Raw genomic sequence first — 144179 nt, forward strand, 5'->3', positions numbered from 1 at the left:
CATGTTCACGCTGTGGTGCGGGTATAAATGGCGAGCAAGCGTACGTGAACGGAGACGAATGAAACATGCTGCTTCACGTTTACACTTGTGCTGACGTGCAACGTGGCGCAATTTTGTGTTAGATCTCGCACAACTACACCGGAATGTGGTGTCACCCTGCAAGCTGAAAGAGCGTCAGAATAATGTTTGTTTGCGCTCATTGGTTGCACATAGCACAAATGGTTTCGAGCAGAACGAACTCACGCGGACAGAAAGGGACGACGACGCACGCTGGACTAGTAATTCAATGTTTATTATTCGTTCTCGCGCTTTTTTATAGCACCAGACAGATAATGCTTCTCTTTTCTTTTTCTCGCACGATTATCTGTGTCTTGGGGTGATAGATCGTTTTTCCGCAGGTAGCCTTTTTCTTCTTCTCTTAGTATCAAATTATCAATGGCGTACTGCCGAGATGCGAAGAATATGCTACGTTTGTATGAACTTCTCGCAGCCCAGCCAGCTAGCACCACCCACTCTTGTTCTTTTATTGAAGGTGCTCTGACGAAGCATAATTTCTGCTGGTACTGTTTCTATCCTCTCTCCCATTGTGCCCTTTCTTCTTTGCTCTTCCCATGCAGATTAAACGCGCTCTCAACCACCACGCAATGCAGCGTGCAAGAGAGCAGCAGCAGCGTGAAATTCAAATGAAAGGACGAAGGAAGCTTCGCTTTAAAATCGAATGCAGGCGAACAGGAACCCTCTGCTTGGTTTGTCATGACTATGTGGCATTTGCCACGTACATTTGTCTAAGTAAAAACAGCAGTCATCAGATTTAAACGCACATGACGGATTCAAATAATATCCCTTGACCGATCGGCAAAACTGCTAACAAATAACAGCTGCTCAAAAAACAAAAACACACACACACATTCAGGGCAGATATGCGCGTGCATTAGTGTCGCCATGATCCTGTTGGACAGCTGTGGTGCAAGGAGGCAGCCTTAAAATTCGGGCGGAATATATGTTATGCTGTAATACGTGCAACGGCATCTTTTTAGTGCTCCCTCTACGTCTACCAGCGCCACTCTCCAGGGGCCCTCATAAATTACACTGGGTGAGTCGTAATTTCAACTCGTCCATATCGACCCAAGAGAAAAAAAATTGAAAACATAGAAGTTTATAAGCTTCGGACTGACACAAATACACCAAACAAGTAAAATTAACAGGTATGATATTAAAACAATATATATTTTCACAGGAAGGTGGAGGCTTGAAGTAATTAACAGTAGTAGAACAAGTAATGTTTCCGGAGCCAACGTTTGGTGACTCGTCTTCTTCAACAAGTCTTTAACACAATGCTGGCGAGGACGGACAAAGACAGGTCGTCTTGTCGATATGCTGGCTTGATTGACATTCCTTGTTTTATCACTGTTGATTGTGTATGTTACAAATGCAATGATTTTATGGACAACAAAACATTTGACACGTCTGAATGTATAGATGGTCATCACTGTACTAGCATTTCTCGCTTTTCAGCACTGCACCACATTAGCGTTCGTCGCGATTGGTGTGCCTGCCTTTCTTGTTGGCAAGGGGCCAAGCACAGGCTGTTGACACATCCCGGTTGTCGGTGTAAGTAGAGGCACGGTACACAGGCGTTCAGCACGGCAGTCCACCTTATCAGTACAGGACTGTTATCGTGCTGGATGTCCTCGACTTGCGCGTCTCCAAATACCGGCCATCGCCGATATAGATTAGCCGAGGATAATAGGAGAATCTTTCGGAGGCTGCTTCTGATTTCCCCCCGACAACTGTGTCGGGAGTCCATGTGCTGCGCTTCCGCCACATGACAACGTTGACGAAGACCCATGCCAACGACGTGGTGATGGCCACCGTGCCGCACGCCACGAACAAGAAGTCATAGGAACCCAGCGTATCGCGAAAGAATCCTGCGGGAAATCAAAACCAGAGGAACGTAGTAAGCAGGGCTGACAATGTCTCTCACAAGTTAAAAAAAGCCAAAGGTTTGCATGCTACTTTGACCTGAATAGGAAGATATGACCGTGCAAACGAATGAATTATTATAAGCCGAAGTCGACAAAGGAAACGATACCTATAGGAGATCATCACGAGAGGCAAACTACGCGTTCTAAATAAAATGGCAGTATTAGCATGCAATGCATTCATAGACTGCAACATCATTCACAAAGCAAATAATAGGAACGCCATACAACGAAAAAAGCGCCTATTTACGGGGTGTTGTCGTTTTGAATCCAAGGAGTGAATACAAGAGATGCTGTAGAGGGGAAGCAGAGCAGAGCGTGTCACCGTAGCAGCTTGGTGTTCTTCAACATGCACTGAATTCATAGTTAAGGCGCATTTAAATTTATCCTTCATCGGAATATGAGCGCCACCGCTAGCCATCCAACCGGTGACATTGTGCTTAGCAGCAGAAGACCCTGCCACTGAATCACAATGCAAAAACGCTAAATACTACAAGATCACACTAAATGTGACGCCCGTATAAGGCGGCCTGCCGAAGATTACAGCTGCTTATTTAGGTGCCCTCACACTAAAGTTGTGCAGAGAAGCCGGGCTTGAATATATTTGATGGTACTGTAAGCTAGAGGGTGGGCTATGAAAAGTGCTGCAGCGGATTATGTTTAATCAAACTGGTTTCTTTAATGAGCGCCCAAACCGAAGTACACAACAATCTTTTTGCCCCGTTCCCATCTGAATTCTTGTGTCGATGCCCGCATTCAAGCTTGCGACTACGATCTAAGCAGCACGGAATGCTGCGGAATGCCTCTGTTGTCTGCCTTTCTTATCACGTCCGCATGTTGTTTTTTGGCACTGCTTTGTTCTAAAGCATGTATTCATACTACACGTCCTGATTCCAGCCTTGCAGAACTCCCGCGTAGCGACTGCCTTAGCTGATAAGCCTCTTAATTGATATTGAATTGCACCGACACATTCAATTTCAACAAAAGGGCGAGAGAATTGATGCCGCTACAGCTAAGAAAAAAAATGACTATCGGTGCACCAAGAGCGGGGCACAACTTATTGCTAACGTTATTACTAACCTAATAACTAAGTCTTAGGCCAAAATTAATAGAGCTGACATAATGGCGCAGTTCTTTTCATTTGATTGTAGACATTATTTTCTTTTCGGACACTGCTAATGAGCGGCAAATTTTGGTGACAGCTTAGGCGGGTTGCTGCTCTGGCCAATGAAAAAGTGCGGTAGGAAAAAGGTTTGGAGTATAATCGTCTCTTTACGCCCGCGTAGACCTTGAAAGTTCGCTGCAGCGAAATAACTCACAGAAACAACTTACGCTCTAATTTCTTATCAAAGCGAATTGGAGCTAACATAGATGCTGCACGAAGGCAGCGAAGGAAGTCGAAGGAAATCGATTAATATAAAAGAGCACTTACGAGTTAAAGCTTTGCGATTTCTGCCCCTGATGCTCCTTTGGAATACCTCATATGCACACAATGCCCACAAAAGAAGTTTCCAAATCATTTGGAGCAATCAGGTATCATGAATGCTCACGCATTCTGGACGCAGTCGCGAGAGAATTTGGAAATAAATGTAAAGGAACGATTGAACAACCAATCGATATGCACCGCTAATTTTGGCAACGCCAGATGAGCGTTCCTAACGGAAACGCGGGGCGTGTGCTACTGTAAAATCGCCCGCACTTCACAAAACCACACACCAGCAAGGCTAAATGTTCGATGCTGGCGTCACATTAGAGTTGCGCATTCAAAAATAAAGCTCCACAAGCTTCGTTTTGAAAATGTAAGACAAACCCACGTCACCTGGACGTGAACAACTGTTATTTTCGATATTGCGTGCTGAAACAGCAAACTTCTAACAAGCCCTATTGTAAAATAAGAACCTCGCTCTTTGAGAGATGACGCTAAAGGAAACCATAAAAGCCACTGCCGAACGCGCACTCTGAAGCATTCAAAGAGCGGTAGTTTTTCATATAAAGCCACTTTCCTCTTCGTTGAGCGAGAAGTGTATTCTATAAGCATGCAGAGATAAACCACAAAGACGTAAAGACAGAACCACTCAAGCACAACCACTCCGGCCAAGCACACCAGAGCTTGGCCGGATTCTTTCAGTAGTCTGATTGAGTGGCCGTTCACACAAATACAAGTTCACGGGAACTTGCGGGCCTTGTTATTTTATGTATTTTCTGCAGCGGCAGCTCCTGTAAAGCGTTGGGTGTTGCACTCGAGGAGCTACGTTGGTTGCGGCTTTTGCATGAGTGGGCGACAGTTCGCCTCGAGTAGACGCGGTTTGGAATCTCTCAGTGCAACATAAGTAATAAGCGACATCTTATAACATTTTTCGCAATATTAGAGTGCGGCGTCATAGATTATTATAGGACAATTGGTTCAAGAGTAGTATTAAGGTACAATTTTTTTAATATTGTTTATTCAGCGGAGTTGCCCGGAGTGCATGACGTTGCCCTATAGCCGCTTCCATTTTTATACAACTTTCTAAGCTCCTTTGAAGATGCGATTGTTCTTTGTGAAGGCAACTTTCGAGTGGCAGAGTGCAAGGCCGCACTCGGTAATTGAGCGAGCGGGCTCTAATGTGCCGCCCTTCACAAAACTATGATCCGCTATCCGGTCCGCAATAAAAATCATCATTATCGCCTCGAGCCGAAGACTATAATACCAAACACAAAAGGTTCCTTGTCACCGCGATCGGATCTTAATGTACGGTATCCCCTACGGAAGAAATGACGCTACAAATAGCAGTGGCTCGCGAGGGACTCGTTGTGGTTGGCAGTACAGTAGACGAGAGAATCAGGGGAAGCTTTAAATCAGGAGCTGCTATCTAAAAACATAGGAAAAGAGAAATCGTTCGGCTCGGCATGAACATCGAATTCGATGAAGTGTGCTACATTAAAACTTATATCTAGCCACTGTAGGAAGTAAATTTTTTTATCGAGGCCGACAATCGGCTTTACAAACATTGTTGAAAATTGAAAAAAAAAACGAAGCATCAACTTTCCAACGCTAGCTCGGCAATACAGTACGCAGTCGTCGTTCTGTAAACTGCACCTGTCTAGAACGGACAAAATTGATGTGTCCTACGTCGGTATGAAATATACTTAAATTTGCGAGGAGGACATCTGCAAAACCTTCCTAAGCGTTGTACCACTTTTACTTTAGCTGTAAACTCATACATTCACTTAATCCGCTACAATTTCTCCAGCAGATGAAGTTTACAGAACTTCAATTGCAGGCTTTTGGTGTAGAGTTAGGAATGTGCAGTCTTCGTGCATCATCTTTTTTCACTTGTCAATATTCAGCACATTTTTCTTTGTAAAAAAATGGTATTTCATCAACATTCTCCATCGTAGAGTCAGTAGAACCCAGCTTTTACTCTTAGTTGCAGCAAATGTCATTCTAATCGGTTAATTGGTTACCTAGGGAGAACATTTCTGCGTTTCACTTGTACTGGAATATGGAAATCGGAGTTAGTCCGACGTAAAGATTACTGTTTGTGCGAAATGGGTTCAAAGTTGAATATCTGCTGACTTGAAAAAAAATAAACTGCATCTAAAGCCAATCTGCGATTCGCCAATGTAAATTAAAGAAAGCCTCCCACAACCGGAACGAGTGCTGTACCCAATGATTTTCATATGGCTATTAACAAGATATAGCCGAGTACTCCTTTCATAGGATTCCATTTTCCTGTGCATAAATTCTCGGCAATACGGTACCGAGCCGAACTAGCAATCTCCTCTTAGTGTGAAAATTTAGTACTACATCAAAGCTGTTTCATCATGAGGCATATTATAACAGATCTGCTGTATTCCTTCAGGAAGTATCACAGGCCTGTTCCGTTCCATAACCCTTCATAATAGCCCATGGCAAGATACTAAGAACGAGTTAGTTACATGAAAGGACGCAAAGGTGCATTCCAGTATTTCTTTGAGAAGCATATTATTTCATTTAGTGTTGTGTGGAGCCGTAAAGCGTACGAGAAAGAAACTGACGCAAAGCGTTTATGCATATGCAGAAGACAGGCGCAAATGCGACCTTGAGTCTCTCGCTGTGCTCGTTGATAGCAATATTTCACGAGTCATTAAAATGTGGCAACTCTAGGCGCCTATTTCTTATCACTTGCTTTTATTCAATAGCTCCTTTAGAAGAGGAAGGGTTTCAATCCGTTACTCGGGTGTTTGGATCTCATGCATCAACCTTGTCAAAGACCACGTGCTTAATAAGGGGGACGGCAGCAATAAGGAATGACCATTGGGAGCGAAGACTGCTATTCTTCGTTGCGCAAAGGCCTATATCAAGCCGCAGATTGCATTGTTGCGTGGGTTTGCCTGGCATGTTATTATTTGCGTCCAGTAAAGTGCAGCACCTTATTCCAAAGTGTGGAGCAATTATTCGCACATACATTGTTCTATGCGGTAGGTTACAGCCTACAAGTCGCACCCTAACGTTTAAGTGACGGAAACAGAAAGTACACTGATGGATTGTTGTAGCCAGTTTGCCAAGGATTATCGAATTATATGCGCAATTTAGGAACAGTGGAGTGACAAATTACAGTGGCAAAGGTTAGTGTTTTTCTTCTCGTGGCCAAATGTGCGTTGTGCGTGTGCACATTAATCTATCAAGTTAACAGAGGTGCCACGCTACGGGCAACCCCCACTTTGTGTACCTCTGCTAAGCGCACGGGCTTCCCCCTATAGTGTAGAGCCTTCGGATACATCATGTGCGACCACGCGAATAGTACGTGTGTAGCAGACGACTAAATGCTGACCTTGGACGCGAAGAGCTGAGTAAATACGCCTCGTCCAAGAAGTTGAACAGCGGAGAGATTTATCATTCACGTTCCGCACACGTATAATCCCGTCTTGTCGCGTCTGCTTATTGAGTAAAAATGCCTTGCTGCATGATTGCAACGTTTTGAAACATTCCGAGTGACGTCATTTTGAAAGTGGAGAAGTAAGTGTTTGTCTCGCATTTGTCGACACATGTGGCATGGTTTCTCGAGATTCAGCTTTTATTATGTTTTTGTAGTAGATTAGAAAATTACAGCAATATCGAGGGTGTCGAAAATTAGTTAACGCTTAGTCACTGCAGGCTCGCATTTGCTGGCTTTCAACATCATGAGTGTGCGAACTCACGATGTGAGTACAAACATTAAGTTTACGTTAGGGGAGGGGGAACAGTAAAAAGAAATCCCTGAATATGCGCTGCAACAAGAAGCGGGGGGGGGGGGGGGGTTGAATTGCTGTGGTGCATTTGTTTCATTGTTTTTAAATCTATGTGAAACTTTAGTTATGCAGCATAGGGGCATGAGAAGAAAATGCCAACAACCGAAGACTAGGAAGAAGTTAGAAAGAAAACATTCCCTCGTTATAGCAGGTACGTGCCGTCATCGAATGCATGTCAATATTTTTCTGTCATGAAACTTGGCTAATTAGAATTTGCTCATAGGATAATTGGACCTTGTTCAGTTCACTGCCATACCCACCGTGGTTGCTCAGTGGCTATGATATTGGGCTGCTGAGCACGAGGTCGCGGGATCGAATCCCGGCCACGGCGGTCGCATTTCGATGGGGACCAAATGCGAAAACGCCCGTGTACTTAGACTTAGGTGCACGTTAAAGAACCCCAGGTGGTCAAAATTTCCGGAGTCCCCCACTACGACGTGCCTCATAATCAGATCGTGGTTTTGGCACTTAAAATCCCATAATTTAATTATTTTTAATTTTAGTTCAGTACCCTACTCGTAGGTAGTGGGAAAGAAAGAAAGAAAAGAGGAAAGAAAGAGTGAGAACACAGTATAGTAAAGATCAATAGGGGCGCCCGAGACGATACGCTTGGTCTTTATCAGCAGAAAAAGCTGGCGTGAGCGTGGCATTGGCACATAAATTTCCTCGGCGCGTCTTACGGCGTTACTCGCCGATTTCATCGATAGATTAGAATGATTTAAAGGAGAGCAAGTTGGTAGGGTTTCATCATATGCGGAAAGGGCAGCCGTACGAAAGATAGGTACAAAAACAAAGAAGCCTCGTGTATACGCTGAATAAGCGTATATGCTGCGACCGAGTGTAGTGCATCTTGTCCTCGTCTTTTATCTCTGTAGATCAGTGTGTGTAAAACACTGTATCGTATATACAGGGTATCCCAGCTATCACGCCGCACGATTTAAAAAAGGAGGAACGGCGTTACGCGAAGCAAACCTAGTCCGTATTGTTTCCAGTACAATGGAGTACCCGGCTGTAATTTTTTCGTTACTGAGATATAATTAGGTAATTGTAATTAATTATCTAACTCGAGAAGTACTGTCCTAATTATCAAAGTGTCAATGACAAAATTGTAGAGCACCATGAAAAACTCCCGATACAGCTGTCTGTTGGTCAATACGTGCTACATAAATGCGTTTTTCCGAGTGTGAAAGAAGCCCGCGAATAGACGCAGACTTGAAGCACGACTGGCCGCTCGAGGCACTTTGCGCGTATTCGAAGGCATCTTTCACGCTCGGAAAAACAGTTTTATGTAGCACGTATTGACAAATAGGCCGCTGTATCGGGAGTTTTTCATGGTGCTCTACAGTTTTGTCATTGACACTTTGATAGTTAGGACAGTACTTCTCGAGTTAGATAATGAATTACAATTACCTAATGAAATCGCAGTAACGCAAAAATTACTGGCGGATACTCCACTGTACTCGAAACAATAGGCACTAGGTTTGCTTCGCGTAACGCCGTTCCTCTTTTTTAAATCATGCTGCGTGATAGCTGGGACACCCTGTATACGTATTTTTTAACCTGTGATGTTTCTTTTTACAATACTTCTTTATATGTCTTACTATTGTGTGAAAAACCGCAGCCATCACCATTATACGGTGACTACGCCTCTTTATTTTTTCTTTTCATGTCAATCATAACAACATTACTATGATGCATAACTTACTATTATGCAATAAAGAACTAAAGAACTAAAACATTAAGAAAACACTTGCTCTTGTTCTTCTTATGTGCGTCTTTCGTACGCCTCATTTCCGTATGCCATGTTTTCTCACCAGTTTGCCAAGAAGAAAGGCTATTTATGAGCTCCTCATGTAGGCAATAAAAGATTCGACACGACCTCGGGTCAGTTTATCGTCGTGAATTCTCTCTTGGTAGCCGTAGGATTTTCCGGTTACTTCTACGGCACCAGCGATTTTTGTTTCATCTGAGATTACCAGCGTAGCGAGTGCAAGTCCGACGTGTCAGCGAAACCCGACATATAAGCAACGTTAGAAAGTGCGACAGCTCTGCTAATGCACCACGATGTAAAAGACGCGTGAGTTCAGCCAGGGAATTCTGCCCGAATAGAGCGTGTAGCCGATGCTACCCCTGACGGATGTTTCATTTTCTTTTTTTTCCTTCCTCAAAGGTCTAAAAAGTATGAATCAGCGATGGCTGTTTTCCGGTGTCGCGATACCTATTTAAAGTAGGTGAACAGACGACTGCTTAGGTGAGTGAGTTTTACGAAGTAAACAGCCATTTCCAGAAACTCGTCTGGTCTCTGAATCACCTGCGGCTTCTCCATAATCTAAACTGACCTGTTGTAGTGAGCAATCATGGCCGTCCTTGAGCACTCATGCTTGCGCGTGCATCCCAGTAAGTGGTTACCGCAAAACATAACAAACGAAAACGGTGTGCTGCCGAAGACAAAACCACGCATGCTCGAAACACACTTGAAATAAACGCAGAGTTACTAGTAACTGCCGTTTTCTGGCGCTGAATACTGGCCACTATGCAGAGGTGAAATGCAGGTTCTAAGATCACCAATTGGTGGAAACTTTACCTTAGCCCGTGTAACAGGTAGAAGCCGATTTCGAACAAACCTAACGAACAACCACGGTATGTAGTTGAGGTGCCAAGTAAAGCAGTGAAGGCCCCATTTTGTCTCAATATTACGTTCACATACACTACGCAACGTCCTGTATTTGCTGCGGCACGAGTGTGTCACCATAACGGACTTGCTTAGTCCAGGGCAGTTAAATAGAAGAGTGCGTTCTAAAGAATGACGATACTGAAAATAGCTGACGCAGGCAAACTTAGAACTCGCTAATGGTCACACATACTTTCGCATACTGTCCATTGGCTCCCCTAACACGCGCGCACCAGCGCAACTAAGCCATATATATATTGCCACGAGGTCTCGAGCTGCGGCGAGCGCGAGCCAGTATTCAGGCAAGGAGAGAAGAAGAAGAGGTTTTTCGTTTTGGGGGTTAGCCATCTTCCTGGCTAGTACTCGTCTCTGCCGGTGCAGTACTTCTTGCCCTGAAGGCCTTCTGTTGCACGTGAGAAACCGGTGGAGGTGCTGGGTAGTCCCAGCCAATGTCCTACACGCCTCCTGGTAGCCCTGTGCCTACAGTGACAATTGTTCACCGGGCCAGCCGAAGAGTCCGAGGATTGCCCCCTGAGCTTGGACCTCTTCCCGAGACTACGTCAGCTACGCACCAAAGCGGTATGGAAGGCAATACTACCGCCGCTCACTATACGCTACAGAAAGTGCCAAAAGTCTTCCATGGTTTCATCCTTGAGGACGTCGAAGACTGGTTGGCTCATTTCGAACGCGTCGCTGATTTCAATGGGTGGACCCGCCGTGGTTGCTCAGTGGCTATGGTGTTGGGCTGCTGAGCACGAGGTCGCGGGATCGAATCCCGGCCACGGCGGCCGCATTTCGATGGGGGCGAAATGCGAAAAACACCCGTGTACTTAGATTTAGGTGCACGTTAAAGAACCCCAGGTGGTCCAAATTTCCGGAGTCCCCCACTACGGCGTGCCTCATAATCAGATCGTGGTTTTGGCACGTAAAACCTCATAATTTCATTTCAATGGGTGGACCGATGCGAACAAGCTGAAGAATGTATACTTTAGCCTGGAGGATGGCGCTCGCACCTGGTACGATCATGATGAGCAGTTCAAGCCAAACAATGGCGTCGGCTACAATTTCTCATACGACAAAAGCGGGGAGGGGGGAGGGGTACATGTTTCCATCTAGGATTTCACGTTCAAGAATAGGTTCTGTAAGTGACAGTTGACCTATTTTGATTATTTATTTCACGATCCCGACGACACTGAAATTACGTAAGTAGCGCTGTATTCATTTCGAAACAACATCAAATTGTTATGTATTACACGAATGTACTGTCAGTGCCCTCTCCGTCTTTGGCCAACTGAGAAAATATACAAGCCGTTCAGATAAATTTGCTGACTGGTTTCCACTGCGGGCAATATATATGGCACATGGTAGAAGATGCCTAACGTATTTATGGGATTCCTCACACGATTGTGTCATCGATTTCGAGGAGCAATCACAAAAAGTCGCAGTTTCGCCTGACAGGCGAATCATTAATTGCGATGGCAAATTAGTAGAGAGCTCTACGGGTAAGCATAGTAGTTTTGTCGGCTGTGTAAACTTGGACACATTCTCTTACTAACTAAATTAACAAGCATGGTGTCAGCACGCACAAGCAACCATGCATAGATCACACTTGATGGCCGCAGACAACCGCTCTCAAAAATCTGGTGTGAGCAAGCGCGTCAGCAGCGAGCGAAGGTACGTGCGGTCTATCGCTTCAAAGGAAACAGCGGCGAAAGCACAGCGCATACAAAGGTATCAGCCGTGTGCAGATCGCTTTCAAGATACGGTGCGCGCGACTGCCCGCAGCCGCGCGAAATACAAGTACGCAGTTGCTGGCAGAGTAGGAGCCACACCCCTCCCTCCCGCACTGCCTTCCCGCTTTCCTCCTCTCGCGTGCGCGATTGAATCGCCAGTTCCCCTTGCGCCCGGCCGCAAGATACGCAGCCGGTGCCGCAGCACAACGATGCCCATCCTCCCGCCCTCCCATACCCCCACGGCATTTCGCGCGATGGAAGACATCGCGTTAGCTCTCCGCCGTACGTTCGCTCTCCGTGAAAGCCCGCGCCTCTCGCGCGCTTTCACTCGCACATACAGCATACGGCGCGCGGCAATGATTTTATCGCCCTTAGATTTTATACGGAACCTCACGGTGACGGGGACGACGGCGGCAGAAATCCGCTTTGAGTGTCCATATAATTTCTATCGCAGTAATATCTCTTAGTTATGTTGTCTCATCTTGTGTAGCTTTGTAGCGTATAAAATGGAATGCGAATGAACAAATCAGTTTATGCATTTTGAATCGTAGTCTTCCAGCTAAATATAAAACAAAAGCAGAAATTTCATCTCAACCTCCAGTTTGAAGATCGACTTACCTATAAGAGATGGCTTAGTGAAGGAGAACGATGCCGACAGCGCCGTCAGCAGACCCGTCGCCATGGCGATTCTGTCAAGCCCCACGCAGTCAACGAGTATCACGGGAAACAAGACGACGCCACTTCCCAGCAGAAAGGCCACAGTCGCGGCCAGCGCGAACAAAGATCCGTAGTCTGTACACTGGGGTAGCAGTACGTACATGGCTCCAACCAGCGCGAGCACCATGGCCATGAGCGTACGCCGGGTAAAAATCCGCCTGTCGGCAAGCACGGGCATTCCCAGCCGGCCCACGAGGTCGGCCAGAGAGCTGAGCGACGTCATCGTGATGGCGCTACTCTGCGCGATGCCTTTGTCGACGGCAAAGTCGACTAGCAGCGTGTTGTAGCAGTCGTAGCCGAGGTTGAAGGCCACGGAGGAGAACATGACTAGATACAACATGGGAATTTGCAGCACATCCAAACCGCACGGCAGGCAGGTGCTTCTGCGGCGTCGTTGCGCGACCGCAATGACTGGGTGCAAGACTGGTCCCACTTCAGGATCCTTGGATGCTGCGGGAAACCATTAAATTAGACTCGGAGGTATGGAAGGCAGATATGTATGAACAGGACAGCACGTGTACGAAACTGAAAACACATGTCCATTGAAAACAGGTAGCCGAGCACACGGGCCTCACGCTTAACCGGGTGTTCGTTGCACATACAAGCGGTATAACTTTATTACAGCGTCAAGAATATTTTGGAGAGACAATTTTCCTGATCAATCAAACGTTTGTGCAGGTTGTCAGGTCGTATTATTTTGTATTGTGCCAAAGTACGTGCAGAGACTACTTTTATGGCATTTCATATGTATTTTTAATCAGATGTACAAGGCATGTTTCCATCGATTTATTAATAGAATCTAAAACACGTCCATCAACAAAGGTCATCTTACCGTCGTCAAGACGCACTGGGATGACGTAGGGCAACTGCGAGGATGACTTGTCGTCAGCGCTGTCCACCGTGATGAGTGACTCCACCGAGGTGTCGCATCGCTTGAGCCACCGCGGCTGACGCAGGAAGAGGCTGAACGCAACCGCATTCAGGATGATGGCGCCGAAGAGAAGCATTGCCTCTTGGAAGCCGTACCACGCGATGAGCTTCTCAATGAGCTTGGGGAACACGAAGCTGCCTAGCGTCGAGCCGGCAAAACAGACACCCATGGCCATCGTCTGATGCTTCACAAAGTGCTCGCTGATCAGCACCGGGTTCATGGCGTACACAATGCCGGAGCCAAAACCTGCCCAGAGAAGCAACCACGAATGAGCTTTGACAGAAATGTATCTGACACAATGCTTATTCCGCCCCTAATACCATAACTAGTCATTGTTGGGCTTCATAAGGATGTATGGATGCTACAAATTGCCTGAAAACATGGAGACATTTCGCGACATGATCGGGCTTCCAGCTGTGTATTTAGGAATTTTCTTGTATTCTAGGTTTATGGCGGTAACCTGGGTTTCAATGCTCTTACGTATTTGCATATTTGGAAGCACTTTTGTTGTCACGTGATGTGGCCCTGGTTGCGCTCTAGTTACATTCTTGTACGCTGTTCTTTTTTTTTTTTGCTGCTGTACGTTCTTGCATAACCGCTGTACGTCGCAATGCTTGGCCTCCCCTACTGTAATGTACACTGGGCCATTTGTAGGTATTTCAATAAATGAATAAAAGTAAGTATACTCACCGTGAACAATGCCTAGCGTAAGGTGAAGGCTCCACATGTTCGTGGCAAAGTAGGCCAGCATGACCCCTGCAGCCGAGATGATGCTGCCCAGGATGAGGACCGGTCTCGTCGTGAAACGATGTGCAAGGGGACCGGCCAGCAGACCTGCGAGGTCGAAGTTTGAAGTCATCACAGGCACACAGGCACACACACAATGCGTCTGTATGTCTGATATGTACTTTGGAAATGCCTGTGAATTACTTGCAATGCATCGTGGATGGACTGCCGGCAATGAAGTCTGCTCACCCGACAACACCCTGGCGCCGCCCAGCAGCATGATTGTCCACGACGCCTCCTCCCTGTTGGCGCCGAACTCCTGCATGATGGCCACGAAGAGGACACCGAAGGCACGCAGCGGGGCCAGCGCGAAGAAGGACGAGAAGGCGCAGGCGCCAGCCGTGAACCAGCTGTGAACGCTGTCCGGCCCATGCTGCGAGACACATTTGAAAAAGCAAGCTGACTCCTCACGTCGCACATTAAATGCTCGCCTCCACTCGCAGAGTCCTGTTTCAGGCGAAGTCAATTCAAGGTTTATCACCAACATCGAGTTGGAGGTCCCTAGTGGAAATGATGTCGCACACATCTTGAGAGTGCCCAGGGACCTGTTCAATAAGCAGCTGTTTTGAGCTTGAAACTTACAAGTAGGACATGTAGATGCAGATACCAAAGTCGGGCATGAGTGAAATCATTCAAACCGTGGATGATACACGATAACCAAAATAACAAGAGAAGACGCTTATGATGGGTAATGTGAATACAGGTACAGGCACGGAGGGATACAAGACACTCGCGCACGAGCATAGAACACTCTACACCACACCAGGTAAAAAAATAAAGCTGTTTCACACTTCGTGTAGTAAGCACACTGAGGCACTGACTTCGGCAGGCCAAAACAGTTCATTAAAAAACTGACTTCTTTACAACTTGCCAAGATTGCAGTGGTTCCAACTGTTACCCATATGCGTTGACAAAATGTCTGGTTGAGGGAATGACTGACACTAGCATTCACAAAACAGGAAGAAGTAGGCAAACTTTACGCTCGCTTTTTAAAACGCTAGACAGTCGGGCGCTCAAGTTCATGCCGAATCGCTTCAAATGATGAGATCGCGCTAAAAAATTCCCAGTAAAATAAATAATAACAAAGAACAAACCGAGACGTTTGACCGAATATATGCGAGAGGGCATGGGCAGTGAGAACTGACACCGGGTAACGTGAAAATAACAAATATGAGCAATCAAGTATTTTACTAAATCTCGCAACTGAGAACATAGCCACGCAAAACCCAAATACAAAATATCCACGGACGTAACTAGAGACCGCAGATATGCCTGTACAGAAAAAAACAACAAATATTTCAAAACTTATGCTCATTCACGAAAAGAATCTCTGTGTGGTCAACTCAAACTCAGTATCAAACCTAGCTTAGTCACGCCTTGACTAGTTCTCAAGTTTTACCTTGCTCACGACACAAAACGCCACAAATTGTAACACTGCTGCTGAACACTCGCTCTTTTTAATCCACACTCGGTGCAATGAACAAGTGTTTCGCCTAAGTGCTACACTGTGAAAGCAGTTAAACTTCTTGCGCCTTTATATGTCTGGCCTTCCAAGTTTTCTGCTCAGGTTACCCAGCTAAATTTTACTCTTTCCGCCGCACTGCCATAAAACATTATTACGTGCTTGACAGACCATGGAAGGAAGTTTGTGCTTCTTTTCGAAATTCCAAGAATGCTTTTAACGTGTAGGTGCTTTTTGTTTAGCACTATAGCACAGCTCTAGTGTCTTATTTTCCCTGAACAACCGCATACCGCCTGAATTGATCTTTTTTGATGCAAACATCGCTAAGGAGAACCTCGTAATACTTGCGTTAATAAAGCATTAATACATTAGACAGCAGGAACTACACTTAAAAGGGTTTTACATTGACACGCGTAGGTAGAGTCAGAACACGCGCTCAACACGCGCGTAAAGAACACGCGCTCAACACAGACGCATGGCTGTATTTAACATGCATTTGTGGATTTAACGAAATACAACGAGCTATCACTGCAAGCCAATCTCATGTATACACGTGTACGCTATCGATCATTCATTTTTACCAAAGTCATAGCAGGTACCAATGGCCTCTCTTGCACCATGGAGCTCTACGGTGCCATCTACCGAAAAAAGACACCTGACTCTGTCGAAGGCTACAAGATTCTTCAGCCCAACTGAAGGCGTAGAAGCCCCAAACTCCTACATCAGGTGCACGAACCATCACCAAGAAGGCTCCGCCAATCCCGGTTTATTTATACGACTGCGAAACAATCGACTGCGAGTCCAAGGCTGACGCGGAGTGGTCTCCGTAGTGCTCAGACGGTTGAGCAAACAGCCTTGTTTGTTGGCGACCGCTAGTTCTCGATGAGGCTTTTTTGCTGCTTTAGTTTGCAAAAAGAAAGAATCGCTTACTTCTCCCGGCAAACTGCGAGCTTATACAACTCCACGACATCCTCCACTATTTTGCAATGAGCGCTTGTTTCATTCCTTCGCAGTGACGTTCTTTTTTTGTTGTTGCTAAGCCACCTTTCCTTAGTCAGTCACATGGTTCAAAGTTTCCGAGCCCCGCACAGCTGACTCACACCTTCAGGAACATGTGTTGACTTTCTCATTGGCCTGCGCACCCCAAGACCAAAAAGGGAGATAGGCCGCCACAGTCTGCGATGCCGGACTGCAACAGTTCGTCGAAACGAGCTGCGCTGTTGGGAATATACTGAATGGGTTAAACAGAAGAAGAAAGCCCGCGAGTTTCTAGTAGTTAAGTGATCACTCTTCAATTCGTGCGGCCGCCGACGTAGCCTGCAACGTGGCCATACTCTTCGAGCACTTCGTTCGCCAACGCTTTCTGACCACGTCGTCATTGTGTAGTACTATATTGAGCATTCAATCAAGAGAACTGCCAGAGGGTTTGGAAAACAGAAACAGAACAAAGAAGTGTAACTTTCATGCACAACAGTCGCACGCAGCTTCCTTGAATGCGTAAGCTAATAGTCAAACATTTGGTTGGGTAGAGCGAACGGAATGTGTCGGTCATTGTAAAAAAAAAAAAAACTAGGCAGGACAGCAAAAATGTTTTTAGATTGTTCCAATATACCGCAGTAACAAAAGAGAGTAACTGAAGCACAAAAGTAAGCAGGAATTGAAACGTGATAACAAGCTAAATATGTTACATCGCAAGGCACAAATCAACCTATCCAGTTCGACGATCCAGTAGACATCATTGGACCGAGTCAGAAAAGATGGATACCAAAGCCAATCTGAGCTGAACGTCCCGCTCAACTTACCTGGAAATGTATCGGTCTCCTTGCCACGCCATCTTTCGTAAATTGAATAACAATCACTTTTGTGCACACCATTACATGCAAAAGTGCCCTTTTACCAGATTAATTGCACGCTTCGCCCCCTGCCTAATCGCGCCACACTTGTTCGCCGGTGTAATTGCAATCACTAGCGTCTCTTACGCTGCTTTCTGTTTCCGGGGTGTCCCAGCACTCTCTTCTAGTAAAAACACTCCAGGGGCTTCCCTGAATTATATTTATAACAATCGTCCTGTCCCACATTTGAACACGGTTTTCGTCCATAGCTGCCAGAAAGCTCGCTTTTCATTCATGCCTTATGTCAATCACATGTCCAGCGTAATTGAGCTCGTACCCCTTCATGGGCAATCCTGTCAGAAAGAGACGCATGTTCCTGATGCACTCGCCGGGTTTGTGTCACGGGTAGTCCTCGACCTCTTGCTCGTATGACTGGATGTCAGTATCTAGGCTTCAGCTCTTCCCATCAAATGAATCAGGCTTTATCATCTCCTTGTTCGGATTTTGCTGGGCTTGGGTGACAGCGATAAGCTTTTCCATGAGTTGCTGTACTCACTCAGCATACTGCTGCTGGTGTAGCATTTCTCGAAGGTCTGCTTCATGGGAGAGTCTTCCTGCAGTAAAGTCCTGAACGAACGCCTGCACAAGTGGCTTTTGAGTTTCAGCGCGACTGTCACTTTTAAGGTAAATCTCCTCCAGCGTCTTCCCAAACTTCTGAGCGACAAATTTGGGAAGTTAAAGAGGCTTGATGTCTTGAGGTAAATTATAGTTGATATCTTCATCCATTTCAGACATCGAAAAATATGGCCGATTGGGCGAAATTTCGAATGTAGTGAGCACTATCCACATTGTTGCGGTCTCTATTCTGTCAATGACTGCGCCAAAGTGCCATTTCACGACTGAACCCAACAGAACACAAGCACATACGCGTAATGCGGAGATTGTGCATTCGGCTACCACCAGCGGCAAGTTGTTTTTCCCCTTCCCGTTTCAGTTTCATTTACGTTATCATTTCCCCACTTGAATTAAAAAGAACAAATAATTTTCCCTGTGCTTTCCTTGGCTTCCTTACCTGTTCGCTTCATAAGGTTGAGACTAACGAATATCGGGCCTCTCGGTTAAGGGAAACCGAGGGGCCGGATTCCAAGAGAAAGTAGAAATTTAAAACTAATAGCAAGCTAAAGGTATCAAAGTGTAATGCACAAATCCACCTGCCCTGTTCGGCGCTCCAGTAGGCATCTTTGCACCGAGTCACAAACGGCGGATCCCTAACGGCGAGTGGTATTGAATGTCCCGCTCAACTTACCTAGAAAGGATATCGGTCTTGTTGCCACTGCACCTGTCGCAGATCGAATAACAATCACTTTTGCGTACACCACTCAGGCGCAACACTGCCTTCTTGCCTGTTTCGTTCCACGCTTCGCCGCCTGCCGACACACGCGTCACGCTTGCTCGCCGGTACAATTGTAATCACTAGCATCTCTTACGCTGCTTTCTCTTTTTGGGGCGTCTAGTTTTCTGGAGCAGGGAGCAACCTGCTTATTCAGGACGTCATTACTCTTCCCAGAAGCGAGCTCCTAACCTGCATTGCCTGCGCTGTCAATGTCAGTGGTAAGGACGGAAGAGAGAATGAGACAGGAAATGAGAAAGGGGGTGAGCCAGAAGTAAACATTGAGTTCACTACTGTGTACTGAGGCTGAGGGAGAAGATAAATAACCCAATGGCAGTCGGGAGAAGGAAGATGGGGAGATGGGAAGCACGAAGTATTCATGGACCTACTTGCACACGAAATTATGTGGGGTGGAGTGTGAATGGCTTTATCCGCAGCAGTTGCCTCAGTGGCTACGACGGCGGGCTGCCAAGCACGAGTTCGTGGGTAGGATTCCCGACCATGGCCGGCGCATTCCAATGAGAAAGAAATGCAAAAAAAGAAGCTCCTGGATTGTGCATTAAGTAACTAATAAATAACTCCATGTGGTCAAAATTAATCACAGGCCCTCCGTAAGGTATTGCCTAAACCCTCTGTGCAGTTTGAGGACGTCAAACCTCATCAGTTTAAATAAAAGATTTTAGCGAAAGCTACTGGCTGCAGACAAGTTCAGTAGAGCCATTGCTCTCTGTTGCTACAGGGACCAGCGAAGCATCAGTAGTTGAATGCACAGCTCATGTTAAGGGCGTTTGACATGGTAGCGACTGAGCGAGCTTTTCCGTGGGCTGTACAGAGGAGAGTAAGGAAAATGTTTTTTTTATAAATACACTGCCGGGCACAAGAATTACAAGGAAAAAATTTTGCCAAGTATGCCAAAGCACCATTGAAAATAATGCTTAGTGTTGGCACTTAGCCAGATAGTTATGTATGGAATATGCCGTTAGAGCGAAGTTTGCTTATCACACTCCTGGCGCAAACTTTCTTCATTCAAATTTCCGATAGTTCCAGTGGTGGAAGCGTATCGTTTATCACATTAGGCTTTGCGCAGTTACCCACAAGTGGAGGCAGAAAGCATATCTAACAACCTGTCTTTATCCGAATCCCTCTTTACTTTTCATCCCGTTTTGTGTAGCGTAGCATTAGCAAAAATATGATAAAACGAGTTAAAACTAAAGAAACGTTCAAAGCTTGATTTAAGAAAGGCCTGCTGCTTGCAGTGTTACGCAATATGTACAGTAATGCAATTGGAACAATGCTGCATGAATAATTTCCCCCGGATATATAGATAGCATGCCAGACTACTATGGTTAGCATACGTATGTTCGATAAACAGGCCCTCGGTCCTGAAAAAGTAAGGGTTGCCGATACTTGCAGAAATTGTAGTGAAGGAATTAAGCAATCTCAATTTTCTCTTCCATGTCGGTGCCATTGTGGCAGTACTTGCACTTCGCCAAGCGATTATTCACTGCCTACAAAAGTGTGCGTGCGCTCTGCCGACAATTAGTGAACGCCTTGCGTTGGCAAACTGAAACAAATACGGGGGAAAGTCTTTATTGCAGCTCGAGCTAACCGGCACTTGTTTAGACTGCATGCAAACCATGCAAATGTGCATGCTGTGTTCTGCGGTCGATCAGGAACTCGTGGATATTATAAGCTGCCGCTGCAGCGGCGTTGAAGCATGGCCAATATGCGAAAACACTCCGAGACTACGCCCCGCCTCTACAGCGTGACTCATAATCCCACCGCCTATAGTGCAGGTTAAGCCTCATAGTTAGATAAAACATTGCGTGCTGTGCAAACTCCTGTGCTTACAATGAACTCAGCCGCAAACGTTCGACCTCACAAATGTCCGCTGGCAGCCGAGCGAGAAAAGCAACAGTTCTATGGAACACGTAATATTTAGCTTGCCGCATCCGAAACAAAAACAGATAAGGGGTCGCCACATGCAGCACTACGCCATGTTATAATCTAGCTTGGATAAGCTATACGAAATTCACATAATGGAGTTTACGGTCCCGAAATTGCACAGTGATTATCGATAACATCGTAATGGAATACGCCGGAATAATTCTGGAGACGGGGAGCTATTTAAAGGTTAACTGCAACAAAATTTTCGGTCCTGTAGAAAGCCTAGTTCATATAGTGTCCATATAAAGAAAGATCTAAGTCAAAATTTACATTTGATACATGAGTGTGTGCATCGCGAAATGCTCACCAGGATAGACGTTTTTAATGCTGGAACTAAAGAACACAAGAAAGATTATTCTTAGCTTTCCTGGTTGCCTAGATTGTCAAGGATTAGCTTGATTGTCATGCTTACTGCTGCTCCAATGACACACTCGCGGTATACGTATTATGTGGCACATGTATTCATTCCTCCTACGCTCAACCGCTAATTGCCAGGCAACTACTTCAGGATCCGATGAGTCTAAGCTTCTCCGTTCTGCGCTGTTGAGCAGCATTTGCGCTCTCCTTCTCCATGGCTATACCACACTGGCAAACGCCAGTCAGAAGCGCAGCGGCTCCAGCGCAGTGTCAGACGGCGACTGCACAGCGAGCGAGCGCGCGCCGACGCCAGTGCGTCTACCACGGCTACGACGTCACTCCTCTGGAATGCGCAGACCGGCGACGGTGAGTCGCGCGCGGCGGCGGCGGAGTGCGCGAGAGGTGCCGGCTCCGGTGGCTCCGGTGGTGCGCAAGCCGTGTGACATCACTGATCCTTGCGCATGCGCAGCACGGCTCTTGATGTGCCACGCGAAACGGGCTTGGCTAGGCCAGTGTAGCTAACGCTACAAAAACAAGAAAACATTCATGAGCCATTCCACTCGGTGAAGGCGGATGACCAGCGAAGCTGTTTAGCACACGACGCAGAGGCGACACAGAATTTTAAACAAAGGTAAGAACATATTTATTGTCCTGATCGGTGGTCATCGTGACGAAAAGTACGCACACACATTTGCGTATCACCTCTGCTATTAAATCTGTCCGTGACGTAAGACGACACACCTCCTTAAGCAATGGCACATACCCCCGTAAACGCGGCCTCCCCATTCGACGACAGAAGAGAAGTGAAATCCTACGCTGCAATGATGAGCGCAACGGAGCCAGCTGTGGAAGGAGACGACGACGAACGCGTGAGCAGTGGCACGAGCGCGTTCGCGCGGTTGCGCCGAGCGGCGCCGGCCCTGGTCGCCTTATCAAGCGCACCCTACGCCACGCACTACGTCATAGATTCAGAGAGACACATCATTTTAGACACAGGTGGCCGTTAAACCAAGCTCCGACGCGAGCGGTGACATGCGGTTGCTTTTTTTGTTGGCTCTTTCACTCTCACCTTTTAGGAGAGAGTTTTTCTGCGCGGACACCATAAAATCCCGGATCCTAGCCATAGTCAGTTTCGCTCTAAAACCGTTGCCATTACCAGTCACCGAAAGTGAAAGTGGCGCATGATTCAGCACGCGGGGTTCCTCAGTATGGTATCCGATATTAGGCGCCACTCGTGGCGTACTACACTCTGCGAGGCGCTGCATGCAGCAGGGGCCCTTTTAAGAAGGATAACATCCACGTGAGCGTTCGGCGCATATTCTGCCTTGAAGCCCACCGACAAGCTAAACAATCATCTCAAAGGAGTGTGGTAAGTCGTATTGTTGTCATTGAGGACACCAGTATCCTGAAGGTGCTATTGGGTTTGCGGTTGGTTCAGCTGAGGCCCCGGAGATGAACATCGTGGTCTAGCTCCTCGCAGTGTGTGGTAAACGGCACAGTGGGTCGTCGGCTGCTCTAGTGAACATGTGTGGAATAGATGCAGAGCACAACATCAAGGCTGTCCGCGAAGTGCTCACAATCAGTCATCATCATCATCATCATCATCCTCATCAGCCTATATTTATGTCCACTGCAGGACGAAGGCCTCTCCCTGCGATCTCCAATTACCCCTGTCTTCACAATCAGTACCTTGCCCCAATTCCATTAAGCATCATCATCGCGCCTGCGAAGTTATTAGGTCCCGCTTGCATTAGAGTAACCCTGTGCTTGTTAAGTCCTTTAAATATATAATTTTTGGTGTTGCGCTCATTGCAAGCAAATCTCAAATGTGTACACAATGTAGGGCGACGTTCTGGGCTCACGTCATAATCACTAACAACCAGGTTGGCGTGTTGTCTGCTTAGGTGCTACTTAATCATCATCATTATATATGTATGCCCGCTGCAGGACGGAGGTCTCTCCATGCCATCTCCAATTACCCCTGTCTTGCGCTAGCTGATTCCAATTTGCGCCTGCAAATTTCATAATTTCATCACCCCACCTAGTTTGCTGCCATCCTCGACTGCGCTTATCTTCCCTTGGCACCCATTCAGTAAGTCTAAGGGTCCACGGGTTGTCTACCCTAGGCATTACATGCCTATCCCCGTTAGCTCTCTGACCCACGCCGCTCTCTTCCTGTCTCTTAACGTTAGGCCTAACGTTTATCGTTCCATCGCTCTTTGTGCCGTCCTTAACTGTGCGGTGCTACTTAAAGGCTGCTAATAAGAAAATTGAACAATTACCAGTCATCCGGTGCTGCCATGACTGATTCAGTAACATATACTACTCATTTATAGGCAATTTAGCCAAAGTGAAATTACGTTGCACTTGGTCTGTATGCTGAACCCAAAGCACGGTAGACGAGCAATTTTTCACTCCACTACAACAATTGGGGGCCAGGCACTGAATCCAAGACTCCTTCCATAGCAGAAGAGCGTCATAGGTACTGAGCAACTGCAGTGAACTACTTGGGTAGAATTGAAACGCAAACAAAAGAATGCGAAATCGAAAGGTGATGTCATCAGCAGCAATTACTAACCACGTGTCTACCATGGGTGACGAATTCGTAGGCGCCGTGACATGTTCGCTGTACAAGTATGTAAAAAGAGAAATTCGGCGTAAAGCACAGAGTTCGCGACAAAAGCGAATGAAGGGACGTATCCGAAAAGCCTCTCCTCTGGCAAATGCACCTTCTGCATAGACATAATGTAGCGATATGGTTCGCCTTGATAATGTTTATTTAAAAAGCCTCTGAACAATAACGTTCGTACCATTGTTAGCAGATGGTAATCGCGAGACATTACACACCCTGTCATGTACCAACAAGGTATCCCATCAATTATTTCTTTCCTGGAAGGGAATGTCCCCTTGTCTGGGCGATTTCACCGAAAACGTATCTACTTTTTGCTGCAACAACTTCAGCTCTGATGAGGAGGGAAAGAATAAAGTGGTTAATATGAATGGTTTTTGTATTGTGATTGACGCTGTTCGTTTTGTACAGAAAACACTCGTCCTGGGAAACACGAAAATGCGGTCTTCTGTTCCCAGACCCTTTATTTCCTGTTACTTTAGCGAATGACCACTTTATAGCAGCAGCGAACATCACCATTTGCGGGATCTCAAGTACGACTACTAAATAACAAAATTTCACTATATAACTTCTTTTAATTGTTGAACTTACAGGGAATGTTGAAATTAAAGAATTAAGGTGAGCCAGCACTAAAAGTATAACGTTATGACAGAAAGCCCGTGAGTAGCACCAGTTTCAAGAAATACTAACTTGCTATCTTCTGTGAAATACACTGCTGTTCCAAACAATGTTTTTCGGTACTGCATTTTTCTACAGTGCGGAAACATTTGCTGGAAGAGTAATACACTTCGCAGGAGAATTTAAGTACTTATGAGTGCAACATTCACCGTAAATTTACCATGAGTGTGACTGAGTACCTCTTGACGCAATCTTGATTATTTTATTGTTTATTTCTGTACAGCCACCCCTTGTGTAATACCGTGTCGTGGGGCTTCTGAAGTAAATAAGTGTAAGGAGATAAAAAAGAAAAATTGCAACCACAATGTTTTATAAGGCATGAATGCATAGTTGTATTGGTGAATCTCGCTAATTTGCAACGTCCGCCACGGCTACGTATCATCTTACAGCATATATTAGCAGTCTGTCGCTGATCCCTGACTTTTATAACGAGACATAGTTGTCGGCACAGATACTAAACAAGACTACCGTAATATCAGGCCCATTGGGTGGGTACATGCAGAGTCTTTTAGAGTGGGGCTTCCAGAGGCACGATTAGCTATGCCGGCGATTAAAACTGCGGTGACAGGGATCTGTCAAATCGTTGTGTATTCTGTTTCTGCTAGATTTGAGAATTCGGTTCCATAAACACTACGCAGAGCAATTACATAAATAAAATGCACATACATTGCGTTTATGAAATTACGTACGGATTGTAAAGGTGTTGAGAACTTACGAATTTAGCGATGTGACGTTGTTCTTGTGTGTACGGACCCCACAAGTCAGCCTTGCAAACAATGACATGGTTGTGACTTGCGTTGTGGAACACGGACTTCTGCAATCTTCGTGACTGTGGCATCCCATACTATTTCTAAAATGTGCGACAGCTTCAAATCTGCCGAGTAAATCTGGCCAATTACCTGTACAAAGCTATTAGGGCCCAAAAGGCTTCTCTGAGCTTCGTTCGACGGAATGCACTTTCATCCTGAAAACGCTGTAGCGAACTCCCTCCACAAGAACCGAGATCAGGCTTCCACGGTGATCTTTTCAAGTTCAGCTGCCGGGGCAGCAGGGAAAGCGTGCGCATGTCCGTAAAGCACTTGTTTTGAGTTCGTATGACGTCTGAGCCGCATTAAAGAAAAAAAAAGCGAAAGCGTCCACTCTACAACTTTTATTTTGGCGCTCACCGCACGCACGCTGCTCCGTGGCGTGTACGTGCGGAGAGATTGTATAATGAATGAAGGGTGCGACAAACACAGCTGCCGATCGGCTATCTGCGCCGTCGTCGCACATTCCGCATGAGCGATTCGTTGTTATTCAGCAAAAAGCAGATAGCATCGTGGCGTGTCTTTCCGCCACTCGCCGCGGCGGAGTTTCCTTCCCGAACCACGGTTTGAAGCCCGCACGGAGTGCTTTGTGAAGGCACGCTTCGCTTCACCACGCATGCGCTGCGAAACACTGGTGCCTATGGGTGGGTGGTGTTCACTTCGAGCGCTAGTAGGGACTTCCAGTGGCGATGAAAAGCATTCTACTTGTGCAGGATTGCGCGCTCCTGGCGCTCTGAATACACTCTAAAAAAGCTTTACACGCCTCGGAGCGTAGCTTCTCGCCACACAATAATAATCATCTGTCTTGCAGGCAGCATTTCCTTTCTTGAACACTCTGCGCTCGCTACATTCATGTCAATATCGCTATGCAACGCTAATTTATTTATTTATTTAGTTATTTATTAGTATACCCTCAAGACTCAGAGGGCGTTACAGAGGGGGGGGGGGGTACAATGTAATTAAAAAACCAAAACAATAAAACGAATTCACAGGAAAACAACATTAGTTTTCAGCTACACCAGTAAGTGTGCAGTAACTGCAGACTTGAACAACGCTTGGTCCTCAGTGGCAGCGATGGAGGAGGGAAGGTGATTCCACTCACTACTTGTCTTCGGAAGAGAAGAATGTAAAAAGAGATTAGTTCGGCACAAAGGAACGGCTACTTTATTTGGGTGATCAACACGTGTTGAAAAGTAAGCAGGTTCTGAGATGAATTCCTGTCGAAGTACTTGATTATGAAAGAAAATTTTATGAAAAAGCAAGAGACGGGAAATCCTTCTTCTCATTACCAGGTCTGGAAGGTGAAGAGTGGATTTCATCAAGTGACACTGGCAGTACGAGCATAATTATTGAGTATAAATCGAGCTGAACGGTTCTGGACGGATTCTAAGGTGTCAATTAGCGTTGATTGAGCTGGATCCCATACGGCTGAAGCGTACTCGAGCTTTGGACGGATTAATGTTTGATATAGCTGTAGTTTAAGGTGTGCTGGCGCTCGGCGAGAGTTTCGGCGAAGGTAACCAAGAGTACGACAAGCATTGTTAGTAATGTAGTTAATGTGAGAGTGCCATGATAAATCATTTTATGTGTAACCACCAAGGTATTTGTAAGTACTAACCTGCTCCAATTTAGTTACATTCAAGGTGTAGGTAAAAGGTTCAGAAGTTTTAGAAAAACACGAAATTGCCATACTTTTACATTTATTTACGTTAAGGGTCATTAGCCATGCACGACACCAGTCAGAGACGCGATTAAGGTCGGCTTGAAGAAGGTAGCTGTTCTCGTTAGTTATTCTACGGTACTTGACACAGTCATCTGCAAACAGTTTAATGGATGACTTGATGTTACGCGGAAGGTCATTGATATAAGATAAAGAGAGGAAAGGACCTAAAACTGATCCTTGCGGAACGTCAGATTTAACTGCGCAGGGATATGGGGAACAATCATTAGCTGTTACGTACTGAGTGCGGTTGGTCAGAAAGCATTCTATCCATTTGAGGATATTGGGGTCGATGTTCGGCGTGCTGAGCTTAAGTAGTAATAGTTGGTGCGACACTTTATCAAAGGCTTTTGCGAAGTCTAAAAACATACTATCAACCGGAATTCTATTATCTAGCGCTAAGATGACATCATGCGTAAAGGACAGAAGCTGAGTTTCGCACGAGTGGTGCTCACGAAAGCCATGTTGGAACCTGCTGAAGAATGAGTTGGTTTCAAGAAATGTTATAAGGTTAGAATAGATTACATGCTCAATCATCTTACAGGAGATACTTGTTAACGAAATTGGTCGGTAGTTTAAGGCAGAGTGTTGGTTACTGAATTTAAAGACGGGAATCACCTTCCCCACCTTCCAATCAGGTGGCAAAGTGGAGCACTGAAGATAATGCATGAAAATGTGTGACAAAATTATGGAAGAGTACACCTCAGTGTTTTTCACAAGTTTCGCGTTTATCTCATCGGTGCCGCAGGCAGACAACAGCTTAAGTTTCCGGATTAAGTTAATGACTCTAACGCGCATGCCATTGGTGACCTGAAGTACTGGCCGCGAAGCGTCAGAGAAAGTAATGGCACGCAAGATATATGAGGACTTTTGTTTGGCGACGAGGCTACGCTCCGATGGGTGTAAACTTTGACAGTGCACTGACCAGATTGCTCTATGACGACGCTTAAGCGTCCACACGGCATCACTTCGTGTAGTGAATAGAAGAAACTGCTTTGCAGAAGTGAACCAAACAATGTGCATGTTGTACTTAACGCTTCCACATTTGAGCCCCAACCCCAACCCTACCCAAGAGGACCGGGATGCAGCCCTGCTTGGTTGCTCAAACCTCCAGGCCCAAAAGGACTTGGTCCAGAGAGCCAGGCTGGCGGCTTCGACTAATGGGGGCCCGGACTAGGGATCCCACCCAGTATGCAGGGCCCCACAGGGGGGCCCACACCTCTCTTTACACTCAATAAATGCCTTTTACCACCACCACCAGTCCACATTTCAGCGAACCATTTCAATGGCGGCATCTGTGAACGCGCGGTAAGCGAGCAAACCATTTTCCCTGTGTATGAATGTAAAGAAAACAGTGTTATTCACATTCCGTGGTAGATCAGGCATATTGCCCTTTTATTTGCTTGTGCCAGCTGTAACAACTAATGTAAATGTGCTGCATGACTCGTCTACGCTTCGCTATAGAAGCCTGTAAAAAGCATTAGTCAAACATAAAGCTGACCTGATAACAATGCCCTACGGTGCACAAATTTACTGCTGTGCCAGATGATACGCTTCTTCAGCAAAAATCTCTAGCACTGTGTCAGATAAAGCGCATCTCTGCTAATTCTGTAGTTTCGCAAAACTGTTCGCTCGTATTAACTGCGACTGACCGAGCTGGCGCTCCTATAGGTGCCAATCGAAACACGCGAGCCGAAGACGAAGTTTTGTCACGTGCGAAGCAATTCTTTTTATGCGTTGGTGTTAGCATGTCAAAGTAGATTAAAGTGTATGTGTATGCAGGTGGGTAAGCCGGTCACATGATATATATATATATATATATATATATATATATATATATGTAACTGACGGCGGTCTGGTCCGGGCTACCGTCATTTGCACTTGTCTTCTTGAGGAGGTAGGACTTCTGTGTAGGTTGAGCTCCTAACCAACACATTCCAACGTTGTAAACGCGCTTAAAATCATGGATCCGGGACTTCACAGAGGTGCGACTTGATGCTAACGCATTCCTTTCGTATTTGCCACTAAATATCCAGTGAACCTTTTTTTTATTCCGTGTCTTGAAAGATTAGATCAAGGTCAAACTTTCACAGGTTCTTGTGACGTGAATTCATTGAACGAAACTTACTGCAAATTTGGCACCTTGCTTTTCTACCGTGCCAGATTTATCCAGTGCGAGTGTGAGTGGCGTATGGCGGCATCATTACGACCGCGTGAAAAATTACTAGCCACTCTCAAAAGGGGGTCCGGGCAGAGTACTTAGTATAATGCACCTTAAATGCAAAAATACTATCAACCGACAACCAGTGGGCAGCTTTAGATTAAACTTGCTGCATTTACTATGAAAATGTATATATTATCGACAATTACAAGGGCAATGTTCATTTGAGGGCATTGCGTCTTTCTAAAAAAATTGCTAAAAAATGAAATGCTTGATTTTTTTTGCAGGCGCAACGTTCACAACTAGCAACTCTATACCTTAAAACGTCACCGCACCATCCCTGCACGACAGACGTGTGGCTTTTACAGATAAGCTGTTATACTTCGACTAGATGGCATGGAAAACGTTCGCTCTAAACTTCGACAAAACTTCTGGTATATAAAGGTTAGAGAGTTATAGCTCAGCGGGTTTACGGGCCAGCGGGCCCAGCGGGTAAGCGGCGATGCCACTGCGCATGTTCGTTACGCTGGCGCGGCCAGCGTGTTTACGGAGCGGGCTCTTCGCTCCGCTGGTTTCCTCTCCCCAGCGGAGCGCACTCAGGGGACCAGCATTTTTGCAAAACGAACATGGCGATCACCCGCGCGAAGAGCCTATGTTACTGTTAGCCACCGTACCCATCTCGTCGGCGTCGTATTCAAGCGTGGCGCTGGCCCGCCTGCAGGCTAAAAAGCCTGGGATGTGTTTCACCATTGAAGAGGACCTCTGTATACTACGAGAGGTTTCAGCTACGAGGCCGTTTGGCGACAATTGGGAGTGGACGAGCGCGATCGGGAACCCGAAGCGAGCGCTTGGCCGCGAGCTGACGCTAACTCCCACCTTGCTCGATAGGTAGCTCAGCAAAGCGCTCAGTTCTCAAGTCCCTGTACAAAAAAATTACCGCCATCCTTCGATCAACGCCGCTTCTCTCTCTCCTGTATCTCCGATTGGACGATGATAGCGCACGCTTTCACTTCTTTCTATTTATTTTTTTCTGCCTCAGAGCCATGTTCAAAGTCACGCGCCCGGCCTGAAAGCTTCAACGTGGACTTACTAGGGGTGCCACTGTCAACTTGCTTTCGCAAGCAAAAAATAAAGAAAAAAAACAAGCGCTTTAGGAGAGGAGACGGCGGAGGAAAGAGTAGATCGCGGTACTCTTACTATAGGGATTTTACGCAGTTCAACCGAGCGAGGGATCGCTGGGCCTGGCTTGGTTAAAACTCTTCCTTTCGTGCCGCGCTGCGCTGCCGTCTCCGATTCCCCGCTCGTTCCGCTGACCCGTAAACCCGCTGAGCTATAACTCTATTGAAGCTATCCCAGATTGGACGCCGAGCATGCCAGGGTATATTACTTGGGAAAGCTACAAGTGTGTGGGTCAAAGAAATGCTCTGGGAGAATTTACCAATTGTTCTATTATATTCATGGTAGACTCGCACAAATTAATACACCGCATTAATTTGCGATAAACTACGATAAAGGTCATTCAAGACCAACTAGCCCAACAGTCAGTCCTTCATGCCGATGTTGACTTAACTGCGCTGGAGTACTAATGATATTCAGCAATGCATCGTTTCAGCGTTATCGTCCGTATCAACTAAAAAGTGGCAGGAACAAAGAGTGTCTTGGTGTGACTATTTTCAATCTCCTCAGTATATTCTTCAAGTTCCTCAATTGATTATATTTCTGTACAATTATGGCAATTTCTTTAAAAGCTTCCTCAGTTGGCACTGTATTTCTCAAGCCTTCTTATGGTGTGTTGCCTTACTAGACGTGCAAGCGAAATCGGGTGATCGGTGTCGTTTTGTTCTTTTCTACAGTCTGCTGTATCAGATGATTATATATAGCATGAGTCAATCAATGAGCGAAGATAGGCGACGATAAGATCCTCTACCTTTGTTTACCAATATTTACATATCCGAGAATGGAGACGTTTGAAAACAGAATGGCCTAATTTCCACAAAGACTCTTCTTCTTACGCTGCTTAAACAATCATAACCAAGCAATTAAACTCTACGTTTTCTATTTTCGTAGGAGGGGAGAATATCCCGACCAGTTCTCTAATCTTGCTGATTAGAGGAAATCAAAATATTTACTTGAGAAACATAGCTGTGTGTTTAATATGACTCTCCTTACCACGTGCCTTTTTGAGCTAGAGTAACCGTACTTAGTTCAGCGCGCCTACGTTCGCCACCGAGGACGCTTTGGGGGGAAGAGCGGGAAGCTGTGCAGACAGATCAATAGGCTAAGTTGCTGCGTTCGCGACCGAACTGTCAGCACAGGTGCGCGCTTAGTTTGTTGATTATTATTGACATTCCAAAGTGAAACAATGGTTATGCGAGTCTTGACGACGGTGTACCGAATTACATGTACAGAATTCTTGGCACACGAGCATTCTTCCTTCTATTCTTTTTTGCGTTTGACAAATTTTAAGATGTGGCTGCAGTGGACGGATATTGGGCCCACGAACTATAGCTTAGCAGAAGAGAGCACAAGCCTTTAACACAGCTTTTAACGTAAAAGTGCGTGCTACTGAGCTAACAATGTGGGCTCCAGTGTTTTTATTTGTGAGGTGCACACCAGCCCAACGCGTCAAAACGCTGTCTTCTTCATAGTGCTTGTCAACCACAAAGCTAACTGAGCTCATGTGCACGCCCAGCTGTGGTGACCAGAGCGAACTGCAACAAAAGAGGTGGTGTTATTAAAGAACACCTCTGTTGCTCGCAATATCTCTGTAGCTTTTGTAGTTCTCTATACGGGCAAAATTTGGGACAAAGATACACAGCCGCCGCCAAGGAATAAGCATTTCGTTCTCCCCTGTTTAAACTACATCTGATTTTAGCCAAGGAAAAGTTATTATTGGCGCGCTTTTGTTACTACGGACAATTTCGGTATGCTGGCAGATGTGGTGAGACTTGGAAACATACAGGACATACAGAGCGAATCCATATGGCACGTATTCCAAATCACGATCGACATCACTCTCATATCGGTGAAAAGCAAAATATATAAAAAATATGGTTGATCCTTCTTTCATAGGATTCGGCAGAACGCGAAAGCGAAACTTGTCTTCACAGAAGCTGTCGTATGCTTGCTTCATGATCTCACGATCCGCTGCAGCTAAAGGTGCACAATTTGCGCGTCGGCAACCGTGTATCTGGTTTGTTTGGCGAGTGGGGTCCTGTTGGCAAGCGGTGTCCTGCTGCCGAGTCGCACAGGCGAAGGTACGAGCATTTTGGTCCGACTCCGTAGTGTCTTGGGCTGCCAGTTGAGTTGCGACGCGCTCAGCTTCCGGAATGCGAGTGGCCGAGTTCCCAGCGTGTGCCGCAAACGCGCGAAGGCGTTCTTCTTCACGCTGTCCTGTCTCTCGCCGGACCAAAGTGAGATTCGCCCGTCGACGTCGTTGCCTTTCTGCGACGCTTAGCGCAGCAGTTTGCTTAGTTGGTGACACCGCAAGCTAAGAAGTAGGCGGCGTGTAAGCACTGCTGATGCATGTTGAAGCTGCACTACGTAGGCGACGAGACGTCACAGCCTAATCGGACCCGAAAGACAAACCATGTGCGGAAACTGCGTCGTCAACTCTACACTGCCTATACCAAGCTACACCGCGTTGGTGTATCCTCTGCACTGAGACTACCGAAGCGCTCACTCCCTATTGAAAAATCCATATGCCCCATAACTCCCATATCAAATAATCAGATATGAAACATATAGGATCCCATACAAAAACCTGTTTTTCCTATATGTCATATGATGTTATTGGATATAGGAGTTATGGGGAATACGGGGGTTTTTCAATACAGCTGTCGGCGCTCGTTAGTGTCATGAAGCAGTACTTCACTTCACCGCTCCTGGATGGAAGCGCCATCCCCCTCCAGAGAGAGAGAATACTTCACGCGTTCGCGCCGTCGTCCCATCCGTTACAGGGAGTTCATGGTGAACCACGGCATAAAGCACTTTCGTGTTAAAATACATAGAAGAAATCCTCATTCCAGCCCTAAACATTCTGGGTCATAACTTCGTCTGTAGCCTTTGCAATCTCCAGCGTTCGTGTTTAAAATCTCGGAAACCATGCTTGGAAGACAGCAGAAGAAACATTTTGAAATGAAGTCAAAGACCGGACAGAGAGAGAGAGAGAGAAAAGTCATAAAGGAAAGGCAGGGAGGTTAACCAGGCTGAGCCCGGTAGGCCACCCTGCACTGGGGAAGGGGGAGAAGGGATTGAAAGAGGAGAAGGAAGAGAGAAGTTCACAGTTCACACTTAACTTAACCTAACCTTGTCCATTATAAGCCCCCTTATTTTGCACACCCTTCTGCAAAGATCGGACCAAATCCTAAGCAAATAGTAGACCTAGCTACATGGGACAGATAACGCTTTATTAAAAAAAGCTCGGTTCGCTAATCTTCTACTAAATATTGCCAAGTGGACTATGCCAAGCCATGATGCAATTCGTTGGGTGGCTGATGGCTTTTTTGATAGCGCAAGGTACTGCGTGTCCCGCAACGAAGTCGAGCACGGTGGATTAGCCAGTTAGCAGGAGCCGAATGCAGTCCGCTGACACAGTGCAAGAGCAATCGGAGATGGATGGCTGGTAGAATTCTTCCGGTGTTTGACTTATATTGTAGATAAGGATATCTATGCAATATAGTCATATTAATGGGGTGGGTGTGAGAAAGACACATATTTTGAGTAAATGTAACGTATTGGTAAGCATAATTGTTTTATCTTGACGTTGGCTATATAATCTCTGTTTGAAGTACTGGTGGTGTAAAATGTATTATGCATATTCATCACTAAAGAAGTTAAATGCTGCCCAGATCCTTCAAGCTCTGGATTTTCCCGCTATAAGCAACACGAAGAACGTACAGAGTTGATACATAAAAAATGGTAGTTTTGCGAAGACATTTTGATGCTTTATCCCGGCCTGGATTATTGTATTGCCAGGCTTACAGTAAGATAAGTTGTGTTGTAAACCCCATCGCTGATGGAGATTTGTGAATTTCATCCACTGGACAGCGACTTATCCGCCACCAGCTTTTCGTACTAGGCTCCTGCTCGATTTTAATGAGCTAAGAAATGTGCTCTACGTTGCTGTTCTCACTGCAGGACTACAGTGAACCCCACTTCAGGGAGAATGGAAGAGACTGTCTGAGATTAGTGCAACACGTCTAAACGCGGAATTATTATTTGGTACGAAAGAAAGTCCATTTTAATTTTCGATTAATTTATCTTCGACCCAGAACACCTGAAATTATTTGAACTAAAATAGGTGTCCCTATATGCCTTGGGTGCACGTCAAAAGACTACTGTGACTTCATATCCGGAAAAATCTAAATTTCTTAATACTGCAATAAACGCTATATACCAAACAACATGCGCTAAAACAAAAACAAAAAGCCTCACGCACAGGTGCTCTTTCTGATTGATAAAACTATTGATTAGCACTACAAAATTTCACTTACATCTGATTATATGAATCCGAATGTACCCAATTATGAAAAGCGCAGTATTCACATATCACGATCCACGTCGGTGCCAAATCCGGTCTTTCTGCACACGAGCTACACGACTAGAAGAGCTATAAAGGAAACACGAGTCCATTTAACGTAGTCGCGCAGAAGGAACGGAAATTTCATTTCTGTTTATACGTCATCACCTCGGCACGTATACTCGTACAACAACGTTAGCGTGTGGTCTCTCGGTAGTCAGCAATGCGTGTGAAGAGCGAGATTTGCAGTGTGAGGCAGCGCTGTTCACGTACGAGGTGCACTATTGGGGTTCACAGCATGAAAATGTGTACGATACACTGGTAATATCTGCCTTGCAGTGCTGCATGGTCACGCATTGCTGAAAGTTAGGGCACATTATGAAATGAAGGACTGTGAAGCTTGAACCAGTGCTGAGAGCAGCAATACATTTAAGCACCAATACACGACGACCAGAATAGACTATTGATATTAGTGTGAAACATTACGCGAAAGCTTTATATGGGACGAATAATGGTAAACAGTCCAAGTTGTTTAACTGAAGGCGAGTTGGGTTAGCAAAGACCATCCGCCGCCTAGTTCAAGTTCTACTAACGGGTAGCAAGACTTTGTAGGGCTACGGTGACCACGGTTCACAAGGAGGTTTGCGCCTCCTATTAGATCCAAATCATATAAGACTAGGCATTGTTTTGGGTAGGCACATGCTCGCTACCCAAAACTTTTGGAGCGCTCTGGGTGAGGCAAAATAACGACATTAGGGTTCTGAGTTTGCAAGGCTAACAACATTTTTTAAACCTATGCACAGGTGTCAGAAAACCACCTTTCAACTTTACTGCAGTAAACACAGTCGTAATACAGCTAATTGCCACATAGACAAGTGCCGACTGATATATTGGTATTTAAATAAAGATAGTTCCACGAAACTAGAGCAATTTCGCACTTACCTGCAATGGCGCTCTTCTAAATTGTTTGGGCTGTTTATTATTCAGGTTAGCTCAACCAGGAAGTATTAAGTTCCTTCTAGTCAGAAAGTAAATGATATGATGATATAGCCACGGTACTGTTTTTTTTTCTCTCTATGGACTTCAGCAAAGGAAAATTTTGTGTGGAGCTAATTAGGTTTCGAAAATTCACAGTGAAGCGTTAGAAGGGTCGGAGGAAGGAAGGGGAGAGGGAGAGATACCACGTCTGAACTATTGCACAGTTTTCAGTTTCTTGTTGAATGGCAATGTTCCGCATCTCTACAGGGCAGAGCAAGACCGAAAATTCTTAGGCCAAACACATAGCTTGACGGACAAACGTATATATACGCTCTTGATATGCAATGTTATGAAAAGATTTATTTCAGTGTTGTGCATGCAAAAAAAAAAAAAATCCAAGGCGTTGCAACATTTTACAACTGAGAACAGACAGCTACGTGTTATATATATGCGCTTACAGGATGAGAGCATACACACTTTCTTGGAAATGAAAACCAAAGCTCCTTTCTTCAAGAAAGATGGTTGAACGCGAAGCTTTCGCCCATGCAAACTGAATACAAAGCCAACGACCATGCAACGAATCCAACAAATGCTGAGCGACCCGATGCGATGCTTGTGTGATTTGATTGCTTGTTTAGGATTGTATTTTTTGAACGTTGAAGTTGAATGAAGACGCATTTCGTTAAGTTGCATTGCCTTTATTTTAGATCATGTAGCCGTTGGTTACACGCACACACTTACACTTTCACGGACTGCATTCCGTTGCCGATACACAGGATCGGCTTTACGGGCACGATCATGCTCGCGCTTACGTTCACGTCGGAAGCCTCTTCTGCCGTGCGCTGTACCCCCGGCCTACCCAGGTGAGGGCCGGGAATGAATTCCGTGATGCGTGTAATGTAATGCAGATATATACAGTTCGTCTAGGTAGCGTGGCGTTCCAGTTCCCAGTGTTCTTATCACTACAACTGCAAATGTAAATTGTAGCGCTTTACGAGGTGTGCGCAGATGCGCAGATAGTCCCATTGTGTAAAATGGCTTTCCTGAAGTGCGTTTTATATGATCACGGACGAATTAGTAAGACAAAAATAGTTTTGCTTTAAAAACTGGTGCTTAAGAGCGCCGCTTGTTGATGGAGCGCCAAGTATTTTGCTGGCCTGAAATTCGGTGTCCATGCTACTACATGAAAATGTAGGCAAGTGATGGTACCTATAGCATCGACCGACTGTTACCTTCAACATCACCTACAAGCAGAGTGACGGCGTGTTTCATTTGTAGAGGATTTGTTGCGTGTTCGAATGGCGTTCAGGTCACCCATTAGTTCAATTTCCTTATCTTGTTACATGGTTTCACGAGTGTCATTTCCACTTTACATTCAAGTCAACAAGATGTATAAGACAAAAACCACGTTCGAAGCCACGGAAGAAAGCTATAGCGGTCAACGATAAATGACCGTGTCTGGGAATGCTATAAAAATAACTTGTATGGACTGTCCATCGCAGGGAATATTTGGCAACGGTAAAGTAAGATGGCTCGATCGGCGAGTCACGATTCTAGCCGTTTGGGACATGCTGAAGTATGACTGCTGACAGTGCGAAAGGAAAACGAAGAGAATTCTACCACTGGCTTGATTTTGCATTGCCCTGTTAGTGTATGCCATTTACAGGGTGCTTTTGTCTCCGCAATACAGATTTTTCATAAAAAGGCTGTAAGCGCAGCGAACATGCCGTTTTCGCAGAGGAGTTCCTATGCGATGCGGACATACTTTGCCGCTAATAACGTGAGCTTCAGAAGAACAATTAACTAAACAAAAGTTAATTTACATTTTTATTATAGCCTTAGGGGCAGTTTGTTTGACATTTGAAGGCAATGACATTTTAAATCACCCTCATGTTTCTTTTTTAATCTTGAAAGTCGCGCCTACTTTGAAATATTTGCCATCATATTACAACGCTAAATCTAGGCAATATCATAACCGAACGTTGCGGGAGCGCAGGAAAGGCGGCCCCACCATCATATCAGAACGAAAGGCCCCGTGACGACAAGCATGAGAAAGATTGAAACCGAACATCTCGGGCAGTCGCAGCAGCTACTGATACGGCAAGCTTTGCCTGACAAGCATATGCGGATATGTGTCGGGTATAGGGTCCTGCCGCCGCTTGCTATCAGTAAAACTTCATCCCACACTTCTTTACGGATTGTTTCCGTCTGATGCGCAGCGGGACGCGCTCAGTCTCGATATTTCCTCGAATATTGAGCTTTAGAATTTGATGATGAATATTTCTAATTAGGTGTGACTTTCAAAATATTTTAAGAGACGGGTGTACATGAATCTGTAACTGCCTCTAAGTTTTCCGCTTAGAAGACTGCCCCCGAGGCACTAATAAAAAAGGTAATTAATGAATTTTGGTCACTTAGTCTTCTGAAGATAGCCTTATTAACAACGAAGTATTTCCGCCTCGCCTAGGTATTCTTCTGCAAAAAACGCCACGTTCACTGCCCTCATTACGATTTTTATTTTAAAAAAAACTGCATTGTCGAAAAAAACATGTTCCAGCTAACGTTTGCCAAGCGGTTAATAAAAATGTACATTAAATAAACACGGTGGAAGATACGATCTTAACACCTGCATTGTTCGGTTGTCACACCTCTGGCGACCAAGAACCATATGTTCTATAATTGTACTTTGTACCGTCTTTTTAAAGTATTCTCTTTTGTTGAACAATTTGGATAACATCAGCTGGGACACACGGTATAATAATCCGGCGGGCAGGGGGGAGGCACTTTCTCTTACGAGCAATCAGCGCCTTAGCGCTCATCACGTATACATCGTGTGTGACTTCAGTCGGTGCGAACGAGGAGAGAGAAATAATTCTGGTCGGGGTCGGTCGCGGGGCTCAGGCACAGGGCCAGGTCAAGGCGAAGGCTGTCGAAACGCAAAGAGCGAGTCATTTCCACGTGGAAGCCGTATCTCAGGCGGCATGCCGACATCCACCCTGGATGCCGACTCTCGGCGCCGCGCAGTGGATTGCAGCATGAAGGTCGGCGCCCGTAAGGTCACTGCCGCCGGCCATGACCCTTATTCAGAGCGAAACGGAGAGCAAGTGGAGAAAGTTGTTTTGCAATCACGGCTGCGGTATAAACGTCCATATCGCATGTGTCTATAATAAATGTTTTTTTTTCTGCACGCCACCCCACCCTACCACCTCTCATTTCTTTTATTTACATTTTCTTACATTTACATCATTTACCGCAGCGTGAAGCGCGACGAATATTTGAAAGTCCGTGATCTGTAGAAGGGTGCAGCGTTAGGGATTTTTTTTTGTCGAAGTATGATTCGAGAAAGTGAATGCACTTGGGCTCCAAGTCGACTCGGGTACACGCATTCTCTTTCCTGTAAAAGCTTCTTGAACAAGGCTTAGACGCTGCGGCTTGTAGATAACTACAGCCTCCGGGACTAGTCCGTGAGAGCTGCACTTAGGCGAGTTGGCCTAGTGTTGGCCTAGTTGGCCGAGGTGGCCTAGTTGACCGAGTTGGCCTAGTTTTGCATAGCTCCAATACAGCTCAGCTTACAAACGAACAATGAATGGAAGAGCAAACACACACCAGTGCTGTTGGACAGCGCTTGTGGGTCTGGAATTTTCTGCTCGCAGTTCAAGTTGCGCTGCTTCTTTGACTAGAGCTTTCTTACGACAGAAGGTAGTAATGACAATGCTAAACATGCTTGCAACCTACGCATGAAGACACATTTCTACTTGTCACCCGGCTGCAAGAGGACGTCAAATGGCATGAAGCAAGTAGAAGGCGTGAAAAAGCCTTCCTGTTCTGTCCTTAATTCGTGTATTCTTGGGACATTTTTCAGCACAAGACGTACGGGTTCAGTCACGATATATAGTGTTGCGCCGCTGAGCACGAGGTCGCGGTTCCAATTCCCGGACCGCGGCGGCCGCATTTTCGCAGGGAGTAAATGCAAATATAAAGCAAAATATAAGCAGTTCCGGTTAGCCCGTTTGGACAATCACACATTTGCATGTCTTATAGTCGTCTCTGTCTCTTCGTAACCCTTATGATTATATAATAAAAACACCACATGCGCCTACGTTTAGCGTTTACGTTCAAACTTCCTTTTTTCCACTTTTTTAATAAACATTTTGCGTATTGGTGAACATAATTTTCACTGCTACAATACCTTGCACAGGCGTTTAAAGGTAAAGAACGATGACGATCACTATGCCTCTGAAATGGTCTGCGAGCAAGTCAGAAAATCATGGGAACTGCAACTCTCTGTCGACTTCTGGGCTGCTGATTGTTCTTACCTTCGGTGTGACTTAGCTGTAATAGAGCCCAGCCTTTCAAGAAACGTATTTATAGAGCGTAAGCGCACCGAAACTGCAAAGCATCCTATAATTCGGACGTCATTTTTTTCTGCATATTCACAGTGTATGAGTATTGCGATGGAAGGAACAAGCAGATTGAATGTACTACATCTTGCTTTGGGCTTTAAGCCTTTCACTAAGCAGACACAGAGGCCAACGGCTACGAAGTTAAAGATGCGGGAACGTTCACTTGAACATGTCGGAAATTAATTTCGGCTAAATTGAGAAACGTTCGCTTCGTTTTAAATGCTCTGAAGTTACAATGGGCATTTCACAATTTCTCGGCGTGTTCTGTGGTCTTGTGAAGTAGGATGGCGCACGCTCTGCTATGTATTCCCTTGAAAGTAGGGCAAACTGAACGTTTTAGCACGTGTACATGTTTAACTTTTCGGTGCAAAAATTACACAGCGAAGGAAGAGGGACAGTACGATAATATCGCCGACTGTCAACTGAACAATTATTTTGAAAGAAGGGTTAAATTATACAGCAATAAACCATGTAGAAAAATTGTGTTGCGCACTGTCATTTCTCCATTCACCCTTCCACACCCTCGCCTGAGACGATGCCCGCACTGAAAAATTTGTGGAGCGAATGTGCAGATCGAAAAGTTAAGAGGAAGCTTTAGCTCGGGGGCTCCCGTCTAAATACATGAGAATGGAGAAATCGTTTTTCTCGGCAACCACGGCAACGAACTTGATGAATTTTCTTGCATTTCAATGAAAATGTTATAATTTAGCGGCCATTTCAAGCGAATTTTTGATTTAGGCCTTAAATGGTTTACTGATTATTGTTAAAAATTGCCTAACTACAAAAAACGCGAAGCTATGACGTTTAAAACTCTGTAATTCAGCAATCAAATACAATATGACAATTCTGTAAACTTAACCAAACTATACACAACTAAAACGGACTAAACTGGTGTATTACGTGCCACTAAGGAATAAACCGTTATGTGAGTCCGACGTTTGCAAAGTACACGGAAACATGGTGTCTATTTTACAAAAGCGTTAAATACCTACATGAATGCTGCGACCTTTGCGTGCTCGAACAGGTGCAGTCTACAGAACGGCGATATCTGGTTTTGAAGCAAAGTAAACTTGGTGCATCTATGTTGTTTTTTTAAAACATACCAGCTTTTGGCAACGTTTAAAAAATGCAGGGCCGAAATCAACATTCTGTTTCCAACAGTCACTATAATCTACATTCTTTTATAAAATCCAACAAACGTACTTGTAATCCGTCCAGGGCACACGGCCGTCCAGGTCTATTTAGGTTGAATGCGCTTCGGCGTTTTACATGTATTTGAATGGGCGGCATCACAGCTAGCCTCGAGCTAAAGCTTCCTCTTGATACAGAAATAAAAAGGAAGAGCTGGCCAGAGTATGTGCACGTGATATTGCGCACAACAAGCCCTGAGTCAGACTGATTTCATCCATACCACTGAGTGAACCATAGTAGCAACAAGAAAAAAAAAAGAAAACGTTGGCGAAAAGCACACATTTTTGTCTTGTATCTGCGTTACGACTTCCTGTTCACCATGCTACCCTCGAAAGTGACATCATTCAATGCGCTAACGCGCAGAGAACCAGGTGCTTAACAACTGAATGCATTCAACCATGCAAGGTTTGCCTTACGCGAGAGGATCTGCTTGCTCGCTGGTTTTGTTGGAAAAGGAGGGAGAGTAAACTGCTGTAGCATGTAGTGGTAAACTACCACTTTTGGAGTCACATGAGCTATCTGAAAGGCACAAACAGGGTCTGAGATCAAAAAAAAAGACAAGGAAAAAACAATTCCGTTACGACTCTTCATAAGAGAACATTCTAGCCAATCTGAATGCTTAGCGGACGAGCAATGGAAAAGAGCAATTCTGAACGTCAAGCTCTGTGAGGATGGGTAGAGGTTATCTGGCCTTTTATACTCCCTTGCTTTGCATCAGTATTCGTTGTGATAGGAAAGGGCAACGTTTCTAAGGGATGGCAAGTAAATAGGCACTAGAAAGAGTGATATTATAAACGAAAGAAGCAAAGCGACAGCAGGCGGCGAAGAAAAGCGCGAGGGTTCAAAATCAAATCTGTAGCCTTGTGCAACGGCACCTCTGATCGCCCAATTCATTGACAGCACCCGTACCGATTACTAAAACGTTGAAATATGATATAGCAAACGTAAAAAATCATAATAGTCACTGTCATCACAAACATTATCATCATCACCCTATTAATGCCCACCGGAGGACAAAGGCCTCTCCTAGCCATCTTCAATTACCTCTGCCTTGGGCCAGCTGGCCCCATCTAATGTATGCAGATCTCATAATTTTATCACAAATCCTATTTATCTTCTTTACTATCCCTTCCCTTCCTTGGCACCAGTGTTGCCATATTAGTGTTCTGGCGATATATTTAGCGTATTCTTGACCTGTTTAGCGACAAAGTTTTCTATTCAGTGACAAGCGACATTCTTGACGCGCATGATATCTATTGGTGACAATTAGGTGATTTAAATGCAAAGAAATATGCTTCGAAAATAACTGCCTAGAAATCACTTTATTATTCAAAAGCTACAAAAAGGCACTAGAGATTTGGCTTTACGGCGCGGGGACGATGTGACCATAAAGACGCAACGGGGGTCTACATTCATGCAGGCCCCCACTGTGATCAGTTGAGCCCAAGCAAACAGACTTCGAGTTGTGCTCACAATATTTATATTAATTTAACCGCGAAGCTGTTTGGGCTTTTCGTTAGGCCGTGGAGCGTTAACAGAAAACAGCGCCTGGCGATGACGTCAGCGCTCGGCGAGGTTAGCACTCTCTCCCAGGTTACCCTCGCCACAGCGCGAGGCGTGGCCGGCGTATCCGGCGTTCGGCGGCGTGCCCCGGCTGCAGCCGGTGTCGAGATGCGGCATAATGAATTTCGCGCCGGCTTCGTCACCCAGAATGGACCGCATCCGCGTATCGCCCAGCAAGATGGGCCGGTGGATAGCCGTGATTATGGAAAGCGCGAAAACCGACCCCTCTATAGTCCAACGTGTGCGCCGCGCCGCCTAGACGCATGCGCATTTTATACGAAACTAGGAGTTTCAGGATGATACGAAACTGCGAACTCGCTGCACGTGCTCCACCAGCATCCACCAGCCCAGACTTAATCAAATTCATTTTCATAATCTATGTAAGCCACATAGAGAGTTTGATTGTACTGCGCAGAATTCTCGATTACTTGATTGATGACATAGATATGATCCACCGTAGAATATTCTTTCGTGAAGCCAGCCTGTGCTCTTGGTTGGCTGAAGTTAAGTGTTGCCCTGATTCTATTGGAAACTATCTTGGTGAATATTTTGTACAATACTGAAAGCACGCTAATGCCTCTAAAATTATTTACTTTCTTAACGTCTCCCTTATGGATTATTTTATTGTTGGTGTTCTTCGAGCTCTCTGGTACAGAAATTCGCAGGTATAACGTGAACCAAATGCGTGCTTGCGCTAGGTAAATATGGTGAGCCATGTTCTTTTCAACCATGACAGATTTGTAATTTTCAAACCCTAAAGTAAGGGTTCGAGTGCGGCTGTTGTCATGCATTGTTTTAAATCGATTACGAAAGTAAAAGTGTGCTACAACCTACTGGTAAATCGCTGTTTATGCCTCATCTGGGTTGACACACGAAGAATGGGAAATATTTTAGCAAATGCGTTACGCTTTGTTAGCTTAAAGTTATAGCATTCCAAAAACGCCTGCATTATATGAAATTAACTCGACAATTTTGGCGGCAATTTAGCGACACTGGAGAAAAATTTCACGTAATTTTACCGATTTTATTGTTCGAGTTTAGCGACGAGCCCACACAAAATCTCACACCCCTGCTTGGTACCCATTCTATAACTGTAACAGAGCACCGGTTATATACCCTACGAATTGTGTGGGCTGCCCATGTCGTTCTCTCGCTTGTTGCATGGCTATTTTAATGGCGAAGCGTTTCTTGACAAACATTTGCCACTTTGACAGTATCTATCGATCGATCTATCTATCTATCTATCTATCTATCTATCTATCTTCTAGCCGCCTACGTCTTCGTGCTCTCATGGTCATTTCGTTCACTTGGTAGGTATCAAAATTGGCGTAGTACGACAACAGTGTATGGCGAAGATAAATGATAGGTCATGACATGAATGTCATTGCATGAGTGTGATGTAGGTCATTAAACAGCCGCCTAAAATGACAGTGACCCAGCGAAAAAACATTAACACTCCGAAACCACTGAAATGACTTCGGACATGGGTACTAAGGGAAGGAAACACTAAAGGATGATGCGCCCCACAGCAAGCGGAGAGAATTTTACCGCTGTGTGTGGTTGTGCAGTTTGCATTTTATTGCTTTTTTTTTAGATTGCAGTTGAACCGTACGGACGTCTAGCAATCCTAACTGGCGACTAAATGAAACGTACCTCAGCAACGGCTGCATCAAGGTAACAAAAGGGAATCTCGCAAGCCATGCTTTGTGAACGCCAAACGCGCAAGCCGGAAATACGTCATGGTATGCATCCGACGTTGGTGTCCAGCTAGAGATAGTTTCTGCAGGCGTTGTCAGGCTTGTGCTGATTTTATTGCGCCAGAGAAAGAAATTTTGACACAAATCGTCGGCAACGCGCTTGGTACACCGTTGGTTGTCAGGCGTGCGCAGCAAGACGTCCGATGCCGTTTCCACCTGTTTTGGAGCAGATGACACAACGGTGGCTCAACACTTCCTGGCGTCCCACAATTCATACTAAAATGGCATACCTGTCGGTGGGAGGGGCATAACAACAGCGATTCCAAATTGAAATGTTGGGTTAGAATGTGAACCGAGAGCGCAGTTTTTTTTAAACATTACTGACGCATTAACTCGCAGTTAAAATCACAAGATGAGAATAGTTGGGAAACCGTGTCATGGCCACATGACACGGCTCCTGTAGTTTCTTCTCCGAGTGTTAATGCCGATAGAATGCAATGATTCTACACTTTTATCTTCAAGGATAGCAATGAGCCGCCTGGTCATGAGGTGAATGCGTTACCTCACACTGTTTTCGTCGCTCTTGTGATTCGTTACAAAATCTTGTCACTCGATACCCCCCCCCCCCCCCTTTTCAAGAAAGCAACGGCGCTCAATGTACTTTACTTGCTCGCCGCAGTCCCACATACAGGGTGCCCCAGCTATCATGCAGCACGATTTTTAAAAAAAGGAGGAACGGGGTTACGCGAAGCCAACCTAGTGCGTATTGCTTCCAGTACAGTGGAGTAGCCGCCATTAATTTTTTCGTTACTCAGATTTAATTAATTATTGTAAATAATTATCTAACTCGAGAAGTACTGTCCTAATTATCAAAGTGTCAATGAGAACGTTGTAGAGCAACATGAAAAACTCTCGATACAGCTTTCTCTTGCTCAATACGTGCTACATAAAAGTGTTTTTCCGAGCGTGAAAGAAGCCCGCAAATACACGCCGAATTGCCGCGTGACTGGCCGCTCGAGGCACTTCGCGTGTATTCGCGGGCTTCTTCCATCCTCGGAAAAAGCACGTATTGAGCAAGAGAAAGCTGTATCGAGAGTTTTTCATGTTGCTCTACAACTTTCTCATTGACACTTTGACAATTAGGACAGTACTTCTCGAGTTAGATAATTATTTACAATAATTAATTAAATCTGAGTAACGAAAAAATTAATGGCGGCTACTCCACTGTACTGGAAGCAGTACGCACTAGGTTGGCTTCGCGTAACCCCGTTCCTCTTTTTTTTTTAAATCGTGCTTCATGATAGCTGGGACACACTGTATATATAATGTGTCAATTCCTTGCATACCGACCCCAATCGGTTCTAGCATTTAAGGATCATCCGAAAAAAGTATTAATTTCACAATAACGTACACTATTATTCGCTAATACAGTAGTTAAAATAAAAACTTGGGAGACGCTTGAGTTTCGCTTTTAAGAGTAGAACGCGCTAACATTCATAGGTCCCTGACTGCTTCTCGCGCTTCCCGGCAACTGCAGTAAACGCAACCGTAATCTTTACCGGGAAACGCTTGCGGCGAACGCTATGCACGAAGGCGAGCTTTCTTGTTCTTTTTAATTCTTTCTCCCGCACTGCCTGCGCTGCCACTACCGCGGACGCGTGGAGGCGAGGGCCATCTAGTGGTGCTGCAACGAACCAAGCGGCATGCGCCGCGCTGTGATTGGTGGAAAATTTTCGCTCACGGTCAACACATGATCAACCCCGGATTTTGTGAGTAACAGGTCCCTTAAAGCTATCGCTATAAAATAGTTTAGTGTTTCCAAGGTCGTATTAGATTCAGAGTGAACAATCCAGCTTGAGCGGCCGTTTCGGTCGGCACTCCCGGGCCGCATTCGGCTCCGGGTGGCCCGGAAGTGCCGGCACTCCCCACTATTCCGGCCCACCCAAGCCGCAGTATCTTGAAAACCATCTGCGACGGGGACAGAGCCCCCCATGCGCTGTGTTTCGGCGGCTTAGCTCACGTTGAAACGAGAGGCACCACGAAGGTCAATTCGCTCGCTGCTGCTACCTCGCTTCCACACTCCAGCGTTTTGACAGCGAGTTTCCGCGGTCGTCGAGTGAAATGTGTTCCTGTTTGCTTGTGCGCACACATGTGCATTTAGTTCGTATACATACGCTTGCAAATTTGTACGGCCGATAAAACTACTATCCTTCCTTCGTATAGCTGTTCGCTAATTTGCTATCTCAATAAATGCTCTGCCTTTCGGGCAAAACTGCGACTTTTTTGTATATAAATAGGTTTCTGGACAAATTCTTGGTGTCCTAACCTTGGCAGGCAAAGCCTCTTGTTTTACGTTATTATGGCTCGTAGCTTTGATTTTCCGCACCGCGCTTGCTCAGTGGTTATACCGCTCTGCTACTGAGTGCGAGGTGGCGAGTTCGATGAGCGACAGCGGCAGCTGCATTTCGACGGGGGCGGGAAGCAAGAACGCTCATAAGGGTGGCTTGTCGGGCAAGTTGGTACATGGTACTAGTTAAGCTTTTGCCTGCAAACTGAAACGATAAGTAGATAATCATATCATGAGACAAACACCTTTCCTGTTCTTTTTTGTGTGTCTTGCCACGCAATTTTTCATAGTTATCGTTTCCGTTTGGCTGGCATACACTTAGCGAGTTCCAACACTACTCGTGTACCGTGCTTCGGAATCCCAGGTGGTCAAGAACCCCGAATGGCCGAAAAGAGTCCGGAGCACCCTACCGTGGCATTCCTCATAAAGCACAGTTTCGTGAGGTTAAACAACATCATTTAATTTTCAACCTTGATGCCAACCTGTATGCACCAACACTGCCGTGCTTCAAATGCGATTGCGCACTTTTCGACGTCTTCGCCGCAAGCGGGAGACACGTTCAAAAAGGTGCGAAATGGTCTACGAATAGACCAGCTCCACTCACGCTCCGACTTGATCCGCCGGCCGCGGCGTCTCGACGGGACTTCAGCGTGACTTCGTGCGATCGACGATAGGCGGCGCCACAAGGTAAACCGCAAGCACGCGATTCGAGTCTCCGAAGACGAGCTGCGCGCCTCGACGCTCATCAATCGAAAGTCTACACTCACGGAGCTCCGCGGAATGAGACGTCGTTGCTCTGAGGGTCCAGTCACTGTGGCGGCAGCTGCAGTGTCTGACGACGCTCGGGCCTCCCGGCAGATGCTCCCCAACTGGGCCACCGAGAGATCCAGGACTTCCGCCACGCATGTGGCGCGGGATGCGCTGCGGGGCCTTGCTTCGGATCGCGCGCCTCTCGCTCGCTCGTGCATCCTACGCCTTTTGTTTGTATTTGGAAAGCGCGGCGATGCGAAGCAGCTCTCTGCGATGGTGAGCGCCGCCGGCTTCCCTAATTCAAATGCGCTCGAAAGTGCGCCGCATAGTGCCAGGTTGCCTGGAGAGTGATACAAACCCTCCCGCAATTCTAGCGTCGGGTATAGCGCAGGTAAACAAAATGAAATACGGCACCGACCAGATAGAATTCGTCACGCTGGCGTCACGGTGTTTTGCGTGACGCTGCTGTGCTCGTGAAGCGAAAAAAAAAAACGTTTCACTGGAATTCGTTCTACAAGGTGCAGTGCATTATTTAAGTTGGACTGGAATTAAACTAGAATTAGAATTATACAATAACATTATACAATAACATTATACTATTCCATAGAAGTGGGCACAAAGGCTTTCATCAATGAGGAATTGCGACAGTAATGGAAGCCAAGGGTCCTGTACAACCCAATAATGACCACACGAGAATTATAGCAAAACTCTAGATGGATCAGTAACACAATCCATAGTACCTAAACTGTGTAAAGATAAGCACGTGGCAAAACTATAGATGATTCTTACATAATGAAGCAAAAGGCACAATAGAGAAGCAAAAGACAACATGAAATCACGTGCCGCCTTGTGCAGCATTTTACCATGCACGTAAAGGTCAACAGTTTGTTTCATCATCATTATCATCATCATAATCTATTGCACCCTTAAAGGCCCCTTGCGGGGAATTACATAAGTGCAGTAGTAAAAAAAAAGTCACAGGTCTGCGTGGCACACGCAGCACAGTCACAGCGTAAGCTGGTTGAGCGGTGCAAGAGTAGCTCTAATTTCGGCACCACGCACAACAAGGTCTTCGCGGCATAGTCTCTTCGCCTCGATCTTGACGAGAACAATCTGAACTGTCTTCGCCGCATCGATGGCGAGCTGCGGCTTGAAATCCTCTCTGCACAGCAGTCTGCTGAGCCCCATGACGCCTGGTTGAAGCCGTGCACGTAGCTCTACGATGCGCTTCTTCAGCAGCGGTTCGTACCTTGCGAGGAGCCGCCATAACGTGTACCGAAGAGGTACCCAGAATACGTGGCGCACATCTAACATCGGGATAGCGTTGATTGCGCGCCTCGTATGAATCGCATCTCGTCGCACGCGGTGGTTGCAGGCACGTTATCTAGATGGCGCCACCATACTGGCGGAGGTTCGGGTCGTCTGCGCCTGCGCGCCGCGCGTTTACAGGGAATATTTCTGCTGCGTGATAGCAAGCGCTTGCGTGGCTCAGTAGTAAAGTATCCGACTCCCACGCAACGGGCCTGGGCTCGATCCCGGCGGAGAGCGGGTACTTCTTTTCACATTTCCGGCGATAGCGGTTACGGGGAGCCGGCGGCGGCATCAGCGCGACCGGAATCCGCTATTGGAATGAGCCCATAACAGCTTATGCTGTAAAACAGCAAACAGCGCGATTAGCATGACGCGAAAATGACAATTTGCGCGGGAGCGATATCACAGAGAACGTATGTACACAGAACGTTCGAAACCTAACATACTTATGGAACCCCAAATGACCGAAGATTACCGTAGGTCATGGAATTCAAATAAATTTGATGTGGCAGATATTACAATGCTGACACCTGCGCTAAATTACTCTATGCGGAGGTCCTAGCTTCTACAAGAAAACAAAATGATTAATTGAATAAAAAACTGGCTGGCCTCGGCGCGGTGCTCGCGCAGCGGAAATCTGGATTCGACGAGTACGTCGTTGCATACGCAAGCCGCACCCTTACCAAAGCAGAGACGAATTATTCCGTTAAGGAGAAGGAATGTTTGGCCACAATCTGAGCACTGGGTAAATTTCGGCCCTACTTCTATGGCCGCCCTTTTGACGCATTTACAGACCACCATGCACTTTGTTGGCTGTCCACGTTGAAGGACCCCTCAGGTCGATTAGCTCGCTGGGCTTTGCGGTTGCAATATTTTGACGTGCGCGTTGTCTACAGGTCTGGCCGCCGCCACACCGACGCCGACGCGCTTTTCCGTTCGCCCGGGTCAACCGAAAACGATGCCTTCCTCTCTGCCGTTGACCAAGTACTTTCGTTCCCAGCAGGCTGCGACATGGCTTCGGAGCAACGCAAGGATGCCTGGATTAGTGCTCTTATCCGCTTCCTTTCAAACCCGTCGACTGCATCTCCGCCTTCTCGAGCTTTGCGCCGCCAAGCTTCTCACTTCGAATTTCGGGATGAACTTCTCTATCGCCGGAATTACCTCTCTGACGTTCGCAAGTGGTTGCTCGTCATACCTTGACATCTTCGTGGTGAAATATGTTCTGCCTTCCATACTGGCCCGCAGTGTGCACACGCAGGTGTCTTCAAGACGTACACCCGGCTTCGCTCCAGGTTTTATTGGCGTGGCATGTACACATTTTTGTGTGCAAATACATTCGGTTGTGCCCTCAGTGCCAACGCCGCAATGTTCCTGCTCAGCATGCCTCTGGTCCGCTCCAGCCAATCCCGTGTCCGGCCAGGCCCTTCGATCGCGTTGGGATTGACCTGTATGGACCCCTTCCGAGCACGGCTTCCGGAAACCGCTGGATAGTCGTCGCCATCGACCATTTGACGCGCTACGCAGAAACAGATGCTCTGCCTGCTGCCACCGCTCGTGAAATAGCATCCTTCCTCCTGAAAAACTTTATTCTCCGTCACGGTGCACCTCGCGAACTTTTGAGTGATAGAGGACGTGTCTTCCTCTCCGAAGTCGTAAACGCGCTCCTTGCTGAATGCGCATCGTTCATCGCACCAGCACCGCCCACCATCCTCAAACTAATGGTTTGACGGAAAGATTTAACCGCACCCTTGGTGACATGCTCTCCAAATACGTCGCCTCTGACTGGGACCTCGTTCTGCCATTCATCGCGTTCGCCTACAACACTGCACCACAGGTGACCACAAACTTTTCCCCATTCTTCCTCTTGTATGGCCACGAAGCTTCGTCTACCCTCGACATCATTCTTTCGTACAGACCCGATTCATCCGAATGTACACCCATCTCTGAAGTTGCCGGCCGCGCCGAGGAATGCCGTCAACTCGCCCGTCGACCAATGGCAACAAAAATCTTGACGTGAGGATGCTCACCCGCATTGCCACTTCGTTCCGGACTCCCTTGTGTGGCTTTGGGTTCCTGCTGGCCTCTCATCCAAGCTTGTATGCAAATATCAAGGACCCTACCGTGTTGTAGCACAAACATCGCCTGTGAACTATATTGTCGAGCCTGTCGCGCCACCTACGAAGCAACGCTGTCGTGGTCGTGAAACCGTCCACCTACAACGCCTGAAGCCGTATTACGACCCCATGATTCTATGTTCCCCATGAAACGCCAGAATGGCTCCTTTTCCGGGGGGGGGCGATTGTAGTGAAGAGGGAAGCCCGGCACTGCAGCCACATCGCCAGTCATCCGGCAAGCGCGAGCTCGAGATTGCCTGAGCTGCTCTGGTTGAGACACTGCGAACGCTGCCTGCTGCTTTCTTGTCCTGTGTTCACAATAGAGTGCATATTTATTTATAAGGAAATTAGTCTAAAGTTTTTAAAACCTTCGCAAGGTAACACATCAGTTTATACGCGATGTGCTCCAGCGCCGCATCTCCTTTCACTTGCGTTCCCTTGTTGTATCCTCCTTTGTTGAAAATTGTTCTTTGTATGGGTTTCGAAATCAAATAGTTGATGCTGCTTTATTTCATCAAACCCGATTTCTATATTTATTTAGCTCAAGTGGCAAGGCATTGATTAAAATGGTACTGATACGTGTTCTTCTATGCCAGTATACCGTGCTAGATTTAGAAATCGTCAGTTGTCTGGTGTATCAAATGGTGACAAGAAAATGCGTGTTTCCGGGAACACATACTTCTTTAAACTAAAAATGTCAGGCTTCCGGTGAAGACATCGCAGAAGGCTAAGGGATCCTGTGTTGTCTTGTATACAAATTTCAGATTGTGCAAAAAGCGAGAAATTAGTGATCGTTGCTTCTTCGTTGTCGTGAATAAGATTTTTTTTTTTGCGTTTTCTCCAGCGAACATCGAAAAAGGATTTTGAAACTAATCCAGTCACTATCAGGTACCTTGATGAGAGAGGAGAGAAAAGCGTCTCAAACGATTTCATTTTTTGTTAGTTCACATAGCCAGCGTCTGGAGAGAGAGAATGATAGAGTGAAGTGCCAAGCCACCGTGAGAAGAGCTTCTTCCAGGAATGAATAATACGCGGGATATACGGACGCTGTAGTGACACTCTTGACTCATTTCACCTCTTACACTGGTGCTTAAGCTTCCTGGTCATTTACATACGATCTGTTTAGTGGAAGTGCTTCGGTACTGCTTCCCTGTATTAAAGAAAATTAAAGTTGCACAACAAGTCAAGGGCTATTGCGCTCGTCTCCCAAATGCACATTGCATAACTTACATGGGTTCAAATAACGGGGGAAGCGGTTGTGGAAATGTTCTTTTTATTTTTCGTTTCCTGCCGTAGCTGTGGCAATGCTGAGGATGAGGAGATGGCCTAACGATGACAAAAATCGACGTTGTGTATCCCGTTGCCGTTGCCGTCATCGACAACCGTTGCCGATGACGGTAACGGTTGTCGTCAGCGTAACCGCATGGAAAAGGAGTTTAGAGATCATGCTAGTTTAAAAATCATTAGTTTCGACGCAAGTTCTTTCAAGAAGCGTTTAACAGTGCGAGCCCACCTGTGTAAACGTACAGCAGCCACGCCACTTCCCATGTTGATGGCACCTGTGTCAAATTGCTTTCACGATGCTGACTGCGACAGCACAAAGATTTCATAGGATGATATAATGGAGCAGTGGAACCTATATAAAAAACGTGAATAGCAAGGCACAATTAGACTTGGCCTTATCAAGTGTGCTTTAATTAAAGGAGGTGAATTTTTTGCTGCAGGCGATGTGAGCTTCCCAGTCAGTGGAAAAGGCAGTCATGCATGCAGTCACACCTATATCATACTATGCGTTATGAGGAGTTGGTGATTGGCAAAATAAAAGCGTATGCTTGGTGCCAAGAACCGGACTACTGTGTCACTGTGTTTGCGGGCCAAAAAGTGAAGGGAGTATTTTTCGCGTCAAACCGGTTGAATTTAAGTGCGATGGATTCGTATAATCTTCAAAAGTAGTGTTCTGTAACACCAATGTACGCATAACCATCTGTTATTACGTGGTGCTTAGATAGCTGCGTTAAAAAGAAAATGAACATTTTCAATGGTCTTTTTCTTCACAGTACAGAATCGCGTTTTAACGAAGAGCGGTGCGCACACCAATGTGCATTTTTAGGCCTTTGTTAATATAATGACCTTCCTCTTGTAGCACTTTTTAATGCTTATGGCGGAGAAAAACATGTCTACTTGTGAACCATCTAGACAAATTCAAGTGCCATTGATAATATTCAGGAACATTGAATAGACTTACAAAATAAGGACCACAGGTATTCGACCAAGTAAAACAAAACTACTTCTACGACAGTTAGCATTCGCATGACGCACTGCCATCTGCTGCCTCACAAATAGCATTGAAAAATTGCCTTTCAATTGATTTGCTATGCAAGACAAACCCATACATATGCACGTATTCGTTGTATATGTGTTTGGAACAATAGTGGCCATCTAACGTTCTAGAATAATTCTTGTCCAAATATCATGGCGGCTGTATGTAAGGTGGTGTTATTGATTCACTTCAAGCCGTTAGCTCGAGTACTACAAAAATGGTCAATGCTAAACCATTCAATTACAACAATAAATGTTGCCAAAGTAAATTAGCACTACTCAACGAGCAGATTGTCCCTCCGTCTTTACCGCTGGATAAACGTTCCCGCCACTTTCGCGAAAGATTTGCTCTTCTCATTTAAAAGTAGAGAGAGCCGTTTTATAGCACGATGAACTCAGCGAACACCGGTAAGCTACAGATTGATGCATAAAACAGAAAGTAGGCATTCACCAAACTGCAAGTAAAGCGCAAAAAGAAAAATAAGAAGAAAAAGGACAAGAGGAAGGTATAAGAACATGCGCATGTGTTGTACCCTCCATTTCTCCGTGCTTTTTTTTTTTCGTTTAACTTCCAGTATGTCGTACGAATAAGGCCAGATTTCTACCATTCACCAGAAGGTTGCATAAAGCTACAAAGAATGTCGATAGTATTTTGTCGGGAGAGAAGCTTCGTAGTCAAAGAAAACTTCCTTCTGATCCGCGTTTTCAACCTGGCATAACATGCTTTTCTAGACGGTAGCTTTGCCAGTTCATCTAACCGGAAGGTTTACTACTGACATCAAAAAGGCTAATTATTGGAGACAACAAAATGACGATTCGTGATTCGGAGGCTTGGAGCCCACCAACGAAACGTGAAACTACAAAGAAGACATATAATGGTTTTTCTTCAAGCAAGCTTCTCGAAAGAACATTTGTCCTTGTCTAGGGGTCAAATGCAGTACCAAAATATTCTTGGTCCGTTCTTTCCCGGTTTGCTTAGTTTTTAGAGTGACTGCACCAGAAATGCGTTGAAGCTTGCTTAGATGCTCAGACAACGGCGAATTTCGCTCCATAAGCGAATATTTCTTTCCGAGTAGCCCGCAACTTAATCACGTCATGCTTAATTTACACGGAGTCAACGTTTTTATTTCAAATGTAGAGCTATGTTCACTCATCTGTCACAAACCAGCAAGAAGTTTCCTTTCAATCTCTGGCCACATCTGTACACATTGCTCTTTTGTTACGCTCTAACCGTTTCCTTGCATGCTGGGTTTAATACTTTATTTGAAAAATACATATAAGTCTACAGATGCGCATAATTTTTTTACTTCAAGATAATAAAAAACACATCCACCTACAGACGTTCTTTCAGTATCCTTGAAAGTCAACTGTTGTATTCAACATGCGAACTATATCTGCTACACACTGGTTAAACGCCACCAACTTGACACTTTCGCGGATGACTAACCTGCTTCTCGCACAAATTGAATAAAAGTTCAATATCGTGGCTTAGATAAGTTATTCAGCAACACTATAAATCTTTCTTCGACTTGGCTACCAATCCTCCTGAACAACACTACAGATGTTTAAGTTCCAATTCTGACTCCCTTACGCGGTGGAAAGCTTCCACGCTTAAATTGCGCAGCGAACACTTTGAGCAGCCTCCATTATAGGTTTGACGCGCAGTGGGCTGAACGTGTCAACATTACGCCGCTTGTCTTACTTTACTCATGGAAAACCAGAGATGCTGACCAATGTAAGTTTTACTTTGCTGAAATTTGTTTCCTTAAAGTGGCTGTTTTCCACATTCAGCATGTGCCCGTACAGTTTGCAACTCGACATCGCCACATCGTGCAGCTCTTGACAAAAACGAGATCTTTATATGGCCTACAAAGCTACCCAGCTGTGCGTCACGCATCTGAGCCGTGCGTAGATCTCGACTGGCAAACAGCTGATAACAGGTGAATGCAGTTGCATTACGTTTCAGAGTTGTGTTTCTTTTTTTCACAGTAATGTATAGTCATATGTTTTCGCGAGTGATTCAATATCCACAGCAGCAGGGCCACGTTACCTGCAAGTGTACTTTGAAGTGTACTGGATATTTATGCAGCATAGCGCTTACCTGCCTGCCCGGCAAATCAGCGAAACGAGGAAACCACCACCCTGGGACACGCGTGATTTCAGTGTCTCCCGGATCGGCCAACTTACGATGACGTCATTGCAATTTACTATTGTGCAAACTCCAGGATTCCCTCACCTTACTTGGCAAGAGTCAGACCGAGGAGACGCGATAAACTTTGCTTTAATAAAGGTATTATGTGACTGAAGGCGTGTATTTGTAACAATCATGATGTTTAGGCACTGTTTATTATTGGCGGCAACCGACACGTATGACGGGGTAATATATATCGGGCTACATGTTAACCGATTTATTGCCTGTGAGTTGTCCTTCAAGTGAGACATCCAGCAACACAGCAGCAGCAAGCAAGAGCCCCCGAACGCCAGCCACTTCACACACACGATGGTCCTAAACGCGCCTGGACGTTCTTTCATAAAGAGCAGTAGCGCATAATGGCGCAGTGCATACATCGCAGCACAGTACAAAAGCAAATTCTCCTGCTACGTTCTTACTTGTTATCACCCTTGTTGCCACGAATGAAGCGTTTCTGCAGACACCCCATTTATTACAGAAAGCCGACAAGGTGAGGCCCATTGTTTCAGCTGAGGCGTTTTGGTTTTGCTATCAGTGTGTATTCTCGTGTGTTTGTGTGTGTGTGTGTTTTTTATAAGTCAGCAAATAGCATTGCAGAAAACCGTGCAGTACGTGGCATGATGCAAACGCTTGATACAAAATTATGCACACAATAAGTGTCCTGTAACTATCACTAACCTCTCAACCGTTTTAGACAACAGCGTTCTCTTACTACACACGTTCCAGGAAGCAACCATCTGCGTTATTCTTTTAATATTGCTTGTTTAAGCTGAGCGAAGCGACTGTAAATAGACATCAGCTATAGCTGCATGGCGTGCAGTAGTATTATAGAGCACCCAGAATTGAGGTCATGGGGTCATGCGACAAACTGTGCCGAGGCCGAATTCCCTATCATTGAGTGAATCGTACCAGCATCGCCATGCAGCGAATTCTTCATTGTTCGATCACAACAGCGACGCTTTTAAGAACAATAGGTGAAATGAATGGCATGTAATTCTGACACCTTAGACAATAATATATTGTTCGAAATATTGCAAAAAAGTAACCACTTATGCGACGTCTCCAAGCCTATGAAGGATGCCTAATTTCTACAGACCGAAATAGTTCCCCATATTTGTGTCCATGACCACGCACCTAATGATACTAAGCTGAAGCCTTTCCTTTTATCGCCACAAAAGTGTGCTCCCTAGACCTGGAGCCAAATTCTCGTGCTCGAGCGAAGTTAGACAGGCGCTCATGATCAGTAAATTGTGAATAACGGATCCGTATGTATTGAACGTTTTATATGTGGAAGCTAATCAGTGGCACATTTCACTAATGGGTCTTTCGGAATTCCCCTCATCCCAGTTTTCTCTGCCTGTATTAGCGAGATCCGTCACTTGTCATCGCTCACACACGAGTTCACTTCCAGTTTAAAGCTATATTGAGGCCAGCTGGGCCTGCGTGAACGTTTGGAGCGACTGAAACCTTAGTGTTATACGTTTCCGAAGTGTACAAATTATAAAGCATTTAGGTTAGCAGGGGAAGGGAGCGTACGCCTCCAGCTTGCCACTACCTAATGAAAATGTATGTTAGAAAATAGCACGAGAAAGGTCGCTGTCCATGTTAACTACTTAGCTTCAGCAACAATATGACTAGAGAATGAAGACCCTATTCCTAAACACCCTTCGACACGATGTTTTCTCTGTAGTGCGCTGGCTTTAAGGCAGCCCCCCTCCTCCCCTCCCGAGCGTACTCTAGTGAAGCTCCTTGGCAATATTGATGGCAAGGAGCTGCTCTGCGAGCGCCACTACTTACTTCAATAGACACTCCAGCTACCTGGTTGCTACCATAAAACACCTGAATCCCCATTAAACGATAGTCAGTGAATAAACTGAAAAGCGGAGCAGCCTTTTAGAAATCGTATTTGTGCAGGAGTATCATGTCGAACCACCCTTGTCAATGCGGCTTGATGTAAGCTGTTAAAGGGGCATTTGTTCAGTCAAGGTCACGCAGTTCGAATCGAAACCCTTGGCAGTAGGTACAGGAAGAAATCTCGTACCATAAACAGTTGGGGACAGTCGAAGTAGTGCGCTGGCACTGAAGGCAAAACAGATGATGCCCCCAAGAAAATAAAATCGAGAGTTCCCCGTAAACGTTTTAGTATCTCTAAAAGGGCAAAAAAGGGTGCAAGCGCTCGTCCTATGGCTGACACCGTCATCGTTAGCGAGGAACATCCATGTGGTAATAGGGCCAAGTGAAGATTTTTTGGTTTGTGCGACCTTTGTGTGGCAAGTAAACATGACGGTAACTGAGACAGGCAACGCCAAGTCTGTATGAAGTGGAAGTGAACTTTGACAGCAAAGTCTGCCAAACTCTCGTGTGAGATATCTCAATACGCACCAGGTGGTCAGAATTGTTAGTTTTCAGCTACGGTTTTCAGCTACGGCTTCTCTTATCTCGCAGGCTTGCAGTTTGAGTTTGCTGTCGTATACAGTGAAAAACCTTTTTAGAGCCTTAAGGGTAAAGGTTCTAGCTCCGGACAAGCAAGCGCTCGGCACTCAAGATAAAAGTAAGTTGAGCTGCATGAGTAAACTAACATTCTACAACATCAAACGAGCCATCTTTATCGCGCCAAAAGGCTTGGTAAGCCAGAAAATACGCAAAGACAAAATACAGGTGGCGACACCGCCACAATTATGCCGCACCAGCTCGCCCTGACGTCACGGATTTTGATGGCGCTTGCTCAATCCAAGTTCATTATTTATCGTTAAAAATGGAAGACGGCGTACTCTGTAGAATAGCCAAAGACAGGACTCGCCGAGTTTCGAGAACATCTAGTCAACCACAACGGCCCAAATACAGACGAATACCTTGAAATCCGTGGCGTTACACTGGCGTACCGATGCTGCTGATTCGGCGCGAAGTTCGAAAAATGGAACACTGACCTTAATGTTATATTTTATTAATTAGGCTATTTATAGCGAAATTGACCAAAATATACATTTTAAATAATGTTGTGAATATAAAATGATTTGTTGTTTCATTTCACTGTCCCTTCCAGGATGAAAATTCTTCATGCGAACGCTTTACCCATCAAGGTCACAAAAGCAGCTCGGGCTGAGAAACGGTCCTCCAATTTAGATTTGGCTCTTGACAGAAACCGCAAAATTCTCAGCATAAAATATGAAGATAACAAATTTTGAAAACTGAAGGTTTCGTTGAGCCTGATTCCCTCGGTTACTTGAATCCGGTGCGCGACGTCTATACGTTGGTTAGCGCATCTGTCGTCAACTCATCGTTTCTTTCCGCAGCACTGGTATAATCCTATTTGCCAAAAAAGATATTTTCAAGTGATAAACCGGAATGAAGCTCCATTCTTCATTGAAGTGACGCGTGCTTTTCTGTGCTCTGAAATTTGTATTGTGTCTACTTGAATAAACTTTCACAGCGGATAATTTATCCACCTGCACAGTATTTTTTTCACAATTGATCCGTATCCGATTCGAATACGATTCGAATATCTATTCGATTGCGTAAGTGATTCGCATTGGACTCATGAATTTTCTACTTAGTATTATCGAATATTCATCAGAGATTAAACATGAAGCTTAACACTTTATTGGACTCTCCATGGAAGGACATCGATGCAAGTGAACATAGTTACGACTGTTTCTGCTGACTAAAGCCCCGGTTATTGCGCAAAGGCAAAATTTTTTCAGCGATTCCACGATGCACATAACTGCAACTTCCCAATTCCCACTCACTCAAGAACTCCTAGCTTTTAGGCACTCTACATACGATGTTGTCCTGATTGGGGGACAGCACTTTAATGTTTCACCAGCATCTCCATAGTGGCGTCCCTTTAAAGGAGTACTGAAACAGAACTTCTGCGTCGTTTTTATTGCTTTATTGAATGGCTATCTACCCAGTAATGATGCGAACAGCCTCAGTTCCCCGAGAGTACAAAAAAATATTATTAGACTTTCTAATGCGACCAGTGCAAAGTGCACGCCAAGTGCAGCGCAGCATCGGACGTGAAATAAGGGGCTCATCACGTCATCGAAACCAGCCGCGGCGATCTCCTGGTATGACTCATACACATATACTGGGGTCATGGTGGCAACACACGTCCGTTCAGCACTCCACGGGGCAAGAGAAGGGTGCGTACGACTTTCCCCAATGTTTTTAAGAGAAGTGAACAATTGGAACAGCCAATTTGGGAGCTTCCGGTGACGCGGTCATTGTATGGCCTTGAAGAACCCCACCGGGCTTTCTGGCAGACTCTCAAGTTGTTTGTGATAATACGAGACCGCCATCTCCTCTTGCGGCGACGTGATTCGACATTAAAATATTGCTGTAGCGCCAGCGTAAATGCATATTGAATTTGTTCAATCCGCGTATTGTTCTTTCACGTCCAAAGCTGCATTGGGCTTGACATGCGTTTAAAAGGGGTTCTGTGAAATGTGCTTTAAATGATTATTTGTGGTGCTCTCGATGAATTGAGGCTCCTAATACAGAATTAGTTATAGAGTTGGCTGCGACAGTACAGTTTGTTTTACCTACTCACATTCACAAATAGGGTGGATTCCTTGATACAATGTCTTCCACAGGCTTCATAACGAACAATTAAAACAGATACCGATCACGAAAGCTTTAAAAATATATAATAAGACGTTTCGGCTCCCGCACGGGAGCCTTGTTCACAATAAAGGTGAAAGCGGAAATGGCCTGGTTATGTAGGCTTTAAGATGTGACGTAGACAACGTGTGTACACGTGGGGAAAGTTGCCGTCATTGCGATTAAGTGTGTGTTCTGTGGTCTGAATTGTCAGGGATTCAAGCAAAAGCCCATAAGTCCAGTCCTTTTCTTTTTCTATTATCTTTGCGTTGTCCCAGTCTATTTCATGACCAGTCGCTTCTGTGTGTTCGGCCAGAGCATTTGAAGTTACGTGCTTCTTTCTTACATTATACATGTGCTGCTTAAGTCTTTGCTGAAAATTGCCTGTCTCGCCAACGTAACTTCGATCGCAGTCTGCGCGTGGGATGCTGTAAACAACACCTGGGAATTTTTCGTTTGGTAGCTTGGTCTTTTACGTTTACAAGGGAGTGCCTCAACTTTTTTGTAGGAACATGAGCTACTTGTACACTGTGCCCTTCATAACTTCATACAGTGGCTTCATAACGAAAATACAGCTCTACATGGAAGTGTAAGCAATTAAAATGCTTAATTTGGACGGTAGAGATTCTGACAACTGTGTCGTTTGAATTGACACGGAGCTCGAATATAGCAAGACCCTACTGGCTATAGCTGCAGCGCAGGCATAATTGCCTCTTGTATTTGTTTTATCCGCAGTTTGTCGCACATATATTGAGAGGTGGCATGTGTTTTTTTTTTTTGGGGGGGGGGGGGGGGGGGAGGGAGGATTTGCCGCAACGCCTAAAGAAAAAAAAAGAAAGCCTCATTACAAACAAAACGCGAAATTGAAGCGAAGCGCAGCTCTAAGAAAGCTGTGAGAGCTGGTGCCGCTGATGCTTTCTAGACATCTGCCTCTTCGCCGACTCACGCATTGCCTGAATTTCTGACAGCCTTACTTTCTTTTTCAAGTTTTGCCTCCACTGCTCCGTTTAGCCGCCCGCATTTCAGCAAACCCATGTAGTGCGTAAGCGAACTGGTATCAGCAGCAAGCAAGCTGCCACTTCGAGCTGTGCCTGCCATGTGTGTTTTGAAGAATAGCGCAGGGTTTTGCAGACAAAATCAAGACACACCCGCCGTAGTTGCTCAGTGGCTATGGTGTTGGGCTGCTGAGCACGAGGTCGCGGGATCGAATCCCGGCCACGGAGGCCGCATTTCGATGGGGGTGAAATGCGAAAACACCCGTGTACTTAGATTTAGGTGCACGTTAAAGAACCCCAGGTGGTACAAATTTCCAGAGTTCCCCACTACGGCGTGCCTCATAATCAGATGGTGATTTTGGCACGTAAAACCCCATAATTTACATCCTTAAATCGGGAAACCGAAGGCAACTGTTTGTCAGGAGATAACACTGGAGCTAAGTAAGAAGTTACGACCACGTGACTCGTGATAACAAAACAAATAGCGGATGCTTTCTCACACTCTATCGCGCTCTTACCGTATCCGCTCGCAAGCTCAGGCTCTTGGTTTTTGCGGTTTTACGCCCTCCAAGGACTGGTGGCTACAACGTGACGAGCACGCACTTTGTTGCTGAAGAATGTCAATGTAAAGGACTGGCTTCACAACGCAAACATTTCCGTTCGGGTATTTATTGTTCGACCCATTGACGTTTGAGATGCAGTTGGCGTTATCTCGCCCTTAGTGTATCCTACTCACTCCTTCCGAAACATGTCACCCACTGATAACGTATGCGATAGCTCAAGTGCTTCACGATTGCGCCGAGCCATGTGTATAGCACACGAGTGCGCTTCTTTCCGACCGAGTTGTTTCAGCAGGATATGAGAAATACCGCTCAAATATATTACCCTTTCCGGTTCACGACGTAAAAAGCTCTCCGATATGCTGGACGTCCCTGCTTTGCGCATTCGTTACCGCTTGGCTCATTTGTAACATTTGTGACACAATACTAAGGTCGGCACGCGCACCTGTCACGACTGTCCTGGGTGTGTATTGCTCTCCTGTTTGCTTTGCGTGCAGTGTAATAAATTATTCGCGTGGAAGCTTGAGCTCACCTTCTGCGTCATAGAGCTTCCTACGAAAATTAGTGCACGAAGCTGCTTTGGGCTGTTCAGCTTTCACTTGAGTGACGGTTACTGCATGCATTTGTATAAACTTCGACCTTCTGGCTTCAGGCATTCTTGTGTCGTTATTTATTACGCTTTATACTACTAAATTAAAAAAATCAGTTTTTAAGCACAAAGGCTATGGCTTTCAGCGTATATGAATAAACATTGCGAATGGTTGTGCTTGTAGCACATCCAGTATTTTACCATAAAAGACCAATTTGCAATGTCGTAAAGCCGTTTCAAGCCAGATGTACAAATTTTTGCCAAATCCATGTACTCCGAATCATTCCCATGCTGCCTAAACCCCTATTTGCAGCTTCCGTAGACATATATCCCAGAGCCACCCCCTCGCCCCCCCCCCTCCCCTAACATTTAAGGGGAAAAAAACTCAATGGCATTCTTATACATGTTTGAGACAGATCTTAAATTGCTAATAAATTGTATGCGCGGAGAAAGCTACACAACTGAGCATTTTAATTGAGCAAGACCTGGCAAAGTTTACTGAGCACAAGACGGAAAAATCGGAAAGGATTGACAAAGTTAAATGGCGCTTTTGTCTCAGATATTAGATCGAAGTGTTCCATGCTGTTTTTTCATTGCTCATATGAAATATATTTCATGACCCCGAAAAAATAAACACAGGGAAATGATATGCTCCAGCAGTTTTCATTGTACAGTTTCTTTCTTTGCTACACACCTTTGCACGAAATCATCGCCACAACCATTCTTGATTGATTGATGTGTGGCGTTTAATGGCGCAAGGGCCAGCTAGGGCCAAAGAGCGCCATGACATATGGTAATGAATTGTTTATGTATTATGTGTAATGTGATTAAACTGAGTTGCAAATGTAGACGCAATGTGGCTTTAAAGAGGCCTAAGAACGGGTTGCTGTAAACTGCGTAAAATATAATGACAATGATTTATGACAAAATAAAGGAGCATAAAAGTTTCACTAGAGTATGTGGCAAGAATATGGAATATAAGCGGCAAGAACTACTGCCTACATAGGGCTCTTGAAGTAGAGAGCTGAGAAGCACGTGCTATAAGAACTTACGTCACTGCGGCTACAGCCTCGAAGGCAAGGCTGTGCTACACATTACCCGGCCAAATTATTTATAGGACGTTAACTTCATCTAAAAAGCTAAAAACTGCTGTCAAGTTAAAAAGCGGTTCCTTGCTTAGAAAAAATGCCGGGTGAGACTACGCGCGGGGGGTCCAACCCTCGTCTGCTCAGGTACGTGGTGTCGCAACACACCAAACGCCTGCTTGCGCAGACGCCCCTGCGGGGGCAACCATTCTTTCCACACATGCCGGGTCGTTGGCTTTGATTTATTCGCGATTAGCGTTTTCTCCTCTTTTCACAGAAAAGTTATGTAAGACATTATCGCAAGCCAATAAAAAATTTCGCCCAGTCGATGACAAACAAAAATTGCTGCTCCTTCTATACGAAATAATTCATTCGCTGCAGTGATTTATTTTTGATTCGCGTCACACAAGTAACCGAAGCGTATATATAGTGCACCTTTATGAATGTATCAAAAAAAGAAGAAAACGTTTGAGAAGTCACAGTTAGGGTATTCGGGTTAGTGGCCATGAAAATCATGCAAAAAATACATTTTATGCCCTCTTGAACCTCAAAATCATGGTTGTTATTTCCGCATTTTATCACACGCAACCATGGGTTTACGAAGTCATTCTGCTTGAGGATGGAGCACGCAATAGGAGCTATGAATGCCCAATAGTAGAAGACGTAACGTTAAGTAACGATAACCAACGATCACTACTTAACGGTATCACTATAGCTTTGAATTGCATCTCTGATCCTATTACCATAAAAAACATAAATACTAAACAAAGTAGCAAAATACAGGCTTATTGACAGAAGCATCAGAAAATATTTTGCGCAGGCACCTGGGGAAAGTCGCGGGAGTTCTTCGCCCAAGCAGCACAGCCAGGAACACGTGACCAGAAAGGGAAGAAAATGGCCACCTCGCCCATTGGAAAAGTAAAGCGTCAAGAACAGGCGCGTCAGATTTACCCGGATGTTCTTGTAGGCGTGGCCAGTGAAGGTTCTGCCGAATGATCTCGCGCTCTTGTCTCACGCGAGTAACGCCGAGACAGCACTCCGTGTCACGCCCTGGAGATCAGGGTTCTGCCAAATCACGCTAGGGTGGTTTATTGTCCATGGTGCCATTTACTAAGGTCAAAGCATACGCAAATCAAATGACCGTTGCGTGGCAGTGCAGCATGACAGTCATTGGTTCAGACTAGACCCTTCTTCTCGCAGCTGTCGCCAATGTGGGTCTCGGTCTACGCAGATGTGCGTGGGAGTTACGCGTCTCTACCACGCCCGGGGATTGAAACTGTCTCGTGCCGCACACGTTACTGTCATGATCCCGTAGCATGTGAAAGATGCTGCAAATTACATTTAAGCGCCTATTGATGTGGCGTTAGTACACGGCACATATGTGAGTAGCTGTTTAATAGTAGTGCCACAGTAGTATCGTTTTCGTTATGCACTGCAGGCGGCCACGTGCGCTGATTGAACATGGCGGAACGCAAGACAGGAATCTTAAAACAAGGCAAATTTATCTCATTTCTTATTTACATTGGCACTGTAATGTTGTACACTCCTCTATTCAATAAACATATTGTACGTTACAATACAGTATTCTCGATCGGGTAAACGCAGCGTCTGTAGTCTCCTGTTAAGTGCAACGCCTGCACATAGCGCTGAACATGGCTAATGTACCTTGTATTTCTTCAGCAGGATATATACAATCTGAGTACTCTATAGAACGTCAGCTGCCTCTCGTATAGTTTTTGAAAGCGCCTTTCTCCTGGTAGGCAAAACGTGTGGACTGCCCTCAAAGAAGCACTTCCAAATGAATTTATTGCGAGACTTGCCCGACTCTAAGGTTCGCATCATAATTCACTGCAACTGCAGCCGAATATGCAGGACCGCTAAGATAATTATAGTATTCATCCAGTTTAGGCTACTACCTCAATGGCTTTAGTGGAAAACAATGTCACGTGTACACGTCAGAACGGTAATGAAGAAAACCGGATGTCTTTCATCTGTACTCATGAAATCCAGTGATGTGCAGACACTTTTGCTAGCGGACATAGAAAAAGGTTGTGCAAGCAGATGTCAAAAAATAATGGGACAATATGCCATGCCAACTCAACCACACGTGTTTTGTTTTTCGTCAGTTCGTGCGCACGCGCAGCTTCTTAACGGCCTCCATTCTTCACGTGAAGCCGGCAAGTCTATCGCGCAAGGTATCCACATCTGCACGCTCGACTGCAAACATTGCTCACGATGCATATAGTGCGAGTCCCTGCAACCCGGCTTACAAAGCAACCATTTCAACCCACAAAATCCCACAACATGGTGCCACTGAGCCCAAGGAGTCCGTATGACATTAAGCGGTGTTGTTATGGAGCTGTAAAGCCAAGTCGTTGCACTTAATGCTACGCACCAATGCGCGGATAGTACCAGAATAAGCACTTACACGGTTAAAAGAGTGGAAATGGTAAGAAATAAGGATCAGCAATCATGCTTGGTGTCGGATGCATCGACACTTGGTTATCGTTAAATAGCGACTCAAGGTAACATCACTGCGAAATCTGCAAAGTAATACATCTGCCGCAGAAAAGAGCACATTATGCATAAAACAAATGTCATGCATGCTGAACTGTGTGTTTGCAACGCATTCTGAATATGTAGTGTTGGTTTCCTTGAATGCGATGCAGTGCACCATTTTCCAGCACAGAAAGCGGCCATGTCAAATTCTGACATGGGTCAAGCCTGCCGTAACGTAACGAAAGAAAGCCCACTTCAGCGAATGCTGCAGGTTGTCACAGCAGACATCACCATCTTGCTTGCTCCTCAAGCAATGGCACTAACTTCCGGAAAGTGGTGTGCCTCGATGTGTATGCGAGAGAACACCACTAGGCATCCTTTCGCAAACGATCATTTGTACCCCGCAGGAAGCTATGAGACCGGAATAGCTGGTATTCCATCTTGTTAAACAGCGCGAAAGGAGAAAACCGAGCGCAAAAATAGCGCTGGTCATCACCTCACTTTTTTTGCCGCCTTTTGTCTCTTTTCGCGCTGTTTACCAAGATAGAGCATTTATAGAATGCGCAGTTTGCCCGACGTACTCCTTGCCACAACTTCAAGGAATATCATACACAATCCCTGCAAGACCTTTCAAGAAACACCTTAATGCTTCTCGACGCTTTTCCGAATGGCTCATACGCGAGAACGAATTCGTGGCTGGGAGCCGAGTCTATTTTTAGTCAGTATATCCTTTAGCGCATCAAACCCTTTATGGTCATGTACCAGATCGCCCGACAGCAAACGTTGCTAAGTATTCATTCCCCCAGACGTTTGAGACGCAAGAAGACGTTATGCCTACGTGCCCGGTAACATTGGATTCGCTTCACCCAATAAAACAGACCCGTCAAGCGCAAATTGCAGTGGCTGACAGTGTTCTGGTAATCCATAATGTCTCTGCGCTGTCACAGATCTCCGGCCGAAAGAAGAGACTTCGTTGTGCGTCAAGCTTTTACGAAACATCCCGCCTAACGAGTGCTGACTATATCGCAGCCTTTGTCGGCCACTGATACTGTTAGACTGGCGCATGCTACAGCAAATAAATACAGACACTCAGGCCCATTTGTTTTCACTGATACCAACCTAACGGCATTCTACCGGCTCATACTTCCGGAACACGCCTTGCATTTAGTGTTACCACTTTTTGTAGGAGCCGCACTGCTAGGCACCATTATTGCGCGCATGATTTAACAAGGCAAAATACCAGTAGTAAGGTGAACACGCCAGTCAAAAAATCACATGAAGATTGGGTGATTCGCAAACTCTAATCCGATTTGAAAAGTTTCTGGGTGAGGAAGAAAATAGCTCAATGTAACAGCATACCGAGAAGTCGGCGGCACTGCGCTAAGCATGTGCCAACCATCACTTCGCCTGACCTATCAAGCTCATTCATAGTTAGAAGTGACTAAGCATTCAATATGACTAAGCACGAGACCGAAAAATACAAAAAAATTCACTGCATGCATTTGCTGAAGGAATCCTTCCCCTTTCTTTCATAACGCGAGAGGCCTTCCTTGCTCGTTTGGTTACGCACTGCTTGACGCCTTAGATTTCGTGCATGCTCCAGATCTGTCCCCATGGCTTTGAGTGACGTTGCCTCATATTTCCAGTGCATAACCATAAGTACATGTTACGTAAGTGCCAAGAAAGTGGATGGAGTGCGAGCCGTTGGTGTATCTCAATGAGCCCAGCATTGCACATGGGAATTGGAGTTGTTCCTGCTCTTAATAGCCGGGGAAAAAATTGCGATTTCGCTGATATTTTCTTAAGAATATGAAGTTTATCGCGAACTCATTCACCTTGTGTGCTCAATTATTCACTGCAATAAAAACAGAATATTGTATTCCCCTTTACCTTTGTTGGCTCCATTATCTGCAGGGATGGCATGGTTTCTGATGGTAACTTTTGTGTGCACTCCAGCGCTATTATCATCGTTAAAAAAGTGTGTCTGGTGGGAGGGTAGGCGTTTGGACACTCGGACCCTGAAGCCTGTCGCTGTGTTGCAAGGATACAAATCGGGAGGATAACGACACCGTACGCGTGACGCTTCGAGATAGGAGAAATACTTTTGTCCTAACCTCGACAACAAATGCAACAACAATGTTTAGGTTGACAAACAGCAGAGCGTGACACAAACAGCAGGAAACGAAGAGTCACTCGGCCACATTTTGTAACATGCGAGAACCGAACATCTAGCAAAATTTGTGTAAGGTAGGCTAAAAAGAAATCTACGGTGGAAAGTGAACAATCCAAAAGTGAATCCCAACAATAAAACAGGGGCGAAATAAAGTATTTGCATGTGATATAAGTATAAGAAAAAAATCAAGGCCGAACTGTTATGTAATCGTCTACAGCACCGCTTGATGAAAATCACTGTTTCTGTGTGTTTTGGACTAAGTTTCAGCGATAGCGGAAGGAGAAACATACGATATCTCAGGAATAATTAAAGGTGCGAAATATTGACATACGATTAAGTAATGACCCGAGCACGAGCGTTCTCCTCGCCCTCGTACTTGTGTTCATTTTCGTGTGTATACATTTCACCTTTGTAAAACAGCCATAATTTTAGGGTGATGAAGTTGTCATCTGCTGCTTGCACGTGTTCGTTAGCTTAGCGCCGGTCTTGTATTCCAACTTCACAGAGCTCACGGGCGCTCGGCTGTCCTCGGGCTCTCTTGTGGTTCCGTAGTGCAAAATATTCGGTAGCGAAACTTGTTGCTTCATCGCCAAACATGGCTTTTGTATCATTCGAGAGTGCATTAAACAAGCGCAAATGAAAAGTTCACAGTCAAGAAAAAAAAACTGCAGTTTGCCGCTTACAAAAATCCTCTATAAAAAGTTCCTGGACTTTGTTTTATGTGCCTCACTTTTTTTAGGTGCACCTGTGATCCAAGTCACTTGGGACCCACTGTAGTGACACTATATCATGAAGCTTTTCTATTGCTATTATGTCAACTTGATTGTAACTTCAAAAACATTGCTGTGATGCCTGAGAATCACTTAGAATTACCCACTGACGTGGGAAGTGGTAGTGAATGTACATATGTGAACATGTTGAAGAGCTTGCTTTCATTACAGGCAGGTTGGATATACACAGACTGCTCGGTATTTAAATTTATGTATCTGCAATATCGAGCAGAAAAGGTGGACGACAAACGGGATGTCAGTGTTCCCAGTAATTGCCAACATTTCCGATTTCATCCAAATAATCACTCACGACGCGAGACGTCTGCTGACCAATACTCTTGTAACGGAAAGGGGTTTCTCCTTTGCTCTGTAACTGAGTGTCCTTCCGGCCCATTTCTGCTGTTAAACACCATGGAAAGGGAATGGTTTCCACGTGGAACGGTTATAAGAAAACGGTCAGGCCATGTCTTAGAAGCCTTAGTGCATTGAGACTAGGTCTGGATGCACACAACACTTACAAAGCAGCGGCTGATGCCCGTGGAACGCGCAAACATATTCCGAAGTTTCTGTTAAGTTGCTTAGTGAACTACGTGAGAGACGATGAGGTGCTGTAGCGGGGTATGTAATCATTTCACTGTTGAGTGCGCCGCGTACACTGTTCAACGACGATGTCGTACGTTCCCATATAATGCATGCGAATCACCGAAGGATTTATGTGCGAGAGCTCGCTTCCCGTTCCAAGAGTTCAAGATTTCATATTGTTATTAAAGTGTGAAACTTCTAACAAGTTCGAACATATGAAGCGGAGACATAGGTGGAATGTTTGCAAGCATTTTCCGGTAAACGGGAGGACAGGATTTTTCTCCGGCGACATCGTCATGCCTATGCTTGTTAAGCTTGTTAAAAAATTATGCGTGGCTCTGCTATCGCAAACACCGGAGACCAGCGGAGCTGGGGAAACCCTAGTAAAGTAGTCGCAAACCACACACTTCGTCTAACTTTTTCTGGGCATTCCCCATTTCTGCTGGCCTCCGGATCTTTATTTCTACTGCTACGTGAACTCCCGGCTTCCCTCAATCTAAACTCGAGATGTTCTCTCCTGCGACGCTTGGTTTCAGCTTCCCTAGCAGCAGACGTGCCCTAGCTCTCGCTTCAGTTTTTCGGAAGCGACGAGTGTCCAGTTCTCTGGTCGAAACCTGCCGAGCCGCCGCCAGAGGCATCGGCTGCAGTCACGGACACCGGGCGCGTTCGGCGCGAACGCGGGGAAACGCGGTCGGCGTCGGCAGCAGCTCTACGCGTCCCTCTCCACCTCGCGTCCGCTATGCTGCGCAATGCTATTTTTATACTCTCCTTTCACTCTCTCTCTCAGCTCTCTCTCTCCCAGCACGGCGAAGGTGCGGACGACGGAATGCCTCTCGCCCTCGCCACACGTTGCATAACAGTTCTTTCCCTTTTCGTCTCACCTAGCATTCCTCCTCTCCACTTTGCTGGGCATTTTGCGATCCACGCCGCGCACGGCTGGAGCTCAAGTTGTTCACGAAAATTTTGCTGAATGTCTGGCACGCCATTTCCTGACGGTCACATGCACATGTCACCTGACTCCTGTTGTACAATTTGTCGACACAGGGCTCAGTTGCGGCAGCTCGTAGTTTCGTGAAATAATGAGGTTGAGTTTTGCGTTCACCCATAATACACTGGTACCATCACCTGCATTATCCTATACACGTTCGCAAACGAGTTTTGTAGCGAAAGCTACACTGGCCGCGTTCTCGCCGTTTCGCTGTGGCCGGTGGCAGCACCCCGAGCTAAGCCGTTGCCTAGCAACCGCCGCAGCTGGCAGCGTTTCTTTCTTTATGGTCTGACCACCCCGCAGCACCTTACCGGCATCTGACCACACCGCAAGCGGCGTCTGACATGCGTCTTTCGCCTGGTGAACTGCTTCACTGGAGAGGACGCAATGCCAAGTGCGCGAAGCTAGCGGTGGAGACTGAAAAAGAGCTAGCCGTCCGGCCTCGCAAAACGCTTGGACTTGTCGGCTTATAATTTATACCTGGCTTATATCGATGAGTGTATACCTAAGTATAATAATTACAGCTGAAGCAAAGGCTAACCAAGTGAAACCAAGACTTAACCTGGCTAAACCAAGTTTTCGCTTTGGATATCCAGGGTTAGCTGAGCTAAGCCGCAGCCAATTTTTTTTGCCCCTCGCTTACTCGTTTCAACAATACACAGCAGCTGAATATCTCATATTGCCTCAACTGAGTCCTTGGGTTAGGAAAGTATAATGAGGTCGGTTGACAGCACTAAACTACGTCACTAGATCAGGGAAAAAATAAACTGCTTAGGTTGTGTCTAATAGGCTATATTATCGGAGCTGCAAAAAATCAGCAGTCCTCTTCAAACAAACCGAATTATGGAGAAAAGAAAATTGACTCGTAACCTACCTTCTTTGGTGCCTGTGCCATTGCGAAGAGTTATTGCCGTACATCTGACACGTCCAATCACTATGGGCAGAAAATATACTTCTATCAATTTCTATTGATCAGCGAAGCCTTAGGCACGCCGTGCACACGCTGCCATGCCCGAAAAAATCAGACGAGTGGAAAAAACAAATCTCAAACCAAGCAATAGCGCTAGTAGTCGGAAAATTTTCTCAGTGACATCCCGGCCTTCTTAATGTTGGGCTTAACCCGCTAACGTGAGATAAGTAGACAATTCTTTTATCTCGTATAAACGTTCCATGTCGAACCTTCCGACAACGAAAAAAGAAAACTCGTTAGAAAATGGGCAATAAATCACCTAAGTTTACTTAACTGGAAGCTCACAGCAGCTTGGCGAACTTCAGACCGCTTCTGTTGGTAATGCTGGTTGAATTTCACCGTACACGACATCAAAAATAATCAATAGCCCGTTATATAATACAATCCGAAACACACACACTGTGTACGTTTGGGCTTACATTCTGTGTCAAAGACCTAGTAATTTCCTAAGCAAGTCGTTTCAAAGAAATATGTGCAGCCTTACCTTTTTCTAACTACGTATATAATGTAGGCACGTATTTAAACAACAATACAACGTACCTTTCACTGAAAAAGAAAACTGAGCAAAAACAAACCAACCATAATCACGAAAGTTCGCGTGGAAACGTACGGGTGGTGGTTAGGTCTCACGACTGCAACTTCCCACCACGACGCGCCTTTTTTAAAGCAGGTGGTCTCGCTGTTCTGGAATAATGTTGCCTCCGCCCCGTGGGCGTTACCACTTTCAGTTTACATCCGTTTGGATAAGCGCAGATATGAGGGGGACGCGCGAAAGCTGCGAACAGGCGAGCTGGTGATGCGAAGGGTAAGAGGGCTAAAAGTCTAGGCAAAAGCTATGAGACTGTCGTGAACATTGCATTTGGTAAAAGTGAACATTTAATAGCCAAATCCCGGTCTCGGCGACACTTTTAATCTTACTGCGCATCTGTCCCCTCGGTTCGCGTCGTCTGATTTACACGGTCAAATGCAGACGCACACATTGTGTTACGAAAAATAGTCTCAGGGTCGGCATCCTTACTGCTATGCCTTGCTTTTATCCTTTCCGGCAATACAGGTGAACTCATAAACAAACGCACAAGGTGCCCATAAAATACCGTCACTTTGTCTAGGAACAACAACATTCAGAAGTATTAACAAATCATTAGCGTTACCAAAATGCGGGTTTAGAGGCTATTTCCACTATTACGTACTTTAACTCCCTCGGTATACCAGAATCCTTATGGCTAAGTGTTATAAAAGTAAGTGTTCTTTATGTTCTATGCATGTTCGTTGCTTGCAAAAGTGTCACATTCCATCGCAGAATTACTATTTTATCCGGACCTGGTAATTTACAGAGGAATCAATTCCACTACAAAACGCGACACCACGAATTCTGCTGCGTCCCATGGTCGCGCACAATTTATAGAATGGAAGCATTGAAATATGCTTCCCCTTCTACTCTAAATAAGCTTAGTAACCTAATTATTTTCCTAATAATCCTTCGTTTTTCAAAAAAGAAAAAGAAGCTACAGAAATTCTGAGAATTCTCTACTAATGCGTAAACACTGTTTGGCTCAGCTGTGACTTCGTTTTCGCTTAGTTTTGCTTACTTGCTTTTCCTAGTCAATGCGTCTACCCATGGCCTTTCCGGTGGCAAAGAAGGCTTTATTTAGTAGACCATTGTCATATTTTCTCGCCACATACTGGTTGAAAGGCAATACGCTTCAAGGCAATCGTACAAATTGAGCCGGAACGGTGGGCACGATGCGCCTCGGCGGAGCAGAGAGGGCGAACTGGAACAGCCGCTGCCACGGTAGCGCGTGAGGTGTTGCGTAAGGAGAGAGCACATCGCTATGAAGCATCTGCGCGAACCCATCTCACCCTCACTGTCGCCCTCGCAAGCCAGTGCTATGCGCGCGTTCCTTGTCCACGCAAGCTCTCGCCTGCGTTCTGACTGCGCCTTGGTAAAAGACCAATGAAAACGTTCCCAGCGTCTCAACGCGCTCGCTTGCCCGCGACTTGTTCATAACTCGAAGGAAACTCAGCAGCGTTCAATTGGGCATTTGGACACCCCAAATTTAAGTTGGCGCACCCCCAAATTTCAAGTTGGCCCACACCTAAATTTAAGTAGGCCAGCCCCCAAATTTCAAGTTAGCCCACCGCCAAGTTTAATTTGGTCCACCCCCAGATTCAATGTTGGCCCAACTACAAATTTAAGTTGACCCACCCTGAAATTTTAACTTGGCACATCCTCAAACTTCAGTGGGCCCATGTCCAAATTTCAAGTTGGCAAACCCGCAAATTTGAGTTGGCCCACACCCAAATTTCAGTTGGCTCACCACAAAATTGCAAGTTGACCCCACCCCGAATTTCAAGTGGACCCATCCCAAAATTTCAGTTGGCCGACCCCTACTATAAGCTTCACCATGCATTTTCTAAGGCGCCCTATGTATATCTATGGGTATTCTCTTTTTGTTTTATTTTATTGCTTAAAAGCTACCAATCATCCACATTTACACTATCATAACGATTAAATGTCTTAGCTTTGCAAATTACGCATTTTTGTGCATATACAAGGCAGTAGACTTATTGCGTGACAGGGCTGGGGAGCTCGCCAAAGAAAGCTTACGCATGAAGGCCAAACTGCACGTACCCATGGCCGACACTCGAAAGCTCGCGCACACGCACCTCACGCATGCGCTGATTGTGCAGGACCGATCGCTCTGCACCATGTGCGCATTTGAGGCGCGTGGGCGCGAGCTTTCGCGAGCCGGCACGCGTACGTGTAGTTTGGCCTGAACAAAGCTTTAAGTAAATCTTAGCAGCGGAGCTGTTTAAGCTCTTGGTAGCGCCGCGTGGTGCGAACAAAAACTGCTCCTGGCGATGACGTCACCGCTCGTTGCCTAGGCAACCACCTCGCAGAGCGGCGTGTGCTTCGCCTCCCCTCCGTGCCGTGCACATGTTGCCTTGACATGGGACGTCAGGTAGAGGGAAGGAGAGCATGTGCACGGCAGGCGCTATACTCGGGAGAGAGAAAGAGAAAATGAGAGCGAGAGAGAGAGAGAAAGAAATTGTAGCAGCACCAACGAGGCAACGCGCAGAGCTGCTGCCGACGCAGTCTGCGCTTCCCCGTTTTCCCGCGTTCGCGCAGAACGCGCGCGATGTCCGCGACTGCACCAGGCGCCTCTGGCGGCGGCTCGGCAGGTTTCGACCAGTCATGCCCCGGCAAGTATGGAGGCGCAGCTTGGCCCTGACGTCACAAGGGAGATCAAGCTCAGAGCTGCCGCTATGGCGGCAGAAATCTCGTTGATTCTGTGGCGAGTACATGTAGCCTTAACATAAGACGACCAAAGAAAATCCGGACACCCGAAGAAGAAGTCGCTCATCTTGAAGCGCGTCACGCAGCCAAGCGAGAATCTGCGCCTCGGCGGTGAGCCGATTCGGAATACCGTGCCTAGCAGCACTTAGCATTTCCTTGCAAAACTTAGCCAAGCCTAGTACAAGCTGGAAGAAGCTAGGTGGATCATCAGCTCCGCTGTTTACTCGAGCCTTGCACCACTAGTACAAGCTTCCCACATTTTTTTATGATGCCTTACTTCAATACCAAAAGCTGTTTTATTTATTCCAAGTTTCTCTATACATTTTAGTCTGCCGTTTAAGAGGTCGTATGAGCTGAAAGTATGCATGGTGATATTCTTGCCAACGGATTTATCTTTCTCTGCAACAGTGCATCATGCAATGTTTGGAGATGGAGGCCTGTATCGCCATGATACAATTTTTCCCATCTCCTCAGCCATGTAATGTACTCTCACTCCGGAACGAAACGCGAACGGAAAATAATAAATGAAACCGCACATTGCGTCCGATTATTTCAGAATGAGATATGTGCTCATTGCCTAGCCGGACGCTAACTGCGCTCTTGTGTCAAAACTAAGCATGTGTCAATGAATAGTCCCACTGTCACACACAGCGGCGAACGTGGAAAGGAAAATTCGGCTTTAGTTTGCGTTCAGGTCTTCACGTTTCATTCCAGTCTGAGTGTACATGTCCGGAACAGATAAAAATTCAAAATCTCAACGACTCAAAAGCTTGTGACGCCTCCCCAGTCAAAGGGCGATTGGTTCATTGACAACGCATGCCTAGCGTAGTATTGTTGACGCAGCATCGGCAGCTGTCAGCGTCATCACACACCCCAGGAGAAGTGATAGCTGATTCAGTGCGTGTCACACTCAGACTGAAAGGCGCCGGAAGAAGCAGCAGACAGGAAATTAGGAAAACCGTATCGCACGCGGCGCGCATCATCGCGCCCTTCGGGTCAAAGGCTTGTGTGTTCCGGCCTTGAGCCGTGATTGGCAGGCCAGGCAAATTTCACACTCTGCCACGTGCTCCTTTATTTAGCCCTATCCTATTTCAAACACACATAAAACTGCCCTTGTCTACCGAACCACTGTCAGTACTCGAGATCCCAAGTAAAATGTATATATACATACATGACAGCTAAGACCGCTTTTCACTGGCTAAACACTGTCACAAAAAATTATGGCTCGGCGTATGTTCGGTTTATCACCGCTGTTAGGCTAGGATACCTCCTAACATATTGCACGAATATACATATATGTAGATATAGATATTGTTGCATCATGTAGTCATATATATATTGTATATAACCTGTGTTCAGCTAGGATACCTTCTCACATGATGAAACAATATATATATATATATATAGGAACTTGGAGGTTGAGGACGCACGTACGAAAAACACTGTCATGACGAAGGCCGGACCCCGGCCGACACGTTGGAAATAAAGTATCGTTTTTTTCGTACGTGCGTCCTCAACCTCCAAGTTCCTGTTCAACTACTGGATCCCGGCATAACCTCACTTCAATATATATATATATATATATATATATATATGTGTGTGTGTGTGTGTGTGTGTGTGTGTGTGTGTGTGTGTGTGTGTGTGTGTGTGTGTGTAATGTTGCATCGTGTTAGAGGGTATCCTAGCCCAACAGAGGTGATAAACCGAGAATACGCATAGCCATAATTTTGTAACAGCGTTTAGCCTGTGCACAGCGGTCATCGGAAAAAGATAAAAAACGTACGTGCGTCCGTATGAAGGCACTATGACAGCTCAGTACAAAAGGACGTGTCTTCAACACTGTTAGGGCATTCAAACAAGCACGCGAACAGATGATGCAGAAAAATAGCTGCTGGCGAAATGACTATCGCGGAATGAACGTGTGCCTGAAAGGCAGCACGCGGTATTCTGAAGGACGCCCGCCATGAGACGTTAATCATAGAAATTACAAAACGCAAAAGAAACGACGTAGGTCCGCACAGGGTTCACAGTCTTCGCTATCCATCTGAGGAGCTAAATAAATGCTGTCAGATGGACAAGTAATGATCTCTGTGTTTGAATAATAATCGGATACGTTTGACAAATGTATTGCATAAATGTCAGTATTGCTGTATGAACGAGAAGAAGGGGAGCAGAGGGGCTCGATTTTGTTAATCGCGACCATACAAAGCCAACAGGCAAGAGAGGGAGAGATACAAAAACGAACAAGACGTGGAACATGCAGAGGTTAACCAGATTGAGTGTCCAGTTGGCTACTCTGCACAAGGTGATGAGGTAAGGGCAGAAAAAAATGAGAGAACAAGAAAAGATAACAAAAAAGCGCGCATCAGTTCACACACTATAATTTTGTATTAGTCTCGTTGCTTTTAAAAAGCATACAGGGCCCAGCATGTAAGTGTTTCGAAAGAACATGTCTGGATAGAAAATACGGAGAGAATAATGCTTTTGATGACTCTTTAAATGACAGTGTCTTGGTAACCTTTTATTTGCAACCTGCCGTCACCAGCGCACGCACGCACGCACGCACGCACGCACGCACGCACGCACGCACTCACTCACTCACTCACTCACTCACTCACTCACTCACTCACTCACTCACTCACTCACTCACTCACTCACTCACTCACTCACTCACGCACGCACGCACACGCGTGCGCATACAGAAACAAAGCGGGGCGCCTAACAATATCCACGTGTTGAGCGGCGATTTGCAATCACCCCATGGCGTCCCGTAATCTGAGGAGCGACAAGCTGCTGCAATTTCCCCATGCGTTATCGCTAAGCCAAGGCACCATTGTTCTTGCGATTGTTCAACGTTTCGTCGACGCGGTGGCAAGTGGCGCAATGCCGACACGCGATACGCCTTTCACCACGGCTGTCACCAGAACGAGCAACGTTCTGGTCCCAAGTCCATTCGTATGATCATCGCTGGCTGCTTTAAATCAGCGGATTCAGTACATCTAGTCCGCTTCGCTCCGAATGCGTAGTGGACGGCTTTTGAAAGACAACCATCGTGAAAAACGGCAACAAAAAAAAAAAAAATGCTGATGAAGCGAGTTCGTCTCTATGTGCTTCCTGACACAGCTCATGCGATGACCTCCTTATCTCGAAAGAACATTGATTCAATGAAGCTTAAAATCGTGCTTGTGTTATGAAGTTCTCTAAATAAACCGATTTTAACATGAAAATAGAAACAATTATAGGTGCACTTGAAAACGCGCGGACTCGAATGGTCCCGTTGCAGGATTTCAATTGTAGAGAACGGTTGTGTAAACACAAAGAAATCACAGCTATGCCTACGTGTAGACATTTACGGTTTCGCTTTTGTCTAACAATGCACACAAGGCTGATATTAGGCTTGCTAAAGTAGCGGCAATCCGTATTTTCTAAGCGAGAACTCGTCTACAGTGCTCCGTTCTGACTTGCGCCATGCCTCATTGCATCACGGCAGCAGAACTACTACAACCACGTTCATTGTTCACTGGTTCGAGTGTGGAGATGGCAACGACAAGCTCTGGGCGAAGTAGAAATCGCACGTTAAAGACAAGATTTTGAGGCTTTCTGGAATGCGCCGCACAAAGCGCAGGGTGTTCAGCGCCGCATTCGAATCAGGCGCCTCGGCGATACCTTGGCTGACGCCACAACCGTCTTCGCCAATCACAGCGGGTTATTCTCTGGTCAAGCAGTATTACGTTGGCGGCGCAGACAGTGTCAAGAAAAGCAGGGTTAAATGCAAAAATAGAGATGAAGAAGGAGCCATAATTGATGTACATACTGGATAGTGCCATGTGTTGGGGTCCCAACAAAACGACAACATACAGGATACGCGCAATTGCAAAAAAAAAAAGAGAGAAAATGTTGGGTACATATCAAACATAATAGAATGAAGTCAAAAAGAATAGTTTTGCAATAAATTCAAAGGACAGTGCTGCACTGTTGGAAGCCAGTTAATGATGAATGAGAAAAGTTTGTTAGTTGTCAATATAGAAGAAAATTTATCGACAGCGACAATATATAGGTAGCCTACGGGAATATCCCAACATTTGTTACCAGGTCGCAGTGTTCATCCAGAGGTAACTGGGGACGTGATTACTTTGCTGGGGATTTGGACTTTATATACAATAGAGGGAATTCACATGCGCTGGGGAATGCGCTGGGGAATGCGAAAACACCCGTGTATTCAGATTTAGGTGCACGTTAAACAACCCCAGGCGGTCCAAATTTACGGAGTCCCCCACTACGGCGTGCCTTATAATCACATCGTGGTTTTGGCATGTAAAACCCCGTAATTAATTAGGCCAATAAAATTCTATCAGGCTGGGTGGTTTGTTAACACTAACCTTGGGTCCTAAGGGCCAATAGTAAATGAATTCTAGGGCTTTATCTGCCAAAACCTAAATCTAAATTTCAAACACACCGGACTGCCTCATAATCCGTAGTTCCTCAAGAATAACTCTGACCCCCTGAGGTTCTTTAACGCACTCCCAACACAAAGTGCAACAGCATTTCTTTTTTTTTTTTTTTTGCTTTCCATCCCCATCGGAATGAAGCTGCAGCAGACGGGATCGAGCGAGTGCAATGCCACAGACACTGAACTACTGCAGCGGGTAAAGCCCAATAACAAGCGCAGAATTGAGGGAAAAGAAAAACCAGCCCGGCACTTAGCACCGCTAGCTCTGCTAATTATCCGCTAGCACACCTGGAAAGTGATCATTGTCAATTCTCGACAGCTGCGTGGCGCCACGTTGCTCGCTTTTCTTTATGAAAGTGACGTTTACATTCCGTGTATCATTCACAAACATGCGATTTCGTGCACACTGTGGCGCGTTTGCTCCACACACCACGAGTTTTCCCGTCAGATACCTCCAAAGTGAGTGAAATGGAGCCTATATAGCTATAAAAAATGTGTGAACTGTAGAATGTGTGAAATGTGAACCTCTTTCTTCCAGCATGGCAGCCCCGTGTTCTGACGATTAGGCCATTTTTCTTTATTGTTGTCCACGATGTCACGCATGCTCTTTCAAACGTCGGTCGCGTGCGTCGCGTACCTGTGTCTCGCATTCTTCCCTCGTGACAACTAGAGTTTAGAGACCGTGTGTTAAACTGCGCGGCTTCCGCTATCTTCCGATGTCTTTCGGCAGATACCTACAACAATAATTAGGTAAATCGCGTTTTATGGCGCTAAAGCAGCTCGGGCCATGCTGTGCCAGACCTACATAGTGGATCAAGTCCGCCTGTAATGCCGTTGCTATAAATTATGCAGTTCACGTGCACTTGGGGAATATGTGCAGCCGAAGGTTTGTTTAACCGGGAAGACGAAAAGTCGCATACGACGCATCACGATGAGAGTCTTGCTGCGGCTTTCGCCGACACACGCGTCGCGAAACCTTCCTCAGCAGCGCCGTTGCGACGGTGCTCGAATTTTGGGATGTAAAACGTGATGATTGAACTGTTTAAACAAGTCCATATTTTTGCTTTAACAATAAACTATGATAAATTTGATGCAGAGCCTACCAAATCGCGTTCATCGAGGGTGACGAAAAAAAAACGCGCAGAGCTCTGACTTCTATACAGTAAGAACCACTGTTATACCTCCACGTTCTGACAGTTTGAGAAAAACTTAGTTTCAACCCTAACGCGAAGCGGTGACGCGATAGCTGGCTAAATAAAATGAACGGTTAGCATGAGACTGTTTTGTGCGCCGTTTGTTGGAGTGAAGATTCGCGCTTGCAAGTGATCGGGAAGTAAAAAAAGTGTGAGCCGCATTCGATTGTGGAAGTTCCGCCGCCCAGCGGTGAAGTATACAGACTCGGCTTACCTCAATCTTGCCTGCTGAATTCTCCCTCTCCTGTGCTGTTGGATTAGCTTTTGTCAAATTGTATTTGAGCTATAAAATTATTGGGGCTCAGGTTATCCTTGAAGAAAAGAAGACGTCCGCGCTATCCAATAACCACAAGAAGCCTAGCGTTAGGAGAAAAAGAGTAATGAAGAAGAAGCCGATGCGCTCAACTATTCTGATTAGATGCAGAAGAAAACTTCATTTAGGACCCTCTGTGCAACTCTAAAGGTGACATGCTAGAACACGAAGAAGACGCGGACGCCAGCTCTATCCAGTACACAGACATTAAAGAGGCAGCCAACCGTTCAGAACATGAATCGATATCGTCCGGCTGATAGAGAGCGAAAAATTACCTTTGCAACCCTCATGCCGCAGATGCGTGACATAAATTAGGATGCCCGATAACTTGACCTTTTATTAGGGTACGCGGCCCCCCTCGGTTTCTTGAACGATTGAAATACATCTATTTCTCTTATATGTTTTTTTTTTGTGCTTCCAATTCTCAGCTATACCTTCTACTCTGACGAGTAGAAAGGTGGAGCCATGACCTCCGAAATTGGACGGTGCGTGCCCGTTCTCGGAAGCCGCAAAAATGGTGCGACAACTTGTGATATCGGCCAAAAGAGAGACTAAGATTTGTAGCAGCCACATATGCAGCAAAATGATTACCGCAGATTTTTTGCAGGGGTTAAACATGTAAACGTGGATGGTTAATGAAACTTGAACTCACTCCCGGAAATCGACCCATCGTTTTACTTTCTCAATTTGCCAGGCGGGCTATGGACGTTGTTCTCACTTTTCAGTGTTGCTGGCATCGGGATTCCCAATCTTTTAGTGATTGCTCATATACAATAATCCTGCTTAAAAAATTTCTACGCGCTTTTTGAAGTAACCGTTGCAAGTAGAAACACTACCGAGGGTGAACTTTTCGTTGAGCCATAAAAAACTGGGACCTTAAAAATCGGTTGTCGGATGTTAGCCAATCGTGAGAGAGTGCCATTGTACTCATGGCAGCTGCTGATGTGATTGCGCCCTCTAGGATCAATATGATCGACTGCTGTAGCGTCGGTAGAGTGGCTTAGACGTAGTACCCTGGCCTGCCAATTTGTTGGCCGTAAGTTGAAACCTCGCGGCACCATGAGAATTTTTATTTCTTCGGAATTTTCTCCCAAAGTATAATTAATGACATTCCAGCGACGGATATCAGCACGCAATAAAACGACTAGGGGAGCGAGCCAATAACAGCTGGTGCTGTGAAAAAAAAAATTCGTAAGCAGGTTACAGATCAAATAACTCGGCAAAACATTTTGCTGTATTTCGTCGTCAGTCCCATATCAGCCCACTATAGAGCATGCAAGATATGCGCTGGTGCAATCTTGAAGGTACCGCGCAACTTCATTCCAGCACGCGGTGCAGTCGTTGGCATGCACTTGCGGAACAACTGAAAACAGTGCAACATATTCTTAACAGTGCACTCACCCAAATGCTGAATGCGACTTGGCATGAAAGGCAACTCGGCGTCCACCACAAGGTAGTTGGACAAGCGGATTGATTGGGTTGCACGGCATTCTGCCGCTGTATAGGTGACTACATATACGGCATTCCGCTAGCGAGACGCCGAACACGTGCGCATGTGCGCGACAAACAATTTATAAACACGCTACGTCTCCATCGAGAGGACAAAGTAGAAAGTGCGGGACAAGAGAAGCAGTAAACATTTCACGCCATGCTCTGTCTGACATGGTCAGAAGTGCGCTAACACATGTGCGTTTTTTTTTAGGTTGCCTCGGGAACATACTTCGTATCGCGCGGAAACATGACGGTAAGGTTATCGCAAATGTTTTTGTTGTTGTCCAACTCTTTTTGCCACGAAAGCTTTACTTGCGCGCATGCCCTCATGCAGTTATGCATACAGAGACACGTGAGCGCATGCGCATCGAATTGGATGCAGTGCCGAAAAATATAATCGGCTGCGCCGCGTGATAAATCCTTCGAAGTAATAAATATGACTTACGCGTTAACAATGGTATTATTGAAGAAGACAACGCAGTAAATCATTTATTATTTATACTGCGCTGGAGAACTAGTGTTAGCCTACATTAGGAATCGCAAGGCGAGAAACAGTAGAAACAGGCAAAGACATGGGACAACGCGAGCCTGTTCTTTCGATACCTACAAATTGATGCTCTACTGCTTTCCTTGCTTCAAATATTTGCTGTTGTAACATCGTAGGCACATGGCTTGGAATACGTGTTCAAGCCACAATGTACAGCAAGTGTAAGTCCACGAAAACTAATATCCGATCGGTTCTCCTCATACTTTAAATCACTTACGTAGTTTAGTACAAAGAAGTGTCGATTTCGCTCGAAAGGGTGAAGCAATGACACTGATAGCAAGGCCTTATTAGACTATTGTACAGTAGATACATGCACAGAGCTAACTCGGTGATTGTGACTACACTCGCGGTCACAACGCTGGCGTGATGATCGGAGTGCCGGCAGCGAGGAGCACGCGTACTTTTGTCTTTTCACAAGGCGACCATTCCAGACTGGCGCTCACTTTACGATTCCAAGCGTGCCGTGTCTTCCAAAACTGAAAGATCGCGCGACCGCCCACACAGGGTGTGCGGGAAGACAGCGCGCATCAAGCCACCAGCATTCTCGGCTCGCCAGAGCACCCCTAGCAGATCACGTGACCTTCAGCACACGGAGCGCGCGCCGCGTATGCACTCCGCCACCCGGCCAGAGCAGGATCGGGGGAACTGCAACGTGCGGGCCCCGCATCGCATCCTTCACAGCACGATGGTGGCGACAGCCCGGAAGTGACTAATATTGATTGCCCCCCCCCCCCCCCCGCCCCATAAAGAAAAGTGAGGCAGGGTGAATGTAGCAACATGGATAGTCGCGTTACGTATGTTCTGGTGGTGGTATTTGTGTATCTCAGTACGTTTTTCTAAACGAGAGGGATTTCCTGTTCTCTGTTTTTTTTTTCTTCAACGGTAACAGGCAGAAGCGTTCGCTACAGATGTACCAATGTGACAGATTACTCCACGTCAAAACGTCAGATCGAGACTGCCTACATTTGCAGTTTCGTATACAGAGCTCTTCTAGTGAGGTGATTCCCGTCCCATCAGAGTTTGGCGATGGCGTTAGTTTAACCTGAGAAGGCTTACAGCCCATTTTCATCTTTTATGCTGGTGAGCTGGCGGTCAGGGATTCGATTACCTGCCGCCGCTGCTGCTTTATGATCAGGATGGAAGACAAGACGATCACTGAAATTACTCAAGCGTGCATTTGAAGAATTATAAGCACTCCGACGTGACATATTGCTTTTGTCCTGGGACCGTGTTGTCTAACGATTAATTGCATTTTCCATTCTTTTCATGCGGCAATATGGAGATGGTATAACGCAAAACTATTCCATTCTGATTTTGCTCCAATCTCCTGACCTCAAATCTACGCAATCGCCGTCGAAAGTATCGGGTGGTGACCCATAGCGTTGTTTTAAGAGCCCAATCAAACACTCTCTTAGAGTGTACAGGCGATCACCTTTGTTTGGTTTGAAACGAAACAGTATTGCCTACCTTGACAGGCATTTCTTATCTGATTGGCTGGAAAGAGGCGAGGATCGCGCAGTAGTGGATAGGGTTTCGATGTGTCCGAGCTAGCGCAGTGAAAGTACATAACCGGAAGAGGAAGGTTGTGCCGGCAGCTGCGAATCCTCCGCTTTCTCTTGCTTAGCTTGCGGTGGCTGGATGGAAAGTTACAGTGACTTTCACTTCGTGAACGCTGGTTACCCGCAAGCACATGGACGCCGCGAACATGCATAGCGAGCACCGCGGCGTCGAAGCACAAACGCAGAGGGCGTGAATGCGGTCGCGGACGCTACATTGACCTCGACGGTGCAAAACCTGGTGTGCTACAGGAAAAGCGCATATTCCTCCACATCCAAAGAGACGCCACAAACATGCACAGCGAGCACCGCGGCGTCGAAGCAGAAACGGAACAAGGGCGCGAACGCGGCGATTCTCTTCTACACCTCCAGGCGCCTACCTCGTCCGGTGCTGGCTTCTCTCGCGCTGACAAACATATTCTCGCCGATTTGACAGACGGGGCATCTACGCTTGGGCGTGAAATCGCGGCAACGTGCGACGGAAGGTTAAAAGTGCCGTTCAAACGTATCCTCAGCGAAGAAGAGTTTGCAGAGCGATGTAATATACGTGCGAAAGGGTAGGACAACGTTATACTGCGACGCAAACATTTTTCTTATACGCAGAGAAATCTATCCTCCAGGAAGCTACAAGTATCCAGTGTTAGAGTGATCGGTGGACAGCCATCTTTTATTCCTTTAGGAACGGGGCAGTCTCCGGCCATTCTGAAAAAAAAATTCAGTTTTCTTCGGCATGGTAAGGCATCTTTAGTGTGTACTCGTCACTTTGACGTGGTGAGCTGTCGTGGTTTTGTGACATCGCGTGGCAGACAGGCGAAGTGGGCGCAGAGCGAAATTTTTGAACAATAGCGGAGGGCTAATGGTGAAAAAGGCGTACGAGCGTAAATATTTTTCGTTCGGCCTAAACATGTATAATCAGTGTTCAGAGTCTTTATATTGGTCACTTCTTAGCTTGGAACCCCTAATTGCACTTTCGCGGACGGTGTTTGTCTCATGGCACCTCCAAAGGTAAGTGTTCCTTTGGGAGCCATTACTTTTTAGGTGACATATGATCCATCTTATATGCTCTATAGTATTGGCTTCGCAACACTTGAGTCGTTAAATTTTACAGCGGCTCACTATATTTATTTTATACAATAAATGTATGCATTAAATTTATTGATTCAAACGTCGTACGTGATACGTAAAACGATTAGGTTGCATATCCTAGATTAACTTCGAGCAAGAAAGTGGAACCTCAAAATTTCCCGCTGCTTCTCTAGTTATCTAGGTATAGATACACCCACACAGCCAAGCTTTGTTTTATGATATTCTATAAATATTACAAAGAAGTGGAGTTTGATATATACGCAATGACTAACATTTTATGATGACGAAGATATGGCCGATACGCAAGCGTCTGTGTGGGGGTAATGAAGAACTCGCTAGCTTCTCAAAAATTTCCGAGATAAGAGCAACGAACACTTTCGTGATCAGTGCCTGTATTAGCAAAACAAGCCTTACTCCAGGCATCTCACGCGAATCAACGTGTTGCGCATATCAACGGGTGATCTGCCCATGCGAGGTTATCAGCCTTGCTCGGTTTACCGCGGTACAAACAGAATGACGCTCGAAACAATTGACATCCAAAGAAGTTAGCAAGAATAAGCCGCAATCTTTGAGATACATTGTGAGGTAAATCAATTTATTGTCGACGTTCAACTCTTTGCAGCTGTCAAGTGCCACTTAGACTAATCTCAGCATCGTAGTGTCCTGAACCATTTAGTAGACAAGTTTTCTATAATATGGACCGCATAAACCCTAAATAAAGCACCAATGTACGTAGTTTGGGAGCTTCTTGAGTAGGCTAGATTTCTATTAAACGTTCAGTTTGCGTTTACAGATTAGTCTGCAGCAAAAGGTGCCGAACGAACACGACGCCTGATTGTTCCCTGCTGGCTACATTGGCCATATGCTGAAGAAAAAATTTCTTAGGCAAAAGCTGTAGGTGCGCTTATAATGTTATCGATATCGTATACCTTTGCGTATTACCGAAAGCACTCAACATGCAGATTTTCTTCATCTTTCCTTAGACTTACATTTAAAGAAAGTACTGCAATTTGTACATTCCCTTATATTGTTCATGTGTTCAATCTACATTTGTTCCACAACAATTCCAGTGAAAACAAACAGACAGAAAAGGAATAAACTATTTCGCGCACATACGAACCTTCGTGCTACAGGTTTAACAAAGTTGCATTGAACCCGTATCACCCGTCATTGTGGAATATGGGACAATATACGCTTGCAGGTGAGGTTTGATATGTACCGCAGTCGAAAAAATAGGTGACACATTTGTGTTGCATATTATGGTAAGTACTAACTAACTAACCAATGGGGTTTTACGTGCCAAAACCACGACCTGATTATGAGTCACGCCGTAGTGGGGGACTTCAGAAATTTGGACCGCCTGGGGTTCTTTAACATGCACGTACATCTAAGTACACGGGTGTTTTCGCATTTCGCCCCCATCGAAATGCGGCCGCCTTGGCCGGGATTTGATCCCGCGACCTCGTGCTCAGCAGCCCAACACCATAGCCACTGAGCAACCACGGCGGGGGATATTATGGTAAGTATGCGCACATGAACAGGAGTTTGAACACCATAAATGCTTCAAGAGACATCGTTATTTTAAAACTTAAGCATTCACTTCAACACGAGCAATAGAGTGCGCGAGTGCGCACTTGAGAATCACAGTGCATGTCCCGATTCCACTGCTCGTGGCCGCTCCAATAGATGTATTCTCAACGCTTCCGCTGTACGCAAACTTTTGCTCACAATGATATCAATGAGCGCCTATCCTTCTAAACAGGTGTCAATACTGGTTCTTTGTTAAGTGCAACAGATAACGGGATATCTCTTTCCACAAGTCTAGAAAAGCGGGCGAAATGCCCTCGATCATTGCTCATGTAGGTTAAGATGATTCTCAGGGTGATGGCATAGGTGCACACAATTCCAACATAAATAAATGCCAACGTATTCTGGATGTTCTTACCACAAGAAGCACTTATGGTATCGAGCGTAAGGCTGGAGAGATCGTAGACAAGCTTTAACCTTAGTATGCGCAAACATTCGTCGTTCGCATCAGAAAAGTTGAAATTGTAAAGTTATTGTAGAGGTTAGGCTAAATTGGGACCGTAGCCATTGAAAACCAGAACAGTAAGAATCCGATGCGGGTTCGGTGCAAAAATATTTCGGACTAGAGGGAGATATGCAATTTATGAGAAAGGCAGATAGGTCAATTTCACAGTAACAATTAGTACCTGCTGAACGCTTTGAAGCTTGTCTGAAAAGATAATGCATGATATGCATTTTCTCTTACCACTGCGATAATGGTACCTCCGTCACTAGGTACTTATAGGCCCAGAATTGAGTCATGGAAGCGAGCGAAGTAACTGTTGTAACCTTGTAAGCAAGCACAGCAAATCTCGACGCCGTGACCACTTAATGGATGGCATTCTTAATTTTAACACAACTTGTCAACCTCCTCTCATGTTCTCATTACTGGAAATGTGCCGGATTTGTAACTGCTCTTTAACAACTCAAGCCGCGAACGAGTGAAGATCCAAAATGCTCAGAGCCAAGCTGCTTAGGAGGCACTACAAGTGGGAAAGACTTCACTGTTGGTATTCTTTCTTGAAAACAGGTGACACAGAATGTTCTTTGAACCATTCTTGCATATTCGAAACTTGGGCGCTGTCACAGCAGGAGAATTCGGTTTTCTACAACCTGCCTAAAGCCGAACCTATAATTGGTAATTTTTTGTTGGTAATCCTGCCATTTCGTTTAACAATAAGTATCGTCCCCGTGCCTATATTTTGTCATATACCATTATAGCTACAAAATTGCACGCGAGCCCGGAAACACACTGTCCCGTTGCTCAACAAATGGGCGCGTTGATAAGCGCAATAGAAAACGACAACACTCACACGCCGGAAGCGTCGAGCAGCTCCCGCCTTCTGTGGGTGCTTCAGCGTGAACTCCGTGTCGCGTGGACGGCGCCGCGGAATGACACGGCGAACACAAGCGGCGAACACTTGAAATGGTGAAGCGAGCTCTCGGCAGCGCTACGCGTGTCCATTCATGCTACGCCAAAGAAAAACCCATGAGCAATGGGTTGTGACCGAAGCATCGCTTCGTGAGCTCAGCGGCAGAGTCAGGGGAGAAGCTTCGGCGAAGGGTAACCTGCGAAGAGTTCCAGGGTTTCGGGGCGCGTGGTGCCTTATCACTGTTTCTTCGTGTTTTTCTTTTTCCACTCTCGTTTACTCCCTTCCTTGATTAGCATGGTTGAAAGGAGAGCGTGGCAGTCTGATTGTTACATAATGCTACCGGCGCCGGTGTGTTCTTACGCTCGTGCTCTCCCCATCTTGCAGGTGTCTCCAACGGCGCTCCTCACTGCCTGGAACCGGTTCCTCTCTTCTCTCTCTGCTGGTCTCTCCTCTGTGCTTTGAAGCTGCGTCGTTGGGAGTGTTTGTTTCTCTTTGTGGCGCTTTCCGTAGACGGCTGTCAATAGGTCGTAATTTGTGTTGGCTCAGCCGAGCGAAAGGTTCCGGTGACGTGACCCGCGCGCATGTCACGCACGACACTTGGCAGTGCGCCGCGCGCGCCGCGCCACCCGCGGTGCGATCGCGGAAAGGGAGGAGGCGCTCATAGGAGCGCGGAATAAATATTGTGCCGCGCGAAGTTGTAAACACCGCTGATGTAGAGTAATTACGGGGCGTACTAGGCAGAGGGAGGGGGCGGGGGTTATGAAACCGACAGCTATGGGAAGCGTAGCATGCCACGAGGTCCTTTCTGAAGCATCGCATTGCAAGCGCGAACATTATGCTACGCGCAAGCCATGTTGGGCGCGTGGCGCTGACTGATTTGGTAATGCTTGCTGAGCGTACTGACCTAAAGCAATTCTTGTTGTGCGCAGTTAAATGTTCATTCGATGCTTTTCTTTTGAGCCAAGTGTGTCCACTGTCGGCATCCTACTGTAACAGGAGCAAAAAGGGACTCGCAGGTATTGCAGCTTTGAATTGTTTACGACTGGCAGTATTAAATTCGAATGAGTTGTTTTTGTTCTCTCGACTCGTAACGCTTCTCCTGCGCCGTCCTCACTCCGGCGCATGCGAAGTACTCTCATCCTGTAATATATCGACTATCATTTGTTCTGCCTCCTAATTTTGCTAATGATCGAGATAATCCGTCGTTAGCATTCGAAAACGCCAATTAAATATCTCTATGTGCATGGAAATAATGAGTTGCGCATATCTTGGGATTGTCGACACGGCCAATTCTAAATATCATGTCCGTAGATCTGTCTTTTCTATCATCAACACTCATAATGTTTACGAAATCAGTGTGACGTTATGCCATGGCACGTACGCTACTTACAACGCAAATAAATTAGGTAAAATAAATGAAATAGGTGTCGTAGTTAATGTTTTCTGTTACACAACTTTACGCTCACTAATGTAACCGATCGTATATGCTCCCACACAAGCATATGTACAGCTGCAGCTGAAAAATCTTAGCACAAGTGGCTGATGACCCGAGCAGGTAAATTGCGGTACGTGGCGCTCTTGTTCCCGTGCACACTGGTATCTATAGCGTCACATGATTCATGTTTCAAAGAGGGGGTGCCAGGCACTCTCGTTTTCGGTGTTCTAGGGAACAAAAGCGTCGTGTGCCGCAATTTATCTGAGCGGTTGATCGATCACTTGTGCTTATCTTTTTTTCCGCTGCAGCTGTACACTGTAAATTCGGACTGCTTTAGAAGAAAACACATTTAAGGCAACATTGTAGTATCCTGTCATCTAGTCAGTGAGGTCAATGGCTTCGTTTTCTCTGTGGCACCTTTGACGGCCTCGAATGTAGCCCGCTTTTCCTGGAATTAAAAAGAAGTCCGATTATTCGTCACTGGCTCTGAAGCAGCTCACGCTGCTATTATTGCACCGCGAGCTCACATTGCTACTATTGTGGCATAGCGAACTCAAGCATATTTATAGAGGCGGTTTCCACAAGTTCCCACGTATAGTAACTTCCGCGACAGAACTTGTACTCTTCCGTGGAGCTGTGAACTGTGTCGCTGATGAAATGCGCATTAGCCCCAAAAAACATTTAGAGTAGCAGGCCAGAGCAACTTACAGCTCAGGCCGACCTCTCTGCCTTTCTGTAAACACATTTTTTTCTCTCTCCTAAAGAATACGTAAAATGTTACGTATAAAGATGCACGGGAATGACTATGTACAGGTATATATTTAAAAGCGCATATGCATGTATGTCACCTTTACTTGGGAGTGTGGAGAGTTGCGTGCATGCGCTACTCTCGATGGAGGAGAGACACGACTGGCGGCACAGCAAACGAGGATTTAATATTTACAAGAACGGTAGAAGCACGCGGCACACAACACTAAAACCGTAACTCCAAACTAAAGGCACGCGAAACTAAAATTGATTCAACAAAAGTCTTCACTGGAACTCAAACAACAAACTCAGATTAACTAGAAACTACTTAAACAAAACTATCTCAGTTTAGGAGCCTCGCTCCGCCTTAGTCTCTCGGTCAGTCTTAGCGCGGATTCGTCAGAGTCTAGCCACCCTGCATTCGGCCTAACTGCGTCGCAAACAAAAACATGGGCTCTTACGAACCGCTGACTTGAAGTTCCTTACGTCGGGTCCAAGTCGTATTCCTTCGGGTGTCGATGCTGCCGTAGATGCCGACGACTCGCGTTCTCTTTTGTCGGTGGTGAGCTCGTCGGTACTTCGTTGGTGATGAGCTCGTCAGCTCGTCAGCGATAGCGTTCGTCGTTGCTTAGGCCCACCTGCCTAGGCCTAGCGTCGACATGCGTCGCAACTTCTTCAGGAGTGCCGACGTGTCATCCCGAGGAGATTCGAACGTGCCGGTCTGCCGCAGAAGGGGGATCCTCTCTGGGGTGCCTGGTCCTGCCGTGAGAAGCTGCAGCCCGTCCAGGAGCCTCGCCCGAACTTGCCGAGGTCGACGGCCACACCTTGGACGGCCAGCGTCGCGGACTCAACCAGACCCCCAAGTCTCCCGTCGCCAGAACATAGCTGGAGATGCGACCTTCCTGACCCGGTGCCACGTCGAAACTCAACGGACAGCACCGTTCATCCCTCGACTATGCCTCGGTTCGTGCGCCTCGCGCGCTCGCGCCGTTCGGAACCCCGTGTTTCTCGTGCTCCTTTTCTTTTTCGCGCCACCGGCGGCCTCTTACATATGACAATGTAGCCCTGTCCTCAGCGAACAGCCCGTGCCAGGTTATAACGTTGTTCGCATCGTTTCTTCATTTATGGTACACCTGCTCTTGGCCAATGTTCCTTAGCAGTTCCTTAGCATTACCGCCGACGGGAGAAGCACCGCCCCGGAGCTCTAAAGGGAGTTGTAGGAAGCACAGTGGTAGATCTTGAGCCTTCATACGTGAACGACGTCACTTTATGGAAGGAAAGACGATGACGTGGAACTGACAGAGGTAATCTCGTATGCAACAGGTGTGACCTGGCGCAGCACATGGGATTAATTTCATTTCAGTTTTATTTTACAGAAAACAAAATACACATTTCTGGTAGGTATACCTAGGGAAAAAGCTGTTTTTTTTTACACCTTGACTGGGCTCGGGTAACCTAGAAACTTTTGGCAGTGGTGACATTGAGGAGAATAAACAGATTATTGATAAAAAAATAAACATTAATAACGCATACAGATGACATGCACATATTCTTGCATATATACTCACATATATACTAACACGCTTATATATTGTGAATACCCAAATAAACCGATTAGACTTCAACAGATCACAGATATACCAACAGTAAAAATTTATAACATATCCATTTCCAACAATATTAGAGGTTTGAAAAGTTTAGTCGCGATTGAATATAGAACCACTTGTACAATTTGCAATTGCATCCTGATAGTTAACAGTATTATAAGGCTACATGTTTCGGAAATAATATTTAAGCTGTTTCAAAGTAAAGCCCATGGTATGCTTGTGCCTGTTTAAGATACTAGAAAAATTATGTTCCAGAGTTTGTAACTTGTAGTTCGTGCGGAAACGCGGTGTAAACCACAAGTCCGTGTTTCGTTACTTATGTTACTTAGTGCGGGTTTTAATGATGCTGTGTGTGTAAGGAATTTGTGAAAGGAGCTAGCCGAAAAATAGAACGAGCGCAAAATACGAAAGTTGTATATGTGATGAGAAGCCATAATATTATAGACCTGAAACGCGACGCCAGTGTCTGATAAGTACGGAATGTTTGCAATGTATCGAACTACCTTTTTTTCATGGGTCATGGTCCCGAGTACCGGGAAAGAAGCTTTCCTGACAGGTTCACACGGCGGGAAGGGGACCAGAGAAGCAAAAGCGCACCAGGAGAAAAGTCACTTCGTGATGCGAAGAATCATAGCGACGTCTCTGGTTACTTTCTGACGCCGTAACTCGAGCGTGGGTAATCTGATGGGCGTTCTCAGTCCCCACGATGGCATCACGTGCGTACTCGCTGGTGGAGGCGGTTGATGGTGGGATAATAGTGTCGAGGGGCAAAGTCAGTTCTCGTGCCTAGAATAGGTAGAAAAAAGAAAATCCAGTGGTATCATGACGAGATTAATTATGCGCAGAAGTTACGCAGCAAGGTCCCAAGCACGGTAAGCCGTCGAAATCTACATTTCGAGCATATCTGTGAGAATGCGGCTCAAGCGTTCCGTGAGGCAGTTAGTCCTGCTTTAGTAGGAAGTGGTCAGTTGTCAGTAGGAAGTTGGAAGTGGTCAGTAGGAAGTGGTCAGTCAGTATGTGGGCGATAACTTCAGAGAGTAGGTAACGGCCGCAGTCGGTGAGCAATTGTCTCTGGACACCGTGAAACAATATAACGTCACGTAACAAGAAGTTCGCGACATCAGTTGCACAACTGGTTGGCAGAGCTCGGGTAATTGTGCATCGCGTAGCATAATCAGCGATTGCGACTGCTAACCATTTGTTTCCCAAGGTGGATGTGGGAAAACGGCCAATGAGATCTAGTCCAATGCGAAAGAATTGTTCCATGAATATTTCGATTGACTGAAGGTGACCAGCAGGTAGTAGCGGGGTTGTTTTGCGACGTTGGCATGATTTGCGAGCAGCCAAGCCATGTAACGGCGTACAGAGCGTACAAGGCCTGGCCAAAAGAAACGAAGCCGGACACGCTCGTAGGCGCGAGATACGCCAAAGTGTCCGGCAGTGGGAGCATCGGGAGCGTCACTGAAGACACTCCGTCGTAAGCGTCTAGGCACGACAATAAGGAGGTCAGGTCCATCACGTTGAAATTTCCGGCGGTATAGGACACCCTCCTGAATCCCAAATTTGCGGACGGATGTGTCATTAAGCAATGATTCCAGGCGATTGATGATTTCTCGCAATAAAGGGCCATGGTCTTGTTCTTCACCGGTGTGATTGAGATCCGACACGGAAAAAATAGAGTTGTTGGCGTCCTCATCAGCGTTCTCAGTGTTGTGGACCGAATACCGGGACAAGCAATCTGCACTTAGGTCCAGGCGGCCGGATTTGTAGACGACCGAATATGAAAATCCTTGTAGCGCATGGCCCAGCGACCGAGCCGTCCGGAAGGATCTTAGAGGAAGGGTAGCCAGCACAGCGCGTGGTGGTCGGTAACTACAGAGAAAGGTCGTCCGTATGAGTCTGAATATCCCAACCGCTCAAGCGAGGGCTAAACACTCGTGCTCTGTAATGGAATAATTGCGCTCAGCGGCTGGTAGGAGGCGGATAGCGTAGGTGATGGCACGGTCATGGTCCACGTTGGCGTTGGGCTAGTACTGCATCGACTGCATGGCCACTTGCATCGGTACGGACCTCGGTTGGCGCAGCCGGGTCAAAGTGGGCAAGTGTTGAAGGGTTCGTGAGCAGACTGTTTAGGTGCGAGAGAGCAGAAGCCTCTTCCAGGTCCCATGAAAAAGGGACGTCTTGCGTCAAAAACTCAGTAAGTGTCCTCGCTATGTCCGCACAATTCTTTACCAAGCAGCGAAGGTATGACCATAGCCCTACAAAGCTGTTGGCATCATTTGCATATTGGGGAGCAGGAAAACGCAGAGTTTTACCGCGTCTGCTTGCCCACCATTAGTGTCTATGAGATGGCCAAGCACTGTGATTTGGCCGTGGCCAAAGGGATATTTGGGTGAGTTCAGCCCCAGTCGGGCCCTACGAAAAGTGTCGAGGACGTCTGAGAGGCGCTCTATATGAGTCTTTAAAGTTGGTGAAAAAGCGATGACGTCGTCCATGTAGCCTAGACATATGAACCATTTCAAGCCCCTGAAGAGCAAGTCATCATGCGCTCAAAGGTGGCCGGAACGTCACAAAGTGGAAACCTTGAATTGGTAAGGCCATCAAGTGATACGAATGCCGTCTTTTCGCGGTCCATATTGTACACAGCAATCCGCCAGTATCAGGGGCGTAAGTCGGTGGAATAGAAATAGCGGGCACCATGCAGGCAATCAAGACCATCGTCAGTGGGTGGCAGAGGGTAAACGTCCTTTTTTGTAATTCTGATAAGGTTCCCATAATCCAAACAATCGTCATGTGGCGTCTTTCTTTTTTTGACGAACAAGACAGGTGATTCCCGGGGATTGCAAGATGGCTCGATGATGTTCTTGGCGATTATCTTGTCAACTTCACATTGAATATCTGACGCTCAAGGTTGGAGACTCGATATGGGCGATCAATAGGAAGCGCATCGTCGTTATTTATGCACTGAATCACGCCTGTGGCTTGGCCCAAGAGACTGCCCCAAATGTCGAAAATGTCAAGATAAGAGAGTAGAACGTGATGGAGCTTTTCAGTCTGCTGAGGTGTTAAATCGGAAGCGATCATCTACCTAATGGCGCTGTCAGGGAGAGAATCGGACTGCTTATGAGCTGGGAACCTGGAGAAGCGGCCACCATGAGAGCTTCCACTTCGTGTTCATAGAAAGCTAAAGCAGGGTGAGTGAGATGCCTTGTGGCTGCACTTGCGGTGTCAAGCTGAAATTCACAACACAAAGGCAGGTGCAGTTCGCCAGTATAAACAGAACGGTGTGGGGTACTGTAGTACCGTGGGTGAAAAAGATGTCAGTGAGGGACGTCAAAACATAGTCACCTCCAGGAACTGGCGGCGACAACAGAGCGTCGACCTAAGTAAACGTCTGCGGTGGTAAGCGAGGCGTACTACAAGGGAAGCTCAAGACTGAGGGTGCTGGCTGAGCAGTCGATAAGCGTGGAGTGCGCGGTAAGAAATTCGAGGCCCAGGAACATGTCATGTGGGCATTCGGCAAGAACCGCGAATAGAACTGTGTGGCGATCAGTGATGTAAAGACGAGCGCTGCACGTTCCAATGACGGCAGCAGTTCCGCCATCGGCAAAACGGGCGATCATAGCGAAGCTGTTATAGGCTAAGTTCCAAGAGATCGCGTCCGGCAACAGACCGGAAGTAGATCAACAATTTTCGCCTCCATGTGCGTGGCGCTTTGTGTCCATGTGCGTGCTGGTTAGGCTCCATGTTCGTGGTGGTTTCCCGCCAGCTGTGCCTCAGCACAAGTGCCAAAACGGATGATGGATGACCCATTGTTACAACCCTCGCCACCGCCGATGCCTCTTTCAGAAGTGTCATGATACTCGGCGGCGGCAAGTCAAACCAATAGTTTTGCCCCTTTGTCTAGTGACGTAGAGATCGCGCTAGCGCTGTTATCAGCAGTGGCCCTTTCGACTCGCTATGGGACGGACGGTCGTTTAACGACATCTTCCAGAATCCTAACGTCAGGATCCTGACGATGCCGTGCAGTGTGCCGCGGCTATGAGCGCTGTGGTTCATACGCTAGTCTATGACGATGGGGATGAAATGGCGCACCAAACGCACTACTTGGCCATCGCGCCGGGCGAAAACAAGACGCCGGTGTCCTTGCTCTTTGACGAACATGCCGCAGATGCTCAATACAGTCAATAATGATAATATATAAATTCACTATAACAGACCCACCATAGTCACAGGTTCGCTGGCTTCCATCTTTACAGTAGCAGAAGGGCTCTCAACTTTTTGAGCTTTCGGCACCCGTGATCACCCGTGATTTAAATGTGTGCCCCCAGTGTCGATGAGTGCAGTCACGTGTACACCGTCGATCTGTACATCAAGGAGGTTTTGTTTGGTAGTGTTCGTCAATGGGGAATTTTCGATCGGTTGAAGCAATGCAGCGCCGCCTCACCTCTTGGACCTGCGTTGCTTAGTTTTCAGTTTGGGAGAGTCCTAGAAAGGTCGGGGAGGATGGTCAGCTCTGCTGGAGGAGGGGGCGGGGGGTGAGACTGGCGGCGTTGGGTTGAAGGCGAGCGTGAGTAGCGGGGCTCAGCCCCATGTTCCTAAGGGACAACTTGGTCAGAGCTGTGCACATACGAGCGATAGTGGCAAAGTGCATAAAATAACCGGGGACATTTGTCTGTGATGTAGAACTCCAGGGGCTTCGGCAGTGGCGGGAGATGTGACAACGCGGTGACAATGAAAAACGTATAGGCTTGTCGTCGGGAGTTCGCCATGCCGACGGATTCCGGAACCGTGGAGGAAAGTCGTATGTGGGGTCGGAGCGAGGAGTCGAGGAAAAAGTAGATACCCATGTTGGCGATCTCCTGTCGGATGACGGCTTGGATAAGGGGTATAGGAACCGAAGGCTGTCCGAGAGAGTTAGGCTTCTGGGTTGTTGGAGCGGCCGCCTCGAGTTCACGCGGAAAGATTCGCGTAATATCACAGGCGATGGGTAGGCGAAAGAGATCATCACACGATGTTGTCGCTGCGGTATTTGGCAGGCGCTGTAACGTATGTGTGATGCGTCGGCTTTTGGCTTGTTCGAGGCGGCGTCATTCTGTAATGATGGCGTCAACAGTCGCAACGTTCGTATACACAAGCAAATTGAAGGCATCGTCGGCAATACCCTTTAAGGACGAGTGCAACTTTGCCCCTGGACCATACTTTCGTCGGCTTTGCGACAGAGAGCTAAGATGTCTTGTACATAGGTCACATATGGCTCAGTTGAGGTATGCACGAGACTAGATAATTGATTCTTGGCAGCGAGCTGTCGACCCAAAAGTTTCCCAATTAAGTCGCGAATCTTCTGCTTGAACCTTTCCCAGCTTGTGAGCTCCTGTTCGTGGGTTTGAAATTATACTCTGGGCGTTCCTCCGAGGTAACATATAATGTTCGCGAGCACGAGAATAGAGTCCAACCTGTTCCTAGTGCAGATGCGTTCATAGATGTTCAGCCAGTCATCGACGTCAGCACAGACCAGGCCTGAGAAGACACCAGGATATTTAGGGGCGCAAAGCGTGACGAAAGCCATTGTTGTAGGTGGGGAGGCCAGTGTGGTCGAGGTCGATTGACAGGAGGACGTGGTGAAAACCTCGAGTGGGCGTCCGCTGTGTACCTCCGTGGTGAGGACAGAGACTGCAAACCTCCACCAATTTTGCTACGTATAAAGATGCACGGGAATGACTGTGTGTATATGTACGAGCGCATACGCATGCAGCCCTGGCCAGAACGAAAAGCCCATGCCAGGGTAAAACGTCGTTTTCGTCGTCTCTTCAATCAGGCTTGCTCATGGTCAATGAAGTTCTGTATATTTTTGTATGTTCGCTGTTTTTGTATTTGCTCATGTAGCCCCCTCCTGCTTGGACAGATGTCGGCAGCATTGTGAAAATAAACTCTTCCGCGGCAATATTATTTCACGAAACGCAATTTTGTGAAAAGAGATTACCCGCAACACATCACTGCGCTGATACGTTCGCCACAATTAATCCTGGAGGTTCTTGCTGTGCATATTATACGTGAACTGGCTGCGGAACGGCATGGGGCTGGTTAACAGTACCGTTGATTTTATAAACTGCCTGCGTAGGCTTCGTAATTCTCCGTTGGTGGCTATTTCTTCTGCTGTTGGAAAATCTGATTTGTGGTGTGGCTCGTGGCAGTACCTTGTATCCGTAGACATGTTTAGGCCTTGCGACCGAGGTCATTATTTGCAGCGGCTGAGCATATTACGCAGTGTCACTTGAATATTTACCAGCTGTCAAAGCAATATCTCACCCCTAGAAGTGTAAAAAGAAGGCGTAACACGAGAGGTTGAACGAGTTCTATCGTTCTTTATGAGACGTGAATCGGCACATTTCCCGCTTAAAAGCCACTGGAAGTCCAATCCTACTATCGTTCGCACTCACCGAAATTCGGTCAGAAATTGCATCTAAAGCCAGATCAAACACCTTGCATTTGACATGTATTTTAAGTGCAAGTCAGAAGCAGCCAGTGGTTCCACCGAGTGCAATAAGTTAGAGATTTTCAAATAGGTCTCCTCGCGGACATTCATGCCACTTTTTTATTTCTTTCGCCATTAGTAATTACCTGCTATTCGAATGCTACCAGTTGCTTCGACGCAAAGAAAAAAAGAACAACATAGTTTTCTAGTGTTGGCTATGCCTTGAAGATCACCAAGAATTTCACAGCTATATCTAAAAGCGACTCGATCGGTGGATTTATTTACTGCAGATATAGTGTTGCATCGCTGTGGTATAGTGCATCGCCATGTTATTACACCGATAAAAGATCGTGAGGCCACTCTAAACAAATAAAGGCGACAGGAATGGTGGATATTTAAGCAGACTTTTGTCTTCAGCGCTTGTGTGCACCAACAACTGAAATGTGTAACACTGCTTGAAATATTGCATATTTTAGCGTTAAAGGGGTACTGGCATTATATTTTCAAATGTCCCTTTTTTCCCGTTAAATGAAGGTTCTAGGCCGCTGAACTATAGGAAAAAAGTGACAAGCTATAGAGAAACGTAAATAATTTAATATAATAACTTGTAAACAGCTATTTTCAATGTATTTTCCCAGGAGGATACTCTATGATGACGTCATGGCAGAGTGTGCGGTCACGCGCGAGCAGAACATTACGGCGATTTTACACTCGCTCTTGCCTTCTCGGTTGCCTCGTATGTAGCTACTCGTTGTGAGGGCAGATTTAGCAGCTTAGCGAACGGCCGAGCGAGTCAGAACGAGTGTAAGAATGTCCTGCTCCCATGTGACCACATACTGCGTCATGACGGACAACGCATTACAAACGAAACCCAAACTGGGTGTAGGAAATCTATTAAATTAGTGCGTCGAGAGGCTTAACAGTATTCTCGGATTTAAACGTATCACACAATCATTTAAGAAAAAGAGAGAGAAGACTCTAGAATAGCGTGTCAACATCCCTTTAAGGCGAATCTAAACTATTCAGGATATTTAACTTTTTTTGCAATGAGGACACTTTTGGGGGCGATGTTTTTTTTTCTACGATACCAAATTGTTTCATCATCTGAATGAACTGAATGAAGTCAAGAAAATTAGATATATCACAATTCATGCACCTCACAAAAGCAATAAATGTTAGTTTATGAGTCACATCTTGTGGATTTTACGTTGTAGTGATCTCTGAAGTATGGGGTTTCAATGTCTTTCATGAAGAACTTAAGTACTATCAAGTTACGTTTCATACACAATAGTGCGCTGCAAACTTTTCTCTTTGGACGTTTGCACGAATGCATGTTGTCGGCACGATTTCCTATGACTTGGCGCGGCGCACTTGTATAGGGCCCCCTAATGCGTCCCACGGAAGAAGAGCCGCATAATGTGCATTTCGAAATCGTGAATTATGACCTTGAAAGAGGGCCGGATCAAGGATCACAAGCACATGTAATGCGCTCATATTAAGACCAACATATTAACATGCAACTGGCTCTTATCCAATCAATAAGTCCCGTGACGATCGTAAACAACTAATTAGTCGCTGTAACGCGTGGCCACAAACACGTACTTGAAACACGTACGTAAAAAGATGCAGAAACAATGATTGGGGCTTTTATTTCTATTTGAAACATTGAGTAGCCTCACAATATTGAATTTCGTGGCGCCAGGTTCTAACAACTCTCATATTGTTTATTGAATGTGAACAAGTGGTTTCAGCAGCACTGCCACTGGCAAAAATATTCAAAAAAGATTCCACGGTTGACTAAGGATTTCCTGCACGTAAACTAGCATGGACGTCGGGTGACGCGAAGGCCTGAAAGCTGATTCAGCAACCGTGCAGTAATTAGCGTGCGTATAAATCTAGCTTGTCATGCATCATTTCAAAAAATTGCGAAGATTTCAAGCAGCAGATGCTGCACTTGTACGCTGTCTGGTCGACACATATGTTGCGACGAGGGAGCACCGTATAGGCTCGACGTACACCGGAAATAATATCGCGAACAAAATTTATTTCACATTCTGTGGAATGTGCTGAATAGCGTTATAGAATATGAGGCACAAAAGTCAACTTACAACTTTATTTTGCATTTTCCCTTGTTTTTTTCTTGATTTTGCAACGAAAAAAAGTATTGTGGTGGCACTACGACACACGCAAATATGATGTGCAAAAGTCACAAGGATTGGAAGGATTACACTAAGAAACGCTTTTATCGTTCAACTACGAACTGGCATCTTGAACCTTTCAAGACATGGTTACCATAGGTTCCGGATCACCTAGCAAGACACAGGATGAGAGGGGAAAGGCTCAAGGGGCTGGAATTGTATGACAATGGAGAAAAAAGCACGCCCAACTAACCTCATAATTATCATCATCAACAGCCTATATTTATGTCCACTGCATGACGAAGGCGTCTCCCTGCATTCTTCATTTACCCCTGTCTTTCGCTAGCTGTTTCCAACCTGTGCCTGCAAATTTTCTAACCTCATCACCCCACCTAGTTTTCTGCTGTCCTCGACTGCCCTTCCCTTCTCTTGGTATCCATTCTGTAACCCTAATAGTCCACCGGTTATCCTTCCTACGCATTACATGGCCTGTCCATCTCCCTTTCTTCCGCTTAATGTCAACTAGAATATCGGCCATCCCCGTTTGTTCTCTAATCCACACCGCTCTCTTCCTGTATGTTATAGTTAGGCCTAACATTTTTCGTACCATCGCTCTTTGTGCGGTGCTTAACTTGTTCTCGAGCCTCCAAGTTTCTGCCTCCAAGTTTCTGCCTCATATGTTAGCACTGCTAGAATGCAATGATTGTAACACTTTTCTTTTCAACGACAGCGGAAAGCTCCCAGTCAGGAGTTGGTAATGCCTGCCGTATGCACTTCAACCCATTTTTATTCTTCTGTAAATTTGCTTCTTATGATCTGGGTCCTTTGTAGGTAATTGACCTAGATAAACCTACTCCTTTACAGACTCTAGAGGCTGACTGACGATCCTAAATGCTTGTTCCTTTTCCTGGCTATTGAACATTGCCTTGTGCATAATTATCTTCTACCCCATTTTTACAATTTTTCGGTTAAGGTCTTCAATCATTTGTTGTAATTCGTCCCGAGTGTTGGTGAACCAGACAATGTCACTTGCAAAGCGAAGGTTGCTGAGATATTCACCGTTGATTCTCACTCCTACACCTTCTCAGTCTAAGAACTTGAATACTCTAAGCATGCAGTGAATAGCATTCGAGAGATTGTGTTACCTTTCTTGATAGGTAACTTCTTACTTTTGTTGTGGAGAACCAAGGTAGCTGTGGAATCTTTGCAGATATTTCGTAAGATATTCACGTATGTCTCCTGTACTCCGTGATTAGGCAATGACACTACGACTGGTGGTATCTCAACGGAATCAAATGCCTTTTCTTAATCTGTGAAAGCTATATGGAGAGGTTGATTGTACTCCGCAAATTTCTCGCTTACCTGATTGATGATATCGATGTGATCCATTGAAGATTATCGCTCCCTGAAGCCGGCCTATCCTTTTGGTTGATTGAAGTGTTGCCCTGATTCTATTTTAAATTATCTTAGTGAATAATTTATACAATACTGAAAGCAAGCTTCAATTGCTGCTTCTGAAATTAGCGCAGTAGCGGCTTCATCCATTACCTCTATGGCATCTTCATTTCCCACTTCTAAAGCTGCATATTTGTTTGTGAGCACCAGCCTGAAAGCGTCTGCTTTTACCCCTACCACGTCTAGGCTGGCCTGCTTCTTCGTGACTAATTTTACTCTTTCTCTCGTAAAATTGGGAGAAATCTTAGACCTCACTAACGTATGGTCACTGCACTTTACCCTACCTTACACTTCTAGCGTCATATTAGAGTCCAAATGATGCCTGACTTGTTTGCATTAGCGGGGTTTCACCAGCAATGCATGGCGCGCCCACAGCGAGCCGGCTGTAGCTTTTTAGCTTCCGGCGTGACGAGGACGCACTCCACGTATGGTTCTTGCGAAGGAAGAATGTTGATGAGTGTTTTATGGGGGCACAGAGAATTAGGATACGTATCTGAGTACCTGTAAGGTATCTATAATCCCTAGTGTAAGATGTAGCACATACCCACGCCCAACCTGTGGCGAAAATCCATCGAGTGGCGCAAATGTGGCGTATGCCGAACATTAGGAAATGTTTAAAAAATCAAGGAAGCCGTTGAAAAAGATGATGCCGTGGTGTATTGCCGGGGGAGGGGGGGAGAGAAAGCGAAGAGAGGAAAGGCAGGGAGCTCAACCAGACGAACGTCCGGTTTGCTGCCCTACAAAAGTGGTAAGGGAAAGGGGGAATAAAAAGAGGAAAAGAGGAAGAGAGTGAGCATTGTGTGTGCAGCGAAGCACCATAACACCAAAGTCAAGTCCCATAGCTGGTGATGTGCGTTGTAGACATTTGACATGAACCAAGGGCCAGTGGTCGTTGCGTGAATAGGAGGCTGCGGGTGAGCCATGAGGCTTACTCGAGACTTGCAAGCACTGGATTGAGAGCATCCAGTACTTGCACTGCACTTCGCGCTGACGGAGTCTGCAGCTTGCTTAAGAGTATACGTACGGTATTTACAAGGGACCGAAGCATCACAACCACTTGCCGGTCTTCGGGCAATTTATCGCGAGTCGGCATTGTGGACTCTACCGCGGTGCACTGTATCCTTTGATGTGACTGTGGTGCCTGCTTTGGCATCGGTTGTGACTCTGGCTGTGGCCTCGGCTGTGGCTTGAACTGTGGCGTCGGCTGTGGCCATGGCTGTGGCTTCGGCTGCGGCTTCAGCTGGGGTATTTGCTGGGGCTTCGATTGTGGCTTCTGCTGTGGCGGCGGCTGTAGCTTTGGTAGCGCGGGCCAGGCTTCAGTATTGGTGTTCTCCTGCACGACCCTGTCAGAGTTAGACTCGACTCCGCCAGGCCTAGGGGGCAGAGGAGGAGGAGTTGTCGGATGTGCCGCGCTCTTCATAGAAGAATATTCGTTCTTTGTAGTCCGACGGCGTCGGGAGCGTCGCTTTCTAATGGCCGCAACAGCTTCCCCACGAGACGAACGGTCTCTTGCCATCTGCATCAAGACCGCCCTTTCTTTCCTCAATTTAGGGCAGTCCTTTGAGGTAGCATCATGGGACCCAATGCAATTGGGACATTTGAGCACTGTGGCTACACAGGAGTCTGCAGCGTGGGGCTGTGCGCAGCGCGAGCAAACTGTCGTGTTCTCGCACACAGCGCTCACGTGTCCCAGCCTCAGGCAGTTGCGGCATTGGAGTGGTCTTTGGATAAATGGACGCACGGGGTGTCTAAAGTGGCCCACCTTGACCTGTGAGGGAAGAGATTCGCCCTCGAAAACCACCTTCACAAAGCGGGATGTGCCGAGTCGAGACACATGAGTTATTGCGCAGCCATCAACGGCTGGCTTAATTAAAATCGGCAAGTCCGCGCTGGAGATGGAGACCTCCACGTCGCTTATGACACTAGTAGTGGTATCACTGTCCAGAGGAATGCACGAGCGGACCTTCACGCCGCCAAGTTCCGTGAGTTTGCTCAAAGTGATGCGTGCCGTCTCATGTACGACGTCAATAGCCAAGACATTTTTTCGTGTGTTGACTCTGACATCCGTGACTTGATTTGGCACCACCGCTTCGAGAAATACCGAGACAGACTGTCTGTTGAGTCGCCTCAGGTTGTCGGTAGCAAGTTCTGGTATAAATAGAATTTACTGACTGCGTTATTCCGAGTTGGTCCTGCAGTCGACGGGCTCGAAGACAGGTAAGCCCTGGTGTTTCTTCGTTTCGCCTTGCGGTTCCTCACAAGCTGAAAGTCGTCATCGGAGGAGTCCTCACTGCTAACCGAGTAGGCACTGGTATCGTCGCTCTCGGTGTCGCTCTGGAGGCCGGTCCGCTTCCTAGACGCAGCCGCCGCTGAAGTTGCCATCCCCAGCAGAGGAGCGGGGACGTCAGCGTGCATCCGTGCAACAATCCATGACGGCTACCCGGAGATTTACAGAGAAATCAGGCGAAAACAGCAGAGCTAGAGAAGTAGCGTTCTGGCTCGCAGAAACTTCGTCTTCGTCAATCGTGTATTGCTGGGCTACGCAGAACACGGATGCGCTTGATATCAATTATTTGTCGCTTAGAATTCAAGGACATATAACATGTCTATTTGGCAATGAAAATAACGTACATGCTTGAGCTGCAGCGGCGACTCAGTGGTTGTGATTGCTGAGCACGTCATCGCGGGTTGGATTCCCGGCGCCGGCAACATGTCATGGGGGCATAATACGCTGTGTGTACGTTAAAGAACCGCAGCTAATCTACATTAATTCAAAGCCCTACATACAAAATGGCGTCCCTCATAACAAACAATGTCGCCTCAGGACGTCAGGCACGGACATACAGTTACAATGTGAGTACTTACTTGCGTACACGAAATTCCGGGGGCCAGGCAATGAAGATGCCGTTTTGTCAGGCGGCTCAAGTACGCTTATTCACCGTAGTTTATCTAACTACATATAATGCGATGAGTGGGGGGTAATCACATGAGACATTACAGGTTACTATCCCATCTTTTGTTTCTTGTCATATGCCTCACCACGCGCTGAGCGTTCTTTACAAAAGTCCTTGTTTAACAAAGTGCAATTCATAGATCGCATCTCTTCTTTTGACTCGTCGACGATAAAATCGAAATCAAACGCAGAGCTAGCTTTTCTACGCTTTTCATCCGTAATACAGCAATGTGTCCACGATGCAACCACTTTTGTTAGTTGTAACAAGAAGTATCCAGCACCCCACAACCCGTGGCTCACAGACGGTTTGCTAGTGTGCATGCGCATGAAAGATAATATCTACAAAAAAACTAAACTTTGCCCATTTAACTTCAAATTTAAGAAGCGATATACTTGCTACAAAAATGTCCTAAACAAATTGTTGAATGATGCCAGAAGGCAGTACTATAAGAAATCAAAATTAATGAAGCTGGAGGTATCACTAAGTAGGGGAAGCTGATAAGCTCTTTGTAGAACAGAAACTCAAAAGACTAGCCATTAAGTGATATTTCAAGCTCTAGTGGTACGTACCGAAATCCATCAGACATCGCAAATGAACTTAACAATTTCTTTTCGCTTAATAATAAGCCCCTTCCTAGAAGCGGTATAACAACAACCCAGAGAGAGCCACAATATTTTTTTCTATATGCTACCATCCCGGATGAAATATACAATGTCATACAAGAATTAAAACCAAGAAGTGCGGATCTTCGTGAAATTCAACCAGTACACCAAAAATATGTTACCGATACCATTGTTGACACATTTTCTTATGTAATTACCCTTTATTTAAACACGGTGTATTTCCATCTAAACTTGAGATAGCCAAAATCGTCCCTGTATTAAAAAAGTCTGATAGGGGTTGATTTTAACTACCACCCTATTGCTGCACTATCCGTGATCAGCAAAATTGTAGGGAAATGATTTGGAAAGCGTCTAGGCATATAAAAAATTTTGAAATTCCTTGCACCACGCAGTTTGGCTTTCGTGCAGGTTACACTACTAATCTTGCACTTCTTTCATTCACTGATCGTATTAAGCACTGTATTAACGAAGGTAACTATGCTGGAGCAGCTTTTATTGACCTCTCAAAAGCGTTTGATTTAATTCTTCATAATATTTTATTGCTAAATAAAACGCAATCGGTGTAGCAGGACCGGCGCTGGCTTTTTTCATGGTTATTTATCTAACAAACAACAGGCTGTTAGCATTTCTAGTCACCTTTCTAAATTCAAATTAATAAATTGGGGAGTTCCTCAGGGGTCAAATTTAAACACATTACTCTTCACTATCTGCATTTACGACCTAACTGCGCATCTTTCGCATTGTGAACCTTATCTTTATGGGGACGGCATTTCGATTCTAACTAAGTGCTGAAACCTATATTATTAGACTAACTTTTAAGCTCAGTACCGATCTGGAAAATATTATTCGCTGGTGTCGTCGTAACTCTTTAGAAATTAACCCTAGTAAAACAGTCTTCATGCTGTTTCACCCCACTCACAAGAAAGTCAAATAATCTGACTATACATATCGCTAATTATCCCATCAAAGCTTCTAATCACTGTCGATTTTTGTGCGTTGTCCTGGATTCTAACCTAAAGTACAATACCCATATTTCACATCTAAAGCAAAAAGTTGAATATGGTGTCTGGATTCTTATAAAAGCATGTTCATAATTTAGACCACGAACCCTACTTTATCTTTATCATGCATTCATTCACAGTCACTTCACCTACTGCATTGCGACTTTGGGCAACACATATAGCTCTCATCTTGCTCCTTTACAATATGTTCAGTACCAGGACATCCGCATTATTACTTTCCAGTGACCCCGGTGTAGTGTATCTGCTCTTTTGCAAGTTCATCACATTCTCACAATTCATGTACTATTGCAGTTAAACATGAAAATCCTTGTCTACAATTCCGTTCACTCAAGCATTCCCCAAATAATTTTTAACACTGAACAACTTGCTAATCATAATAAAACTCGATTTGCATTTGCTAACAACTTCTTATTGCCTAAAATTCGAACTAACTATGGTAAATTCACTAGAACGCAGAACTGCGTTCACAGCGATATCCTTCTGGAACTGTATTCCAACTGACATAAAGCTGTCTCCTTGTATAGGCAGCTTTAAAAAACATTTATTCTCATGTTTACTTACCTTGTGACTGCTATGCTGTAATTTAACATCTTCTGGTTGCTTTATTTAGGTACAAAACAATATATCTGCATAACATTTCACCCTATCTCAGTCCACTTGTTTCCTTGTATCAGTACTTCTTACAACTCTGCCTCTTGGCTACATTTCACTTAAGCTGATTTGTTTTGTTTTTAATATACTACAACAAATATTCTGTACAGCATTATGCCTTGTTTTCAGTTTACTTGTTTTCTTAAATTAATACATGTTAGCAATACTACCTGGTTGCTGCATTTATATTAACCTGAATAGTCTTTTTATTTGTTCAAAAGGTAATTCTGTATACTGATACATAATGTTTCAATTCGTTTGCTGTAGTCTGTAATTATTTATAGGCAAGTTTACATCTTTGCTGCATTTGCTCTAACCCGATTTTCTTTGTTCGTTTTAATTAGAACAGGAGGTCTCCTTACAGCCATGAGCTTTGGGACCTCCTTCTATATATCGCGTTACTGTGCTTTGATATTCGTGAGTGAATAAATAAAATTATTCTTCTTGGAAAAGCGCTGATGGCCTAAAACATTGGATCAATCAATCAATCAATTAGAATGAGCTTTATTTATACAATACAAATAATTAATACAAAAATAGTTGGACCAATAGCCTATGTGGCGAGTACCTGGTCCAATACAGAAATAGCATATAGGTCAACCACGTACATATTTTCTTAGTTAATAATAACATTGCATACATGAACAAGTATTAATTTGTAAAGGAGGTGTTATTCCGATTGTCTAGACAAGAAGAAGCGTTTACATGCAAGATCAAAGTTTCTGGTTACTTTTACTTCCACAGGCACAGTGTTCCATGTTATAGCGCCAAAAAACTCCAATAATCGTTCACCGTAGACATTGCTGCAATAAGGAAGGATTAGGTTAAAGTTAGTTGCTTGTCTGGTGTTTGCACGTGGGAAGTTAAATATGGTGTTGGATAAGGGGAAGTTGGTGTTCAGTAATTTATGAACTAAACAAGTGATCTTATAATTTCTTAAAGCCGTAAAAGAAAGGATACGAAGGTCAATAAACAGACTGCTACTAGGGGGATGAACAGAAGAAAATGTTATTATTCTTAGGGCGCACTTTTGCAACTGCAGTATAGGTGTAAAGTAAGTTTTATATGTTAGGCCCCATATTTCCCAACAATAGCCCAGGTGGGTATGAAATAAAGAAAAATATATGCAACGGAGCAAAGCACGAGGAAAATATTGCCTGGCACGGGCCAGGGTGTAACAGCTGAAAGCGAGTTTCCTACAGACAAGGTTAATTTGTTCTCTCCAATGCAAGTGACAGTCTAAAGCAACTCCTAAATATTTAACCGTATTAACACGATCCAGAGTTCGGTTCGCTAAAGTCAAATTAAAGGTACTGTAATTTAGTATTTTCCTGTTGAAGTGAAATATGATATATTTCGTTTTATCAGTGTTTAGGGCTAGTCTATTTTCCGAAAACCATTGGTCTATCTTTAGTAGTTCGCCAGATATAATGTCTTGCAATGATGAGAGCGAGTCACCTGAGTAAACTAAGGCGGTATGGTCAGCATACATTAAAACTTGTTGAACCTAAGTGCATGCGGTAAATTTTTAATGTATAATGAAAACAGAATAGGGCCTAAAACCGAGCCTTGTGGTACACCACATATGACATCAGTGAAATCGGAGTGATGTTTATTAATTACTACTTGTTGCCTTCGTGCTTTAAAATAGCTGTTTAAGAATTGAAGTGCGTTTCCAACAATACCATAAGTTTCCAGTTTTTGTAACAGTATGGAGTGACAGACTGTATCGAACGCCTTTCTTATATCAAGAAAAATTGACACAGCAATTTTCTGCTTGTTAAGAGCAGAGTTAATGAACTGCGAAAGGGTTAAAACCGCGGTTGATGTAGATCTACCCGCAACAAAGCCATGCTGCTGTGGGCACATAATGTTATTGCTTACTAGAAATGCATCTAACTGTAGTACAATAAGTTTTTCAAATACTGTGTTAACTACACTAAGAATTGAAATTGGTCGATAACTACTCGGATGGTTCGGATCGCCAGTTTTGTACACAGGGATAACCTTTGCAACTTTCAATATGTTTGGGTAAGAGTTACTTCTTATCGCATGGTTAAACACGTGACGAAGGGGTATGCATAAGATATCAATATTGTTTTTCAGGATCCTAACCTGAATACCGTCAAGTCCGGATGCTTTATTAACCGACAATTTGCCAATGATACATTTTATTTCCTCAAGTGTTACTTCACGAAAATAAAAATCATTGCTCACGCTTCTCTGGACAATGGTTGTGGGAATTGCAAGAGCAGACTGTCTATATATATCCTCACCGATTTTTGAGAAATAATCATAAATTTATTAGCAATCTGTGGGGACACATTTTCGGGAGTAACATATTTTTTATCCTCTAATCCTACTATATCTCTGACTATTTTCCATATTTGCCTTCCATCGCCATTTTGTCGCCTAATTAAGTTAGTGTAATAGGCCTTTTTCGACTTTCGAATTAACATAACTGATTTGTTCCGGAAAAATTTAAACTGGCTTTTGTAGTAGCTGTTAGTTTTATTATGTTTTAGTTTATTATAATAGTAGTCTTTCTTTTTTAATAGAGCAAGTATGCTCTCATTCATCCACGGACATATGGCGTAGTCATAGTTGTGTCGTGAATCGTACCGCGATTCTTCTATCGCGTGGGTAATGCAGTCAACAATGTTTTGACGATGTCACTTCTGGCAAGGAATTACGAAGGTTGGCTTTTTTATTTATTTACAGACACTTAACACGCTTCCTGGGCTCATGCAAAAGTGGGTGATAGCACAAAAAGTGGACTTCAGCAAAAGCTGAACCAATTGGGAACACACGCAATTCCTTAAATATAGAGAATTTCAAGTAATTTCTGTGATATACACATTTCAGCAACCAATATAGTGTAGTATGATTCACGGCAGGGTTAGCTTGTTCCATCAAAACTTACCTGAGAAAATATGGAGCATCTATGAAAGTTTATAAGCAGCCAAATGGTTGGTGAATAGCTTTACTGTGGTTAATTCTGGTCGAATGTTTATACTGATCTTGTTATTAGGGTGAATGCCACATTTTGATAACACTGTGGAAAAAGTATGTAAATTTATATAGTTTTCAGAATAATAGACGCGATCTATCTGTATATTCACTCATTTAATTATACCTGTTGAAGTTCCGTGTACTTTGTGAATAGAGAAATCAAAGGGCAAGCTTCTGCGGTAGAACCGGCAGTCTTGTTATTCAGTTAGTTGTGTGTTTACTAGCTTTGCAAGTTTCTGAATTGTTTCAATTTTGTTAATCGAGTTGTTCTGATGTGGGTCCCATATTACAGCTGCTTATTCTAGAGTTCCTCTCCAAGAATTTTTTACTCAAATAATTTGACTTTAGTGTCACACAGTCTCCTTTTAGCAATGCACAGTTTACCAAGCGCTCAAATTCCGATAAAAACAATATGTATTGCCCAGCCATTGTTGCTTGTTGTTGAAATTTCACATATTGCATATTGTCACACTAGGTAATTTTGGTTCCTTCTTGTTTGAATAAAAACTGAAGCCTACTATTTCATTTTCACACTTGAAATATTTCGTTTTAGTGCCATTCATTTTCATCCGCCATTTTAGGTACCTAGCACGCCTATTTTTTAACAAGCGGTTAATTCTGATTTGGCCCTCCACCCATTTTACAGTCTTGAGAGCTATGCAGTCATTAACAGACAGGCGTGATGTAACGGATCACCGCACACAAATTTTAATATATTTGATGAAAAGGAGAAACAATACAGAGGTGCTAGGACTAAGTGTCAGCGTACTTCAGAAATGACGTCCGTGTAGCCAGAAACATAAATGTCAATGGCACAGTTTTGAAGACAAGGTCTCTTTCAGCGACTTCAGATCAAATTGAGGTTCGTTGGATGTTGGTCTCTGGCCACTTTCGTCTCATCAGTTAGGCAATGTGAGGCGTTCTAGTGCACGTTGAACAACAAAAAGTCGTAAAAATGAAGCTTGGAACAAAAACTACGTATGAAGTTCGCGAAGCGCTATATATGGAGCGGTATTATTGCGTAATTGGTGAGAAAATACCAAAATTAAACCCGATGGCCCAGATAGACTGATAGTGCAGATGAGTGTGGTAAAAAAAATGGGTCGATTCCGAAGGTCGTGCAGTTTAAACAAACCAGATGGCGCACTAATGCGCTTCAGAAGACGTTGTCTTTCTTCGATTTCAAACGCTACTGAGTTGCCTTCTTTGTTGTTGTCAAGAGCAGGACACCGATATAACAATATTGCTGCCAAAGTAAAATCTACAAGCTTGTAATTAAGCCTTGCTGTGGAACTAAGTCGATTAGACTCTATATGTTCAGGAAGAGTGCGTAGACCTGACAACCCTCATCATTTGCATGACAAAATCATGAACCATAGCTGAAAGTTTCTTTGTGTTTCAAGAAACGGATGAAATAGCATATTACATAATAAAGCAGTAGTTATTTTCCAGATTAGTTATGTTTGAGTTAAAATACATGCCTGAATAAACTACAACACGTGCCTGATTATGAAACTCAAAAAGTTGATGTTTCTTTTCAAAACTGAATAATATTGTGCGCCGCAGTTCATCGGGAATAAACGTTTCTAAGGATACCAAAATAATTGTGAACAGAAATTTTGACACCGAAGTAGCGTAATTGGTTCATAGACGTGTTGGTATGCGACGGCGTTTGTACCGGGTGATTTTCTAGCATCTAGATTTCGCAAAAAATAAAATTCCGTCTTAACACAGGTTTAAACTACACATTGCTTGCTCGAGTATGCAAGGTGATAGGGTTGCGCGTTTGATTACCTGTGCAAACACGAAACGGAAGAAGGCTTTGAAAGGAGTCTCGAAAGATGTGATTTCTTGAGCGTTTCGTTTGAATTGGCAATTTGCGTAACGCAACCATTTTCGTTAGATAATACGGCCACCAGTTGTAAAGATTGTTTAGCATAAGCAATGACATGGCATTGTTTTGAATACGGGACTTATAGCTTCTCAAATGTTATCATGCATACTCTGGATAAAAAGGTGCAGATCGTTCGTCAAGCCGCCATAATTATTTTGAACATGAGCTAGGTATAATAAGTTTAATAAGAATGGCAAAACGTGACCCCAATCCCAGCAAGCGCACACGCAGGAAAGATTCCTTTAAAAACAGAAGACAGGAACGCAAGCCTAATAATTAATACATAAAATGCTGAAAGCCTGAGCGTCTGAAGATAGGCAAATCAAGTCGACAAAAGCAAAAAATTATGTACACGACAGAATAATCTGACGTACGTCAGAAGTTTCCGTAGTGCCGACAAACATTTTAACTTTAAGGAGAGGTTTTCACGTGGCGACAGAACCTCTTTCTGTACTACAAATAGAGATCCCCCACTTTGTGTCGTGACGACAATAATTTTCACGTCACGATGGAAACGTTTTATGCCGACTTTATAAATGGGCCACTTTTTGTCACCACGGCAGCAGCGTTTTGTGCACGAAGCCTTCGTAAACTTTTTATGTCGGTGTCATATCGGTGGCATACACTGAACATTTACCTCTCGTAGCGTTGAAAGACGCGATCACCGAAACCGGCAGTGCCCATAGCACCGATGCTGGCAATGATGCTGAGGCAAACAGTGACTACAATATTTGCCGTTACTATCATGCCATGACGACGCGAAAGCGACAGTCGCCCGATCGGTCTCGGGAAATTAGGTGCATATCTAATTCATCACATAAATAACGCAGATGCAGCAATGACTGCGTTTACTACTATGCAGCGTTTGCACACAAAATATTTTTGAAATGTTCCGAAGTTTCAGTACACGTCCCACCTCGCCCACCCTTCACTGCGTGGGGTATAGGGGAGACAGCTTGCCCCTAAAAATGTGTGCCTCCTCTCCGTATCCCTCTTCATACCATGAGGAAATGACCAGTGTTTAATTAGGTGCCTTCTTGCACCCCCTGTGAAAATGGAAAATCATGCTTGGTGCTCAAACTCAAAAATCATGCCAGTGCGCCTTAGTACACGAACTTCAGCGTTCGCCAGCCGCTCACATTAGGTTTAGGGCGATTTCGCTCAACTCCGCCGGAAAATAGGCTGGGGGCTGGATCGTACAATAATGACCTCGAAGAAAAGCAGCGCTAAAGGACAGGACGTTGGCGAGAGGAGACAAACACGACGCGGCATAATTCTGCTCCCCTCACCGTTCTATTCTAATGCGTGTATTAGATTTATTTTTATGCGTTAGCATTCTTAGGGTACTTCACGTGCTTTCCGGGGCTTATGTATATATCTATCCATGCATGTTTCTATCTGTGTGTCAATGTATGTTTACATGTTTGTGTCTAACAATTATCCCGCCTACCTGGGACAGAGGTCGAACGGGTAGCACATCGGTCTGCTGTGCTTGGTATAGTGCCACTAGGTGGCGCCGAGTGCACAGAAAAAAGCGCGAGAGAGGAGCCTTGTTGCCGGATGACGCGTTTCTCGGCGTTTGCGCGCAGCGGCGTGCATTGCATTTAAGAGGACGTGCATTTCGGAGGAATGAACTGACGTCCACTCCTGCCCGGTGGTGACGCTAGATGACGCCGAATATTCTTAGGGAAACGCTATAGGCGAGCCGCGCTGCAGTGCAGTCTAGAGGTGGGTCGCTCAGGAGCGAGCCGGATCTTGTGAGCGGCTCTTTTTAAAGAGCGAGTGAGCGGTCGTTCAGTAAAAATGAGCGGCGGTTTTTTTTTTTTTTTTTTGAGAAAGGCAGCCGGTTCTCTCGTGTTCAGAGAGCCGTTCCGATGTGTTCCATCAGAGCTGGGTCCTCTGCTGGGTTAGGGTTAGTCGCACCGCGGCGCTGGCATCAAGGCACCCTATGCTGGGTGCGACTTCCGCACCATCTATTAGCGGTACGAGAAAGCAACTGCCCTCTCGCCATTCCTCACAAGAGTCGCCTTCACCTCCTCGCCTTCGGCTGAAGAACGAAAGAAGCGCCGCTCACTTACTGAACCACCGCTCCCTCGCTCTTCAAAAGAGCGGCTCAAAAGATCCGGCTCGCTCCTGAGCGCTCAGGAGCGGGCCGCTCTTTTGAAGACCGAGCGGCGAGGGAGCCGTCGTTTAGTAAGTGAGCGGCGGTTCTTTCGGAGTGAGGAAGCCGGTTCTCTCTCCTTGAATGAGCCGTGCCGAACCGTTCCGTCAGTGTGGGTCTTCTGCTGGATTTCGATGTTTTTCGATTTCTGACCGACGAATGGTGGCCAGTGTGGGCCGACTCGCGCTACTGGTACTCGCTCGCAGTGTGTGCTGTGCGCAGCAGTCCCCTTGGTTTTTTGTACGTCTTATGGTGTGGCACCGGATGCCACCGAGGGGAGAAGTAAAGAAGTCTTAATTGGCAAAGGATGGTACCGTTCGTTGCCTGCTGCTGTTCGATGTCGCACGACTCTCACCGATCGCACATCGTGCGCTGGTCCAATAACACTTTGAAGATGGTCTCCGTGTCTTTAAAGCGCCCCTAAACCATCTGAGATATTTTTTGAACATTTCAAGTAAACGCGCATCGAGTTCAGAATGCCGTCAATATCAACGAGGCCAAACGCTGCAGCGCTAGCGCTGGAGGGAGCGCCACCAAAAAAAAAAAAAAATGCCGTTCTCCTCCCCTCGCCTTTCCGGTATCCCCAGCGGTCGTCACGATGTCAGCAGGGGGAATCTGGTGATGTCAACTGCGGAAACGATGTCCATTGGTTGAACAAGAACCAACGACTTCCGGTAAGTGTGTTAGCAGGTACGCGCCCTTTCTGCTCTTCCCCGTCGTGTTGCTCGTTTGTGCGCCCTTGCGAATCTGTAATTACAGCCCGTAACGCAAGTGCCAAATCGCTCGCGTTCCAACACAGTCGTGCTTAGCGGTCTGATTAGCTGCGCGAACAGAGTGCGACAGTGTTGGCCTTTCCACACCTGCGCGCAACACAGGGTCTATAGCGGTACGCTTCGCATAACACGGGCCGGCACCGCAGCAACAGCGGGTAGCCGAGAACCGCTGAGTCCACGTTACCGGCACGGTAACTCATCGCACGCCGTTTGCCATTCGCGGGCCGCCGTTCGACAGCGGTTCTTGCTCGCGAACGGCGAGATTTCCTTGCCGTACGTAGAGAGGATGAGACCGGGACTCATTTGTGCGGCAGATTCGCCGCCGCTGATCGCTCGACGGCGCCGATATCGTCGCTAGGCCTTTTCTGGTTCCCTTCAAAGCTAAAACGGACGGCGCTTTGAAATGAAATACCGACGCTCACAAGCCGCAATATTTTCTTATCGTTGTTATCGCTCTTCGCAATACTTGTACACAAAGAATAAAAATACGCTGATATTAGCAGCGCCGTCGGCTGCGATGCGAGCACAGCCGAGCCCGTCGTCTCCCTGATGCAGCTGATGTTTTCGTTGCCGGTGGCAGAGGCGCGCAGGTTCGCGGTCGTCGATTGGGCCATTGATGGTGTAGCGGGCGGGGCGCCGGCCGAACTGCCGTCTACTTTGGACACCTCTTGCGCGGCAGACGTTCTACGGCACTGGCGGACGGTTCGCCGTCGGTATATGTGCCACTAGCGTGGACGTGACCGGAAGTATGCAGTGTTTTGAGAAACGCGTTGGCGATGACATATGTCACGTGACCTGACGTATGTCACGTGAGCACTCGGCGAGGAGGGCAGACCAGCCGATGAGAAGAGTAGCGAAGGAAAGAGCGAAACGAGCGAGGGCCGTTTCTCGATCATCAAACGCGTGTAGCTCCGCTATTACGGCACCATTTCGAAAAATTCTCGCGGCTACGTGTTCGTTGTAGACTCGTGCACAACTGCAACACCACAACTAAATTTCGACCTCTGAGTGGTTTAGGGGCCCTTTAACGACAAGACGTGAACGTACAGTTTACGTCCTGGTCTTCATTTGTGCTAATTAGTGTAGTCATGAAAATGTCGCCCACGACATCCACTTCAGTGGATTTTCTGAGCGTGTATCATTAGCACGGGAATAAAACTAGGCCAATGATCTATTGTGTTGTAATAGAACTTCATTTCTTTTTTTTCTTTTTTTTTGTCCTGGTATATGATGGTATGATCGCCAGTATCGCGCTTGCACTCAAGAGAGATAAAAAAAATGAAAGGTACGTGCGGCAGTTTTGTGGATCTTTCGTATGATTTTTGTATTGTACTTCAAGAAATGATTTCTACATTCATTTTGCATGGCGTTACAGCTTACTCATATTATAGTGAACGTATTTATGTGAATAAATGAATAAAGTTGAAACATAATGTACAATCATTTTCTGTTCTTAGTTTGACAGAAGTTGATCTTAAAGTACCATAAAAACGGACAAGCTTCTCTAATGACGATGAAGTTACATTCTTTTTCTGTAAAAAGTTTGTCGCATTCTGCCTGTCACAGTATCATAAGCCTTTTATCCCCAATATCACAAAAGAGAGCTTCATTGCAACTAAAAATTCACGCTTTTAATATGTCTAAAGATATTCTCTACACATAGCGAAAATACCACTAACACGGTTATTAAATTATGCATATATCTTTTTTGTTTTCAAAGCCACATAACTATAGAATATGCATAACACAGGTTACACGTTTAAGTGAACCGGTGAGCCGTTCAAATGAACCGGTTCATTTCAGTGAGCTGAGCCGTTCCGAGCCGCTCGCTGAAGTGAGCCGTTTTGCCCTTCTCTAGTGAACTCCTCTTGCATAACCATAGTTTCGACGGTGGCAATACGTTTTGTCGCTATGTTGATTCAATGCTAGCACATCACCTCCGAGATTCATCGTGAGAATGGTTCAGTGGATTGTTTAGCACCGTTTCCTTCAAGTTCACAGTGAGCAACTTTTTTATAAACCAAGATAACTTGCAGGCAACGTAACATTGTTACGTTGCCTGAAAGGCTTTTGTAACTCCTAATCCGAGAACATTGCTGCCCATGTGAAGAGCCATTTTGTAACATCGTTATTGATCTCATAAGTGACCAATTCTGCACTGTGTAACGGAAAACATCCAAGCGTGATAGATCTTGAGCAAAAGCGCGGGCGCTCATTGACGTGTTTTTTTATTTTCACTTTGAACTCTGCATCAGGTCCTTCACTGCTGCAGGAACAAGCGCAGGCTCTGTCGGGGAAAAGCCCGACAGACATGTCACTGACATCCATTCCTGCCCTTGGCGTCGAACACTACGTAAACGCCGCCGAATTCACAGGCTTCCAGTTCCTTGAGAAAAGTCGGTGCTTAGCTCAAATAATTGGATATGGCTGTAAAATACACCAACAAATATGGCTGTTATATGATTCCTATTATGCATTGCGCGCGAAATGACCACTCAGCACAAGCGCTAGGCATTATCAGCTTGGACAGAGAACACGTTCGCGTGTTTTTTTTTTCTTGCTTTTTTTCAGGACAACGTCTGTTTTCGCGGCTTCAAATGTGTTGGACGTACGTGTGATCGGGGCATTTATGTGGCCTCTGGGTCAAAAAACGGCTCTTTCGCTCCCCCGCAGCATCGTGAGGAGTCGCGAAAAATATCTAAATGTTGGTCGCAACGAGAGAAGCGGGCATTATCCGCAGAGTAGGTAAAACTAACTGTACGGCCATCGTTAACGCCAATATAGTCTAAATTTAACTACTTATCACTATACACTAGGCTATCTCCGGAATCGGCCGAACTGGCCTCTTGGTCAAAAGAAAAGAAAAAAAAGGGGTGTCAACCAAAGTCGACGCAAGAGATGACAACGTACAGGCACCTGCGTTGATGTACATTTGCCAGCCAAACATAAAAAAAAAACGGATACAAAAGCTTGACACGAGGAAAATGAATGGACGGTGAGGTAAAAAATTTGAGATGTGACAACGGAACGAAGAAAGTAATGGAAATAATGAAAACATTTAAAGATAGTGCAACATTGCATCATCTTTAATGCCCTAATTTCACTACATGTGAATGCATATTGTCAAGTAGTAGTGACGCTTAAGAAAACAGTCGTAAAACTGTGTACAACGAAACTGGTTGTTTATTGGGCGAACCTGTGCCCACAAAAGCAAGGTACACTCAAAGCACAACGATAGCGGCGAACACAGTCGGCGATCGTCGAAAATCTCATCAGCGGCGAAACGCGTCGGCTTTTATACCTGAGTCATCGAAGGTTCTAGATTAATCCCTGATGCCCGCGTGTCTTCCAGAAAGTTCTAGACAATTCGCGTCAGTCATGCAATCAGATAACATAAGCGTCGGTGAAAACAGGCAATGGAAAGAAGTATCGATAACGTTCTAGAAACTTCCGAAACAGGCGCGTCCTGCGCCGAGCGATAACGTTTAACATTTGTTAGCCGGTGGAAAGCGGCCACCGGTGAAAGATAAACATCTATACGTGTCAATACCCTCCCCTTAAAAAGCATCGTCCCGATGCTACAAACAAATGTGAAAGCGAAAACAAAACCACGCGTAATAAAGAAAAAAAATGAAGTAACAAAGTACCTAAGTTCGTCAGCGGGCGTAGAAAGGCTTAAGACGCACCACATTGACGACTTCGGGTCGTGCGCGGCGCCGCTGTGATTGCAAAATGCCGTCTGGCACGACCTCATAGTCCAGTGCGCCAATACGTCGGATGATCTTATATGGTCCGAAATAGCGACGTAAGAGTTTTTCGCTAAGTCCTCGTCGGCGTATCGGAGTCCAGACCCAAACACGGTCTCCGGGCTGGTACTCGACGTAGCGTCGTCGAAGATTGTAGTGTCGGCTGTCGGTCCTCTGCTGGTTCTTGATGCGCAGGCGGGCGAGCTCTCGACCTTCTTCGGCACGCTGCAAATAGGTGGCAACGTCTAGATTTTCCTCATCGGTGACGTCCGGTAGCATGGCGTCAAGCGTCGTTGCCGGGTTCCTTCCGTACACCAGGTTGAACGGCGCCATGTGCGTCGTTTCTTGCACGGCCGTGTTGTATGCGAAGGTCACGTACGGAAGGATGACATCCCACGTCTTGTGTTCGACGTCGACGTACATTGCCAGCATGTCGGCGATGGTCTTATTTAGGCGCTCGGTGAGGCCATTCGTCTGCGGGTGGTAGGCGGTGGTCCGGCGATGGCTTGTCTGGCTGTATCGCAGGATGGCTTGAGTTAGTTATGCCGTAAAGGCCGTGCCTCTGTCGGTGATGAGGACTTCTGGAGCACCGTGACGCAGGAGAATGTTCTCAACGAAGAATCGGGCTACCTCGGCGGCACTGCCTTTGGGCAAGGCTTTTGTTTCGGCGTAGCGGTTGAGGTAGTCCGTAGCTACGACGATCCATTTATTCCCGGACGTCGACGTCGGAAAAGGCCCAAGTAAGTCCATCCCGATCTGCTGGAATAGTCGGCGAGGTGGTTCGATCGGCTGTAGAAGTCCGGCTGGCCTTGTCGGCGGTGTTTTGCGTCGCTGACAGTCTCGGCATGTCCTTACGTAATGGGCGACGTCGGCAGAGAGGCGAGGCCAGTAGTATTTTTCTTGTATCCTCGCGAGCGTGCGGGAAAAACCGAGATGTCCAGCCGTTGCGTCGTCATGGAGAGCTTGCAGAACCTCTGGACGCAACGCTGAGGGTACCACGAGGAGGTAGTTGGCTCGGAGAGGCGAAAAGTTCTTTTTTAGGAGAATGTCGTTTTGCAAGAAAAACGACGCCAATCCTCGCCTGAACACCTTCGGCACAGTGACGGTCTTGCCTTCTAGGTAGTCTACAAGGCTCCTTAGTTCCGGGTCGGCTCGCTGTTGTTCAGCGAATTCGTCGGCACTGATGGGTCCCAAGAAAGTGTCGTCATCCTGGTCGTCCTGTGGCGGCGGTGCGACGGGGGCGCGAGACAAGCAGTCGGCGTCAGAGTGCTTTCGGCCGGACTTGTAGACGACGGTGATGTCGAATGCTTGAAGTCTCAGACTCCATCGTGCGAGGCGACCTGAAGGATCCTTCAAGTTAGCTAGCCAACACAAGGCGTGGTGGTCGCTTACAACTTTGAAGGGCCTGCCATAGAGGTAGGGGGGGCGAAACTTTGATGTAGCCCAGATGATGGCAAGGCACTCCTTTTCTGTTGTGGAATAATTTGATTCCGCCTTCGATAGCGACCGGCTAGCGTAACTTACAACCCTTTCTAGTCCGTCAGTCCGCTGCACAAGCACGGCGCCGAGTCCTACGCTGCTTGCGTCGGTGTGGACTTCGGTATCGGCATTTTCGTCGAAATGCGCAAGAATGGGCGGCGATTGCAGGCGTTGCTTCAGTTCTTCAAATGCTTCGATTTGCGGCGTCTCCCACTTGAACTCGACGTCGGCCTTCGTGAGGTATGTCAGTGGCTCGGCGATCCGTGAAAAATCCTTGACGAAGCGCCTGTAATAGGCGCACAGGCCAAGAAATCTACGCACTGCCTTCTTGTCGGCGGGCGGAGGAAAGTCAGTGATGGCCGCCGTTTTCTGTGGGTCAGGGCACACTCCAGACTTGTTGATGACATGGCCCAAAAACAAGAGCTCCTCGTATGCGAAGCGGCACTTTTCTGGCTTCAACGTGAGTCCGGAGGTCTTGATAGCTTGAAGAACTGTTTCAAGGCGCCGGAGGTGTTCCTCGAACCTTGAGGCAAACACAACGACGTCGTCCAAATAGACGAGGCAAGTCTGCCACTTCAAGCATGCCAGTACTGTATCCATGACATGTTGGAAAGTCGCAGGTGCCGAACAAAGACCAAACGGCATGACCTTGAACTCGAACAGTCCGTCTGGTGTTATAAAGGCAGTCTTCTCCCGGTCCCTCTCGTCGACTTCGATTTGCCAATAGCCGGTTTTGAGGTCCATCGACGAAAAATACTTTGCGTTGTAGAGTCGATCCAAGGCGTCGTCAATCCGTGGGAGAGGGTATACGTCCTTCTTCGTGATTTTGTTGAGGCGACGATAATCGACGCAGAAACGTAGGGTTCCATCCTTCTTCTTCACTAACACCACGGGGGACGCCCACGGACTCTTGGACGGCTGGACGATGTCGTCGCGTAGCATTTCGTCGACTTGTTGCCTTATGGCCTCGCGTTCGCGCGCCGAAACTCGGTACGGGCTCTGACGGAGTGGGCGGACATATTCGTCGGTTATGATGCGGTGCTTGGCGACCGGGGTTTGTCGAACTTTTGACGACGACGAGAAGCAGTCCTTGTATTGCAGGAGCAGAGCTTTTAGCTGTTCTTTCTTATGCCAAGGAAGGTTGTGATTGACGTCGAAAGTTGGTTCAAGTACTACAGTCTTCGTTGCAGGTGCACTAGAATCCGTGAAGGCAAAAGCACTGCCGGCTTGTACTATTTCCTCGATGTAGGCGACCGTCGTGCCTTTGTTAATGTGCTTGTATTCGTCGCTGAAGTTCGTGAGCATCACTCTTGCTTTGCCTTCACGTAGCTTAGCTATGCCTCTAGCGACGCAAATTTCACGATCGAGGAGTAAGTGATGATCGCCCTCGATGACGCCCTCCATATCTGCAGGCACTTCGGCACCGACGGAAATCATTACACTGGAGCGAGGCGGAACGGTGACTTGTTCTTCTAGCACATTCAAGGCATGGTAACTGATGTCTGTATCCGGTGGTATCGCGTTGTGCGTTGAAAGCGTTATTGACTCGGACCTTAAATCGATGACTGCACCATGTTGGTTTAGAAAGTCCATGCCTAGGATGACGTCCCTGGAGCAGTGCTGCATGATTACGAAGCTCGCCGGGTAAGTGCGATTGTTAACCGTGACTCGCGCTGTGCAGCATCCAGCCGGCGTTATTAGGTGGCCTCCCGCTGTCCGGAGATCAGGTCCTTGCCAGGCCGTCCTCACCTTCTTCAACTTGGCGGCGAACGGGTCACTGAAGACGGAATAGTCAGCTCCAGTGTCGACGAGAGCGGTGACGCTATGACCATCGATTACCACGTCTAAGTCGGTAGACCGTCGTCTGGCGTTGCGGTTAAGTCGTGGCGTCGGATCACGGCTACGTCGGCTTGCTTCGCTGCTGCTACGTCGCGTCGGTAGGTCTTCTTTCGGCGGCGAAGTGTTGTCGTCAAGGCTCTGGCTAGGCGGTGTGCTGGTACCTCGTTGTGATGATGCGTGAGTTGTCGTCGTCAGTGGCGGCGGAGGATCTTCGGTATTGCGTCGTGCAGCAACCGCACCTCCATCGGTTGCTGCCTTTAGTTTCCCGGATAGGGGCTCACGGACCGGCCCCGCGCTGGGCCAGTGTATGCTCGGCGCTGCGGCGACAGGTAACGTCCTGGTGACGGCGAGCGTGAGGGTCGTCGTGGTTGCCACTGGGCTCCGGCGAGGTAGTCAGCGATGTCGCGTGGTCGCTCGCCAAGCTGTGGACGTGGCGCGTTGACGGCGAACCCTCGTAGGCCCATCTCGCGGTATGGGCATCGGCGGTAGACATGGCCGACTTCCCCGCAGTGATAACAGAGCGGGCGGTGGTCGGGGGCGCGCCAAATGTCCGTCTTCCGCTGGTAGCTGCGCTGGGCGACGGGTGGGCGTGCTGGCGGCGGCGGCGGTGGACGACGGAACTGCGGCGTTACGGGGCCCTGGCGCGAGCGCGGAGGGGGGCCTTGACGACGGGCGACGGCGGCGTAGGTCATCGCTTGCGGCTGTAGTTGAGGCGATGCCGGAACTTCTGGCACTTCCAGTGATCGCTGAACCTCTTCTTTAACTATGTCGGCGATTGAAGTCACCTGAGGCTGCGACCTTGGGAATAATTTCTGTAGTTCTTCCCGTACAACAGCTCTGATCGTCTCGTGCAGGTCGTCGGCGCCTAGAGCTTGAGCTTCGGCGTAGTTTGTCAGCGCACGGCGGTTGTATTGTCTGGCTCGCATTTCAAGCGTCTTCTCGATCGTTGTCGCCTCCGAAACAAATTCTGCCACAGTCTTGGGCGGGTTGCGCATCAATCCAGTGAATAGATGCTCTTTGACGCCCCGCATCAAGAACCTAACTTTCTTTTCTTCAGACATGTCGGGGTCGGCGTGGCGGAAGAGGCGAGTCATCTCCTCCGTGAAGATCGCGATGCTCTCATTCGGCAATTGAACTCTGGTTTCCAGGAGAACTTCAGCCCTTTCTTTTCGTACGACACTCGTGAAGGTCCTGACGAAGTTCTCGCGAAATAGGTCCCAAGTCACCAGGGTGGTTTCCCTGTTCTCAAACCATGTCCGAGCAGCGTCATCCAACGAAAAATAGACATGGCGCAGCTTGTCATCGTCGCTCCATTTGTTGAATGTCGCGGTCCTCTCGTACGTCTCCAGCCATGTTTCAGGGTCTTCAGCTGATGATCCACGGAAGGTCGGTGGCTCCCGAGGTTGCTGCAGCAGGATGGGGGACGCTGGGGCTGCCATTGAGGTCGTTGACTTGGCCTTGATCGCTGTGGTCTTCTCGGGAAGAAGTCCGTATTCTGGCAAAAGACCTTGCTGCCTACGGCTAGCTCGCTGGTCCTTGGCGACGTTGGTCTCGTCCTCCGGTTTCGGGCTTGGGTCGCGGCTTTGCGGGGGCGTCCGCTGCATGGACACAAAAGCACCTCCACCAGATGTCACGTAGTAGTGACGCTGAAGAAAACAGTCGTAAAACTGTGTACAACGAAACTGGTTGTTTATTGGGCGAACCTGTGCCCACAAAAGCAAGGTACACTCAAAGCACAACGATAGCGGCGAACACAGTCGGCGATCGTCGAAAATCTGATCAGCGGCGAAACGCGTCGGCTTTTATACCTGAGTCATCGAAGGTTCTAGATTAATCCCTGATGCCCGCGTGTCTTCCAGAAAGTTCTAGACAATTCGCGTCAGTCATGCAATCAGATAACATAAGCGTCGGTGAAAACAGGCAATGGAAAGAAGTATCGATAACGTTCTAGAAACTTCCGATACAGGCGCGTCCTGCGCCGAGCGATAACGTTTAACATTTGTTAGCCGGTGGAAAGCGGCCACCGGTGAAAGATAAACATCTATACGTGTCAATATATTATTTACGATGACCTTGTCTTCTGTTGCGTCAACGTTGATTAACATTCGTTTTCCTTTTCTTGTTTTTTTTCTTTTCTTTTTTTGAGAACTGCCTCTGAGTTGCATGCTCGTCCGTGTGGGCAAATCAGACGTGAGATATATGTAGCTTGCCTGCTGACCAATTAGCGGGAGCAATAGAGCTCAATATTTAACATTTAGCGGTTACTTCAAATCAAGTGGTTATGTGATGTACCTGCGTACAAATCCATTCGTTAACGTGACTATGTTAAAAGCGCTTCCTTCTCGACGAGACTAAGCAGTAGATCAACCATTATATGCCGTAGTTGTCATTACACATATTATCACGGATATGTGTCTCGTACGGCCACGCGAAATCTACCTATCTCTGAAGTAATCTACAGAGCCCTGTCTTTCCGTTGGAAAGGATGTTCATATTGCTGAAGAAATACTGACCGGCTGCTATTATCTGTTTCATAGCCACACACTAGCTTCTAGGGCTTGACTTCGTTCTAGAAAAGGTGCCCGCAGCCAAACGCCTATCTTGCACTTTATTTTTATTCATTCTATAAACGTGAGCACAAAAGCTTATCTTGAAGCGCCTGACAACGTGCGCACATAATTTTTAGACTGCACCCAAGATGTGAGCAAACGCGGCTTTTACCAGCCTTGAACTTCGACCCGTTCAACGTGCATGAAAACAGCTGAACGGAAGGGCCGTATGTAATTATCCATTGCATAAGGAAGTCGGCGTGGCAGGTTATTACGATGCTCGCAAAAAGTTATGTGATTGCGTAAGAAGGTTATGTAGGGAGCGTTTAAAGCCTTGTTACAGATCGGACATTTCACTTGGAATGCAGCCAAAACCACCGAAGCGATGCCTTGGCGGATGCGCGCAACAGTATCTCTGCTGCTTCGTTTCCTACGCGAAAACACTAACTGGAATAGGCGAGGTGAGCAGAAAAGTGGAGGAATGGCTGATATAATAATTGTAATATGGCCGAAGCGCTGCACGCAGTGTCTTTAGTTAAATAGGCAGCTATACGCAGTGACGACTACTGCAGCGGGAAAATGTATATAAAATGATATACGGCACAGGTATGTTCTTCAGAGATTTTATCACTTCATAGCCGAATTACAAAAACACAATTTCGAGTTGTGTTCCTCAAGATGTATTTATCGTATCGAATTCCGCGTGCTGCAAGTTTTGTGAAACTTCAATTTTTTTCAGAACACGCGTCAGACCAAGATTTGATTATGCCTGCTCAATTTACGGTCCTGGAAACGTTACATTCACAAATCTTCTTTAAGGGGAGACGCTCCTCGAAACAGCTGTTTTTTATTACTTGTACTAGAGGTTTCATAAATCAGCAAATTATAGAGTTTTCTATGCGGATTTCAAGTGCGGTATTAGTTTTTGTGTAGCTGCTATAGGTTTAGAGTTATGTGATGCACATATGTAATGGCAAAATATAGTCATCTTTGCGGGCACTTTTTTATGTACAAAAATTGCTCAAAAAGCATGATGCTGTACCTGGCTTAGCTCTTTGTACATCGCAAAGTGTCCACATGTAAAAAAATTTGAACATTTCAACACATTTTTTTTTCAATTCCATGAAGTATAACCTTGTACTTTCGAAACTACTGCTGGGAGATATTGCAATTTCAAGTAGATATCAGCACTGTACATATCTTCGAGAGTATGTGTGTCATATTTAGTTGGTATAAGAAAATAAGTGTACCAGGTTATTTTCATTGGATCGTGGAAAAAATTTGTTGAAGTGTCTTTGTTTTTATAGTTGTAATTGTACACGCTGTTCGGATAGATATCGGCACTTTGTGGTCTACACAGAACTAAATAGGCTACAGCGCAAAGCGTTTTGCGACAATCTATTAGACAATAAAGTGCCTGCATAATCACCCTATTTTGCAATTGTGTAGACCATACCTCAAAAATTATAAGAGCTAGGCCAAAAATAATGACATTTGAAATCTGCTTGAAAGGCTCTAAGTGGGTGGAGTTTCAGACCTCTAGCCAAATATTAAGAAAATGTTTTTCTCGAGGAGCGACTCCCTTAATATATCCAGAACAGCAGCGCCTGTTTGGTTAGTTCTCAATATTCGTATAATTCTAGAGTTTCATCACTGAAACCATCTCTTGGCTTGGCCATCTTCGCATTGCGCGGAAACCACCTGATACTGTCCTTTGCTGCTTTAATTTTTGAATTCGTACAAGCTTCTCAAGAACGAGCCGCTTCTTCAGCAATCGTACGTGTCACAACGGATGAATTGTCCTCTTATTGTTGGAAGTAGTAAGTGCCGTACAACCATATTCAAAGACTCGTTCATCCCAAGAACTTCCAATGACTGGAACCCTGCACCCGTTGCTTCAATCACTCATCACAAAAACATTACGCCCATCGAACGCACAAGCTGTCTGTGTGAAACGTAGCTTTGTAATATGTTTGTAGATATGTTTATCGATGTTTGGCGCTTATGTTTATGCAACTTCCTAACAAATAATTGCACGAGTTGTCTGGTAAATTCGCTTCTACCTAATTTACGAGACAATGTGTAGATGTTCGTTTTATATGTTGGCACAGAAAGGGGGGGGGGGGGGAGAACAGTTGTCTCTGGACGGGACGTGCTTTGTGTTGTTCCCTTGCAACGCTGGCTCGCTGCCTAGTTTGCACGCAGCTATACCTTTATGTTTCGCAGCATAAGATTTACGTGCCTCCTCATAGAGACGCCTCTTTTTGGCCTCTACTTAGTCGGTAGTTCTAAGGCGTGTCGGTCCCATCACTACCCCCCTCCCACACAGACTCCCACTAATCGATCCTCACCCACAATGCATGCATAATCGCACCTGTTATCAGTGATCACGTTACATACTAGGCGTGGGAATGACGTCAAACGGCAATCGGGCCCCTCGGTTCTCTTTCCTCTCGTTCATTACATAACGAGGGCTCGAATCCGGCAACATTCATGCCTTCAGGTAGCATGTGTGGGTTTATTGACCGGTTGTCTTCAACCCAAAAGATCACGTACTCGTAACGCCTGCGGCAGAAAAGATGTTCCACATACGCAGCCAAGGTCTGCGACTGGTGGCGCTGGCTAAAACTCCAAGGGTCAGTTCTAGTAGTAAACCATGAATGCTCCAGAAAGTGAATGGGAAAGCGGCGCCGCAGTAGCTAAATTGGTAAGAACATCGCACGCGTAATGGGAAGACGGGGTTCGTGTCCCACCGGTGGCCAGTCGTTTTTCTATCCACTTTCATTTCCATTAATTTATAATTTCTTTAATTCAACTAAGGACTACAAGTAATTTACCGTATGCGGTCCTTTGTGTCATCTTTTGTTGGCTTCTTATATGACAATATATATGTGTGTTGTGTGTGTGGTTTTTCAACGTGGATTTCTTCAAATATTTTTAGAGATGCCCAGAACTTTCATTTTTCAACTACATACAGGGTGTCCAAACTATCATGCCCCAAGATTTAAAAATTTGCAAATACCACGTAGCTGGACAGAACCAAGGTAATGTTGTTTGCTGTCGCTTGGAGATAATTTTACAGCGAAGCCGTCTACGGCTAGGTTTCAGTGAATTAGGCATGCAATGCTTTTAGCTGCCGTTGTCGGCGACGTTCAAGTGACCTTGAGCCCAAAGTCAGAGCCGAAACGAGAACATCCGGGCATCTTAGCCGGAACAAAACGAGATCATCCGGGCAACCAGTCGAAAGTTAGGAAACTGGGTTCTCTGGCCCCCAACACTTTGTACAGGACCAAATTACGTACTCAAGATACTGGCCAAACAAGTTACACAAAATAATGCTTACGAGTTCTTCCTAATGTTTGTTCACAAAATAACTGAAGCTGTAACTTCTAATACGCTTACGTTTTATTTCTCATTTTCAATAGCGAAGTTCAAAGGGCATTTGCAGGACATCATACATTTGACTCTCATCTTTTGGCGCTGAGACAGCGTTGCCTGTTTTGTTTTGAACGCCAATAATCCAGGAGTTCCACCGTGGTCTCTGAGAATTGCCGCGGTGGCTGATTAACCGCCTATAGGCTCCGTCCAGTGAACAGAGGGCGCTACAACCGAAGACGGCAAAACGCCGTGCAGCGCCAATGGCGGTAGGAATGTGAAACCCTGAGAGAGCCGCTCCGACCCCCGCGGCAGCGACTGAACGTGTTCCAACGCGCGCGTGACGTTCAAAATGTCGCGTGTGTTGTTTTGCGGCTTTGAGCCGATAAGCTGTATTGAAAATTACTTTCGTGCGCCTATACTCGACAAAGGAGAAAAGCTGTATGTGGCGCGCCACGTTTACGACATGAAGGAGACCGACGGAACCGACATGAGGGCGAAGTATCACTCGTAGCAAGGGAAACAAGTGTACGACGTTTCCTTGCTATCGTGTTTTTGCGCCGTTCACGAAGTGATTGGAGCAGATCCTGCTCGTCTGCTTCGGCATCCACGGCGAGCCGTCGTTCTCGCTGAAGAAAACAAGAGGAGCATGGTTGCGAATACAACGCAGTTCATACTGACGACACAGTGCCCTATGCATGCGGCCGCAAGCAAGAGCGCACATGCAGTAACCGAATGACTTCTTCACGAGACGGTAAACGAGGCAAACACGCCACAAAGCGCGGACGAGAGCGAGCTCTCTCACGGCGGGCGCCACTTGGTGAAGGCATTTGAAGTTTAGATGTTACACGCACCACCACTACCCCCAAAATCAACGCAAACCGAATTTACTTACTTCGCTGAAAGTATCACAGAAAAACGCAATTTAACAGTTAATTACCGGACTACAAGCATGCAAGCAAATCAACAAAGATTCGCATGCAGCCTACAAGAGCATTCGAGGCACAAATTCGCGCGTAAAATTTCGCGTTACGCAAGCTTGCTGTGCAAAACGTGCTCCATACACTTCCAACTGCGCTAAGCACACAAATACAGTTGCAGAACTTCAAGCAGCTAGACCTGGCTAGACCTTAAAGCATAGAGTTACCTGGACACTAGGCAAACGCTGTTTTAACAATTGCTCAACTCTTCGAACAGCAACAATCCATCTTTTCCGTCGTTCTTGCTCCTACGGGCGGCCAAGAAATCGGTACTATTTCATGCCAGGCTGGCCTTCCCGGCTGTGGCAGTTTTTTAGGCAGCAGTACCGGCACTTGTTCCTCTTCCTTTTTCGTACGCTTTCAGTCGATGAATTAGAATTACTCGAGCTGAAGGCTGACATTGTCTCAACGCTTTTGTCTCAACGCCAGAAAAGACCGAACGGCACCATCGACGCCGCGCCTACGAATACCCCCGCGCGCTTTGGCCGTCTCATTATTGTTGGTGGCGCTGCGACAGATGGCGCAGTAATCGCAGCAAACTTCACTGAGTGGAGCCTATGGTTAGCCGGCGTGCGCCAATCTCGGATGCCATGGTCTGGCGGCGCGGGTTTTTCGTCGTCTCGAGAGATGGTGCCACGCATTCAGGCTTTTCTTCTAGCTGGGGAGTGAGTTCTGTCTTTCTGGCATCTTTTGCTGCCTGTCGTGCCGCCTTCAGCCTGTTTTTCTGCTTCTAGCTGAGCAGCGTCCCTATGGGAAAGCAGCGCTGGAGTTTCGAGCTGACACACAGCGCCCCTTGCGGACATCGCGCGCATTGTTCAGTCCTGCAAACAGAAGAAAATTCCTAGCGACGGCATACGGTGGGTGAAGTGCTAAAGCCGTGAGAAAAATATGTTTGAATATCATCGTTATCCCTGCGTGGTTAATTGGCACAACTAGAAAAGCCGTAATATAGCCCTATCATTCTATTATTTTTCGTTTAAACTTCGATCATGGGTGACGACGACGTTGGATTCAGGCAGGCGCAATCGCACGCCGTTAAATATTCAACTATTTCCACAGCTTCTCCCGCATAATATACGTCAGCATTTAATTTTATTCAAGGCGAAAATGGCAATGCTTATAGTACAAAATAGCATACGTGTTCTTAGTACAAGATCGCATATATATAGCCGGCATTTTTTCGGGGGCGCTAAGAGTAATATTAATGCCGGCCGGCGTGTAAATTCCCACTGCGTTTCCAGCGGTGCGTTGTGCCTTTGATAAAATGAAAAGGCAACAAATGAGAATGTTAATGATACAATCTCACAGCAAACATATCGGTGAACACTTCGTGTTTAATGCAGAAACAGTGCATCGACGCTGCACCGGCGCGACACCGCTACCAGTTACAAAGACATTGGTTATGCAGCGTCTATTCCAGGCAAAATGATGTCCGCTAGAGTAAAGTGGCGCGTATATGTTGTTCATTTTATAAAAAAGAAGAAGGAAACATATGCATAATCAAAGGTTTAAACGAGAGTTAATTCCGATACAAGTCAAGCTCAGCTGCAGTGCATGGCTATACTGGCGGTGCATGGCGAACGGGCTCGGCCATGCTCATGCTCATATTGCATATATTCTTGCATTTTCTTCGTGGGAAATTATTACGAGGATAGGGTGAAATGGCAACAACGGTAACGAAACACTGCTGCTTCGGAACGTCGGTGGTTCGTTCTGAAGCAACGTCAGATACAGATTCGAAGTGAACAGTAGAAGGCCTAGCGACGAATCGGTGGCGAGCGATCAGCGGCGGTGGGGCTGCCGGCGAGGCCAGAGCGTAGCAGCGACCATTCCTCTGTCGCTGGATGACCACGCCGCTTTGCCACAGGGAGGTCTAGCAAACAGATCCTCTGCGTGACAGTGAGATCTTACGGTTTTCGAGCAAGACCGCCACGGCCGGCGGTCCGCGAACTGCTAACGGCGTGCGGCGAGTTGCCGTGTCACTAACGTGGAGACGCCTTCACTTCCAGTGCCGTGGACACCATAAGTGGCTGCAAGGAAATAAACGTCACCGCTTACGAAGGAACTGGCTCTGTTTGCGTATGTAATATGCAGAAATGGAACATACTGATCGCTTACTTCAATTCCGACGGCGTTTATAGCTTCTTCATTCGATCGTAAATTGTATTTCGTTGACACCCTGAACCGTCTTTGTCAGGTATCGTTTTCTCAACCTAGGAAACAATTTACTGTGTGTAATCCTCGCCCTTCTCGAGTTATTTTACATCAAAAGCTCTTACAGTGAGCTGACACTTTCGAAACCGTACTGCAACACAATCGGCGGTGTACGCTTGCATGCAGCTGCTGGTGCATGCATGGCTCTCATGCAGGTTTCTGCGCAAAACACTTCTAGGGCGTTTTTCACAAGGAAATTCGTCCTCGATGATCGGAGCCTCTTCACTGTTTTCAATATTCAGGCTGAGAGAAACGACAAAGAAAAAGAGGCCAAACTCGCTAAGCTTAGTTTCGTAAAACGTAAACACAACGTGTTCCCTGTGGCTCGCGTTCGCTTGGGAGAACGAATGTTGCGGTGCTTTCTCACTTACAGCGCTGGTGTCCCATGGACCAGTGCACAGTATGGCGTGCTGCGGTGTGGTGAGGTGGGCTGTGCCGTTGTGAAGATGCACTACACCCATTTTAAGATTGTGGCTAATATGATCGCCAACCAAACTGCTTTCCCGGTAGCCATTTCATGCTTACCTCTACTCTCGATTACGGGAGAGCCAGCAATTCTTTTTTTCAACACCGTAAGCAAAAAATCAGGTACCGAATTTTATGTAAAATCGCCTCATTCTAAGCAAACCTTATACGTCTCATCACTTGGATATGCATTTTGAGTAAATTAGTTATTTATAGGCACCATCTTAAATATCAGTAGACTCTCTGCTAGATAATAAACGTTTCTCAAATGTTTACCGCTGTGTGGCCCGCGTCGGCCATGTCTACGTTCACATCGCCCTCTCTTTTTCGTCATTCCAAGTTCGTGCGCTGCCTAGTTTCCTTCCACTTTCCCAGGGCGGCAGCACCGTCGTACGTTGTCGACAAGACAAGGTGCCGTTTCCCATTATAAATTTCACTTCTCTCGTCGTAATGGGGAGACCGCCTATAGTGTCCACTCCCAAGGAGCTGCACGCCTACAAATAGCGATGGCGAGAACAGATGCGAGAATACAATCGGCGGCAGCGGGTGGCAAACACCGATGAAGATCGTTCCCGAGATGCAAGACGATGCAACTCGTTTTGCTCTGCGACGTGTGCTAAACAGCTTCGCTGGTGATCCACCTTCACAGAGTGGAATGGCGCATGATTTTTTATTGCGGCAGCAGTTATGTGGAGGCTCCAAGCGGATTTCTGTCGTCGGCGTCGCCGTCGTCACCGTGAGGTTCCGTATAAAGTGCAAGGGGGATAAAATCGTTACCACGCGCCGTATGCTGTATGTGCGAGTGAAAGCGCGTGAGAGACGCGCGCTTTTACGGAGAGCGAATGCACAGCGGAGAGCAAACGCAACGTCCTCCGTCGTGCGAAGGGCCGTGGGAGCATGGGAGGGAGGCAGGGGAGGCGACGTTTAGCTTCGGCACCAAATGCGTATCTTACAACCGGGCTCAAGAGGCACTGGCGACTGAATCTCCCACGCGAAAGGAGGAAAGCAGGAAGACAGCGCGGGAGGGGGTGCGGCTTCTACTCTGCCAGCAACTGCATACTTGCACTTTGCGCGACTGCGGGCTGTCGCGTGCACCGTATTGACCCTTTTCGCCGAGCAATTTGTTCTCGAGAAACGAGATGACGCTTTTGCCGGCGCGCCATACGTTGCATCAGTGAAAGCGCACGAATACGAAACCATTACCGCTTCTGCCCTGTTTCCGTGCGATCAACTCTCAGAAATGCAACAGCGTGTTCGCTCACGCACTGTGCTCCATTCATGCTGCAAAACGGGGAGTGGTGGATTGAAGACGTCTGCAGTGGTTGGGTGCAAAAATAGTGACTGGCATATTTATGAATGGAATGAATATGCGCCTCCAAGTTCACGGACCATTGCTACATACGGACCGCCTCTGTCGCCGGCCATTCTCGATGTACGACTTTCTCGTGGATAAAAAAAAATCATTGTTAACAAAAATTCACAAGCATTGATGTCGGCGTTTTATCGCTAACTTCCAAAGACTTCAACCCCGGAACGTCGGCTAGAGTGAGTACTGCTCGTTAAACAATGACAAAGGGAGTAGCACCGCTTCCTGGCATAGTAAGTTTTGCGCACGTTATCTACACCCATCTATCCCAACTCGCACGCTAACTTACGCTCGCTCTATCGCCAATGTATTAAGAATATGCGAATGGGCACACACTTGAATCAATGCGCGAAAGCATGGGTAACAGCGACTACACTGACGTACCCGCCATGGCTGCTTAGTGGCGAAGGTGCTGGGCTGCTAAGCACGTGGTCACGGCCACGGCGGCCGCATTTCAATGGGGGCGAAAACACCCGTGTACCTAAATTTAGTTGCAAGTTAAAGAAACTCCAGATGGTCCAAATTTTCCGGAGTCCACTAGTTAATTACATGGTGGTTTTGGCACGTAAAAACCCATATTTTTTAATTCACCGACAGCACACGAATGGTCGAATCTAATTATTTCGTGATGATTGACAGGAGTAAGAGAGTTACTGGCGATACTACATAACTGTTACAAGCTATTGCAAAGAACAGAACAGCTACGTTCGAAGCCTTGTGTACAGCAAGAACAAATCTATTGCAACTGAGCACACGCGCGAGCGATTAAGCAGAAAATAATCAGATAGTGACCGCACCGACGAACTTCACTGAGGCAGAAACGTGACAAGCCGCTGCTTCTAAGTATTTACCAAATAAAGAGTGAAGAGCAAAGCAAATTGATCCTAATTCAATTCTGAAGCGGAAAGCTTGGAATATATATGTAGCCTCGTTTTTAGAACAAGCACCATATACGCTGCTCCCGCCATTTGGACAAAGCTTAATGAGCTTCGAAAGCGCTTTCACGTGTCCTCTTAAGCTGTGGCCAAAGCTTTGTGTCAACTACCCAGTCAGCGTATATGATATCTCTCGAAACAGACGTTTTCTGAGCCGTTCTGGGCGTCATGCACATCCATTGTCAACACAGAGGCAAGGGAGGGAGCTGAGGCAAGCACTGGACGCGTCACCACGTGATAAAACATGGCGGCGCCCAAGGGATCTCCGCGAAAAGGGTCATTGAAAGCGATCTCCACACGGCTCTTACCTTTGTATGCGCTGTGATTTCGCCGCTCAGTTTCCGTTGAAGTGATAGACCGCACGAACCTTGACTCGCTGCTGCTGGCGCGCTTGCTCTTGCCAGCGTTTTGGCAATCTTGTCTGCGGTCATCGAGTGTGATGACCGCAGAAATTTGCTTGTGCCAAGTTTATGCAGCCGATGAAACTACTATCCCTGCTCCGTATAGCTCTTTGCTGATTTGATGTCGCAATTGATGCTTCGCCTTGCGGGCGAAGCTGCGACTTTTCTTGCATTACACCTAATTGTACAATTACGGTTCATTTATTATTCGACTTCTCCAATATTTTAATTAGGTGAAAAATGTCAATGAGAAAATTGTAGAGCAACATTAAAAATCCAGATACAGCTTTCTGTTGCTCAATACGCGTTACATAAATGTGTTTTTCCGTGCGTGAAATAAACCTGCGAATACACGCTGTTTCGAAGAGCCAGTCGCACGGCAATTTTGCGTGTATTCCCAGGCTTTTTTTCACGCTCTGAGAAACAATTTTATTAGCACGTATGGAGCAACAGAATGCTGTATCTGGTTTTCTTTCATGTTGCTCTACAATTTTCTAAATTACACTTTTCATCTAATTATAATCTTGGAGAAGTCGAATAAGAAATGAAAATTAATTATGCAATTAGGCGGAATGCAAAATTAATCTGAGTATTTCGAAACGACGACAAACAACATTACCTTAATTCTGTCCAGCTACGTGGCATTTCCATAATTTTAAATCTGGGTGCATGATAGTTGGGACACCCTGTATATTAAGCCTGTTAGTCTTGTCGGAAACTTGAGCCAAACTTCGTTTCGCTTCATATACACGCCTTAATTTTCCGGGATTGCCTCAGTGCCTAAGCGTTTCATATTGATTCTTAACTTTGGTGTGAAACATCGCACGAAAATGTTTTTACCGAATTGCGAGTATGCGACCGTTGAGGCAGCGACGCTCCGAAATGACCAGTGGGAGCTCGTCATTCGGCCGTTTGCTACAAACGGCCGTAAGTCGACCAAGTGGGAAGGGAAAGAGGTACGAAAGGTTTGCTTTTTGACCACTTCATCGGCAATGAAAGTCCAAGTACGCATGTTTGAGGCTGGGCCTAGTAGAGTGCACGGTAAGTGTCATTTTTCCTTAAACTCGCAATCAAACGCGCGTAATGCAAACATTTATAGCGGCCATATTGCCTTGAAAAAAAAAGAATAACTGCAGCATAGGTTAGAATTTTACCATAGACATTGCTTCTATACTGTCATGAAAGCGAAGCTCACGCGACTAGCCGCTCGTTTGACACTACTGGCGGAAATATAAATTCAACGTTGTCAAAAATCGAATTTTTACATGATACCCCATAAATACGATAAGAGCCAATTTGTAAGATTTTGTGATTCAGGCAGTACCAGCAACGCTTGCAGGCAATGTTATCAAGGCTGCGACGCTTCAGAGAAAACCACCCCTTTTGCTGACCCAGAAGTTCTACAGGAAGCTTCTTGGCTCAATGGTACAAATAAAGAAAAGTATATATGTGACACGTGGTGAATTCAGGCCACAATGAAGAACTTGTGACACAAACGGAGCTCTGCACAGGACGTGCTAGTTACCGAGGGAGAAACAACAGGCACCAATATCTTCTGATTTCAAATATTCCAAGTTCTGAACGATGACCTTTTTAAGATAAATGTGAGACACATTTCGGGGTGATTTTTTTTGTCAACCAATTATAACAAAGTTGTCAGCGAAGCCCCATCATAATGTCATTTGTCTACGGCCTACAGGTAGGGATTAATTTGCGCCTTGCTTCCTACGGGACAAGTGGAAACGATGATATTCTTTGAAAGGATGCTAAATATTATAGAAAATTTTATGCAGTTGTGATAAGCAGACGTTGCAACCCTTGGATTGCAAGACGAGCAGCCCACAAGACAGACCTCACATTTTTATGATTGCTAACAACACACTGTAAAAAATATCTGTTAAATAACACAACAAAGAAGGAGATTTTCTGTTTTGGGTACTGAAATGTTCGTGGAAGTAAAAATAACAGAAATTCCTTTCTTTAGAAGACAAGTTTTTTCAGTTAGCGCTATATATGCACTTTTCCATGAACTTAACAGAATATGTTTACACAAGAAACATGGTCGTTCTTGAATTTAACAAAAATGCCGGATGGTGAGGATATTATATTAATATCATTTGTTTTTAGGCTCTCTTTACCTTCATAAATTATTTCACAAACACCTCTGCAGAAGAGGTGGTTCGATCCACTGCTATTGCAACAAGAAACCTCTTCGAAGACCTCAGAAGAGTCGGTATAGGGAAGCTTTGGAACGATACGTTATGGTATACGTCTGCACGCCTCCATTAGAATGCATGTGGCCTATGCAGTTAGGATTCGATCCCGCGTCCTTGGGTTCAAAAACGGAATGCTACAGCTACTAAGCCACTGAGAGTTGACGCCTAAAGAGTGTGCACATACGCGTCATTTCCCAAGCTTCAAAAACCACACTGCATAACACATACGTGAGCAAGCTGTCCGCGTACGCGGACGGCTGGTGCACGGACGACTTGCACATTTATATATATATATAAGCTTTCTTGTACCCAAGCTTTCCTGCCAACTACGCCTATTCTCCGTATGACGGTCGACGCGCCAACGACGCTCCTGTGAACGGCCTGCCGCAAAATACGACGACTCCCCGATCACGTTCTCCTTCGCCATCACCTGCGCGCTACAATTCACCGACTCGTTGCAGTTTTGCCGACGTCACTAGGGGCAGGTCTCCTAGCCCGCGACGGGGAAACTAGACGCAGCGACCTCCGGGGGTGAGGTTGCCAGTACTCGAAGTTCGCCATATCCCCCATTATCGACGTACGACGATGCAAAAACTCCGACGAATGCAACGACGAATACGGCGAAGACGGCGAATGCAACGACAAATACGACGGACTCAACTACGAAAGATGTAACTGACGTCGTCAGCACCGACCTCATCGTTCGCATTGACGGCCACCAAGTAGCCGCTCTTGTTGACACTGGCTCTCATTTTTCAATAATAAGCGCACAGCTCGCCGACAAACTAAGGAAGGTGAAGACGCCATGGCACGGACCCATATACGAACCGCCGGAGGTCAGTTGATGACACCTGTCGGGAAATGTACAGCCCGACTCTTAATCGCCGGTTCAACCTTCTTCGCCACCCTCGTCATTCTTTCTGAGTGCTGCAAGGAACATATATTGGGGATGAATTTCCTGCGTGAGTACGGTGCCGTGATCAACATCCGCGACAGAAGCGTCTCGTTGGCCACGAACAACAGGAATGTGACGCCAGACGCTACAATCTTCGACACAGACCCTTAACATACAACATCGGCGACAAAGTGGGGGTCTGGACACCTATTCGTCGGCGTGGGCTCTCTGAAAAGCTACTGCGCAGATACTTCGGGCCCTACATAGTTCTTCGACGCATCAGTGACGTCACCTACGAAGTCGTCCCGGATGGCTCTCACTGTTCAAAGCGCCGACGGCATTTACCCAAGGTCGTTCACGTGCTTCGTATGAAGCCGTACTTTGAAGACTGACAAGACTGCACAGTTGGTTTTCTTTATCGCAGTTTGCCAAGCCTCTGTCATCGGGACGATGATTTTTTTTTTATGGGGGGAGCCGATGGAACAACTATATTGCCGCGGGTGACTCGAGCGGCCAGTCGCGCGGCAATTGTGCGTGTATTCGCTGGCTTCTTTCACACGCAGAAAAACACTTTTATGTAGCACGCATTGAGCAACAGAAAGGTGTATCGGGAGTTTTTCATGTTGCTCTACAACTTTCTCATTGACACTTTGATAATTAGGAACAGTACTTCTCGAGTTAGATAATTAATTACACTTAGCTAATTAAATCTCAGTAACGAAAAAATACTGGCGGCTACTCCACTGTACTGGAAACAATGCGCACTAGATTTGCTTCGCGTGACGCCGTTCCTCTTTTTTAAATCGTGCTGCATGATAGCTGGGACACACTGTAAGAACCTAGTGCAAGACCTTTAGAAATATTTATGCTGCTCTTTACAGTAAAACATATCAACTTAAATGAATAAAGCACGCGTCACGCCAGTTTCGGCGCGTATTTGCTGCCCTCATACCGGCTACACCGGGGGGACGTCGCTCAAAGTCGTCGCTCATCTCGTAGCTCGCAAGCGGTACGACTTGTAGGCGACGAGCGAACGCGACAGCCATCTCCATCGCGTCGCTTGTCGCTGTCGCGCGCAAGATCGCGTGCATGCGCTTTATACTTTACCTCGATTGCAGTAGCGATATAACAGCGCAGCGTACTGATTATAACTTTCTTCAGACAGCCGTCGTGCACACCAAATGCGACCGGTTCATTACGCAAATTCAATACAATAAAAAACAAACCGAAACAAGGCGAAAACGAAACCGAACTACATTGCGGAGGCAGCGGAGTGACACAACGTTCGTTTGCGGAAGCTTAACTTTGGCCGCTTAGCGCACTTATACATTGCGTCATCAGTTGCTTTAGCGTCTTTGTTCCCGTCCGGTAGCTGTGCAAGTCGATGTTGGCTTTATCGCGAGCTGCTCGTTAACGGAAGTCGTCGAGTACGTGTATGTTTGGCTGCTTATAGCAGCATCGTGTATTTGGTGTCTTGTGACTTGCTATTGCTGCTTCTGGGAGAAATTTGGAGCGCTCAACGAACGAGACCGCACCGCGCTCGTCCACGCTGAAACAAGGTAAGGGTAGTACCTATTTCTCGCTTCGATTTACTTACGGCCACGACGATGCTCTTAGCTCGCAAGCGGTAGTTCCTTGTCTTGTATAGCGGAATGGGCTTGGCCACCGCAACTCCTGTAAATACCCCAACTAGTTGTAGGGCTACATTGAACAAAGCCTTCCTGCTGGCACCTTATGCGGTCATGAGCGGTCATGTGTAACATTATGGGATTGAACCGCAAACGTTGTGTTTGAAATTGTGCTGTGTTTGGAGTTAAGACTTCGGTATACTCCGACGTTCGCGGCGCACGCGCGCCGGTTGTTGGTCACGTCAGTCGGCGATGTCGCGCCAGGCGCATGGTCGGGAATTCGGGCGGCGTGATGGCTGAGGTAGCGGCGGCAGCGGAGAAGGGCATGCCCAGAATGTCCCCCTCCCTATGCGAGAGCGGGAACCGCTCTGGCGGGGCCAAAGCGCTCGGCGCGAAATAGAGACCGGCCTATCCTGCGCCGGGAGCCCTCGAAGGGCGCCGAAAGCCGTTGAACGCGCTGCCAGTCGAGTTCCGCCGGAGTGTAGTTTCGTGCTTTGGCCAACGTGACGTTGCTAGACCGCGCGCGCGCGCCTTGTCAGAGTATATCTGCGCCTTTAGTGTAACTGTAACGTCGCCTGTACCCGCTGAATGAAGGGCTTTGAGGGGAGCTGGTGGAATGCAAAGTACGGAACGAGAACGTAGGTAGTTTCATAATGAAAGCTTAGATCCATGCATGCGAAATCTCAAGCGAAGGCGGCGGCGGCCAGCGACGAGTGGTGCTGTCGGGCGAAACACGTTGCATGTGTTGTTTTCCTATAGGAGGGTTTCACAGGACGGCGCCCCCTAGATGGCGCCAGCGTCGACACGACTGCTCCGCCATGATTCCAGTCGCCCGGCAGCCGGACGAACGTATGCGCGGGGAAAGCGAAGTACGATAGCACGGGAGTTGAGGTAGGGCTTCAGTGAAAATGGTGAACTGTGCCGTGTTTGGTTGCAACAACCACACCAAAAAGAAGCTCGGAGATCAGAACGCCTGCGATGTCGGCTTTTTCTGCATCCCAAAAGTCGTCAACCAATGCAAGCTTACGAAAGAGGTCCCAGAGTGACGAAGAGCGGAGTGGCTCCGGCGTATCAATCGGAGAGACTTGGACAACTCTTTAACCCACTACCGCGTGTGCGGTAAACACTTCATTTCCGGTATGTTTTCGAGCAATGTCAAAGCGGTCGGGTTTTGCTTTAACCTGCCGTGAAACGCTATTGTTTTCGCGGCGTGTTAAACACCTTTGTTTACGCAGCCGGAGACGGGCGCGCGCTACGTCGCAGGCTGCTGCTCGAGAAACAATCGGTTAAACGCATTAGCAGTAAAGTAATAACTACAGACGTAGAGAGTTCGATAAATCACTATCGCTTGTGTGCAAATACCTTATTTTCGTTAAGTTTGCAAAAGATATGCAAGATTTGACGGAGCGGTTTTGCTTTAGGTAGGTGCTGTGTAAAGCTACGGCGTGTTACCGACTGTTTACACATCGGTAGACGAGCGCGGGCTACGTCGCTGGTTGGTTGAGAAAGTAGTCCGCTAAGCATATTAGTAGTGAAATCGCTGCTGGTTGCGTTTCGCAGGACGCCCTTTTGTACGCAATGGCCGAAACTGATTCGGACGACGACGCGGTGGCCGTCTCCGAGTTCCCTCACCCGTGGCTGTTGCACCCATCCACTTGTGAGATAGGTGTGGGCCTCAATCGATTTGTAGGCCTTTAGTTCGTCCTTGGTCACGAAACCTGTGCCGTGAACGAGGCAGTCTTTTATGTCCGTGAAAGTAACTCCACACGCGGAAGAAGGTTCACGTCGCACACTGCTTCGTTGCCGTCGTAGTCATATATGGGTCGACGCCGCCGCAAAAATGAACTTTTTGAACATAACGAATTTTCTCCGGACCCCGGAGGTCATGCGCGTAGGCACTAAATCTCATTATTTTGCCCCTCGAGACATATACCACGGACACAACTGCTGGCCGTCGCGAAAGGGCAAACGGGATGCCGACCTCCAACATGGCGGCAGCCGCGGACGCCGCTAGCGCCCCAAGCGGATGACGTAGAGTGCAACCCTCCTATTCGCTCGGATCTGCAGCCACAGAAAATTTCGTTTCGTCGCCCGGAAGTCCCCACGAGATTATATCCAGACTATCGATGGCCGTTTTCAATTTGTCACATAGCTCCGCCAATGTGTTCTGTCTTCGTCTCGGCAAGCACGTCAAGTGCACTTTAAGAACCCTAGGTGGTAGCAATTTCGGGAGCCGTCTCTACGGTGCGCCTCATTGCTGATCTCTCTTTGGGACGTTAAACGCTATGAATCAAACCAAAGTTAGGTATTTTTCGAGTTTTAGGTAGCAAACATGGATAGTGAACGCTTATTGAGGCGGCCTGCAACAGATACCGTTCTTTTAATGCGCTGTCAGGAAACAGTTTCCACCATGAGTAGGTCATATTTATTGTGTGTTTTAGAAGTGCGCGCAGGTTAGTTCCGTCTGCGAGTACAGTATATATTCCTTCAGTGAGCCCTGCGGCGCGTTTTCCCTTTGAGATCGCGCAATCGGTGCATTCCGCATGTGGAACCATATTTTAACTAAGCTATGAGCGCATGCCCTCAGCATTCAGTCTTTAAAAGAGGTTGTGTGGTGGGTTAGCTTTTAGTATTGTGTGTAACAGTAATTGTTGGGTCATCTGACCATTTCAGTGTGCACGAAACATCCCAGTCAAGTAATTGAGAGCATTCAGTTGTTCCAGAACCAAGGGTACTACAAGGCAACTGGGCATATCGAACCAGCTTTCTTTTTAAACTTATTTTTCTGCAGTAGTAAAGTTACTCTTTCTCCAGTAGGTCCTTCGCTTTAAGGACTGTGTGTCGCTGCCATCACATGCAATAAAACTGGGCAAAACTAATTTTTAATTAGTTAAATAATTTTTAGATGCGTCGGTTCTATGTTGATCGTCGCTTCTTTCCTGCAGTTGGAACTTTATCCAGGGTTACCACACATGCTGACTTAGTGGCCACAACAGAAATTCGTTTTTGGTTCGGAGCCAGTCGAGCATAACCGTGTGTGGCTCCAGGCTAACAGAAACTCAAGGTGATGACTTCACAATCCAGGTGAGCTGTTTTAAACATTTCATCCCTAGCTTTTCTAAGATGCCTGCTAAGCTTGTTTGCATCTTCAGATAATACATAAAAGGAGTCGGGATTCGAAGCACTTTTGCTCTCAACGGCCACATTTGACTACGAAGTTAATGAAGCTGAAGTGCTAGCTCCGAAATATCTTTCCCACTCACTTTTAGTAGCACACAGTGCAAGTGTGTAATTCCCTTTTTGACCATTGCAGATAGTAAATTTTAATGTGAATTGTACTTTCAGTGTCTCACTTTCTGCACATGTTTGTAAATAAGTTGCAGATTGTAGATATAAAAGCATTCCAGTAAACCTATCGAGTTGTTTATGTAGCTTTGTTTTTTTTTGTGAAGCTCCCACCATGTGATAGCTGCAGCCAAAGATGTGTAATGAAATGTAAGTACAGCGCTCTGTATGAGTTATGATTTGGAACATTTCCGATGACGCAAAATTCGATGCTAATTTCTGTGGAATTTTAAATTCATTGCTGTTGCAGAGGTCAAGTCCACTCAAGCGCCCCGTAACATGCAGAATGGCATACAAGTGCAGCATATGCCAAGCAGTTGCCAAAGCTTTGCCTCAGTTCTTGAAGCATGCATCTCTGCACAAAAATGAAAGCAGCCTTCAAATTCGCTGTCCTTTCTCTGACTGCTGCAGAGCGTTTAGGAAAGTGAGCTCCTTGAAGAGCCATATATTCAGATCTCACAAGCGTGTTGGTATTCCGGCGGCTGTAGTAACTTGCAGGAGCGTGTCACTGACCTGCACCATCGATACATGCATACAGACATGCCGAGATGTCAAGTCCTTATTGAGTCACCTGAAAAGGCACATCACTGAAGGGAAGAATGTTTCATGCCCCTTTGTTGCTTGTTCACGAATGTTTGCAAACAAGTCCACATTTTCCTCCCACATTTCACGATGTCACAGGCACGCTTTTCAACCAGGTGTATGCGAGTCTTACTTAGAGGGCATCTCTGCAGAAAGGCACATAGAAGCACAAACTAATCTTGAAACGGAGACTCATAGTGCTGGCTTGGAGACATGTTCACCTGAGGAACAGCGGAGTGAGGACTGCCACTCAGAGGTTGATGGAAGCAAAGAAGAGGTGACTGAAGGTGCCATGCACCAAGATTTTCTATGTACTGATATTACAGATGCCTTTGGACGTTTCTATCTGCGTCTCCTTTCAGAGAGCTTAGTGCCCTCAAGAACATTTCAAGTCATTTCTGAGGCAATTTGTGACCTCCAAGGCAACAATCTTGACAACATGGCTGATGCTTTAAGGAGAAAAATGAGAGATGCAGGCTTGAATAGAGAGTTCATTGAGCTCGCTGTCAAAAGTATGCTTGAAAGTGATGTTATTGTTGGCCTGCACAGCAACAGTGGAGCTTTTCGGAGCACTTACTCTCGCAGGGAGTATTTTCAAAGCAAATTCAATTATGTGCAGCCAGTAGCTGTGCGTCTTGGAAAAAACAAAAACAATCAGGATGCTCATTTTCATTATGTCCCAATAATTGAAGCGATAAAATCGTTGCTAAGAGATACCTCAGTTCAAGATCAGTGTATGAATCTGGAAGTTCATGAACCAGGTGTATTTAAGGATTTCACTGATGGGAAGGTCTTTCAGTCAATGCCGCTGTTTCAGGATCACGCCACTGCTTTGCGTTTGATTCTTTTTCAAGATGCTTTTGAAGTGGTAAATCCTTTAGGTTCAGCAAAGAAGGAGCACAAAATTCTAGCTGTATATCTGCTGCTTGGAAACCTGCGTTCTTGGAACAGAAGTCGTATCTGTGCAGTTCAGTTAGTGCTGCTTTGTAAAGGAAGTGAAATTTTGTTCTTCGGGCAGGAGAAGGTGTTTGCTACATTAATTAGTGACATCAAAAAGCTTGAAGCTGGCTGCACGTTGGTGGACAGCGTTCCCA

At 46.1% G+C, this 144179-nt stretch overlaps 2 protein-coding genes across 4 annotated transcripts in view; one reads left to right on the top strand and one right to left on the bottom strand.

Moving 5' to 3' along the window:
• Positions 1 to 1208: 1208 nt before the first annotated feature.
• Positions 1209 to 88705, bottom strand: LOC119445522 (monocarboxylate transporter 2-like). Of its 3 annotated transcripts, XM_037709786.2 has the most exons (7): positions 88064 to 88705; positions 71155 to 71214; positions 14263 to 14446; positions 13978 to 14121; positions 13189 to 13533; positions 12258 to 12806; positions 1209 to 1928 (listed from the first exon to the last, which is right to left on the bottom strand). In XM_037709786.2, exons 2-7 carry the CDS (start codon positions 71173 to 71175, stop codon positions 1660 to 1662), a joined length of 1512 nt encoding a protein of 503 aa, XP_037565714.1. In that variant the 5' UTR covers positions 71176 to 71214; positions 88064 to 88705; the 3' UTR covers positions 1209 to 1659. The 3 variants fall into 3 exon arrangements, with proteins under 3 accessions (XP_037565714.1, XP_037565715.1, XP_049519325.1); XM_037709787.2 differs by lacking the exon at positions 71155 to 71214 and having other exon boundaries at positions 88064 to 88703; XM_049663368.1 differs by lacking the exons at positions 71155 to 71214; positions 88064 to 88705 and adding an exon at positions 41161 to 41558.
• Positions 88706 to 142170: 53465 nt separating this feature from the next.
• Positions 142171 to 144179, top strand: part of LOC119445523 (uncharacterized) — a 6152-nt gene continuing 4143 nt past the window's right edge. The window contains exon 1 of the transcript XR_005190617.2: positions 142171 to 142242. The gene's annotated coding sequence lies outside the window, so the exon portion shown is untranslated. The remainder of the gene's footprint in view (positions 142243 to 144179) is intronic.

Source organism: Dermacentor silvarum, chromosome 3 (assembly GCF_013339745.2).
Source record: "Dermacentor silvarum isolate Dsil-2018 chromosome 3, BIME_Dsil_1.4, whole genome shotgun sequence".
Lineage (NCBI taxonomy): Eukaryota > Metazoa > Arthropoda > Arachnida > Ixodida > Ixodidae > Dermacentor > Dermacentor silvarum.

Bases quoted from the DNA above. Each gene is read 5' to 3' on its own strand.
- LOC119445522 (XM_049663368.1), bottom strand. From the start codon at position 41,247: ATGCCGCCCATTCAAATACATGTAAAACGCCGAAGCGCATTCAACCTA. The intron at 13,534-13,977 runs GTGAGTATACTT...TTCTCTGGGCAG, and splicing joins TACGCTAGGCATTGTTCACG to GTTTTGGCTCCGGCATTGTG. The intron at 1,929-12,257 runs GTAAGTCGATCT...GATTTCCCGCAG, and splicing joins CACTAAGCCATCTCTTATAG to GATTCTTTCGCGATACGCTG.